The sequence below is a fragment of the Marmota flaviventris genome, chromosome 5 (genome assembly GCF_047511675.1).
Source record: "Marmota flaviventris isolate mMarFla1 chromosome 5, mMarFla1.hap1, whole genome shotgun sequence".
In the NCBI taxonomy this organism is placed as follows: Eukaryota; Metazoa; Chordata; class Mammalia; order Rodentia; family Sciuridae; genus Marmota; species Marmota flaviventris.
Window position 1 is genome coordinate 65,450,898 of NC_092502.1, and position 144,179 is coordinate 65,595,076.

General features: G+C 38.6%; 1 protein-coding gene and 1 pseudogene across 2 annotated transcripts; one reads left to right on the forward strand and one right to left on the reverse strand.

Moving 5' to 3' along the window:
* Positions 1 to 12,298: 12,298 nt before the first annotated feature.
* Prelid2 (PRELI domain containing 2) lies at positions 12,299 to 96,888 on the forward strand. Of its 2 annotated transcripts, none has more exons than XM_071612267.1 (7): positions 12,299 to 12,317; positions 25,568 to 25,625; positions 30,135 to 30,208; positions 31,725 to 31,885; positions 53,575 to 53,680; positions 87,862 to 87,931; positions 92,904 to 96,888. In XM_071612267.1, exons 2-6 carry the CDS (start codon positions 25,580 to 25,582, stop codon positions 87,919 to 87,921), a joined length of 447 nt encoding a protein of 148 aa, XP_071468368.1. In that variant the 5' UTR covers positions 12,299 to 12,317; positions 25,568 to 25,579; the 3' UTR covers positions 87,922 to 87,931; positions 92,904 to 96,888. The 2 variants fall into 2 exon arrangements, with proteins under 2 accessions (XP_071468368.1, XP_027783588.1); XM_027927787.2 differs by lacking the exon at positions 12,299 to 12,317 and adding an exon at positions 12,805 to 12,947.
* Positions 85,739 to 86,313, reverse strand: LOC114086506 (calcyclin-binding protein pseudogene; annotated as a pseudogene).
* Positions 96,889 to 144,179: the final 47,291 nt, after the last annotated feature.

Here is a 144,179-nt window from a genome sequence, read left to right on the forward strand (position 1 = left end):
GGGGTAATTTCTCCAATATCAATGTTTGTTATTTGAATTTTCTTTTCCCATGATTTCACAAGTCACCAACATTTCTTTTGAATGGCTTATCCTTTCTTTAGAAACATCAGTGCCTTTAACTTGTATGTTCTGATTTCCAATCATTCCAGTTTTCTTATATTCACTTTGCACCGATTCTATTTCATCTTTGCAAACAAAAATTTGGGGAAACAGATTCTGCTCCCTTTGCAGGAGTTCATTACCTTCTCCATACTTCAGGCCACTCATCTGTAAACTGTGGATAATAATGGTAAGAACGTGGTGGTAGTGCTCTACCCATGTCTCCTCTTCAAGGCCTGAGATCCTCACCCACCTCAAAGCTGTGCTTCTTACTGAGACTTGTCCTCCAATGCAAAAAACAAAACAAAACAAAACAAAACAAAAGCTGGGCTCATCCACCCAGCGCCCATGCTGCAATAGTGGTCATTCAGCTCCAGAGCTTCCTATAAGATCAGCTGAGGCCTCAGATGGAACCAGATTTGGGGGTATATTATCTTTCTGCCCAGTTCTGCACTCTTTACTTCCTCATGAAGGAAGTGTTTTCCCAAGGCACCCCCCAGCATCCCTATATGTAAATCTTTGTCTCATAGTCTATTTCCATGCTACCCAATCTAAGATGCTCACCTCTTGAGATCATTGAGAAGATTGAACACGTGTGTAAAGCCCTTTGGACAGCACCTAGATTTGGGAACAGATTTATTTCTCATAGTTGTCATTCTTGATTGGTACTTGATTGATGGGTAACATTTCTGCTCCAGTCAATCCCCTCAAACAGTCCTTTGGGTGGGAGTGGGGGGTGGGGAGTAACTAACCAGAGTTATTGTTACAAAATACCTGAGTTTACGCTTCCTTTGTCCTGGGGTCCCTCATGGTTGCCTCCTTTGCCTCTTCTCCTCTGTCCTCTTCTCCTGCCCACCATTTCACTTTCTAAGACCTTACTGTTCATAACTTTGATAGACCCAACCTGATTTTCTCTTAATATTGGGAGCCATCTTGCCACAAAGCCATGAAAAGCGAATTTCGGCTTTACTATAAATTACTGCAAATTCTGAACCTGCTTGGAATGCCTGCCCGTGCCTTGAACTCACCCATGCCTGGCTCTCTGACCAGATAGCAGCCCTCTCTGAAACTTTAGTGAGGCCTCATACATCTTGGCCTTCCCTGGCCAGATAACGGCCCTCTCTGAGGCTCTAATGACCTTCATAAATTCTGATGTTGGGGCCAGCAAACATGTAAACTAGCATTTGTGTTATGCTTGTCAGAGTTCTGTTATCTGTAACCCCCCTTTGTGCAATTTTCTGGGCTATAAAGCTGGGCTGCAAGAAAGATGCAGGGCTGTCTTGTTCCCACGGTTTTTGGTGGGAGAGGCAGCCAGGCCGGTCGAAATAATAAGCTTGCTTTAATTTGATTTTAATTGGAGTCAGTGGTCTTTTCTTGCATCCTGGTCTAACACCTTCTTTCCTTAGAAAGATCTTAGAGATATGACTCAGGGGCAGAGCACTTGCCTAACATGCGTGAACACCCTGGGTTTGATCCCCAAGACCACAAAAGAAAAAGAAAAAAAAAAAAAAAAAGAAAGAGAGGACTTGTTAAAATTACCTTAAGAAGCCAGACCATATAAATTCACACCCCCAGTTTACAGGGAGGGGGTGAGGCAGGAGGATCATGAGTTCAAAGCCAGACTCAGCAAAAATGAGCACTGAGCAACTCAGTGAGACCCTGTCTCTAAATAAAATATAAAATAGGACTGGAGATGTGGCTTATTGGTAGAGTGCCCCTGAGTTCAATCCCCATCTCCCCCCCACAAAAATAACATTAAGGGGCTGGGGGTGTAGTTCATCAGCAGAGCATAGGCTTAGCATTTGCGAGGTCCTGAATTTAATCCCCAGTATAAGAAAAATTGTATTCATGTTAGTCCTCATATGTTGTCTCTCAGCTTTCTAAGTTATACTACCTTTGAAATTCTCTCTGTATGCTTTTGGTTTTATCATTATTATTATCTATAGTATGACCATAAGTGCCTTTCAGTCATTTCTGGTCTTGTCAGTCTGGTATGAGATCAGTCTTTTAAAATTGGTCTTCCCAGACAGGAGGCATCTTAAATAGATGCTTTTCAAAGTGCATACCATTAATTTCTACTGCTATTCCAAAGAAAATTTCTCCTTTTGTACTTATAGTGTGAGGTGATTTGGCCTTAAAGAATGCAATTTTACCAAACAAACAAAAGGAATAAATTCCTCATTGGATTTTTAAACAAGCAAGGTGAACGAAAACAAAGGAGTTGAACGTGAACACATGAAAGGCAGCTGGATTTTCAAAGGTCCCAGGAGCTGGAATGATTTAGAGATGGAAAAAGATTGGGCAATAAGTGGTCTTTTTCTTTTCTTTCTTTTGTCATATAAATTCACAGCGCCTAAATTTTTTTCTTCTGTATTTTATTAGGTAGGAGTCTCAGTTCAAAATGATAGAAAACTCATCTCAAATGAATTTAAGCACCAAAGGAGATTTATAGGAAGGGTCTCGATGAAGATCAGAGGATCCAACAGGGGCAAGAAACTGGGGAACTGAGGGAATTCATGGGATAAAACTGGAGATCCAGTGTCACCAGGGTTTCTCTTCATCTTTCACCTGTGCTTATTTAGGTCTGGTATTATGAGTTAAATTGTGTCCCCCCAAATGACACTGGAATCCTAACCCCATAACCTATGAATGTAATCTCATTGGAAAAGAAAGTATTATCAGATGACTGAGTTAAGAGGATGTATTGGTTTGTTAGGGTTGTCATAACAAAGTACCATAGTACTGGGCAGAGTGAACAACAGAAATTTATTTCCTCAAAGTTCCCGAGGCCATGAGTCTGAGATATAGGTGTCAGCGGGGTTGTCTTCTCTTTGGCTTGTAGATGGTTGTCTTCACCCTCTGTCTTCACAAAGGCCTTTCCTCTGTGCCTGTCTCCATGCTCATCTCTTCTTCTAGTGGCTCCAATCCTACTGGATTAAGAACCACACTGACAACCTGATTTTACCTTAATCACTTTTTCAAAGGTCCTGCCTCTGAATGTAGTTATGCCAGTGTGGGGGTGTAGCTCAGTGGTAGATGGTGTGCTTAGCATGTTTGTGAGGTACTAGGTTCAATCTCAGCATTAAAAACAAATAGATAAAAAAGTTATATCCTGAGGCACTGGGGGTCCTTATCACGATTACTTTGGAGTGACACATTTAACCTATAACTGTTGAGGTTATTAGGATATCTCTTTATTTTTTCTCTTTTAGTACTGGTGATTGAACCCAGGGTGCTCTATCACTGAGCTATACCCCCAGCCCTTTTGATTTTTAAATTTTGAGATAGGGTTTTACTAAGTTGCTGAGGCTGGCCTTGAACTTGCAACCTCTTGCCTCAGCCTTCCAAGTTGCTGAGTTCATAGGTGTGCACCAACATGCCTGGCCTAGAAGTCTTGTTAAATAATCAGGAAAGATTAACCAGAGAGGAAACCAAAAATCATCACCCACACCCAGACAGACTTTTCTTCAGAGGGCAGTTCCCCCAAATTCCTGAGGAGACTTGATCTGCACATTAACACAATTTTTGTTTCAGTGCCTTTCTTCCCTTCATTCTCCCATAATCTGTTGCCATATCCCTGCAGAAGATTCAAGCCCCTATTTTTTTTTTTCTGTAGTTCAATATGCTATTTAAGTTTCAACTCTGTAGAACTTTGAGTTTCATTCATATTTCCTATGGTTCCCATGAATAGGCATGTTTATAAAATTTAAGTCCTTTTTTCTTGTTGATCTATTGTCAGTTCATTTCAGAAGACTCAATTCAAGCCTTCAGAGAGAAATTTGAACTTCCCTGCTCAAAACTCTCTACAGCTCTCATCTCACACAGATAAAGCCAACTAGAAGACCCTATGTGACCTAGATCCTTGTTTTCTGACATTATTTCCCAGGACTTTATTCTAGTCACATTGGTGTCTTCAGTTTTCTTTTATTTATTCTTGGTATTGGGGATAGAACCTTGGGCATGTTACCACTGAGTTACATCCCTAGTTCTTTTTGTCTTTTATTTTGAGACATGGTCTCACTAAGTTGCTGAGGCTGGCCTTGAACTTATGATCCTCCTGCCTTAACCTCCTGGGTCACTGGGATTATAAGTATGCACCACCATGCTCGGTTCTTCAAGTTTTCAAACAGCAGGGGAATGTCTGTCTCAGGGTTTTTAACTTGTCATTCTCTCTGCCCAGAGTGATCATTCTCAGGTATGAGCATGACTTGCTCCCTTTCTTCTTTCAAATTTTCTATTTCAGTGTCACCTGAGAGGGAGCTCTTCCTTGGCTCTTTTCTAAAATTTTAACACAATGCCTCTCCCCTGTCACTTATTCCTACTTTATTTTTCCTCCTCAGCACCCATACTTACTTACCATGTTTGGTATTTTACATATTTATTTTGCTAGGCATTGGACTTTAACGGACCTTCTTAGGTCTCTATGACTTGTTGGATGATCCAATAATCTGCTGGTTTCTTGTCATGAAATACTTCCTTTCTGCTCAAATGAAGCTCTTGAAATTCCTTTAAGTCTCTCTTATCAATTTCTTTGAAGATGTCATCAGAAGCCTACCAATAGGACCAGATGGATTCTCAGCCAAGTTCCATCAGAACTTCAAAGAAGAACTTACACCAACACTCTTCAAAGTATTCCATGAAATAGCAAAGGAGGGAACCCTTCCAAATGCATTTTATGAAGCTAGTATCACCCTGATACCAAAACCAAAGACACATCAAGGAAAGAAACCTCAGACTAATATCCCTGATGAGCATAGATGCAAAAATTCTCTATAAAATACTGGCAAAAATGCATACAAAAACATATCAAATAGAGAGTACACCATGATCAATGGGGTTCATTCCAGAGATGCAAGTTTGGTTCAAAATATAGAAACTGATAAACATCATTCATCACATCAATAGACTTAAAGAATCAGATGATTATCTCACTATGTTATCTCTAAAGAAAAAGCACTTGACAAAATTCAGCATCCATTCATGCTTAAAACACTAGAAAAACTAGTGATAGTAGTAACATACCTCAACACTATAAAAGCTATATACACTAAACCCAAGGCCAACATCATTCTAAGTGGAGAAAAATTGAAAGAATTCCCTCTAAAAACTGAAACAAGAAAGGAATGGCCCCCTTTTACCTCTTTTAGTCAAAACAGTCCTTGAAATCCTAGCCAAAGCAATTAGACAGAAGAAAGAAATCAAAGGGATACAAATAGGAAGAGCTCAAACTATCCCTATTTGCAAACTACATGGTTCTATATTTAGAATACTCAAAAAGTTCTACTAGAAAGGTTCTAAAGTCATAAATGAATTCAGCAAAGTAGCAGGGTATGAAATCAACACCAATAAATGAATCACATTCCTCTACACCAATAATGTATCAGTTGAAAGAGAAATCAGGAAAACTATCCTCTTTACAATAGCCTAAACAACAACAACAAAACCCTTGGGAATCAATCTAACAAAAGAGGTGAAAACTATCTATAATGAAAACTTCAGAACACTAAAGAAAGAAATTGAAGAAGACCTCAGAAAATGGAAAGATCTCCTATGTTCTTGGATAGGTCGAATTAATATTATCAAAATGGCCATACTACCAAAAGTGTTGTACAGATTTAATGCAATTCTTATTAATGTTCCAATGACATTCTTCATAGAAATAGAAAAAGCAGTCATGAAATTCATTTGGAAAAACAAGAGGCCCAGGATAGCCAAAGTAATCCTCAGCAAGAAAAGAGAAGCAGGAGGCATCACCATACCAGATCTTAAACATACTGCAGAGCTACAGTAACAAAAACAGCATGATACTGGCACCAAAAACTTACATGAAGACCAATGGTACAGAATAGAAGACACAGAGACAAACCCACATAAATATAGTAATCTCATATTAGACAAAGGCGCCATGAACATACACTGTAAAAAAGGTAGCCTCCTCAACAAATGGTGCTGGGCAAACTGGAATCCATATGTGAAAAAAATAAAATTAGACCACTCTCTCTCACCCTGCACAAAACTCAACTCAAAAAGTGGATCAAGGACCTAGGCATTAGACCAGAGACCCTGTGACTACTAGAATAAAAAGTAGTCCCAACTCTCCATCATGTTGGCTTAGGAACTGAATTCATCAAAAAGACTCCTAAAGCACAAGAAGTAAAATCAAGAATAGATGGAATGGTATCAAACTGAGAAGCTTCTTCACAGCAAAGGAAACAATCAAGAACATGGAGAATGCACCTCAGACAGAACATAATCTCCAGGTTATTCAAAGAACTCAAGAAACTTAACACCCCCCCCCCCAAACCCAATAAATCCAATCAATAAATGAGCAAAGGAACTGAATGAATACTTCACAGAAGAAATAGGAATGGTCAAAACATATATAAAAAATTTTCAACATCTAAAGCAACTAGAGAAGTGCAAATTGAAACTACACTGAGACTCCATCTCACTCCAGTCAGAATGGCAATTATAAAGAATACAAGTAATAATAAATGTTGGCGAGGAAGTGGGGAGAAAGGTACTCTCATATATTGTTGGTTGGATTCATAAATTGTTCAACCACTGTGGAAAGCAGTATGGAGATTCCTCAGAAAACTTGGAATGGAACCACCATTTGACCCAGTTATCTCACTCCTTGTTATATACCCAAAAGACTTAGAAAGAGCATACTACAGTGATGCAGCCACATCCATGTTTATAGAAGCTCAACCCACAATAGCCAAGCTATGGAAACAACCTAGGTGTCCTTCAACAGATGAATGGATAAAGAAAATGTGGTATATATACACAATGGGATATTACTCAACCATTAAGAAGAATGAAATAATGGCATTTGCCAGTAAGTGGATGGAACTGGAGAATATTATGCTAAGTGAAATAAACCAATCTGAAAAAACCAAAGGCCAAATGTTCTCTCTGATGTGGTATGCTAACCCAAAACAAGAGAGGGTGGGGAGGGGAAGAGTAGACTAGCCCACTGGATTAGACAAAGCGGGGTGAAGGGAAGGAGGGTGGAGGGGAATAGGAAGAACAGGAGAATTAGTTGGACATAACTTTCCTAGCCTTGTATTTGAATACATGAACAGAGAAACTCCACATCATGTACAACCATAAGAACAGGATCCTCATTAGAATAAGTTATACTCTATACATGTATAATTTGCCAAAAATACATTCTACTGTCATGTATAACTAAAAAGAACAAATTAAAAAATAAAACATACAATGTTTACTTGAAGATGATACATTGTTATAAGATAATAATTATGAAAAAATAATAAAATACACAAAAGTAAAAGAAAATCTAGTATCAGTTTCTTCCTTTAGCGGGGAAAGAGAAGTCAGACTCAAGGATGCCACGAGCCTTATTCATCTTCACTAAAATTTGCGGATTTTGCTTTGTTCTTCCTGTAAATTCCTATGTTGTGCCCTGGTTCCAATAACTATATCCCTGTGACTTGCCCTGGCCTGAGTTTTAGCCAATGTCTGAGATCTCAAGTTTCTAGAAGGGAGTTTAAAGATGATCCTGGCCCACTCAGTCATTTTGTTGATGGAGAAACTAGGGTGTGGGGGCAGGAAGGGACTTGTTTGAGGTCATTCCCTATGTTAACTACACTCATAAGTGTATTTAAATACATTCATAATGTGTACTATGTGCTAGGTATTATCCTAGGTACTGATTAGATTAGAGTGACTCACACCCAGTTCCTCCCAGTCTTGAGAATCTCACAGTCCAGTGGAGAGTTTACATATACCAACAGTTATAAGACTGGATAGAAAGAATCAATGATAGAGAGATGGTCAGGATGGTCAGAAGAGGGCGATCGACTCACCCAGAAAGGGAGAAAAGCACATAGAGGAGAGAAAAAGGACAGGGACTGATGTTCCCTGTCCACTTAAATCTCCCAGGACTTACAAGGATCAATCTTTCATTCATTGAACTAAAATGTACTGGATGTCCACTGTGTTGAAATCATTGTACCACACTTTGGTGATACAAAAGATATTTGGTGCCTTATGAAATTTCTTTCAAGATATCTCTTTCAAGATATTTTGTATCTTGAAGACCAAATACAGTCATGAGCTTCTAAAGTTGGCCAGCAAATTTCTAAATTCAAGTCTCTGACCGGTTAAACCACCCAATTGCATGATAAAGGCAACTGGTTCCATGGTCCTTTTTCTCTCCCTCAGGAGATATACACAGCAAGTAAGATTACCATTGTACAAACTGGCTATGATGCTGAGCCACAAGATCACTGGCCTTTGTTGTTAAGCCTGGCAAGTATTTTTTTTTCTTTAGAGTGCCCTGATGTCCTTGGAAAGGGCAGATGGCATTTGTTCTTAGACAAGTCACTCAACCAGCCAGCTCCAAGTAGTGCCAACAAGTGTTGGGTTCCCTTAACCTATCGGGACACAACCTTGGCCTTTTGTAGTTACTTAATCAGAAGTTGGTGAGCAGAGGCCCCAAGGACACATTCTGGAAGAAATTGATGGTCAGAGTGGAGTGGAGACCCCATCCCTGGGCCTGACTTTCAGCTACTTTCTAGTAACAGGGGCAGTTGTAAGATTCTGTAGGCAAGAAAGAAAATTCCCCTCTGTCTTCTGAAGGTTTGTCAAAAATGAGAGGACAATAGGAAGATTAAAGGGAGGAAAGGCATACAGACTAATCATTGTGCAAAACGGGAAATTGCAGGTGTGTGATTACCTGCTAGCCCAACATGTTTAAAAAATTTATATACCACTTTTCCATAGGGTAGGGGGAGAATAGTAATGCAGTCAGTTTTTAGGAGAACAGAAATATTTTTCAGGGTAATCAATGGGTTGGGAAAAACATATAGTGGCTTGAGTCAAGGTCCTGTGGGCCCACAGTACAGATAATGGATTGTAAATAATTCTTTGGGATATTAAATGGGGTTAAAATAGAAGACATTGTATGACAAATCTGTTCAACCCAGAACTACAAAAAAGAAAAAAAAAATGTCTACTCAGGTGTGCTGACAGACTTACAGACTTCGGCCTTCTTTCTGCTATTGTGAGTGAGGATGATGAAATTTCACAGAGCTTTACTTCTTTGGTGGGTCCAAACTTGAAGTAGATAAGGGAACTTTGCAGCAAACCTCTCCTTGCCCTGTGGGAAAAGAAGCAATACAAGATTGATTCTGAGCCTGCTCTTAGGCCTTTTAACTTTCTTTAGGTTAAATTGCTCAGGCCTGGTGTGGTGGCATATGGCTGTAATCCCAGTGCCTCTGGACTGAGGCATCAGGATTGCAAATTTGAGGCCATCCTCTGCAATTTAGTGAGACCCTAAGCAACCTAGAAAGACACTTCTCAAATAAAAAATACACAGGGCTGGGGATGTGGCTAAGTGATTAAGAATCCCTGGGTTCAATCTCTAGTACCTAAATAAATAAATAAATAAACCAATAAATTGATCAGTATGGTTGGGCATGGTGGTGCACACCTATAATTCCAGTGACTTGAGAGACAGAGTCAGGAGAATCACAAGTTTGAGGTTAGCTTCAGCAAATTAATGAGATCCTGTCTCAAAAAGGACTGGGAATGTAGCTCAGTAGTGAAGTGCCTCTGGGTTAAATCCCCAGTACACACATACACAAACACACATACAAAAAAAAAAAAAAAAGCAACAACAACAACAACAAAACAAACTAAACAAAACAAAACCAAAAAACCCAGTATGTCAAAAAGGGCCATAAAGTTGAATTATTCTGAGCCCCAACAATACTCTAAATTCCTGCAAGCAAATGATCTCTCCTTTGTGTCCTTGTGAGGTCTCCCAAGGAGACTGCTTTTTGTTTTCTTGTGAGGACGGGTTGGTGATATGGTGGAATTGCTTTATACATACATTCAGTGCACACAGGAACTTTGGCACCTGACCCTCCACCACACTGTAGGTGGGGATTAAAAATTAACTATTGTATCTAGCAATTTGGTCATTGATGACCTTGAGAACAGTAGTTTCAGTGGAGTGGAGGGGACCAGAACTGTTTGAAATGGGTTCAGGAGATGATAGGCCACTCTTGTGAGGAGCAAATGTGGAACAGAGACTTGGGATACAACTAGAGGAAACTGGGTGTTTTTTTTTTTTGGGGGGGGGGGGAGGATTGAACCCACGGGTGCTTAACCACTGAGTCATGTGCCAGCCTTTTTTTATTTTGAGATAAAAGTCTAAGTTGTTTAGGCTTCACTAAGTTGCTGAGGATGGCTTTAAACTTGTGATTCTCCTGCCTCAGCCTCCTGAGTCACTGGGTTTATAGGCATGCACCACCATGCGTGGCAATTTTTTTTTTTTTAAGATGGAAGAAATCACAGTTTACTTGTGTGCTGGTTGAAATGCTAGTAGCTGGAGGCAAATGCTAATGAGACAGGAAAAGGGGTATAATGCTAGGGAGATACCCATGAGCAAGAAAGGATGGGAACGTTCAGTGATGTTTTAGAGCTGGTTAATCACAGCTATAATTAAACATTAAATTATATAAATTTAGAATTAATAATTGTATTTAAAAACTCATCCCTTCCTAATTATATTACTATATTTTCCCATTATCTACATTCTTGTGGTTCTTTATGTCTATCATATGTGGATGGTGGAAATACTTTATAATGGAGAGCTTGTAACTGAAAGCTCAGTCCTTGTCCTTGATGTCAATCTAATAATGAAGACAAGATCTTGAGAAAAAGGAGAAAGAAAGTTTATTGCTTTGTTTTCAAAGGAGAAACACAGGGGACTCCTGTCCCAAAGTCTGTGATTCTGCCCATCCTCAGGAACAGGGGGATTTTATAGAGGTGATTCAGAGAAAATGAGATTAGGGAGGAGAGATCAGAAAGGAGAAGATCAGGAAAAAGAAGATCAGGGAGGAGAAGGTTAGGGAAAAGAAGATTAGGGAAAAGTTGAGGGAACAAAAGATTGGGAAAAGAGAAAAAAAATGTAAGTTTCAAAGCAACAAGGAATATAGTCAAAGCATCAAGTGAACCCCTGTTACATGCTCTGCACTTCTCTTTCCAACCCCATAGTGACACTGTGTTGGTAACTTCAAACATGATAGGAGTATTTATACCACAATAATTGGTAATCCTCAGAAATCAGCCCTACTCCCACCCCCACACCATTACTGGGATTGAACCCAGGACCTAGTACATGCTAGGCAAGTGATCTCCCACCAAACTACCTCCCTAAACCTATTTATTTGTTTAGACATAGGGTCCCACGTTGTGCAGGGGCTGGCCTTGAACTTGAGATCCTCCTGCTTCAGCATCCTGAGTGGCCAGGATTCCAGGCAAGTGCCACCACTCCTGGAATGGCTTGTCTTGATTTTTAAAGGAGATCTGTTGGTGAAGCATTTGTCAGACTCCCCCTGGGTAAGGTGGACAAGTTGAGAGACTGTCCCTACTCTAAGTGTCTATAGTTCACCTACAGGAATAAGAGAGAAGGCAGAGAATTTTGACAAGTTAGTGAGGGGGAGGTCTGAGGTGGGAGGAAGGTGGGGGAGTAAGCAGATTAGAGAAGTTTAGTATTTTAGTACAGCATTGGTTTAGCACCTTTAAGAGGCCCCTTGAGGTTAGTTATTATGAATTTAAAAGGTCTGTGATTATGAATTTAAAGAGGTCTGTCCCATGGGGTGTGGGAGAACTGCAGCTCTTTAGTTTTGCTTGGGTGAGCATTAGAAGGAAACTTACTCAAAGCTAGGGTTTCCTCAGACTAATATGAGTATCTATGGCAAGGGCAAATGTAGAAGTTGTCTCCACCTCAGAGACCTTCCGTGTTCAACCCAGCACAAACCATGTCCTCTGCCCTATGACTCACCATCCTCTTTATTTTTCTATCTCGACTGCGTGTTAAATCATCTTACATATTCCTTCTCCGCGGTAGCAGGGATTGTATTTAAGTCACTGCTGATGTACAGTGTTGATCACAATGCCTGGTACATAGTAGGTGCTCAGAAATATGTTGAAGAACTTACTGAATAAATGGACCAACTTGCTCATTCTAATAACATTTGTTCCTTGGAGTAAAGAATTCTCGAAATTCTTTTTATAAGCCTTTATTCCTTGCTCCAGGGTATTTCACCTTTAGTGAGCAAAGGAACTTCCCAGCAGTGTTGCTTACATAAGCCAGGTTATTTCCTCGACACTCCTAGGAGATTTGGGCAATTTTTACGGTACACGAAGCCAAACCTCGAGCCTTAGGCAACTGGCAGGTAGGTCGTGCGAGCAATGCAATTGCTGGTCTTGGCCCATCAGACTCAGCAACATCGAGGAAGGTTTTATGATCACCGTTAAAGTTTAAGGGAGGGTAGTTTATATATTTCTTCTTCTTATTTTTTAAGTGTTGTCAACAGCAGTTTAGGTTTGTCCTGAGACTCCAGGCGGTGATAATATAAAAATATATATATATAAAAGTCCAAGGCTTCCAGAGTGTGGTGTGGTGCGGTGGCTCGCGTGGCCCGGGAGGGGCCCGGTACTGCCCTGGGCCGTAGGGGCTGAGATTATGCTGCCCTGGGTGCCCGGGCGCGCTCCCGTGGCTTTCGGTTCCCGGGCGCGCCCCCCCACCGTCGCCTGCCACCTACTTAGGACGCAGGCGGAAGGGGACATGGGCGTGACCTACTGTCTGCTTCTCTGAATGGACAATAAAGTTTGCAAAGTTTGAAAAGGCAGAGGAAAGTCCACGCCCCTGGTCGCCCGGGCGTGGGTGCCTGTGGCCCCGGCAGAGCTCTGGCTGCTGTGTGCTGGCGGAGGTGTGGTCCGTGGCGGGGATGGGGATCACGGTGGACGTGCACCAGGTGTACAAGTACCCCTTCGAGCAGGTGGTCGCCAGCTTCCTCCGAAAGGTACCAGCCCCCTCTGTCCCGGCCCGGGCTCGCGTTCTCCCGCCCGGTCCCTGCAGCTGGCGCTCTGGTGCGCCGCTGCCTGCTGCGCTCGCTTAGGGGTCCTCTGCTCCCGCGGGAATCCGATCCGCGACCGAACCACCTCTCCCTCCACCGCGAGTGTTGCTTCGGGGACGTGCTGGGAGAGGGAGGGGGGCGGGTTTCCTCGAAGACTCCCGGGCTAGGATGAGAGCAGGGACACCGTGCAGGGCATCACGTCCACACCCCGCCCAACTGAAGGGAGCAGCCTTGGGCAGAGCTTCACTTCATCGACTGACTTGTGGATCTTTCTAGTTAGTTCATCACTAACCCCTTAAAAGCTAACCCCTTAAAGGAGGCTGTTGAAGCCAATGTCCTTATTTACTTAGTATTCATTCTACTACCTCAACACTTTCTCTTTTAACAGCTGTGGGACTTTGAGCTTATCCCTTACCCTCTCCCAGCCTTAGTTTTGTAATCAGTAAAATGGGGCAAATGTAAAATGGTTTTAACTCACAGAGTGGTTGTGAGAATCCAGACAAGATATTTAATGTGAAATGATTATCACAGCGACTGATTATTAGAAAGGGCTCCAAAATATTACTGTTTTTTTGTTTGTTTGTTTTTGGAGGGGGTGGGTACCAGGGATTGAATTCAGGGACACTCGACCAGTGAGCCACATCCCCAGCCCTATTTTGTATTTTATTTAGAGCCAGGGTCTCACTGAGTTGCTTAGTGCCTCACTTCTGCTGAGGTTAGCTTTGAACTAGTGATCCTCCTGCCTCAGCCTCCTGAGCCGCTGGGATTACAGGCGTTGCGCCACTGCTCCTGGCCAAAATATTACTGTTGTTTATACTCTTGAAATTGAGAACCTTATCAAAATATCTCAGGCCCTCTTGCATCCCAGCCTTGGAGTGGACTACAGTCTGGTTCTATCTTTAGTTAGTTCTCTGGTGACTTTGGCCAGGGGTCTTCTCCCCAGGACTTAGTATCCACAAGATGAGGGTGTTTGTAACAGATGATCTTTTAAGTTCCCTTTCAGCTTTCATAATCTTAAGCAAGATTTTAAAAAATTGCTGTTTGCCTTGGGCAGTAGCCCTGGATAGTGAAATCATGTACAACCTAGAAGCAAAGCTCAGGGCAATGCCGGGAGAGATAAAGGTCATTTCTTTAAGTGATAGGGGTTGGCCTCTATTATAGGTAACATAGTTGGGGACCCAGGTTACTGAGGGTTAGAATGCTGGTTAGCATGGTGTTGCTTCTGAGGCCTTTTTTAGAGGGAATGTCAGCATGTTGGTATTGTTTATTGATTCCAGTATAGTGCCTAGCACCTAGTAGGTGTTCAGTAGAAATCTGATAAATGAATGAAAGAATAAATTATGTTCTTATGTAGACTTTGCCTTAGGCCAGGCATTTAGGCTTAAAAAAGGCGTATCCAAAAAGCTCTCCCGTTTGTTAGGATGAGGAGCACTTTAGAATATGAATTCTCTAAGGCCACTTGTGTTAGCTAGATTTCCATCAAAATAATGAAATACCTGAGAGAAATAACTTGTAAAGAGAAAAGGTTTGTTGTAGCTCATGGTTTTGGAGGTTCCAGTTCATGATCAATTTAATTGATACTATTGCTTGGGCTTGTGATAAGACAGCACATTCTGGCAGGAGTACATGGTGGAGCAAAACTGTTCTGAGCCAGGGAGCAAAGAAGAGATTAAGGAGGGAGCTGATGTCCCATAACCCCCTTCAAGGGCATAGCCCCAATGACCTAAGGCACTTCCACAAGGCCCCACCTTCCAAAGCTCCACCATCTCCCAATAGTGCTACCCTGGGAACCAAGTCTTTAACAAATGGGCCTCTGGGGAACATTTTGAGATCCAAACTGAAGACCACCACTCCTTTGCAAAACTCTTCTGGGTTGTTGTCACAGAGAAGTTATCTCTGCCTCCTCAAGACTCAAGAGGTACTGACCATCTACAGGCTCAGATCCTGGTGATGTCTTATTCTCCAATTAGTCTAAGCTCTTTCTGGCCAGAACTCACTCCTGCAGAAGCGCATATTGCAGTGCCACACTCTCATTCATAGAGTACTCAGGAAAATGTTTTTCTTTCATTCAACAGGTATTTTAGATACTGCTGTGTGCCTGCTCTGCCAGGTCCTAGAACACCATAGGAGGACAACAGGCAGGCTACCTTCTTATGAAGCTGATGATCTGTAGTGGATGAGACCACCATTAATAAACGATGAAGTGAACTATAACTCCAGTTGATGATGACACAAGGAAAACACATGGTGTTGTGACTGAGTATGGCAGGAGGCCGGCTAAAGTCCCAGAAGGTGGTCTTTAGGGAGGCTTCCGTGGGGAGGTGGCATTTGTGAGATGATGGCTGAGGCCTAAATAGGAGTTTTCTAGGCAAGTTGTGTGTGTGTGTGTGTGTGTGTGTGTGTATACACATGTGTGTACCCTTTCCATATATTATCACCTTTACTCCTCCCATCAGCCTCAGGAAGTTGTTATAGCTGACTTCCATTTCACAGTATGGAGAAACTGAGGTTCAGAGAAGTTTAAGCAATTTTTTTCAAGTTCCTGCAGCCAGCAGGCAGGATGGCCAGGATTTCTAGCACATCTGCCTCCAAAGCCCATGCCCCTAACCGGCAGGCGCTGCTGCCTTGTGCATTCTGGACACTCAGAAGAGTACTAAAGTAATAAAATATTTCTTTTCTTTTTTTTTTTTTTTAAAGAGAGAGAGAGAGAGTTTTTTAATATTTATTTATTTTTTTTTAGTTTTCGGCGGACACAACATCTTTGTTTGTATGTGGGGCTGAGGATCGAACCCAGGCCGCATGCATTCCAGGCGAGCTCGCCACCGCTTGAGCCACATCCCCAGCCCTAATAAAATATTTCACAATCACCTTTGTGGTGTTCTTCATCTGATCTTGGTCTCCTTTTGTGCAGTCTGCTCAACTGGGTGGACCTGTTGTCCCTTACATAAAGGTACAGCTTTGATGTGTGTTAGGATGAGAACATGGAGTTTTCTAGTTATTCATTGCTCTGTAACAAATCACTCCAAAATTTAGTGACTTAAACCTATGATAGGCTTTTTTTTCTTTTCTTTTTGATGCAAGGGATGGAACCCAGAGCCTTGCATGTGAGGTAAGCACTCTATCACTGAGCTACATCCCCAGTCTCTTTTATTTTGAGACAGGGTCTTGTTAAGTTATTGAGATTGGCCTGGAACTTGCGATCCTCCTGCCTCAACCTCCCGAGTTGCTGGGATTACAGGTGTGCACTACTATGCTTGGCTATGATAGGTTTTTAATCCTCTTGGTTCTGTGCGTTTTTTATGTGTCACGTAGTATAGCTGATGTCACTGCTGTGATTACATTCAGTTAGAATCTGCTATGCTGCTTATATAATGCTCAGCAAAGTGGCTGCATGGTGAATAAGAACCATGGAGGACATTTGAGAAGGTACAGTCCTTCAGAGGTTGCCTGGGAGGAGCTATGTGACTTTCTGTGGTGTCAATAAATCAATTTGTGTTGAGAATGTTCACCTTATATTATTTGAAGCCGTGAACTGGATGTCAGTAGACATTGTTCATTCATTGGAGGGATGGGTAGCTATGGGAAATAGTTTTCACAGTGCTTTCAAAGATTAGTGGCACTATACTACAAATTAAGAAAGGCATCATTTAGGGGTCTTCTCCATGAACTTCTAGAATAAGGGGTCAATGGAAAGTAAATAGAGCTGTTAATGCAAATTAGAAAAGCATCCTCCTTCCTCTAGGTGCTCAGTGGCCTGTGCTCAGTGGCCTGCTTGACTGGAGACCTTGTTCATTAAACAACATACACACCTTGTGTAAAACAGCCCTGCTTTCTCATCTGTAAAATGGTAATGCCTTCTACCTCACCTACCTCCCAGGATGGTTTTGAGGTTGAAAAGTGTAACAGCTTGTCACATATATGCTTTTTTTTTTTTAACACATGAAAGTTTATTTGTCAGAGCTGACAAATAAAGGCCATCTTTGGGAGAGAGAGGCCCCACATATGCTTTTTATAAGCCCCAAATAGTAAGAATTGTCTTTCTTGAAAAATATGCTTTTTTCTTTTAGTACGTGTGTGTGTGTGTGTGTGTGTGTGTGTATTTTTCTCCCATAGGAAACTACTTGATGGAAGCGACAGTCAGATGATGATCTCTGGGAAGCATTTAGTCTGATTTTGTACAATGGTATGTTTGAAGCCACTTTAGAACTGAGGAAGTTCTAGTTTAAATAGAATCTACTGATCTATGACTTTTGGTATGTTAGGACTTGCCTTCCAAGTTATAATACAGTACTATTTTAAGACCTGAAGAATGTTTGCTCTTCTTACACCTGCCTGTTGAATACCACAGGCAGAATTTTAGCTGCAAGATCTCAAAGATAAGAGGTATTTTGAAAACAAACAATGCAATACTCTTTGTTCATGGAACATAGTGTTTCTCCATGAACTCTTCGTGGAGGAATGCTACGAAACCCACAATGGTTTATTCATCAGATGCTAAACTGTACTTTCCATGAACTGGGATGTCAGTGCTCTTGACAGTGTGTTTTGGTTTCTTTCTTTGAATGACTCTTAGCTTTCTAGCTCTCATCCCTCACAGATGTTTCCTTCCTTTTCCTTAAAATCATCTACAAAAAGAACACGTTGTATAGATGGATGTAGCAGTGTGCAAGATCTGACTGCTCTGGAAGCCCGGATAGGCCTTTTGAATGGGCTTGCCTTTTTTGAGCTGGAAGAAAGGGAACTTCTTATATTTCATTTACCTGGAATTTGAAGTCATTAAAAAGGACCTAGAGAGACGTTGTATTGACTGGATTTTCTTGTTTCTTGTTTATACCTACAGGAGGCCAGACAGGTCAACGATTTTCTTATTAGAGAGCCTTTCAGGTGGACTGTGTGCTATAGGCAAAAGACTCACTGTAAGAGTGTAAGCTATCCTGGGCAGGGATTTTCGTCATTTGCTTTGCATATATATCAGGTACCCAAAGAAGGCTCAGAAACATGTCTTTACCTTGAATACTGTAGTAAAACAGACAGATGAAAATAATCTCTCTGCTTCAATACATGACCTTGGATGTTATTAATTCTAGTTGGGAGCCTATGTGCTGAATGAAATGGCATGAGTGTTTACCCCTTAAGCTCATAAAAGGGATTTATGATTGGCTATTTCCATTTAGAGTAGGAAGATGATTGGGTAATTAATAATGTTTCCATTTCTGATCTTATCTTTTCTCTCTTGCAAATCTGACACTTACATGTGTGGAAAATCTCTCCCTCAAGAGCACCAGAAATATTTAGGGTGAGCCTACATTTCCAAAATAAATGATCTGATAAACCATAGGCTTAGCATAACATAATGGCTATTTATCTTTTTTTTTTTTTTTTTCTTCCACATCTGTCATGGCCTTTCTTTACTTCTACTTCCTATTTTCAGTTCTCCTAGAAAAGAAAGCCTGACTTGAAAGAGAAGGGCACAGATGGGAGGAGCAAGGGGTCTGACAGGTTGGAAAGCTGCCATGTGAGTGTGGACAGGTCCATTCATTTTTCTCTGCCTCAGTTTCCTCACCTGCAAAACAAGTAATAGGCTGGGTGCAATTGTGTGCCCTTTTCATCCCAGGAACTGGGGAAACTGAGGCAGGAGGATCACAAGTTTGAGGCTAACCTCAATTTTGTGCGACCCCTGTCTCAAAATAAAAAGGGCTGGGGATGTAGCTCAGTGATTAAAGCACCCCTGGGCTCAATCCACAGTACTGCAAACAAGAATAAAACAAAATAGGAGTAATAGTAACTATCTTCTGGAGTTGTTGGGGAAATTAAATTGGACAATGCATATACTTACATACAATATGACTAACTTAATGTTGGCACACAGTAGGTACTTTTGTGTGTGTGGTGGGGATAAACCCACTGCCTCATGCACTACTAGCCCCACAGTAGTGCTTTTAATGTTCTTCATAAATGATGGGGATAATAATAATTTATTGAACCCCTTCCATGAAGCTGAAAATGAAAAACTGAGAGAAGTAGTCTGTACAAATCTTTACTAACTTGGAGTAACAAAGGGGAGTAAGCATGAAAAAAGATGCACATCTGAATGGTAAATTATTTTTAAAATGCCATTTAAGTAATTTTTAAGTGTGCTTTGAAACTTATCTAGTAGAAACTGTGGCTTAGTGTATGAAAGGGGATTTTTAATTATCAAAGTATTAATAGTTATACATTCATTAGGTTTTTTTATTTGGCATTCTAAGTCTGCACTGTTTTGACCCTGGGAGATGTGAAGATAAATAAAATATGGTCTTGTCCTCAAGGAGCTCATTGTCAAGGGAGATGGAGAAGAACATACTCAGTTTTGTGATAAATGCTTTCTCAGGGACGATATTGCAGATCTGTAGTATAGGGGCAAGATTCATATTTGAATTTAAGTCTATAAGAGTTTTTAAAGTATCTAGAAACAGTCTGTTACCTTCTTTAGGAGTAAACGTTCCCTCTAGTCCTTTCTTCACCAATACAGTGCTTTCCCCAATGTGAGTGAAAGGGAAGAACCAAGGAGCTGTAGTATTTTCTACAAATTCTGAATTGGTAAAGCATGTATTAGAGAAGTTGAAAGCATTATGTTCGAATGATTTTTCAATCATTTAAATGTTTTCGGATTGTGGATAGTTGCTAGAAATAAACCTAATGCTGCCCTGCAGTAGATCTCTCGAGGCAAAAAACCAATGTCTTGATTCATTCCTTAGTTCCACAGCCAGCTGTGTTTATTGAGTATGAGCCTGGTGCTGGTGTCAGACTTTATAAGAGCTTCTTTCCTTTAATTCCTGTAACAACTCTTTGAGATAGGTGTTTATTTTTGTTTTATGATGAAGAAACTAAGGCAGATCAAAGACGGTTTGCCCAAGACTCTCACGAATGCACTTCTAACTCGGTCTCTTGGATACTAAAACTCATTCTGTTTTTCGACATTGTGTGTCTAAATAATTTTAGTTTTGGGCTGGGGATATGGCTCAAGTGGTAGCGCGCTTGCCTGGCATGCGTGGGGCACTGGGTTCGATCCTCAGCACCACATAAAAATAAAATAAAGATATTGTGTCCACCTAAAGCTAAAAAATAAATATTTTAAAAAATTTAGTTTTATTTTTAAACCTCTTAAGTAGAAATAATTTGACAGTCATTGCAAAACCAAATTATTCCCTTTCTCACCTTCCCCAAACCACAGCAAAATTTTTATTTTTTATTTATTGTTTTGGTGCTAGGGATTGAACCCAGGGTATTGTGCATGCTAAGCATATGTTCTACCACCGAGCTATATTCCCAGCTCCTAATTTTAAAACCAGGATGTTATCATTGCTTAAATGCTAGTAACTAATTTAGAGACCTATTCAGATTTTGCCAGTTGTCCACTAATATCCTTTTTCTGGTCTAGGATTTAGTCCAGGATCCCGCATTGCATTTAATTGAAATGTCTTAGTGTTCTTGGTGGTGGGCAGTTCCTTAGTTTTTCTTTGTCTTTCTGGATCATGGTGCTTTTGAAGAGTGCCAGTCAATTATTGTGTGACTTTGTAATTTTTATTTTTACTTTTTTGGCTTTGCTGGGAATGGAACCCAGGGTCTTGCACATGCTACACAGGTGTTCTACCACTGAACCACATACCTAGCCTTTTGATTATAAGTTTAAAAACTTGGGGTTAGCTGGGCATGGTGTCCTCTGACTATAATCCCAGCTTCTGAGGGGCAGAGGCAGGAAGATCGTGTTTAAGCCCAGTCTGGGCAATTTAGTGAGACCTTGTCTCAAAATAAAAAAAAATTATAGGATCTGGGGATATAATGCAATGGTAAAGCACCCTTTGGTTTATGCATTCATTTAAAGTTGAGATAAGAGAATTTTCCTCTATATTTCAATTATAAACTATCCTTTCAAAAAACTTCACTATGCCATTTGCTGATTATTGGGACATTTTTGAAAGAGAGGCTGCTGTGATGTTGGGTGGCCTTCGTTGAGAACTGTAGCTTGTTCAGGGCAGGACCTTCAAGGAGCACCTGGAGTTTACCACCCTCACTTCACCAGAGGTGGCATCATGGTCTACATGTCTGGGCTCCTTGTCCTTTGTTCTTTCTGCTTCATCATTATGTTGGCATGAAAGACCAATGAACAGCTACTCAAAATATCTATTGACTTAAATGTTTAGTCCTTGATCATTCAAGTTTTGATTAATCAATGACTCATTTGATCTTCATGTAAAATCAGGTTTGCTTTTCTTCCAAGATAGAGTATTTCATGGAGCTCACAAAAAAGGGATTTGGCACAGCTCATGGTGGTTTCTTTCTGTGGCTAAACACCAAATCTCTTTTCAGCAGTTTTATTCCTTTGCATATACATGTTTGGAAACAGCCTGGGTAGCAGATTCCCTTAAACCTTATAAAGCAAATATGTATATGCTAATATGCAGACTTATTTTAGGTCCTCATGGCCTCCTTTGCAGGACTAATCAGAGATCTGTTAGCTCACCTGCTACCGTATTCTCCCATTTGAAATTTGGTACATATGACTCCTTTTGAGGTCATTGACACTTTTGTGTGTGTGTGTGGAGGGGCAATATTACAAAAGGAAGGCACTGACTTCTGAGCTTTTTAGAAAGTTGATACTTTAATAACTTCTAATTTTTGAGAGTAGGTTTTCTGAATTATGAATTTTACCCTCAGAAAATAAGAAAATTAAATGCCGTTTCTTCATAAAGCTTCATCCACAGTTGTATTGAATATTATTTCTATAATTAGACAAACTCATTTTTTTTGGTCCTTATTTTTCCCAATTGTGTTGGTTTTAATGTATACTCCTCCCGCTGCATCATTTAGTGTTTGGCCTCTGACCTTTTAATAGGTAATAAATAAATAAAAGCAGGAGTATATGGCCACCAAGGAAAATCTACATTTTGCTTTTGCTAGACTGTTACATATACTATGTATGGTGATTTTTGAATAGAATTATATCTTGGGAAAGGGAAAGGAGTTATCTTATTTGTTTTGGAAAGAAAGTAAAAATTATAAGTAAAATAAAAATAAAGTCAATTGCACCTTGAAAAATCCCTCAAATCACCCATAAAACATCTTATACCTAGTGATTGTGTGTAGCTTTATGGGAAATTCTTATGCACACTGCAGATTGTGATGTGCTGAACCAGGTTCAAGGAAGACAAGGGCTTTTGGCAGAAATCTAGGTGGTCAGACAGACCACTTTGCTTTTAGGAGAGACTCCAGTGTGGAATGGGAAAGGGAGAGTCCCAGTGAGACCCTGCTTGTCTGGGGGCTTCACACCATCAGGTTTGTAACAAAAAGACTCCATGTCTTAATACTTATTAAAAGTTTTTTTTTTTTTTTTTTTTTTTTTTTGGTGTTGGGGGGCAGGGGACTAAATGAGATCATGTACATGGCAGCCTCTATCTAATGCAGAGCACCCTGCATGGACAAAGTTAGATGCTCAGTGAATCTTCGATTGAATAGATTCTGATCTGGCTCAATGAATTACATATCACACTGGGCTTGAAAAGGTTTTCAGAAAAACCTGGCCACCTGTTTACTGCCTTTCCAGGTTGGTGTTCCTGCTAGTAATCTCTTGGAGCACCTTCCCTTTCTCAAATCCTTATTATTGGCCTTTAGATAAATTTTCATGAATTAAAACATGAATATTCAAGTTACCACAAGATGGCGTAAGATCCTTTCTAGTAATGCCAGGTAGGAGGAGCCTCAGTTCAATATTTCTTTAATTAAAAAAAAAAAAGTTAAAATATGTGCCATTCATGTCATGGTGTAATGGTATTTAGCTATTGCACATAAACCCCTCATTTCTTTTACCAATCTTGTATAGAAATTTGAGGCTCATGCCTGTAAAATGCCAAAAGTAGTTGTGTAGGAAAATGACTTAAATCTTGCAAATGATTATTTCCTACAGAGAACAGTTCATGGTGGCTATGTTCAGCTAATAAGATTTCCATTTTACTTTTGTTATTTACAAACATTGTCTAATGAATGATCCTTAAGTATTTTACAATGCACTGTTCCATGGGTTTTCATTTGCTTATTATCCTTCAGTCTGCTTTATTTTCTTCTGAGCAGAACTGACCTATTTATTTATTATTTGTTTTCCCAATTAACCTATAAATCCTGTAAGAGGCTACAGTTTTGTAGCCACATGCTATATCCTGAGTGCCTGGAACAGTGTCTGGCATGGTATATTCTCAAAAAAAAAAAAAACAAAAAAAAACTTGAATGAAGAAAAACTAGAGAGTTTTCACTATTATTGAAACCAATACCTGTGTATTAGTAAGCAGATACTAAGATTATGTAAAATCATGAGGTATTTGAGTTTACAGTCTTTAGGAATTTTATTGACAACTCAGTGAAGTATCAGAACTTGAAAACTTTTATTACTACACTTCCATGGTGACTATATTTCTAATTTCTTCTGTGATTTAATTCAGTGTCAACAACATGTAGCATATTTATAATATGATATTCAATGAGGATTTATTTGTGGGTATACAGTGAGCAAACCAGAATGTAGTACAGGAAACAATCTTAGTTACTTTAGTGTGCAAGTTACAATTCTCACACATGCACACATGCTTCCCAGGCCTTGGGAGTCTCGGATTCTCCCCTGCTTCAAGGTTCTCGTGTAAATGAAGGACTCTTGTGCTGAGAAGTTGAATATCTAAACCAACTCTTTTGGACATGGGTCTGTAAAGGGCTAAACTTCAGAAAACCTGTTGTTTTAATTTTGAGCACTTCCTTTCCAGGGATAAAATGAATGTTTTTAAAGCAGTTTATAAAAACCATGTTTTTTGGTCTGGGAATGTAGTTCATTGGTAAAGCATATGGAAGGCCTTGGGTTCGACTCCCAGTACTGCAGAACAAGCGAACGAACCAACAAACTATGTTTTTCATCAGTTAACCAAGATTGCCATTGCCAGAATGGAGATGGGAGTGACATTGCAATGTGGAAGGTCTGGCGGTGTTGAGACAGCTGAAGAGTGAGAAGCTACCTGCTTCCCAGACTAGTTCCCGAGGTCACTCACTCACTCAGCAAATAGTTATTGGGAGCTTCCCATGTGTGCTGGTCAGTGGAGAAACGGGAATAACTGAAACAGATGACATCCCTGCCTCATAGAACCAATGTTCTAATCTAGTGTCTTTCTGCGGCCACAGATATCTTTAAGCATGTGTGAAAGTGACAAATCCTTCTTCCTGAAAATCAGCTGGTCAGACAGACTCTTATAAACAGAGAGACAGGTGTGCAGGTGCAGGTACACACACACAGACACACACACACCGGTGCCTGCAGCTCTGCTTGGAAAGACCCACATGCACAATTTCCTATTCCATTTTTCAGGATTTGGGGGACTTAAAGCTTAAGTTCTTCAAGTGAATGGCCCCTCTGCTCTCACCCCTTACTTTACCTCTTGCTCAGCATTTTCTGTTGCCCTGAATAAGACTTTCTGCTAATTTCCTTTTCAGATTTGATCACATGAGAGGCAGGAAACCTGGGGAGGCCTGGGCCCAGGGGCTCAGGGCCACCTGATTTATGACTTTGAGGGAGTCACTTCTGATCCCTCCACCTCTCTTTCCACATCTGAGTAATGGAAAAGGTTGGGTTAAAGTAACTGGCGAGGTAATTTCATCGTAGGGTAGGAGGACTGGCGACAGGCAGAGAGTATCTGGGGTAAATTACATTATCTCAATATATTACTCATGAATTCTTTTGAGCAAATAATTTAATTTACAAACCAATCCTTATTTCTCACATATGAAATGGAAAAAAAAATAACACTCACTTCATGGAATGTTTTGGAGAATTAAATGAGATAAGGTATGTAAATTGCCAAGGACAAAAATGGTAGCTATTATAAACCTTATTACATCCAAATTGTCTTTCAAGATAATTCAATCAGCAAATTAAATATTTATAAAGCACCTACTATTTCCCTGGCATGGTATATGTCTATGATCATTATCCTGGGATGCTAATCCAGCTACCAGGCAATGGTTATAGGACAGTAGTGAAGGAATTCTTTCCATATTTAACAGGCCTGGCTTAATTTGCTCACTCCAGCAGGGGCCAGCTGGGTGACTTTAACCAATCCAATCTTTATTCAGTATCCATTTCTGAAAAATGGGGATAACGACTTATAACCCATTCCTAAGAGAACAGTTGTTGAATTTACATGGGATCATGCAATTAAAGCATTTAGACAGTGCCTGGCACGAAGAACTCTCTTGATTTACATTAGTCTGGCTCAGTATTGATAGTATTATTATTTGTTAATTAGTCTAACCTCACCCCCCTACACATACCCAGGGCTATGTTAGAACTAAATCTTCCCTGGATTTCATACAAGTCCAGGCTTCTCACTTATCCAGGCCCAATAATGAAATTAAGATCCTTGATTTAAAACTGGCCTTTACTGAGAGGTTGCTTGGCAAATATTTATGGATCCTGCAAATAGCTGTGGTTTCTATGACCTAATTCACTTTGGTTAAAGATGAATTGTAATTCTTCTTTATGTTTTTTCATTTAGTATCCAAACCCCATGGATAAAAATGTCATCTCTGTAAAAATCGTGGAGGAAAAAATAGGTAAGTCCTCTGAGTGTACCCACTCATCAGTGATGATTGTGAGGTGACGCCAACTTTTGTAAAGATGTATGTGTGCATATGTGTGCATCCTGTTTTGTCTTAAGTAATTCTCTTGTCACTTTCAATGGTAAGACTGAACTGCAAGCTGGCTGCGGTGGCACATGCCTGTAATAACAGTGGCTTGGAAGGCTGAGGCAAGAGGATCATGAGTTCAAAGCCAACCTCAGCAACTGAGCAAGGAGCTAACGACTCAGCAAGATTCTATCCCTAAATAAAATACAAAAAAAAAAAAAGGGCTGGGGATGTGGCTCAGTGGTTAAGTGCCCTCGAGTTCAATCACTGGTTCAAAAACAAAACAAAAGTGAGTTACATCATTGTAATAGGTAACATTTTGGGTTACTTAAAATGTTCTAAGCACTCTTACTTTGATTATTTAATGAATGAAGACATTGATATATAGAGAGGTTAAATAATTTACCCTAAATCTAATAGCTATATCTTTATCCTATGATTATGTATTATTTTGTAGATGGCAAAACAGGTGTGATTAACAGCATATTATGAGATGTGAGCAGAGAATGGTTAGATTATGGACTCATAAATGTACTTGACAGTGTGTTTCAGTGTTGGTTAGACCGATGATGGCTCATGATGCCTGTTTTGGGGATTTCTATTGAAATATATTCACACCAATTTATTTACCTATGACTGCTTCCTTTCTGTAATGGCAGAGCTGAGTTATTTTCAGCAGAGACCTTAATGACAAATTATTTATGGCTCTTTTCAGAAAATTTCTGACCCCTGCACTAGAGCTTAGGCATCTCTCCTGTTCTTTGTCATTGCCATCCTCAGTGGAAAGGTTGTCCCTGCCGTTTGAACTCGAGGAATGGACAGCATAGGAAGCTATGACAATATACGTCATCAATGCACAAATGTTTGGAGATAACCCAGACTGCTGTCTAACATGCCCTGCAGCCTTCTTAGAAATCATGAGATGCTCCTGCTCTGAGGCCCCCTCTGTGCTTGATAGATGTAAAACTATCTTTTGTTTGTAAGGGTATTTTCTGTACTTCTATAGTTAGATAAATATATTTAAAAATTGTTTTCTCAATGTAGGATTAAGTTTTTATCTGGCATCAGACACACCTGACTCCCAGTCCTGATTTGTTACTACCTCCATAGCTTAACTTTTGGCAGGTTCAGTTTGTTCATCTGAGCTCCCAAGTAGTAAAATAATCTGGTTTTTAGGTTGTTGTGAAGATCAACATTGAGAAAACAACATGCACATTCTAAAGTGCTCTAGGAGTATTCATGATAATGTCTGTCATTGTCAAGGGCATCTTTGCCTCTGAGAGTAGCTCATCCATTTTAAGAGTGGGGATGACATGGCCAGAGGGAGTGCCAACAGGCAGATGGTTGTACAATAATTCTGGGCAGTCAGGATGTTTTCAGCCAGGGTCAGCACTGTGACCTGCAGTGTAGTTGAGTTCCAGTAATTCTCAGAGCAAATAACAGCACTTCAAAGTTTGTCATTTTCTTTGCCTCTGTCTCCCTTTTCCTTAACTCTCATTTATTGTGTTTTTTATATACCTGGCACTATTCTGGAAACTTTTTACAAAACAGAATCATTCTGTTCCCAGGGCATCAATTCCTCTATGAGCAAAGAGTATGGCTTATATAATTAGTTAGCTGTAGGCTTAAACTCTGGTTAGAAATCTGTGCTTCAAAGTGTGGTATAGATGCTGACAGAACCAGATTCTACATCTTTTTTTTTTTGGTACCAGGGATTGAACCCAGGGGCTCTTAACCACTGAGTTATATCCCCAGCCCTTTTTGAGATAGGCTGTCACTAAGTTGCTGAGGCTGTCTTTGACCTGGCAATCCTTATGCCTTAGCCTCCCAAGTTGCTGTTATTACAGGTGTGCACTACCATGAACAGCTTAGATTCTCCATCTTAATGTAAAACATTCTCTTTATTGGAATTGAGCAGGAGGCTCACAGGCCGTCGTCACTGGAGCATTGACATTGATAATCCTGAGTAGCACACAGTTTGTGATTCTTTATCCTTGACTTTAGCATGTGCATTGTGAGTTGTTCTAAGTTTCACCCTCAATGCTTGATCATAGATAAAGAATACCTGTGACTTGGCGAAGAAGAGTGGTGAAGGAAACTGAGTTTTGAGTTAAACATTTTCTCTAGGAATTATACATATAGAAAATTGAAGTTGACTTTAAAAGATTTAAGTCAAGAATATCTTTTCTTACTTAATTTTTTTTGAGTGTGAAATTTTCTTTTTCTTTTTAATTTTTTATTGTGGGTTGTTCAAAACATTACAAATTTCTTGACATATCATATTCCACACTTTGATTCAAGTGGGTTATGAACTCCCACCTTCACCCCATACCCAGATTGCAGAATCACATCAGTTACACATCCATTGATTTACAAATTGCCATACTAGTGTCTGTTGTGCTCCGCTGCCTTTCCCATCCTCCACCCTCCCCCCTCCCCACCTCTCCCCTCCCCTCCCCTCCTCTCTCTCTACCTCCTCCACTGTATAACCCTGAGGGTCTCCTTCCATTACCATGCAATTTCCCTTCTCTCTCCCTTTCCCTCCCACCTCTCATCCCTGTTAAATGTTAATCTTCTTCTCCTGCTCTTCATCCCTACTCTGTTCTTAGTTACTCTCCTTATATCAAAGAAGACATTTGGCATTTGTTTTTTAGGGATTGGCTAGCTTCACTTAGCATAATCTGCTCTAATGCCATCCATTTCCCTGTAAATTCTATGATTTTGTCATTTTTTAATGCAGAGTAATACTCCATTGTGTATAAATGCCACATTTTTTTTATCCATTCGTCTATTGAAGGGCATCTAGGTTGGTTCCACAGTCTTGCTATTGTGAACTGTGCTGCTATGAACATCGATGTAGCAGTGTCCCTGTAGCATGCCCTTTTTAGGTCTTTAGGGAATAGACCAAGAAGGGGAATAGCTGGGTCAAATGGTGGCTCCATTCCCAACTTTCCAAGAAATCTCCATACTGCTTTCCAAATTGGCTGCACCAATCTGCAGTCCCACCAGCAATGTACAAGTGTACCCTTTTCCCCACATCCTCGCCAGCACTTGTTGTTGTTTGACTTCTTAATGGCTGCCAATCTTACTGGAGTGAGATGGTATCTTAGGGTGGTTTTGATTTGCATTTCTCTGACAGCTAGAGATGTTGAGCATTTTTTCATGTACTTGTTGATTGACTGTATGTCCTCCTCTGAGAAGTGTCTGTTCAGGTCCTTGGCCCATTTGTTGATTGGGTTGTTTGTTCTCTTATTGTCTAATTTTTTGAGTTCTTTGTATACTCTGGATATTAGGGCTCTATCTGAAGTGTGAGGAGTAAAGATTTGTTCCCAGGGTGTAGGCTCCCTATTTACCTCTCTTATTGTTTCTTTTGCTGAGAAAAAACTTTTTAGTTTGATTAAGTCCCATTTGTTGATTCTAGTTATTAACTTTTGTGCTATGGGTGTCCTATCGAGGAATTTGGAGCCCGACCCCACCGACTGTAGATCGTAGCCAACTTTTTCTTCTATCAGACGGCGCGTCTCTGATTTGATATCAAGCTCCTTGATCCATTTTGAATTCACTTTTGTGCATGGCGAGAGAAAGGGATTCAGTTTCATTTTGTTGCATATGGATTTCCAGTTTTCCCAGCACCATTTGTTGAAGATGCTATCCTTCCTCCATTGCATGTTTTTAGTCCCTTTATCAAATATAAGAAAGTTGTAGTTTTGTGGATTGGTTTCTGTGTCCTCTATTCTGTACCATTGGTCCACCCGTCTGTTTTGGTACCAGTACCATGCTGTTTTTGTTACTATTGCTCTGTAGTATAGTTTGAAGTCTGGTATCGCTATACCGCCTGATTCACACTTCCTGCTTAGCATTGTTTTTGCTATTCTGGGTCTTTTATTTTTCCATATGAATTTCATGATTGCTTTCTCTATTTCTACAAGAAATGCCATTGGGATTTTGATTGGCATTGCATTAAACCTATAGAGAACTTTTGGTAATATCGCCATTTTGATGATGTTAGTTCTGCCTATCCATGAACAGGGTATATTTTTCCATCTTCTAAGATCTTCTTCTATTTCTCTCTTTAGGGTTCTGTAGTTTTCATTGTATAAGTCTTTCACCTCTTTTGTTAGGTTGATTCCCAAGTATTTTATTTTTTTTGAAGATATTGTGAATGGAGTGGTTGTCCTCATTTCCATTTCAGAGGATTTGTCGCTGATATACAGGAATGCCTTTGATTTATGCGGGTTGATTTTATATCCTGCCACTTTGCTGAATTCATTTATTAGCTCTAATAGTTTCTTTGTAGAGCCTTTTGGGTCTGCTAGGTATAGGATCATATCATCTGCAAATAGTGATAATTTAAGTTCTTCTTTTCCTATTTTTATGCCTTTAATTTCTTTTGTCTGTCTAATTGCTCTGGCCAATGTTTGAAATTTTCTTTTCTAGATGAATCAACAGGAATCATCTATAGAAAGAGGATTGCAATCTGCCAGAATGTGATTCCAGAAATTTTAAGAAAGGTAAATTCTTTACAAAATTTAGTCACAGTAAATGTAACACTGAGTAGCTTTTAACAGTTTTGGAGGGAGATATGAGGCAGAGCCCTGGACCGTCCTACTCCTCCCACCTCATTGCTCCTTGGAGGAGGAAAGCTTTTTCTTATCCACCCTGCTTTTGGCAGATGCTGCTGGAGACTCTTTGTCCCTGTCTCTACTTCTTCTGTGAAGGAATCTTAATGGATATAGAGATGTTCTACGAGTATTAAAGATACTTTTGGCATTTTGCATGAAGTGATATTGTTTTCAGTCTGTATATGGCTAGAAATGACTCAGGTAAACATGATTGGAAGGGGGAAGTTTGTAAATATTTAGTCTGATAGTAAAGAAGTTAAAAGCTCCAGTTTCCTAATTCACTGTCAGAGACGAGTAATTTCTGAGAGTATAATGTTCCTAGTGCCCTATGTAAATCTTTTTGTGTATTTCTGTGCAATAATCTTGTTGATCGTGAAATCTTCATGACAGCAAATTGTTTTCTCTCTTTGAAATCCTTTAAGCACTCTGGTGATTCTTTGTTGGAAAAAGGTGAGTGGAAAATTTTAATCACTTGGCTTGAACCATAGAGAGACTCGTGACAAGAGTCTTTTTACAATTATTAGGAAGTAAGAGGAAAGCATTATGATACACACGTCTAAAAATGCCTCAGATGGTTGTTTCAACCTGCAAGAGATTCTATGTGTGATTTAGAACTCAACTCGGCTCCTGCTGATTAGCTTGCAAATTAAATTGCTGCGCCATACGTAGGGAAAACGGCAGCTTCCATCACTTCCCTATCGTGGATTAAAAGACTCTGTCACATTCTTAGTAGAAAGAAAGCTAATATGTCAGTGAAAATGAACTTTCTTTTATTTTCCAGATGGTAAAATGTGTTACCCTGTAGCAGCAAATTATTACTGGCTTTTTCCACAGAGTGCATACCCTGCCTTTGCCCTATACACTCACTTTGAATCTATTATTTAGAAAGGCATTCAACTTTGTCTTGTATCTCAATTCTTAAATAATTTAAGGATACCTCTGACTTGTACAATTCTGCCTTTGTAGTTTTCCATGTCTTCTCCACCTAGGAAAGCATACAGTTCTAGGTATTGGACAGAGTTTAAAATGAAGAAAATATTTTATCAGGTAGCACCCTGCATGTGAGCCTGTAAGTGGGCCCGATTAGAATCCATCAATTTAAGAAGGCTATAACCAGCCCTAGAGGAGACACGAAGGAGGCTGATAATTTGCTTAGTGTTTAGCAGTTAGGGAAATTAGGCCAGGCACCATATAGCTGACATAAATCCTGGGCCTTTTGCACGTCTTTGCCGGCTCTTGGTAAGGTTGTAGTGTGTTTGATTGCCAGGGGCTCAGCATCGGTGGGCCATCGTCTGTATGTCAGGGGATCTTGTCCTCTTTATTCCCCAAGACTGAAAGCAGCTCTCAATTCCCTGCATAACTTGAACTTCTTAAATTGAGAAAGACATCCTTCCTCTGTTGGCAGGTGAGCATTTTAAAGGTCCCTAGTATCCAGTTAGAAGAGGAATCGTGGCTCAACCCTCAGGGAAGAAACATGGCTATTCAGAGTCACTGCCTTACGTGGACACAGTATGCATCCATGAAGGAGGAGTCTGTCTTCCGGGAAAGTGTGGAAAATCCAAATTGGTAAGGTCACCTCTGTGTGTGTGTGTGTGTGTGTGTGTGTGTGTGTCTGTGTGTGTATTTTGGGTGCAGGGGTGCACAAATGAGCATGTGTATTAAAAAGCTATGATTCTGTACTTTTGACTTCTGTTTACAACTCCATAAATGCCATATAATTAGTTTCTTGATCACATAAGTAATAAATGAGTAAATATTTCTTTGGAGGAAAAATGGTGGAGCTCAACTCCTCTGACCATCTCTTTCAATTTTGGTGTCTTGTCAACCTCTCCAGAGGCAGTAGAATATTTTAATTTGTATAATATTCTTCTAGACCTTTAGCACTTAAGTATAGGGCATTTACATAATGTAATCATAAAGGCTGAATATATGGTTTTATATATTGCTTTTACATACATGATTTTATACTGTGTAAATTATTTTACAACTTTTTTTTTTTTTGCTAAATGGAATGTTTCTGAGCTTTATCCATTTGAGACATATATGTATGTATATATCTGACGTATTCTTTTGCATAGGATTCAAGCCTGTGACTACTCTACATTTTATTTATTTACTTCCTTTGTGATAGACATTAAGATGGTGTCTAGTTTCTCTCTTTTACAAACAAGAACACAATATCTGTGAAGCATATGTCTCTTATAGGTGATCCCTTATACTATATTTGAGCATTGCTCTGTGTAGAATTTTTAAATGTTGCCAGGTTTTTTGAGAAATCATTTACATACAATAAAATTTACTCATAGTTTAGAGTTCTGTAAGTTTTGACAAACATGTATAGTTGTGTTGCTAATCCTACAAATAAGCTGTTGCACATTTAAGATATATATTAATTATATATTACAAGACAGTTCAATAGGATAAAGAATATTCTCTTTGACATATGGTTCTGGTACAACTGAATATCTATATATGAAAGAATGAAGTTGGACTCCTACCTCACACCAAATTTAAAATTAACTCAAAATGGATCAAACAACCTAAATAATAAAAATGCTAAAGCTATAATATACATAGAATAAAACAGATATAAATTTTTGTGATCTTATATTAGGCAATTTTTTTTAGATATGACAATAGGAAAATAATGAAAAAAGTTAAAGCTATAATATACTTAGAAGAAAACAAATATAAATTTTTGTGATCTTAGATTAGGCAATTTATTTTTTAGATATGACAATAGAAAACTAAGCATCAAAAGAAAAAAACCATAAAATTGACTTTATCAAAATTGAATAAAAACTTTTGAGTTTCAAATGGACACTGTCAAGAAAGTAAAAAGACAATCAGGAGCATGGGAGAAGAAATTGCAAAACATATATCTGATAAGAGTCTAGAATTCATAATATGTAGAGGACTACTACAACTCTATAATAATAAAAGGACAGTCCAATTAAAAAATTGACAAGATATTTGTATAGAGAGTTCTTAAAGAAGATACATAATAGCCAATAACCCCCACAAAATTTGTGGGGATTATTTGGGAAATGCAAATAATAAACCACAGTGAGATACATTTCAGATTTACTAGAGTAGCTATAATTAAAAAGACACATAATAGTTGGGCTGTAATCCCAACTGAGGGATTAATCTACTGTAATTGAGAGGTTGAGGCATGAGGATTGTGAGTTCAAAACCAGCCTCAGTAATTTATCAAAGCCCTAAACAACTCAGCAAGACCCTGTCTCAAAATAAAAAACAAAAACAAAAACAGAAAAACAAAAAGGGCTGGGAGAGCTGGGTGTGGTGGTGCATGCCTATAATTCCAGTGGCTCAGGAGGCCCAGAAGGCAGGAGGATTGCAAGTTCAAAGCCAGCCTCAGCAAAAGTGAGGCGCTAAGCAACTCAGTGAGACCTCGTCTCTAAATAAAATATAAAATAGGGCTGAGGCTGTAGCTCAGTGGCAGAGCACTTGTCTAGCATGCATGAGGCACTGGGTTTGATCCTCAGCACCACAAAAAAATGAACAAATAAAATAAAGGCATTCTGTCCATCTACAACTACAAAAAAAAAAAAAAAAAAAAATTAAAAAAAAATACAAAATAGGGCTGGGGATGTGGCTCAGTGGTCGAGTGCCCCTGAGTTCAATCCCCAGTACAAAAAAACAAAACAAAACAAAACAAAAAAACCCCAATAACAATAACAAGCATTGGGATGGATATGGGGAAACTGAAACTTTTATACATTACTGCCAGGATGTAGAATTGTGAAACCACTATGGAAAACAGGGTTTTAATGTCTCAAAAAGTTAAATATAGAGTTACCATTTGGCCCAGAAATTTTACTCCTATATGTATATTCTGAGAAATGAAAACAAATCTCCACACAAAAACTTGTACAAACATTCATAGCAGCATTATTCATTATCCAGAATATGGAAACAGGCCAAATGTCTAGCAGCTGATGGATAATTAGCTAAACATAATATACTCATAATGGAATAAAAAGGAATGCTTATTTATGTTACAATGTGGAAAACCTTTAAGGATATTGTGCTAAGTGAAAGAAGCCAGTTAAAAAGGCCACATATCATGTGGATGGATCATCCATGTATTTGAAATGTCCAGAAAAGGTAAATCCATAGAGTTAGAAAGTAGATTAGTGATGGCCACTGGCTAGTGAGAGAGGAGAACAGGGAGTAACTGCTAATGAGTATGGAGTTTTTTTTTTTTGAGGGGAATACAAAAAATGTTCTGGAATTAGTGTTGATGACTTTCCAACTTTGTGAATATATTGAATTTCACTAAATTGTACACCTTAAAAAGCTGTATCTTAGCCAGGTGTGGTGGTGCATGCCTGTAATCCCAGTGTCTGGGGAGGCCGAGACAGGAGGATTGTGAATTCAAAGCCAGCCTCAGCAACTTAGGTAGGCCATAAGCAATTTAGTGAGACCCTCCCTATCTCTAAATAAAATATTAAAAGGGCTGGAGATGTGGCTCAGAGGTTGAGCACCCCTGGGTTCAATCCCCAAAACCAAACCAAAAACAAAACAAAACAAAACAAAACCAAAAACTGTGAATCTTATGGTCTATAAATTATATCTCAATATGAGAAAAATTTATAGGGCTTGTTCTCAGGACATGAGTGTTTATGTTTCTATGATAAGAATTCTGTAGACTGGGTGATGTGAACAACACACACCAATTTCTCACTGTTCTGGAGCTTAGGAAGTCTAAGATGTAGGCACCTACAGATCTAGTGTCTGGTAAGAGCCCTTCCTGGTTTGCAGATAACTGTCATCTGTCATTTCCACACATGGTAGAGAAAACAAGCTCTTTCTATTTTTATAAGGACACTAATCCCATGATTGGGACTCCTTCCTTATCACTTCTGATAGATTTAATTATCTCCCAAAAGCTCTATCTATCTCCTAATACCATCACATTGTGGGTTAAGGTTTCCCAAAAAGAATTCTTGACAGGTATGTGTGTGTGTGTGTGACATAGACATATAGTCCATAACATACAAATTGTGTCACATTGTCTTCCAGTGTGTTAATAAGACACTAATTTGCACTTATTAACAGCACATAAGAATTTTCATTTTGCTATAAAATACCCAGCACCTAAATTTTTGCCAATATAAATGGTAAGAAATAATTAATTCCTTGGAAATCAGTTTAAAAACAAAAGTAAAATGTCACAAGCAATAAATTTTAATAATTATTGCTGTGAATTATGATTTCAGGAGATAACTTACTGTGTTTTTGTTATTCTGTATGGTTTGATTTTTTTTTTGTTATGCACCTTTTCATGGAAAGAGTATAGCCCTCAAGCCCAAATTTATAACTAAAATGCCCAAGTCTAAAATCCATTCTTACAAGTCCAGCACTTTTCCAAATCATTACTGCTCCCATAGCTTTTAGACATAGAATGATAATTCTAGGATGTTCCAGCAGCCCACTGGATGAATGAGAATGTCAGGTCTTATTAGCGTCACAGGTGGATTTGCTCTGAAATACCCCTGGTTTTTATTTCTTAGTTTCTCTCATGGCAAGAGCTCACATAGGACATAGATGGTTGAGATTTAGTGTAAAGGCTATAACAGAGAATAGAACTCTTTTCTCTGTTTGTAGAAATTGTAAAAGAATGGAGTTGTTTGATTTTATGCAAAAAAGTCTTCCATTTCATCCATTCTATTTTAGCCTTGATTTTTGCAGGCATTTGGGCTATTGGCTAGTCTTAAAAGCTGAACTGAATCTTTATTCACTAGAGTAAAATGGTAATTATTCCTGAGAATCCATTAAAAGCATCTTTTAGGAACTTTTTCCTCTCTCTCTCTGTGTGTGTGTGTGTGTGTATATATATCTTTGTGTGCGCACACTTACGTTTAATTTTATTTGAGACAGAGTTTCACTAAGTTGCCCAGGCTGGCCTTGAACTTGTTTCCTTTCTAAACCTTCCCAGTAACTAGGATCACAGGCATGTACCACTGTGCCAGGTTCTTTGTGTGTGTATGATTAAATATTTAAAATAGTCATTCTAATTTTGGAAAAAATGATAGAAAATATTGACCAATTCTGGGAACAAAAAGAAAAAAACAATACTCTTTACCTAGAGTTAGTTATCTGTTTATATAATTTTCTTGGTCCATTCCTAATTGACACTTAAGCTTTTTGTAAATGAATTTTTTTAGATATCACAAACAGTGCTGTAATGAAAATCTCCAGAGTCTGTAGTTTTTACACTTAATCACCTTTTAAGGTAGATTGAGCAAAGTGGAGTTTCCAGGTCAAGGTTATGTGCATTTTTTATTTTGGTACTTATGGTCTGACCTATAAAAAGTTTTGATCAATTAACACCTTTTTTCTTTCATCTATTATGACCTGATCCACTCCAAAACACTATATTTTATACCATCCACATAGAAGACTCATACTTATCCACACCTAGTATGACATCAAGGTCTAAGCTAGATCCTTCATGTGTAGCTTTTGAGGCTTAGTTTAAATAACTTGGTCAAGGTGATACAGTTAGTAAACCTGAGGCAAGATGTGAATCCAGGTACAGAGTTCACCTCAAGTGAAGGGTTGAGGAAGGAATATGGGAATTTACAAAAGGTGGGTTTATCTGAGACCACAGAGTTCTTTGGATCCCAGGTCTGGAGAATGGGTTTTGTCCTTCATCAACAAGTGGCCACATGAAGGCTTCTGAGTAAGGGCAGCTGTGTAGAAAGCTCTGAACCAGACTCTAGAGTATGTTTTCTTAGCTCTTGATGTGGATTTAGAGGCATTTAGGCGGGCATTCTAAATGAGTGGGTAATCTGGGAGTGGGGAGGAAGTCAAAGAAGAAAGACATGTTATTATTTTCGCTTCCCTCCTTTGCCAGAGGACGTGAGAGTAATGACCAGCCAATGTACACTGAAAATGAAATATGGACAGTTTTTTCAAAGGGGGAAGAAAAATACCCAAATTTGTCATGGCTGCTGAACCTAAAATTAGACTTTCAAGCTGTATGCTGGTTAGCAGGTGTGGATGGGTGGCAAGAAACCAGATGTTACCGTCCCTGTTCATGGCCTACTAGCTCAATTCAGAGATGGGCTTGAAATCGGTTTCCTGTAGATCTGACTAGGCTTGCTCTTTGTCTCTTCACAGAGATCTTATTTTGGCTTCCCACTGAAGTCTCCACAGTTGTGACATTTGTTTTCTGACAAGAGCTACATTGGTCATTTTCCCATCTGTTTTCTCAGACAACTAGATAGTGCTCCCACTCTTACTTTTTTGTGGACCTGGGGATTGATGCAGGGTCTCGTGCATTTCTAGACAAGTACTCTACCACTGAGATACTTCCCAGCAACCCCCCCCCCCCCCCCCCGCTTTTTTTTTCCTAAAATTTTATTTTGAGACAGGTCTCATTAAGTTGCCCAGGCTGGCCTTGAACTTGAGATCCTCCTGCTTCAGCCTCTAGGATTACCCATGTATGCCACCAAGCCTGGCACAATTGGATATTTTTAATGTGCTTTCTTCCTCTGCTAACTTTATTTGACATTTTTCCCACTGTAGTTTTTATGGAATGGAATTTCCATCTTCTTTGGAAGGTAGAGTGATGTGCTATTTTTTATTTGTCTAACTCTTCCAGAGCCCAGGTTGTCACTGTGCCTCAGAGAGCTCCTCTGGTACTTACTCTATCACTTTTCCTGGATGAAGTAGGTTGCCTTTTGCTGCAAATAACAGAAGCCATGACTCAAGACAGTAACAGCCCTCCATTACTTATGTTTTACTATATGCCTGGTACTGTTCTAAGAGGTGTGTGTGTGTTTGTATACAGTAGGTTTAAATATATCAATTCATTTAAAATTCATAATGACTCCCAGGTTGAACTCTTATTGTCCCTATTTTATACACTCAGGCTTAGAGAAGTTAGTAACTTATTCAGGGTAAGATGGCTAGTAAGTGTCAGAATCAAACCTGGGCTCTTTGGCTTCAGAATCTGCTGTTGACAACTATCATGCCTTTCCTCTCAGCCAGGAACCGTTTTAGCTCAGAACTAAGTGGGCTGTATTTGCATACTTTTATTCTTTTGGCTCTACCTTTCCCTATACTATTCCTCTGTGTGTGTATGCTTAAAAATTTAAAATAGTCATTCTAATTTTGGAAAAAATGATACATGCTCCCCCCCCCCCCATTTGGATTCCTGTTGAAGCTGCTGTCAGCATGCTTCTTTGCTTCTTTGCCCACATTAGAGTAATAGAACTGTGAGAGGGAGAGAACCTGTCTCCTAACACATGGGAAAAGACCTTTCCCTCAAGACCAACTAAGTCCATTTAGATCCCCCGCCCCCACCACCAATACAAGTGATCAGAGGATTGCTGTGGCCAGAGAGGCCCTGGCCAGTCAGGATCTGCCCTCAGGGCTGGGGTGAGGTCAGTGCCCTCTGCAGGACATGGACTTAGTGGAAGAGTAACTGGAGTGTAGAAGAAGGAGCACTGCATGCCTTTCTTTCTATCCCTCTTTTCTCTTCAGTGGTACCTATTGTCTTTGTTTTGCTTTGGAAGTAACAGAAACTCATTACTACAAATGACAGGGACATCTCTGTATCAGTGATCAGGCTACTCAAATTGGAGAGCCAGAAAGAAGTAGGCAGTTTTCACGGTCCCTTGTTTTTCCTATGTCTGGCTCATTGATTACAGTGTTTACTGATCTTCTTTATTCACACAGTCAGCCTGGCTCACCTAGGCCTATGCAAGGTCTCATGTGTCCCAGTAACTGACTAGGTCCTTGAGTTAGAATCCCACCTCTGAAAATATTGCAAGGCCTTGCATAGTTTACTTTGCTCCTTCATGCCTCAGTTTCCTCAGCTGTATGATGGGCATAATATCCCTACCTCAGAGTATGGTTGTGAGCTTGCAGTAGCACCAACCAGCCCATGGGAGACAGTAAATGTCAATGTCTGATATTATTACTTTTGCTGTCGTTAACATCAGAATCTTAAAAATTCCTGTGACTGTGATTCTAATCCCCAGTATTCATTTGTTAACTAGAAGCGGTGCTTATAATTATTTATCATTATACCACCAGAACATACTTTATATTGAGAATTTTGCATTTCCTCAATACACTGTGTCTCCACAAGTATTGTGAACTTCCAATTCAAGACTCATGGGAGTAGGAACCTTCTATTTAAGCCCTGGAGAGGTGGAATTTAAGCCCTGGAGAGAATAGTATTCAGGGGCTAATGCAAGCATTTGGCAGAAGTCCTTTGTATTTCTGGTTCTTTTTTTGGTTCCTACAGTGACTGGTGGTTGCAGCTCCTGGGTTGCCACACAGGTTGCTTTGATGAATGACTTGAGGGTCTCCAGGCTGAAACTCTGCTTTGCCTTAGGACACTGGGACCAAATCAGAAAATAGAAAAGTGAATCTTAATCTGAAGTCTAAGAATAAAATTTAAAGTCAACTTTTCTGAGAATGTGCTTTATTTGTTAGGTAGAGTAAGATCCAGGCTTTTACCTCGGAAAATGGAGAATAGAATGTATTTTTTTTTTTTTTTTTAGGAGAAATTTATAGTTTCTTCCCACTGAAACTTTTGAGATAAGCTTTTTTATTTTTATTTTTTCCCAGTACCAGAGTTTGTACCTACCAGGATTCAGCCACAGAGCCACATTCCAGCCCATTTTAAAATTTATTTTCATTTATTTATTTTATTAAGGACAGGGTCTCACTAAGTTGCTGAGACTGGCTTTGAACTCATGATTCTCCTGCCTCAGCTTCCTGAAGCTCTGGGATTACAGGCATGTGCCACCAAGCCAGGCTTGAGATAGGCTTTTTAATTTCATAATATCTGCTCTTTGCATCTGTTCTTTAACATGTATTTGTCTGGGTTCTTATTCTTCTCTTCCTGGTAATAGATTTTTTTTTATTATACTATGTGGAATATTATTATTGTGCTTTTGATTTGATTTTGGTAATTGACATTTTGCCCAAGTAATGTAATTCTGAAAGTTAATCATCTTTGTGTAAAGGTGTTTTCCTGGTCTTTGCCCTCTCACCGTAGCTGTATGTTTTTTTTTTTAACCACATAGAGGCTTTTCTTGTCTCTTCTAGTATCACCATGAGTGGAGTCTTCCTCTCTGTTCATGATGTTGCAAAGCTGTTGTTTTTGTGTGTCTTTTTGCTTTTGTGTAATAAGATCATCTTTCCACACTCAGTGTAGCTTCCCTATGGCCACGTCTTCACCTGTCCATGTCTGAGGACATCTGCTTTTTCTTTGGTGGTCTTCTTGAAAGAAGAGTGTGTGTTAATAACATTGAGTAGATCCCTCTGATATGTTGGTTCCACATTTACAAATTCACCAATGAAATTCCTCCTGGAATATAGTAAAATAAACATAAAACCCCAAATCACATTTTACAAACAGATTAAGCTAATCGGATGAACAGCTGTTTTTAGTTCAATAAATTTTCATTATTAGGGAAGTTACTCAAATGAATATTTTTCATTCTAATAGATAGGTTTGTAACTCTTTTGAATTTTTTTAATTGTGAATTGCTGGATTGAAACATCACAAGTCTCAAGTCATTTTCTTATAAATTGCAGATTGTATAATTCACATGTTTCAAGGGCAAATTTGGGGGCATTTTTCTTTGTGTATCTATCTTTTTTCCTGTCTTGAGTCTTTTTCTTCTTTGTTTCTCTAGGTGTTGACCTTTCTGATTGACCTCCAACTTGCTTTTGCTGAAGTATTAAAATTCTCTGGTTCTGCTGACTTTACTTGGGTGTATTTGTAAGCCACGATCCTGGCGCTAAAGAGTTTGAGGGTATAGTTGTCTAACAGCCCGAATAAATGCCACTGTTATTTGTCCCCAAACATGCCTCCCTATGCTCACATTGACCTTGATTTTCAGTACACCAGTGGGTGACGGAACAGTTAGCTGAACACACCACAACTGTGACTAGCAGAGCAGCAAGCCCTGTGTGCACATTGACATCTGGGCTGGAGCCTTATTTTTGGCTCCACAAGTCTATCCTCCAAAAGATGCCCATTTGCCTTTTGATGTTTGTGTTCCCATAATCAGGGCCTTCTTTGGTTTTCTATCCTGTATTTAGCATCTGGTGGTTGTGCCCTGAGGTCACAGTTCTCTGCTGGAGCTGAAGCCAACTCTTCCCAGGCCCAGCCTTTGGTTCACAGCCCTTTGTCAAATGAATGAGGAAAGCTCATGGGGATTCAGATGGCACTCCTTCTGGGCTGAAATGGGAATGAAAGGAGGAAAGGGAAAAGGGATGGGACTGGACCAAGGGTAAGTGCAAATTGGGAAGCCCTTATACAATTTGGTGGGCTATGCCATGCAGAAGTAGCCCTGAGGCAGTAACATGGGGGCAGGGGCCAAAGAGCTGCTCCCAGTGAACCTGCTGCGTAGTGAGATTTGGAAACATCTGCTAACTAGTCAGTATCCCGTGGTCCTAGTGATAAGCAGACCTATAGTGATAAGCTGGCATCCCTTTTGCAATCCTAATTTCTCCTTGGTCATCTCTGGGCTCTTTGGGCCTGGGAAGAGTTGGCTTCAGCTCCCTTCCAGAGTGATGTGAAGATTTAATAAGATAATAAACCAAATGCTCTATGCTTGGAGAGCATAAAACACGAAATAAATGTAAGTTGTTATTGGAACTAATGGTGAATAAATGTTGTTTTCAAAATGAGATGGCTTTTTAAAGGCACTACCTTTGGAAAGTGGAGTAAGCCTTTTTTTTTTTTTAATTTGAAAAGGGAAGTGGTGACTGAGCTGAAAACAATGTTGTTTTGCCAAGAAAGCATTCTATAGCATTTATGAGGAAGAGCTTTTGAAATATCATAGTGGATGACTATTGATTTTTTTTCATTTTCCTTTGACTTTTGGTTTGGAGTTCTGTTAGTCCAAGGTTCGGGCAGATTCAAATGTAGATGCATCATGGTGCTTCTAGTTTTGTAATCAGGGCTGGCTCCAGGTGAAGCTCTAGCTAGATTTGGAAACTTGTGATAACTAGTCAGTATCCTGAGGTCCTAGTGATAAGCAAACCTCAACTGGCATGCCTTCGAGAACTCCATTTTTTTGCAAAGTTCTTGTTAATCTTATAAAGCATGACCCATTGATAATCTGGCTCTCCAGCAAACAGCAAACACTTCTCAGCAGGAATGCTATGCTGAAAAGTTTAGCAAAATTCAGGTGAGGGCCTTGTTGAATGTATATTAGAGGAACGATCAATGGAAGTAAGAGATGAGGGAGGAAGACTTAAGGGGGTCTGAGTAATGTCAAAATTGTGTGACATTCTTTGCTCTTACAGAGCAGACATGCTAGCTAATTTTTTTTCTTTATTGTTGTTGTTGTTTTGTTTTGGTACCGGGGATTGAACCCAGGGGTGCTTACCCACTGAACCACATCCCTAGCTCTTTGCATTTTTTGAGACAGAGTCTCACTAAATTGCTTAGGGCCTCACTAATTTGCAGAGGCCAGCCTTGAACTTGCAGTCCTCCCCCCTGCAGCCTTCCAAGTTGCTGGGATTACAGGTGTGTGCCACCTGTAATACTTGGTCAACCTAAACATTTTGAGACAATAGAGAGAAATCTGGAGATGGCTCCACCTCCTCTGTCAGTCTGTGCATGCCACCTGGGAGCATGACTGCCATCAGAACTGATACTGGTAGTTAAGTAAAGAGATGGAGAAGAAAACTGACAAGCCAAGTTCGCATTCCAGGTTTGCACTTGTGAGTATATTTTGACGTGTCTTCTGAGCTCAGGTGGAGGCTTCTCCATTTCATGCATGCCTGACTTCGAGAGGGTGTGGCATCAAGAGGAGTTTTGTTGATAGTTCAGTTTGATTTTCCCTTTAGCTCTGGAGGGATTCAGCAGCCTCTTGTGTGAAGAGAGGGAAAACCTTCCAGCCTCACTTAGGTCTAGTTGGGATGGATGCTACTCCAAAAATTCTCCATTAAATATTTTAAATAACTTTTCATATTTTTCACAGGTTTTGATTGCATGTTCATTGCAGAATAGTTACAAAATACTTGTAAGAAAAAACCAGGACATGCTCATGCCCTCTTTGGCTCTGTTTCCTTCCTAGCCAGTTACCCCAGAGGAAACAGATATTTTGACCTCCATCCTTATAGGTTAGCTCTGCTTGTTGTTGCTCTTCATCTCCAGTAGAATCCTACATTTTGTTCAGCCTGTTTTGTTCACTTAGTGTTGTGTCTGGGAGCAGCACCTTGGGTGTGTCAGTAATTTGCTCTTTTTCTGTTGCTGCGTGGCATTCCTTTGTGTGAGTGGTCTGTAGTTGCTGCAGATTATTTACTCATTCTGCGGAAAAATTATCCAAACACACAAACGTGGAGTTGTACTGTACACAGTATTCCAGCTTTTACATTAACTTCACACTACTTTTGGGACTAACTTTATTTATTTATATTTTTGTGGTACTGGGGATTGAACTCAAGGGTACTGTACCACTGAGCTACACTCCCAGCACTTTGTAATTTTTATTTATTTATTTAATTTTAATTTTTTTTGGCACCAGGGATTGAACCCCGGAGTGCTTAACTACTGAGCTACTTCGAAGCTCTATTTTTAATTTTGAGACAGGGCCTCACTAAGTTGCTGAGGCTGGTCTCAAACTTGCAATCTTACTGCCTTAGTCTCCCAAATTCCTGGGATTACAGGCATATTCCTCCATGTCTATAGTTTATTTATTTATCAGATATATTCATTGTATAAAATTATTACGTATTCTAGTTATTGAGCATTTGCTCCTATATAAAATGATGTGATGAATCTCTTTATAGATTGATGTAAGCCATCATCTAAGATTATTTTCTTAGGACATACCATATATATATTTTATATTAATATTTAAAAATTTCTTTTCTAATTAGTTATACATGACAGCAGAATGCATATCATTTCATTGTACACAATGGAGCACAAATTTTCATTTCTCTGGTTGTACATGATGTAGAGTCGCACCATTTGTGCAATTATACATGTACCTAGGGTATTAATGTTCATCTCATTCCACCATTTCACCTACATCCAAGCCCTCTCCCTTCCGCTCCCACCCTTTTGACCTATCCAAAGTTCCTCCATTCCTCCCATTCTCCCCCCTTATGGATCAACATCCACTTGTCAGAGAGAACATTTGGCTTTTGGTTTTTTGGGGATTGGCATACTTCGTTTAGCATTATATTCTCCAACTCCATCCATTTACCTGCAAATGCCATAATTTTATTCTCTTTTAATGCTGAGTAATATATATATATATATATATATATATCTATCTCACAGCTTCTTTATCCATTCATCTCTGTTGAAGGGCATCTAGGTTGCTTCTACAGTTTAGCTATTGTGAATTGAGCTGCTATAAACATTGATGTGGCTGTGTTACTATAGTATGCTGTTTTTAAGTCCTTTGAGTATAGACCAAGGAGTGGGATAGCTGGGTCAAATGGTGGTTCCATTCCAAGTTTTCTAAGGAATCTCCATACTGCTTTCCAGATTAGTTGTACCAATTTGCAATCCCACCAGCAATGTATGAATACCTTTTTCCCTGCATCCTCGCCAACAATTATTGTTGCTTGTATTCTTGATAGCTGCCATTGTGACTGGAGTGAGATGAAATCTTAGAGTAGTTTTGATTTGCATTTCTCTAATTGCTAGAGATATTGACTAATTTTTTTCATATATTTGTTGATTGATTGTATATCTTCTGAGAAGTGTCTATTCAGTTCCTTAAGTACATACCATATTTTACCACATAATCATGGCAGGTTTTTTATTTTTTGCCAATTTTTTTTTCTTTTGCGAAAGAGTGGGGTGAGACCATTATGCAAAGTTATTTTTATTGTACTGATATTACTTAAAAATTATGTATTAGTAAACTATCCTTGGTGAAGATTAGAATACTTGGAATACTCAGGAATACATGTTAATGTGGTGGTAATGATTATGTGGTGAAATATGGTATTATTAGAAGTAGATCCTAAGGGTTCAGGGATTTTGAGACTTTCATTAGATGTTGCCAGACTGAAGCACATGCTCCTAAGCATCCCAGAAAACTCCCCAGGGTCATGGCCCTTCCAATGTTGTATAGATCTGTACTTGAAATAGTATCAAGAGCATGATATGTAATTGTGGGGCGCAGTGCAAGATGACAATGCAGAGCCCCTACATTTCAAGACAGTGACATCAGAGTATTCAACCAAGTGTATGGCCATTCTAAATGCTGAGCCCTTTGTGACCACCTTCTCACAAATACCACCCTGAGTGGGATGCCTTCACAGCCTGATATCTAGGGATAAGCTTCCAGTTGGGCCAGTTCACAAACCGTTGTATGTTTTGAATATTTGCCCATCAGCTAAGGATGCCAGTAAATTTTCTTTGAATAGACATTTTTATAGGTACTAGAATTATGGGAAAGGACACGGGTTCTGGTTAACTGGGGATTCAAGTAGTGGCCTTGCCATTTACTTTTGTGTGACCTTAAGCAAGTTTGCTTCCTTGAACCTCTGTTTTTTCACTTGCAAAATGAGCTTAATATTATCTATCTCACAAAATTGTGAGAATTAACTGAAATGCATATTTATAAAATACTTAATACAGTGCTTTACAATGATAGGCTATTAAAAAGTGTTAACGGTTATTATTATCAATTCTTAAATACGACATTTTAAGAGATGGAACAAGACAACCTAAAATATATACCTGTCCAAAATTCTTGGCCTCTGAGGTTCCTTAGTGTTATGGTAACACTAAGGAATAAACCAAATGTTCACTCTTAACAATTAGATGGATACCCATGAATCCTCCATGGGTTAAAAGATCAACTCAAGGCTGAGGATGTGGCTCAGTGGTAGATCACTTGCCTAGCATGTGTAAGGCCCTGGGTTCTGTCCTTGGCACTGGAAAAAAAAAAAAAACCAGCTCAGTGGGAACAGACTCCAGGAGAGCAGGTTAGAGCTGGGGCAGGTGTGTGGTCTCACAGTCTCTCAGTGTTTGAGCATGATATGGTGGCATTGGGGTTGGGGAGGAGGCTGGGACAATGGGAGGGTTCCCAGAATTGCAGGGCCTGTCATTGCCTTTGTTGATAAGTGGTTCATGGTGATTGAGGGCCACTGAAAAGTTACTGAAGTATAAGCGGATTGGAGTTCTCTGGAACTGGATTTGAACTGTAGGCATTTAACTTCTCAGCCTCTGTGTTTCTCTTACTATAAATGGGAACAATAATGGGGATGATGATAGAATAAGATTATTACCAAGATTAGTAGTGTTAGTATTGTTTACTAACATTTGTTGAGTGCTTACACATATACCTTGAGTGCTTTACACTGATTACCTTTTTCAACCTTGGGACAAATTATGAAATATGTATTAACCCATTTTAAAAAGGAGAGCAAGCTTCACAGAGCTTCAGGAACTTACCTGTGTGGGTAAGAAATATAAGATGTGAATCCAAGTGGTCTAATTCCAGAAACCACACCCTTAATCATTGTTCTGTAGTTCATTCTACTATATCTATCTATCTATGAATCTGTTATCATCTATTATCTATCTCCATACACATATGTGCATACAGAGCATGTATTATACAGGGAATATTTATTTATATTTTATTTGTAAATATAGTATTAACTTATATGTCAGGACTAAAAATTGCACAGCATTTCTCTAGCGCTCTGTAAATGTCATTGGTTCTCTGAGGAAGCAGCTTTAGAACTGGGTTTAGCCTGACAGCGTGGGGGGTGCAGATAGGAGCCAGGCAGGCTCCACTGCAGTGTCAGCCCCAGGGAACTGTGCAGAGGGAGTGAGCATGCCTGAAGTGACCTGAAGACACTGCGGTTCCTTTGGGGCACCCTGTCACTGTGGTTACAGGAGAAGGCCCTGAACACCATGATTAGAGCTGAGATGTCATCACAGCAAGAATATCTGTGGAACATATTCCCTCCCCTCAAAGACACTTTAATTAAATTCCCATCATGAAAACAATTAGGTGAGATTTGCCATATCTACCTGGTCAATAATTCAGAGACAGGATCTCATTAAGAGTTGTTGCTTTTTCAGAAACTGCCATTTTGAGCATTCAGAGCTGGTAGCTGCATGCTCTAGGGATTGATTCCTGATCCATATTTCCCCTGAACTTTTTTATTTTATCAAATTCAGAAGGAAAAAAAAATATTTAAATGACCTCAGTGGACACTGATTGTATAAATTGCCATCCATTTTCACAAAGCTGTTTCCAGATTGGAGTGGTGCTTTCTCTGTCACGATTCCAGTGTGTTCTGTGTTGAGTTATATGTTTTGAGTGGGTAAAGCACTAGGTGCAACTCTCATACAGGCCCTGCTTGTGGGAGTGAGCAAGCCTCACATGCTGTGGGTGGCTTATCCCTCAGTCTGGTGCAGGCTGCCCCCTGCTGATCTAGGAGGTGGAACTTCTGAGACATTTGGTTTACTTCCCGACAGAAGCATTGAGATGTCCCATGAATGTCTTCTCTTCTTTTGCTTCTTCTCTTCCTCTTCCCTACCCTGCCTCCTCATCTCCAGCCTTTCCTTCCTATGGGCATTGATTTTCTACCCTATGCTAGTCATTGCAATTAGATTGAGGACGTAATGAAGAAAAAATTAGATACAGCAATTTTGAAAAACATTTGGCTGTTGAAAAGTTGAAATTGTGCATATCCTATGGCCCAGATATTTGCTGGATACTCTACAGTCACTTGGGTATTTATACCTAGATACACTGTATTTTCATAACAGCACTGTTGATAATAGCTCTAAATGGGTTCATCTAAATGACATTTTCATTAGTCATTAAATAATTTGGAGTGTTTTCAGACAATTGAATACTATGCAACAATGAAAATGAACAAACAATAGCTACATGCAACAATCTGGATGAGTTCCATGAACTAAGTCTGAGTGTGCAGGCTGTTTGCTGTGTCTGCTTAGCAAACCGGCAGTGACATGACCACTATGTGCTTAGAAAGCTGACTTTGGGCAGTGTAGAGCATAGGGTCTCCATGCTGGAGAAAAGGATCCCAGTCGGAGGCAGTTGCTGTGGTTCTTTCTAGAGAAGAATGTGCTGTGCTAGACCAGGAAGGAGCTGCAGTAAGGGGAAGAGTGCATGGATTAGTGAGGGTCATTAGGAGTAACATAAACACAATCTGGTGACTGATTGGATATTTGGATTGATTATATATAGAGAGAACCATAAGACATATTGAGGTTTCTAATCTCATAGTCCAGGAGGATGGATGTGTCATTAGCAGAGATCAGAGGAGCAGTCAGGTTTTGAGGTGATCAATAATGAATCTGCACATCATGAAGCTATATGATTCTAGATGAGTTATTTAACTTCTCTTTCCCAAAGGTTTTTTTTTAATATATAAAGAGAGAAAATGATTTTCATAGCATAACAATCTCTGAAGATAACACTTTATCTAGTACCTAATATACACAATTAGTATTATGGTTCAGATATGACGTGTCCCCCAAAAGCTCATGTGTGAGACAATGCAAGAAGGTTTGGAGGAGAAATGATTGGGTTATAGGCTTAACCTAATCAGTGAATCAATCCCTGATGAGCGGTAACTGGAGGCTGGTGGGGTGTGGCTGGAGGACAAGGCTCCTGGAGGGCATGGCTATGGGGTTTATATTTGTATATGGAGAGTGAAGTCTTTCCTTTTCTGATCACCGTATGAGCTGCTTCCCTTTGCTATACTCTCCTGCCATGATGTTCAGCCTCACCTCGAGCCCCGAGGAATAGAGCTGGCCTTCTGGGGACCAAGCCCTCTGAAACCGTGAACCCTCAAACTTTTTCCCCTCTGCATTGGTTCTGATTGGGTCCTCTAGTCACAGCAGTGAAAAAAGCTGACAAAGACAGTAACTATGAAGAGGAGTCTCCCTGTGTATGTAACAGCATAAATGCAGTGCCATTCTCCCTTCAGGATTAACAGAGATGAAAGAGAGGCGCAGGGAAACCCGACTTATCCTCATGTCTCTTGAGTGAAGTACGATATACTTCAAGTGTGGGTGGGAAGAACAGTCTTAGGACAAAAGGCACAAAGAGCTGAGATTACATAGTGTGGGGACATGAAAGCCAAGAGGTGATTTAAGGAGATTTTTAAATGAAAGGCAAGCTGAAACTTAGTGTGTAGTTTTGCTGAAAATGGTGCTTGGTAGCACAGACCCTTTTAAAAAGCAATGTTTTATTTATAAAAATGATGTGCAAGACCTTAACTGTTTATTTTTTAATTGCCAGAGTAATACATATTTATTATAGAAAACTTGTAAACAACTGAAAGAAACTGAACACCTATAAATAAATTGCACCTATCTTTCTAATGCCTACAGGTTCTGTTCACTGGAATTTCAGCTCTATCCATTCATCTATCTATCCCTGCATCCCTCCATCATTCATTTCTCTCTCTCTTTCTTTTACAGAGATAAAATTAAACTGTACGTCATGTAAACTGCTGTGTTTTGCATAGAAACTTTCATGGAGGCTAATGCTACTGAGAGAGATTTGGGTTAGCTCTATGTAGTAAGAAGAAAATGTCCAATGTGCTTTGTCAATGAGTTATTGAGGGAGAAAGCAACATTTTCTTCTTTGACAGTCTTAAAATGTAATAGGATAAACTCTCTTCTCATTGATGGCAAGGGTATGACCCCACTTTACTGCCCTGTTATTCTCTGATATGTGGACAAACCCTGAGAGTGCTTTTCTAAGGACTTACTTCTCCCAAAAGTGGCAGGAAGAAATATTGGTTAGAATATGATGTAAGAGAGACTTTTTATTAATCCCTCACCTACGCTTGTCTTGAGGACTGAAGAGTTCATCTTTCCCGAGAGAGTGAGTCTGCTCAACTTTTCATTTTTAAATATTAGAATCACTGTAAAATTCTACTCTGACTAATCCAGAATAAAGAGGGGGAAGATTAGTGTCACGAGGATATAGTTTTACATGAGCAAATCATTTTAAATAAGTTTAAATCTAAGAAGTTGCTTAGAGTGAAGGCGTTTATGTCAGATTGGATGGGATAACTCTGTGTGTGTGTGTGTGCTTGTGTGCATGTAATAGTAAATGGGGAGGGAAGGATGAAGTGAGAGAGAAATTCAAAGACTTTTTGTATTTGCACGATTTCAGTATATAGACTATTGATATTAGAAGGTCTGGTTTAAGGGGTTATAGTAGCTCTTTTGCTAAATTCACAACTTGTTGGATTCATTATCTTCTCATATGTATTTTTTTTTGTGTATCAGAACCTGTGCTTATGTAAACATGCATCCCTAAATGAGTAGAAATATGTAGACCCACCTACTGAAGACCTGGCTCTCATTTTTTATAGGGATGTAAGAAGGTAGGGAGAATACTTTCTTTGTTGAATATTTTTGATTAAAAAGATATTAATTAAATCAATGAATTTAACAAATGTTCATTGAACTCGAGTATAAGCACTGTGTTGAAGATGGGGAATAGGAGATTGAAAGTATTAAGGAGTGACAACTAGCTTTTTAGTCATTGGTGCACATGTAACTGTTCATCTGTGTCTATTACTTGGTGAACAAAGAAGAGAAGTCCCTGTTACCTTCAGGATAACTCCTCAGCCAAACACCATTTCAATATGATTTCCACTCATCCTTTCAGCTTCATCTGTTAACACTTCCCATATTTACCTTTTGCTCTAGTCCTTTATGGGAAGATTATGGGAAGGATTTATGAAGTCCTCAAACATCTGTGGTTCTTGAAACTTCACGCCTCCTTGCCTGGGTCCTTGTGGTTTTCCTCTGATGGAATGCTTTGCTTGTTTGCTGACCCTTGCCCACAACATCTTTTCATATTTTCTGCTAAACAGTGAGATCCTGGAGAACAGCTGCCATTTCCTTCACTATGGCCTCTAGAACTTAGTATAATGCTTAGCATATAGAAGCCACACAGTCAGTGTGTTGAACAAATGAATGAATGAGGTGAAAGTAAGTGTAATCCAAATCTCTAGTGGTGATGAATACATGGGGCTTTTGTGTATTTGGGAAAGTCTTAATTTCTCTTTCATTTTTGAAGGGTAGTTTTGCTGAATTCTTGGTTTGTGGTTTTCTCTTTCAGCATTCTGACTGTATTATCTTTTTCTCTTCTGGCTTGTAAAGAAGAGAAAAACTCACTGAAAACCCTATGAATAGGGGCTGGGGTTGTGGCTCAGTGGAGGAGTGCTCACCTAGCACATGTAGGGGCATTGGTTTCCATCCTCAGCACCACATACAAATACCACATACAAATGTGTCCATCTACAACTAAAATATATATTTTTTAAAAAACCCTATGGAAGCTCCCTGTATGAGCTGATTTTTTTCTTGCTGTTTTTGATATTTTTTTCTTTGTGACCTTTGACAGTTTGATTATACTATGTCTTGGTGTGCATCTCTTTGGATATAAGCTAATTGGAACTTATTAACCTTTTTGAATTTGTATGACCATTTCCTTTTTCTAATCTGGGAAATCTTGGCCATTATTTCTTCATATAGCTTCTTTGTCTTTTTCTCATTCATGTCTGTGTTTGAGACTCCCATAATGTAAGTTGATCCACTTGATGATATTTCATATGTCTATTAGGCTGTCCTCATTTTTCTTAATTCTGTTTTCCTTTTGCTTCTGTGACTCAATAATTTCGAATGACCTATCTTCAAGTTTGCTGATTCTTGATCAAGTTGCTATTGAATCCCTCAAATGAATTTTTCAATTTAGTTGTTATATTCTTCAACTCCTGAATTTCTGAGTTTCTCTTTGTTGATATTCTAATTTTGTTAATGTATCAGTTTTCTGATTTCATTTATTTGTCTCTCTGTGTTCTCTTTTAGCACACTGAGCATTTTAAGATAATAATTTCAAATTCTTTTTCATGTAATTTCTGGATTTGTATTTCTTCAGGGTCAGCTGCTAGAGATTTATTTGGTTCTTATACTGGACCATGTTTCCTTGTGTGCTTTTTTAATTTTGTTGATATTTGGGCATCTCATCTCTTCCAGTCTTTATGGATTCACTTTGTACAGTAGAAGAGTGTACAGTCAGCCAAGTTAGAGATTTTAAGAATCTTCCAAGCATTCTCTGAGGATATGTCTTCCTGGCTTTTGTGTGTATTTCCTCACTTAAAAAGAGACCTCTGATATTATCCAGAGCCCATAATCCCTTGTTCCTTTTGGTGTCTGTCTGTGGTACTTCAGAGTCTCTAGTGCTGAAACGAGTTGCCACGTTTGCTTTTGTTTGCTGTGGCCACCAGGCATCCAAAGTAGACTGTTGTTCCATTCAGTAACTTAGTCATGCCTTTAGGAAGCACCCTGTAAAGACAGAAAGTAACTCTTCTTTTTCCCTCCTGAGGGAGAAATGAGGGATTGGAAGTTTACTCCTGATTGTGCTATTCTGTGCTAGGTGTGAGGGTACAGTCATGAGTAAATGCAAAAAAGTTTCTTATATGCTTTGATGTGGCTTTTCTTGGCTTTTCACTCACTTGGGGTGCTGCCAACTCTTAATTGGTTTCTGGAGTTCTTACAGTGAATCTGGTTTATATGTTGTTGTTAAATCAAAGTCTTCATGGTGGTATGAGGGCTTGGGGCTTCCTATTCAGCCATCTTACTTATATCACTCTTAAAGGGAATCCAAATCTGTTTTGTGAGATGGAGATAATTAATATTGTAGAGCTTTGATAATTAGCATTTGTAGAGATGGAAGCATATCTGTTCTCTCCCCCACCTTTCCAGTCAAGGATTAAAGAAGTCATTCCAGACTTCTGACTTTGTAATCTAGTGTCTGTCTCTCTTTAGTAATAGTGGTTAACATTTAGTAAATGCTGATTGTGTGTCAGTCATTTTTCATATTCCTATTATATGTAACAACTCACTTGTTATAATAGTTTAAAAGGAAGATAGTATGATTTCTCCCATTTTACACGTAAGAAAACTGAGTGGCAGAGAATCTATATAATTTATCTAAGGTCATACAGCTGATGATTATCTTAGACTCAATTTTCAAAAGGCATTAAATGGATATTTTGCAGCATTAAGTTAATATTTTTAAAATTAGAATGGTGTTGTTTATATTAGTCAAGTTTAAGCAAAATCATTTGTTGCAACAGGCAATTATTCAATTATTATGGATATTATTTTGTGTTGATTGTAAGTGGTAATTACACTGCTGAAAATATCTATAATTTACATATCCAAATGTAGAATGACATCAAAGTTGTATTTTTTGCAGGACAGAATTCATTCAGAGAGGCAGGATTTCAATCACAGGGGCTGGATTTCTCAACTGTATTTTGGAAACTTTTGCTGGCACATTCTTAAGACAGGGGGCACAGAAGGTAAGCTTGTTTCCACTTTGAACCAACATTATTTTAAAAAACCACAGGGATTCCAATAGGGCATTGAAAATGATTTAACAAGAAAAATTGTCATGAACAGACATAATTAGAAAAAATACAGTTAATAAACAAATGTATCCTGAAATAATTTCTCTCAATAATCTCAATTAATTAATTAAAATAAATCTAAATCAAAATAAAACTAAAGTACCACTATTAAATTAAAAATATGCTGAAGTCTTCTTGTGCTAATATAGAGAATACTTTAGTCTAATTAAGAACAATATCATAATGAATAAACATATTTATAGTACATGAAATATAACAAATATATAATAACTGCATAATAATAATTAATATTTATTAAGTGCTTACTATTATTATTATAGTAATTGGATGAATTTTGGTAATTGGATGATATAGTAATTGGATGATTATTGGATGAATTTTTATTTCTTATCTCACTTAATCCATATAAATCTTTAAAGTGGCTATTACTGTCCTTATATTATGGATGAGGAAAATAGACCTGGAACTCCCAAGTGTCCATTCTTATAGAGTTCAGGCTCTGATTTGAGGGAGCTTAGGCTTCCATGAAGGTGATTTAGAAACCCCTTTGTGGTTCTAAGGTCCCGTCTGCCCTGTTTAAAGTGGACTCTTTCTGTTTTTAATCTGTCTGACATGGCAGTACATCTGACTTTTATGTATTCCATTTTCTTGCCCTTGGAGCACTGTTTGAAAAATTTCTTTAGAAGAAAGTACATTTTTCATGTGTCCTCATATGCTTATTGCAGTGTTGATTATAGAGCAAGTACTCAGAAGTGTTTTATTATTGTTGTTATTCATTGTGATGGTAATTATTCCCATTATTTGCTCAGAATATAATGCATGTTACCTCATTTTCTTGTTGTATGGGATAAAGTTAGTGGATGGTCTAAGGAAATATTGTAATTACTGGTTAATGGACTCTTGCTTTTCATTTTTTTTTTTCCAAGAAGGAACCTAGACCAGAAGGCATTATTTGGGGGGGGGGGGGGGTGTTGATAAGTGTGATGAATCAGTAGTTGGTACTGTTCCATACACCATAGTCATCATGTTGAGGTTGGTGTGTTCTTGGCTCAGTTGAGGTGGTTTCTGACACATATCCTGACTTGTCTAGATGACTTTATCCTGGGCTTGAAAGGAGTACTTAATTTCTAAAAGGTCTGATTTCACCTTTAATCACTAAGACATTATTGCTAGGTTTTCTGCTGTGTCACAATGTATGCATTTGTAAAACTCCCCATGTTCTAAAAAATTGCATTCTAAGTATGATGGGGGTGATGAGAAAAATAATTTTATTATCATGTCCCTGACTAAATGGGCTTCTTATGCATCCTTTAAATCTTGTGTTATAACAACAACATAATAATAATTAAATACATTTTTTTGTAATACAGGTTTATTAGAAGAATTTAATTCTTTTTTGGGGGAGGGATAACATTTAGCTGAATTAGTGTTCAAAATTAGCGTTTGATGATAGCGTTCCCTGTCATCAAATTGGCTGTAGTTGTTAATTTGTAAAAACCATTCTTGTCCTGTGAGCCATGTAGAAACAAGTGTTGGGCTGGATTTGGCCTTGGGGCTGTGGTTTGCCAACCCTTGCTTTAAATAAGTGAACATTGTTCAATTAATCCAAGTGGGTCTGTATTTGATCTGCCAATCAATCTGAACCTATTAATGACTTTTAGTCATACAGAGATTGTGTACATTTTGATCCTGTGATGTGCAAAAAGTGAACATTTTGATTCTTATTTTACAAATGACAAATGACTTAAAGAGATAAACATATCCAATATTTGGGTAACTGCTTGCCCACCTTCATTCTAGTAAAATATATGTTGAGTGCCTGTTTTGTGATTGGCACCATGCTCAGTGTAGGCTAAATGGATTCACTCAATGCCACAGAACCAGTACAGCATAGGATCTGGACTGAAATTCCTGTCTTTTGTCAACAAAACTTGCCTCTTGCTACTACTGTGCATTTCTCAGATGAATGAAACAGAGTCCTTACTTCTGAACAGCATGAACTTCACAAATGCTACTGTGCACCAGGTGAATTTGAGTTGTGGTCTCATTCCCTTTTGTTTCTTAGGATTCTTTTGTTGAAGTAACAGAAGTCACTTTAGGCTAGCTCATTGTGAGGGTACAAAGGTGGTGGGTGGTGGGGCTGGTAGGCTTCAGAAAGATCTGCACTGGGGTCTGAGAGCTGCCAAGCACCGTCTGCTGATGTCTTTTCTTTCTAAATTTTGTAGAAGAGATCCTTGCTGGCCTTGTTATAGGTCCAGAGCCACCAAAAGAATGAGGGACAGGTTATGTAAATACGTGTCATCCTCTACTCTGACCTTGTGGATCAGGGTTGGGGATTGTTTCTCAGAGAAAGGGCTGGTGGGAAGGGCAGATATTCCCAAAGTTTTCTGGCGTGTTATCACAGGAGTGTCTTTGTTCCTTGATGGTAGAGAGGGGGTTTTGTTTCTTTCTTTTTTTTTTTTTTTAAATTGAATCTTAGTAAATTTAGATTATTAATTGTAGTAAAGAACACATAACAGGTTTTACCATCTTATCCATTTTTAAGTGTGTATATTCACATTGTTGTGTAACAGATCTCCGTAATATTTAAATCTTGGAAACCTGAAGCTGTAAACCCATTAACAGTTCCCTTCCAACCAAGCCCCAGTTAATTATTATTTTGCTTTCTGTTTCTATGATTTTGACTGCTTTAGATACCTCATATAAGTGGAATCATATAGTATTTGACTTACTTCACTTACTATCCTCAGGTTTATTTTTATTGTAGGATATGAGATTTCCTTCTCTTTTTGGACTATGCAATAGTCATATCTATATTTATATCTACCTGACTATATATATGTATATATGTGTGTCTATTTATACACATGAACACACACACACATTCATCCATCGATGGACATATTGATTGCTTTTGCCAGCTGGATATTGTGAAAAGTGCTGCTGTGAGCGTGGGTGTACCAATATCTGAGATCCTCCTTTTAGTCCTTTTGGATATATACCTATAGTGAGATTACTGGATGGTTTTTAACTTTTTGAGGAACCTCCGCACTGTTCTTCTTATGGTTTTATTTAATCTTAATACTGATTCCTCCCCAACCTGTAGTACCTTGGACAGTGTTGAGTGTATTTATGTGAAAATAAATAGAAAGGAAATAGAATGCATAGTGATGTCAGTTGCTGATGCAGTTTCTGCTGAATTAATATTCAGTTAATACTGGAAAAAAATCAAGGTATTTAATTTTTAAAAGTTATGAACCCAACTGATTCCTCTTTATTTGTACTTTTTAATTATGCTTAGAAGTAAGAATACATTTTTTTTCTTCTAGTTTTACCCTTTCTGACTTTACTTTTTCTTTCCGAAGAGGCCAAGTTTAATTAGCTTTGCAGTTTTAGGAGCCACTCATGCTTAAGTGTCTTTTGCCTTTTATCCAAGTGGCGATGTTTTCCAGTGTCATCCTGACTTCCTGATAAACCTTCCTGGCTGAGCCTGCATAAATGGGTTCTGCAGAAGTCCCTGTAAGGGCGTTTTATTTTCACTTTTAGGCTCTATCCCTGAGGCTGTTCAGTAGTGGTAAAGGTGGGATCTGATATCTGTTTTTTTTTTTTTTTCCCAATAAAAACAAAACTAGATACTCATAAACTTTAGATCTCTGTGTTTGTAAATTAGACTCTGGCTCCTGATGTGGCTCCCCACGCTGAGGTCACTGTGTTTCTGTGCCTCTGGGTACTTGTGCAGTTGCTTTTTTCTTTCTCTTCACTACTGAGACAGCTTGTGATTTGGGGGCCTTTCTGATACATGCTGACTTTTTTTTTTTTGTACAAAATGTGTTCTTTTTATTAAGAATTAAAAAAAACATAATCACATTCTTCTTTGTCATAATTCCTTTTTAAACTTGGGCAAATGTGTATGGTGGATACAACTACATTTTAAATATGGAAGGCACCTTTTGGGTGTCAGTTGTGTGACAGGCATTGGATGGAGTACTGGAGACACACGTAGGAATAAGATATAATTCACAAGATAGAGACTGCTGTCTGCAGCTTTGATTCTGGGCCATCTAGCTCAGGGTGGAAAGAGTGACAGGTAATGAAACAACATCTACTGATGCTGAGAAGTTACTGAGCCCTGCGTGGTGTTCAGTGTTCAGAATTATGATCAGTGCTGTGGACAATATTAAAGTGACAGCTAGTTTTTATGAAGGCTTATTAGATGTCATCATTGTGCTTAGCATACTTAGCCTTTTCTGAACAACTCAATGAGATAAAAATGTTATTCTCATTTTACGTATAGGAAAACTGAGGTCCCAAGTGGCAAAGCAGTTTTCTCAAGTTTTTAGAACTAGAAACTGGTGAACCTGGACTTTGAGCCAAAGTCTGTCTGACTCCAGAGTGTGCTCTTGATCGCTAGACCATGCTGTCCCCTCCATCTTCTCTGCACTTAAACTATGTGGGGCAAGGTGTGTGTGATTGATGTATCCAGAGTGAGGTGACACAGTGTGTACGGTAAGGATGAAAGAATGCAAGAATAAGGAACTCCGTAACAAGGAAGAACTCAGAACAGGCCAGAGGAGTGGGGCCCATGCTACTAGAAAGGGCCTTTGAGTAGTCAGTGAATATCTTCCCTTCTGTTCAGAGATCTGAGCCTCATTGTCCACACTGTAGCTGTCCTAAATTCCAGAGTGCCATGGGGGTTGAGGGGTGCTTTGTGTCATTTCTATCATTTTTATGTAACAGTATATCCTTTTTTTTTCTTTTTTTGTACTGGGGCTTGAACCCAGGGGCATTCAACCACTGAGCCACATCCCCAGCCCTATTTTGTATTTTATTTAGAGACAGGGTCTCACTGAGTTGCTGAGTACCTTGCTTTTGCTGAGGCTGGTTTTGAACTCATGATCCTCCTGTCTCAGCCTCCTGAGCCGAGCCGCTGGGATTATAGGTGTGCACCACCACACCCGACTATTTATTTATTTATTTTTTTGCTTTCCTGTGTACCAGAGATTTGTTGTGCTATTTGCTTTGAAAATATCTTTACATTAAAAAAAGGATACTAAAAATTTGTTTTTTATTGTTGTTAATATAAGTATGATATAAAATTTACCATTTAATCATTTCTTTTGTGTGTGTGTTGCCATTTTTTTCCCATTTAATCATTTCTAAGTGTATAGTTAAGTGGCAGTGAGTTTACATATATACCATGTTTTGTTTGTCTCGTTATATCCATTGATGGATGCTTAGGTTGCCTCTGCATTTTGGCTATTGTATATAATACTCTGTGTTAGTTAGGTTTTTGTTGCGGTGACCTAATAAGAACAACTTAGAAGAGGGAAAATTTATTTTGGCTCATGGTTTCAGAGATTTTGACTGTGGTGGGCCACGTCTACTGCTTTGGTCCCAAGGGGAGGTAGAACATCATACCTGAAGGGTGTGGTGGAGGAAAATTACTCAGCTCATGGTGTCTGGGAAGCAGAGGAAAGGAAAGGGGTCTCAGGGAAGATGCGTCCTTCTAGAGCATGCCCAGAGTGATCTACCTCCTTTAGCCATGTCCTACCTGCCTACAGCTACTACCTAGTTAGTCCATTCAAACTAGGATGGGCAGATCGGGTCACAGCTCTCATAATCTAATCTTTTACCTCTGAATATGCTTATTTTCTTCTAGTAGATTTACAGTTTCAGGTAGTATGTTTAAATCTTTAATAAATTTTGATATGATTTTTTTAATACAGAGTGAGATAAGGGTACAATTTCGTTCTTAAGTATGTAGCTATCCAGTTGTCCCAACACCTTAACACTGTATATTGTAGAGAATGTTCTTTTCCTGATGTGTGTTCTTAGTACTGCTATTAATGGGTTTATTTCTGATCTTTATTTTCTTCCATTTGTTCATGTGCTTGTTTTTATGCCATTACCATGCTATATATATATATATATATATATATATATATATATATATATATATATATTTCAAATGAATCAAATGTTTTGGTGCCTCCAGATTTTTTTGTTGTTGTTGTTCATGTTGCTTTGACTATTCAAGGTCTTTTGTTGTTCCCCATAAAATTTAGGGTTTGTTTTTTTCTACTTTTGTGAAAAATGGCATTAGTATTTTGACAGGGATGACACTGAATCTGTGGACAGCTTTGGGTAGTATACACATTTCAATAATATTATTTCTTCCAATCTCTGAACATGGTTTGTATTTCCATTTATTTACACTTTTAATTTCTTTTTATCAGTTTTTTATAATCTTAAATGAAGGGTTCTATGGCTTTCTTGGTTAAATTTATTCCTAAGTAGCTTTTTCTTTTTTTTGTTGCTATTGTAAATGATTTTTACAGATTTCAGTTTTGGGCAGTTGGTTATTAGTGTATAGTAATACTACTGATATTTGTATTTTTTTTATACTCTGAAACTTTATTGAATTTGTTTATTAGTGTTAACAGTTTTTTTGTAGAGTCTTTATAAGAATTTTTGTATATAAGATCATATCATCAGCAAACAGACAGTTTCCCTCTCTCATCCTATTTGAAGGCCTTTGATTTCTTTTTATTGTTTAATTTCCCTAACTAATCCTTCCAGAATTATGTTGGATGGAAGTGGTGAGAGTGGATCGCCTTTTTTTTTTTTTTTGATATAACTATTGGTATGCATATCAGCAATGGATTGTACCTTTACTGTGTATCTTTCTCAAGTCTATACAAAAGAGTGGGTATTAACATACTAACCTCTTAGCCTTGAGCAGAAGTATGTGAGCCATGCAATGGGTTCCTCAGTTAAAGAGGCATTCATCCATCCCTCAACTCTGCTATAGTATCTGTTTCTCAGCTTTGATTTCATGTTATGCCGGACAGTTCTGACCCATGGTAGCCAACAGAAGGAGGGTTTGTACTGCTGAAAACTTACCAAGGACAAGTATCATGTTGGATGCTGAGTACATATTTTGGCATGCTTGGAGGTAAATAGTACGTTAGAAAAACGGATAAAGGAAACAAAAATCTGAAGGAAAATAGGAATTGGTAGAAGTCTGGGATACATAAAAGGCGTCACATTTATTTTTGCAGTGGAGGAGAATTGGCAGAGCTTTTCTGTGTGAACTGTGGTGAAGCAGAGCTTGAAGGAATCTAGGCCAATTCACAACCTCAGGCCTCGGGCATCCACAAAGAAGACAGAGAGAGTTCACCTATGCTCTCTGGACAGCCATAATTTCCCAACCCTTTTTTTTTTTTTTCCATTATCACTCTTTAAAAAAGCCTTTTAATATATTTTTCCTTCTAATCGCTCCTTTCATTATGAAATTTTAGTACCATAGGCATACTGATTATATATTTACTTACTGTATTATATCTTTGATTTATGCACAAAATAATGTTTTTCTCTTAAGAATGAATTTTTGCTTCTTTGTGATTTTGCTCCTGTTCCAAAAGCATGCTTTATACCAAAGAACAGAGCTATCTTTTGGGGTTTTGCCACCACCCCTCCAAGTTAAAGCAAAATAATCACCAGATCTCCCCTCCAAACACAAATAAAATTCCAAATAAAAATCAAAAGAACATTTTGGTGAATTCCCACATGGCTAGTTATAAATTTCACATTTTCTGTTTCAGAGGAGGCTCAGGAGTAATATGGGTGATAACAGTCTTGTCATGCAAGTATTCTTTTTTTAGCCTTGTTTGTCTCCATGCCTAGGGACTACTACAAATGCAGTGGAAATCAGCTCTCATTACACAATCACAGAAACGTGCCTTTTTTTTAAGTTTGTGAAGTACGTTTCAATGTGTGATAAAATAATTTGTTATTTCAGCCAGTTTCCTAGCAAGGCCCCATTATTAGTTCCATCATTATTCTTGTTGTGTTTATCAGAGAGCTGAGAGAGATTAAATTCAACAGCATATGAAATATTTGTTACTGAAACAATTTGGGCAAGTCAAAAAAATTGAACAGTACTTTGAAGAAGGGTTGACCTAGACATGCAACAGCTAGAGCCCAAGCATATCTGCTACTTCCTTGGGCTTGACAAAAATCTATTTTTATAGTAGAATATAATTCCCTGGAATTGAATAAAAATGTGGAATACTATATATGTAGTCCAAACGAGATTTTTAAAAAACCTGGTTACTACTTACTTGTATGATTTTTGCAAACTAACTGTATTAGTTATTTAATTTGATATAATACATAACCCCAACCTTGAAGCTTAGAACAACACCCATTTATTATCTCTCTGCTTCTGGGAGTCAGGAGTCTGGGCACAGCATAGTTGTGTCTATTTCAGGCTCTCACAATCAAGGTCATGGATGAGGCTGCAAACTTATCCGAAGGCTTGATGGGGAAAATTCAATTTCAGACTCATCTGGCTGCTGGTAGGATTCAGCTGGCCTGTAGAGCATCACACATCTTGGAAGGGAGTCAGTGAGAGGGCAAAAGAGTGCTGGCAAGGTAACATAATTACGGAAGAGATAGCTCTTTAATTTTTCTGTATTCTGTTCATTAGAAGAAAGTCACAAATGAAGCCCACCCTAAAGGGAAGAGTACAGGAGGACATAAATACCAGGAGGAGTGGGTACTGGGAACCATGTTGGAAGCTGAGCTGAGCCAATGTGTATCCCAAGGTGTACGCACAACTATTGAATTCTGAGAAGTGGGATAATTAGACGTTGGTGATGGCCAACTATATACCCCAGACCTCGCTAGCAGTTTATGAAACATTTATGCAATACAACCAGGCATGTATTAATAATTCATTTACAAGTATGCATAAACTCATTGACTTGTTCTATAAATTGAATTAAGTCTCCATCCTCTTGGGTTCTCTCACCATGAATTGCATGAATAGTTCACTAAAGGTGAAGCAGACAGTATTCCAAAGCCAGGATACAGCTGGGTTACAGATAGTGTCAGCCAGGCAGCATCTGCTGAACCAGGCTGGCCAGGGGACTGTTCAGGCCTGAACTTGGGGTGCTTTCCCTCCAGTTGGAGGGTGAAGGGCTTGCTTGGTAGAGACACCTTGATCATGCAAGGATGGGCACATTTCTAGAATTTTGAGATTATCCTCATGTCTTAAGTCTCATTCATTGTATTAATGAGAATCCATTTTTTAAACATAATTCTTTTTTAGTTGTAATTGGCTGCAATACCTTTATTTAATTTATTTTTATGTGATGCTGAGGATCAAACCCAGCGCCTTGCACATGCTGGGCAAGTGATCTACCGCTGAGCCACAACCCCAGCCCCAATGAGAATCCATTTTTAATATCCATATGCTGGTTAATAAGCTACTAATTTCACCAGTGAAAATTTACAATTTTTAGCATTCCTTCTGTTAATTATCACAGGCTCTAATGTCTTTCAAGGATAAATATAACTGAAATATCTGGTGAATGAGGTCATTGATAAGAACATCAAGGCAACTCCTGGAGTGGGAAGCCCTCCTGGACTGCACCTGGTGTATTATATTTCTTGAACTAACATACATACCCCATAGAGCTATTTGGTATGTGCTGAAATATTTTAAAGCAAATTATAGATATCCCAACAACCACACACCAAATATCAATTCCTAAACTAAAAGCAAAGTATATTGTGCCTTGCAAAAGATGATTCAGTGTGAAACAGGTTTTGGTCTTGTGTTTAACATAGAGATTGTTGTTTTGTTTTTGTGGTACTGGGTTGAATCCAGGGCCTCATACTTGCTGGTCAAGTGCTCTACCACTGAGCTACACCCTAGTGCTTAAGATAGAGATAGAATGTAGAGCTTTAGAGAAGGGCTTCTTCATACCTGGTCTGTTTTTCTCACTATCCCAATGTCACACTTCACCTCTCATATCCTCAACTTTTCTCTCTGTAAACCATGGCTCTATATCATGGGGTTTTAAAAATATTAAGTAAGATTACATTTTTGGTGTCATTCCTTGAAAACCTGACTTTTCATAGCTGTGTAGTATTCCATGGGCATAATAACTCTTAGTTTTGTTTTCTGTTTTCACTATTATAAATAATATTGGGTGAGATCCTATTTGAAGGCCTTTGATGTACTTGCATACATTTCTCATTGCTTCTTGGATTAAGGCTTTTAATGCATTTTGCCAAATTTCCTTCCAAAAGAAGTCTACCAGTGTAGTCTACACCTGGTTGGCACTGTGGGCCATCATTTTCTTGCTATATGACATGAATGAATGACTTAACCTCCTAGAACTTGCATATGTCAATAGGAAAGTTGGGTTCCTTATTTTTGCCTCATAGAATTATGAAGAAGCAGCAAAACTGTTAGCTCCTGTCTTCTGAGTATCCACTCTGGAGATGATTGAAAGTGGATGATTCTGCCATTCACTTGTGGTTGGACCTCAGTTCCACTCCCACCTTTTTCTGTTGTGTGACCTGGGCCTGACTGCTCGGGGACGCTCACTCAGTTCCTAAATGGTGCGTTGAAGTGCCGCATGCACGAGTAGTCAAAACCCTAAAGAAGAGTGGACGTTTCAAAACTCCGTAATTCCAAGATCTGGGAAAAGAGAAAATAAGACTGTCATTCGCGTGTGTGACATGAGGACCGCAGTGTGACCGTGTGCTGCCCACTTGTTGGTGACTTCCATTTCCTGCTTGTTCATGTGCATTCTTTAAGATTCTTTATATTACTCGAGCCACTTGAGAGAACTGATGAAATATGTTCTCTCTCTCGTTTCCAGAGGGTTTATTTCCCAGCTCTAAATTTACCTCTGCTGATAATACTTTTTAATCCCACTCTTGAGTGCTCAAATAGATTGATTTAGTTGATATTTATTCATTAGATGCCATGAGAATATTACCGAGAATTCTTATTTCTAACAACTTATTTCTGGATCAGTTAAATCATAGTAGCTGCTATTTTCTTATGTATCCCCCCTCCCCATCCGCTCTGCTCATACTGTTGCCTCTGGAGTTTTAGTCCCTTGAAACATAGCTTTTGCAGGGAAAGCATCTTGGAGAAAATGAGTATTCTGTAAGTGATAACGGTTTTTTTTTTTTTTTTTTTGTTCCTTCCACCGAGTTTAAATCAATGCTTTTACCTTGACTGTGAGGCCTAGGAATCCGAAATCCCTGGATGGCTCATTTGAATTCATCCGGGTTGTAATAGACTTTGCTCAGTGGTAAAGCTTTCGGGAATCCCTTAAATCAGCCGGCTGAAATGCTGGGACGTGTCTTCTGTGAAACTAGTCAAAGTCTGGGAAGTGAAGCTCTTGCCTGAAATGACAGAAGGTGGTTTCCTGAGCTCCAAGCCCATTGGTGTGATTATTTGTGTGGGGATGGGAGGAAGCGTGTCTCACCCTAGTGTGGTGGGGAGTGCGACAACCCAGCCGGGAATCGGGCACCTGGGCTCCTGCCCTGTCTTGGCCACTCTATAATGGCCAGGTTGCTCATTCTAGTTGTGCTAAGGGCGTCACTGCCATTTCCCCAAAGTCAGATTGGATTAGATAAGTCATTTTTGATTTTGAAGTTGTATGATTTCTTTTATCCTTACCCACCCCTTCCCCTAATCTCTATATACCAAGATTTTTTTTTGGTCTCTTATTCTTTAAGCTGCATAAAAATTCAGTAGTTTAAGCTAAGTAGAAATCCAAAGCACCAGAGCTAATTCATCTAACAGATAGATGGTTAAGGGTTGAAGAAGCAATAAAATATTAAATAATATGAATCATATTTTTATAAAATATTGGTTAGCAAAAGGAGTGCTAAGCTTTTGGTAGAGATGTTACAGTTTTATGTTGTAATTCTATTCATGTGACTGTCACTTTGCAATAACAAAGACTTGTAGGTCTTTGAGATATTGGCGCCCAGTAATAGATATTGGCTTATTTTTAATCCATGCCATCTACAAACACACTGTTCTAGAAACTTTGGGGAAGTCCTGATGGAATAATGATAGTTATTTATTGAGTGTTCACCGGGAGCCAGGCACTGCATGGTTTTATAAATATTAGTCCTCCAAATAGCCCTCTGAAAGAGAGACTGCTCTTAATTCCACTTTTCCAATTTGCAGAATAGGAAATGGAGGAATGCAAATGTTAAATTACTTGCACAAAGTCTTCAGCCAGCAAAACAGTGGCAGAGCTGGAATTTGGCTCTGGGTGGTCTGACCTCTGAGCCCACTCTCTATCATGCCCAACATGGAGGATAGAATCCTTCCCTCGGAGAGCTTAGGTGTGGAGACTGACCAATGCATGGCCCATCTCCACCAGCAGTAGGTGTACTCTGACCTTGAAGGAGACACTTGGACCGAGGAGCATCTTGTCTTCAGTACACTTACTGTGACCCTTGCTGTCCTGTGCTCCTCTGCTCTCATACCCAACCAGGTATCTGGAGGTTTAGGAGCTGTGTTCTCTCTCTGCTGTTCAGGATGCATTTCCAGCCTGTATATTAGTTTTCTGAGCCTGTTCTCTCATTGTTGTGCTAAATTCAAAGACAGACAAAGACAATGAAAAAAATAGGAATTTGTGGCCACCATAAATCTTCACCTACCTCGTGTAAACCTGAGGCGGCACCAAATTGAAAGCTGGAACACTTCTGGCCAGGCTGCATTGAAATTCTGAAACAGAAAAGAAAAGAAAAAAAAAAAAAAAAAGATAGGGCTATGTCTGAGCATTGTGTGGTCTAAGTGCATTTGAGATACAAATCTGTCTTGGATCAAAAATATTACTTGTAGGATTGGGCTTGCATTCAGCCAGGCTCTTTGTGCTAAATTAAGGCTCTTAGTCTGATCAAAAAGACTGGGAAAGTGTCATTCAGTCATCTCAGCGCAGGGTAAATACAGAACTCTGGGTAGAGCTACATTGAATTGGAAAGGTAATTTCATTTCTTAATGGCATGCCCAGTGGTTAAACTGCAGTGTGTCCTTGAGCCATGCAGCATGCCAATTAAAAGCTCCTTGGGTTTTCTGAGGCATCCAGCCGTTCCTCTTGGTCACCTTGCCTCTCTTTATTTATGGTGATTTCTTTTTTTTAAAAAAAATTTGTTCTTTTTAGCCATATATGACAATAGAGTATATTGTGACCTATTAAATATACATGGAGTATAACTTATTTTAACTAGGATTCCATTCTTGTGGTTGTACATGATGTGGAGTTACACTGATTGTGTATTCGTCATTCTGTTGTCTTTCTTATTCTCATCCCTCCTCCCTTCCCTTCATTCCCCTTTGTCTAATCCAATGAACTTCTATTCTCCCCCAACCCGCTTGTTGTGTGTTAGCATCCACATATCAGAGAGAACATTTGGGCTTTGTTTTTTTGGGATTGGTTTATTTCATTTGGCATGATATTCTCCAGTTCCATCCATTTACTTGCAAATGGCATAATTTCATTCTTCTTTTTTTTTTGGTTGAGTAATATTACATTGTGTATATATATATACCACATTTACTTTATCCATTTATCTGTTGAAGTGCATGTAGGCTGGTTCCATAGCTTTGTTATTGTGAATTGAGCTGCTATAAACATAGATGTGACTGTGTTACTGTAGTATGCTGATTTTAAGTCCTTTGGGTCTATGCCTAGGAGTGGGATAGTGGTTCCATTCCAGGTTTTCTGAGGAATCTCCATACTGCTTTCCGGAGTGGGAGTGGTTGCACCAATTTGCAGTCTCATTAGCAATCCAAGAGTGTGCCTTTTCCCCACATCCCCACCAGCATTTACTGTTGCTTGTATTCTTGATAATTGTCTAGGGTGGTTTCTTATGCTGACTGCCCACTCTGGTAGGATTTCCTCTTTTGCTGCTGGAGCTCTTTGGTTGTGACTACCCTTTGTGAGACTTGGGTCATGGGCAGAGCCCAGGAAGGTGGTAGGGCAGAGGCAGCAGTACATGCCTGTTAGGGAGAGAAGAATTGCGTCTAGTGGTCCCAGGTTTGTTGGAGTGATATGTCTTTGACATTTCTAGATTTTTCTGGAATACCATAAGTGGTCTGGGATTTGATCCCCCATTTCCTGGCTCGATATCTCCCTTGCTACTTCTAACTAATCTGTTTTTCTCTGAATTTCCCTAGTGAAGAAAAATGATGGCTTTTGCAGAGTTAATTAACTCCTTTCATATTGATTCTCAGTATTAGTAGAATTTAAAGGCTATAATTAAATACTTTCTTGATCAGTGGCCTTTCGTGAGGTATAGCTTTTGTTATTTTTAAAGATATTAACATTTGTTAAAACCTACTGGTTTTTCTATTATTCTCTAATCTTGATGTGTTCAAAATGGTTCAGATTTAAAGAAGTTATTACCCTCCTCTAAAGACTCTAAGTCTTTCAATTCTTGTTTAAAATGCTTTTTTTTTCAGACACTACCTGCATATGCATTTTAAAATTGCATTTCTAGTAGAGCCACTTGTGTTCTTTTGCCTCAGCTCCCTTTGACGCCTGTAGAATACCCTGTCCCGACCAGCTGTGAGACCTTGGATAAGCCATTTAATTTTCTATGGCGCATTTTATTCATCTATGAAATGAGGACAGTAATGGAGCCTACCTCATAGAGTACTCTGAGGAATAAATGAGCCACGTACGTATAATGCCCAAGATGGTGCTTGGCACATTGCAAAACTATCAACTATTGTTGTGTTATTATTACTTAAAAAGCAAAATGCAAGGAAGTTAAAAACACAAGTGTGCTTTTCCCACTATGACGTCATAGAGAGACATTCAGTGGCTATGATGAGCTTGTGTTTGGAGTCAACCTGACCTGGATTTAAATTGCAGTACCTTCTCTCATAGGTCTGTACAAATGCAGCCTCTGGGAGAAATGTGAACTGTATCATCTACCTTAGGAGTATGAATTAAAGGATCTATGTAAAGAAGTGCTTAAAATGCCTTGGCACGGGCTGGGGTTGTAGCTCAGTGGTAGAGTGCTTGCCTAGCATGTGTGAGGCACTGGGTTCAATCCCTGGCACCACATTAAAAAAAATGCCTTGGCACACAATAAATACTCCATAAATGATTATTGTCATCTTCCATGAAAATCCAAATCAGCTGAGAAATATTCCATTGTGTGTATATGTCCCACAGTTTCTTTATCCATTCATTTGCTGAAGGGCACCTAAGTTGGTTCCATAGCTTAGCTATTATGAATGGAACTGCTTTGAACAAAGAATGACTTTGTGACATTTTCCAGAAATTGGATGGATCTGGAGACTATCATGCCAAGTGAAATAAGCCAGTCCCCAAAAACCAAAGGTTGAATGCTTTCTCTGATATGTGGAAGCTAACCCACAACAAGGGAATAGGGAGAGGGAAGAATAGAAGTGCAGTGGATTAGACAACGGGAGTAGAGGGAAGGGAGGGTGATAGGAAAAGGAAAGACAGTGGAATGAATCTGACAAAACTTTTCCATATATATATATATATATATATATATATATAAAGACAACCCAGTGGATCTCACCATCATGAACATCCATAAAAATAGTATTCTAATTAAAATAAGATATATTTCATTCTTGTGTATTATCAAAATGGATTGTACTGTCATGTATAACTAAAAGAAACCAATAAATTAAAAAAACCCTCCAAATTGGCATATTTCCTTTTAGTCTTTTATATATAGATTTTAAAAATCACTAGAATGTTTGTACGATTTCATCTTTTAATTTTTTTTCAATTTAAATATATATTTTTAATTAATTAATTAATTAATTAAGTTCTAATTTGTTGTAGGTGACAGCAGAATGCATTTCGTTACATAGTGCACAAATGGAGCACTGTTTTTCATTTCCCTGGTTGTCCGCAAAGTAGAGTCACTCCATTCATATCTTCATACATATAACTAGGGTAATGATGTCCATCTCATTCCACCATCTTTTCTACCCCCATGTCTCCTCCCTTACCCTCCCACCTATTTGCCCTATCCAAAGTTCCTCCATTCCTCCCATGCTACACCCTTGTCCCACCTAATGGATCAGCATCCACTTATCAGAGAGAACATTTTCCTTGGTTTTATGGGATTGGCTTATTTCATTTAGCATGATATTCTTCAGCTCCATCCATTTACCTGCAAAATCTATGATTTTATTCTCTTTTAATGCTGAGTAATATTCCATTGTGTGTGTGTGTGTGTGTGTGTGTGTGTGTGTATCTCACAGCTTCTTTATCCATTCATCTATTGATGAATGGATGAAGGGGATCTAGGTTGGTTCCACAATTTAGCTATTGTGAATTGAGCTGCTATGAACATTGATGTGGCTGCGTCACTGTAATATGCTATTTTTAAATCCTTTGGGTATAGACTGAGGAGAGGGATAGCTGGGTCAAATGGTGGTTCCATTCCCAATTTTCCAAGAAATCTCCATACTGCTTTCCATATTGGCTGCACCAATTTGCAGTCCCACCAGCAGTGTCTGAGTGTGCCTTTCCCCCCACATCCTTGCCAACACTTATTGTTGTTTGTCTTCATTGCTGCCATTCTGATTGGAGAGGTATCTTAGAGTGGTTTTGATTTGCATTTCTCTAATTGCTAGTGATGATGAACATTTTTTACATATTTGTTGATTGATTGTATATCACCTTCTGAGAAATGTCTGTTCAAGTCCTTGGCTCATTTATTGATTAGGTTATTTGTTTTTTTGTGTCTAGTTTTTTGAATTCTTTATATACCCTAGAGATTAGAGCTCTATCTGATGTGTGAAGAGTAAAGATTTGCTCCCATTCTGTAGGCTCTCTATTTACCTCACAGATTGTTTCTTTTGCTGAGAAGAAACTTTTTAGTTTGAGTCCATCCCATTTATGATTCTTGATTTTAATTCTTGTGCCACAGGAATCTTATTAAGGAAGTTGGGTCCTAATCCCACATGATGGAGATTAGGGCCTACTTTTTCTTCTTTTAGACTCAGGGTCTTTCCTAAGTCCGTGGTCCGTTTTGAGTTAGATTTTGTGCATGGTGAGAGATAGGGGTTTAATTTCATTTTGTTGCATATGGATGAGAAGAACTTGTTTGATGAATGTAGATACTCCATTGTTTGGGGCATACATATTTATAATTGTTATATCTTTTTGGTGTATGGTTCCCTTGAGCAGTATGACATGACTTCCTTTATCCCTTTTGACTAACTTTGGTTTGAAGTCTACTTTATCTGATATGAGAATGAAAACCTCTGCTTGTTTATGCAGTCCATGTGAGTGGTATTTTTTTCCCCAACCTTTTACCTTCAGTCTGTAGATGTCTTTTCCTTTGAGATGAGTCTCTTGGAGATAGAATATTGTTGGGTCTTTTTTTTAAAAACAGTCTGATCTGCCCATCTAAGTCTTTTGATTGACTTAGGCCATTAACATTCAGGGCTATTATTGAGACGTGGTTTGTATTTATGGTCATTTTTGTTCATTTTTAGTTTTTAACTTGACTTGGTTTCTCCTTTGATTGTTTTTTTCTTTAGTGCCATACTTCCCTTTGCTGGTTTTAATTTGTCCTCCTCATAGAATATTTTTCCAAGGATATTCTGTAGTGCAGATTTTCTTGTTGTAAATTCTTTTAAGTTTTTTTTTTTTTTTTTTTTTTATCATGGAAGGTTTTTATTTTGTACTCAAATCTAAAGCTTAATTTTGCTGGATATAAGATTTTTGGTTGGCATCCATTTTCTTTTAGAGCTTGGTATATGTTGTTCCAGGATCTTTTAGCTTGAGGGTCTGGGTTGAGAAATCTGAAGGGATCCTAATTGGTTTTCCCATATGTGTAATCTGATTCCTTTCTCTCATGGCTTTTAAAATTCTCTCCTTATTCTGTATGTGAGGCCTTTTCATTATAATGTACTTTCATGTAGATCTGTTGTGATTTTGTACATTTTGTATAAATGTATAAAAATGTATAAACCTCTTGTATTTGATTTTTTCCAATTCATTCTTTTTTCTTTTTATTTATTTATTTTTGCATTACAATTCTTAGTACACCATTATACAATAATTTATCAACCTCTGATTATATATAAGGTATGTTGACACCAAATTCACATCTTCATACATGTATTTTGTATAATGATGAGGGTCTCCTTTTACCATCCATGCTATTCCCCTTCTCCCTCCCTTTCCCTACCACCCTATTCCCTATCTAGAGTTCCAATTAATTCTTCAGGTTTGGAAAATTTTCTGATATTATTTCATTGAACAGATTATTCGTACCTTTGGTTTGGAACTCTATGCTTTTCTTTATCCCAATAATTCTTAAATTTGTTCTTTTGATGTTATTTTGTAATTCTTGGATATTCTGCTCATGGTTTCTTACCATCTTCACTGTGTGGTCAACTTTATTTTCATGAGTATATATTCTGTCTTCATTGCCTGAGGTTCTGTCTTCTAAGTGCTCTAATCTGTTGGTGATGCTTTCTATTGAGTTTTTAATTTGGCTTGTTGTTTCCTTCATTTCAAGGATTTCTGTTTTTTTTCCCCACAGAATCTCTATCTCCTTATTGAAGTAATCTTTTGCTTACTGTATTTGCTTATATATTTCTTTATTGAAATGATCTTTTGCTGTCCATGTTTGCTCTCTTATATCATCCTTTAATTCGCAGAACATTTAATTATATATATCCTGAACTCCTTTTCTGGCATTTTTTCTGCTATGCTGACCATAGATTCTAATAATGTAGTGTCTTGGTTTGTTTGGGGCATTTTCTTCCCTTGTTTTTTCACGTTGTTCGTGCGTCTTCCCTTGTAGCAGTGCAGATCTGAGGTGTTTCAGTTTTTACCCTATAGACTTATAGTGTCTCTGCAGGGTTCAGAGGGAGATCATTAACAGATCTCAATTAGCCTTAAGCCAAATTAAGACATTTATGGTTCTGTCACAATAGACAGAAATGATGAGTTTAATTACTATCTACAATATATACAATATAGGTTTGTAAAAAGGTCTACAGTTTCTAATGGTGGAGAAGGAGAGAACAGAGTGGGGTGTAGGATGAGATGTTAAGTAGGTAGGAGGTGAGGATATAGAGTTATTAGATCTTAGGAAGTATGAAAGAGGAATCAAAAGAAGTTGGCTACTGGCAGGAGAAAAGAAAGAAATGGCGAGAGAAGTAAGTGGGAAGACAATAGAGAAAGTACAAAAGACAAACATAAAGTAAAAAAAAAGAAAAATGGAAAAATAAAAAAATATACAAACTGTAATATACTATTCATATATTCCAATCCGCAGTAGCCTAATGCATGAAAAATACTTGGTTTCACAAATGTTGGGAATTTAAGGGTGGGAAAGAGAGAGAGGGAAAAGGAAAAAAAAAGAGAGAGAGGGAGAAAAAAAGGAAAGAAAAGAAAAAGTAATCTTGAAGGAAAACTAAGGGATTATTTCTGTTGGAGTTCAGTATCCTTCCTGCTTCCCTTCCCATCCAGTAGGTGGGGTTTTCTGTTGTTGGCTGTTTTCAACACCCTCAGGATGGTAAAGGTTATTAGGGTGGGAGGGTTGGTCTTAGGGGCAGAACACCTTGAGGTGGGGCATAGCCCTTGCCTGACCCAGTTGGAAGACCGTCCCTCAAGGATCTCCTTTGGGACCCGCTTGTGTGTTGCGGGTGCCTGGTCTTATCTCCTTATATCGCCTGTAAACCTCACAGTTCCTGGTCTTCAATTTAGTCTCTGAACTGTATCTCACTCACCTCCTTTCTTTCTACTTCCTAATCAGGAACCTCTTTCTGTGGAGTTCTTGAGGGCTGTGCTGTTTTGTATCGGGCAGATCAGGGCCAGGCTTTGTGAGCAAGGACTGGTCACGTAGCTGTGAGCACTGTGCTGGGTTAGTGGCTGCAGGGAAGTGGTGGGTTGGGGGACTATAAGTACCTTGATATTGCTTCTAGGCCCCAAGCATTGTCCCAAGCTGGGAGTTGTCCTAAGTGGTGATGGCAGTAGCAAGGATAACCCAAGATGGTGACAAAGGTGTCCCAAGATGGAGGTTGCTGCTTTTAGAGATGGGGCATTGGGGTGGCCCTGGCGGTGGCATTGGGTGGCATGTTTGGAGATGCAGCTCAGTGTCATGCTTTGCTATGGTGGGTGGTTGTCTCCAGACCCTGTTCAGTGTCTCTAGGTGCAGGTTACCACATGTAGGGGACTATGGTAGCAGTTGCAGTGTCCCAAAATGGAGGCAACCAGGGGAGCCAAAGTTGGTAGATGGGGATCCACACAGGAACCCGTGGCTGGGGGTCCTGCTTAATTTTTTTAAAATACCATTATATCACAATTGCCTTTCATGATAACTACAGAAACTTCAAACTCATCATTTTAATGACTGCTTAATATTTCATTAAGTAGTTATATAATAATTTATTTCACCCTCTTTCTTATTGAGTGTTGAAGTTATTTCCAGCCTACACCCTATATAAATGATACAATGTGAAACATCTTTAGATGTAGAAACTTTACATTTTGTACCAGTACCTTAGAAAAGATTTCCCAAAGTACCCTTATCCAAATATGACTGTTTTTATGATTCATTTTATTATTCTTGGTCTCCCTTACTGAGTGACTTCTTTTTTTTTAAATTTTTATTGTTGGTTGTTCAAAACATTACATAGTTCTTGATATATCATATTTCACACTTTGATTCAAGTGGGTTATGAACTCCCATTTTTACCCCGTATGCAGATTGCAGAATCACATCAGTTACACATCCATTGATTTACATATTGCCATACTAGTGTCTGTTGTATTCTGCTGCCTTTCCTATCCTCTACTATCCCCCCTCCCCTCCCCTCCCCTCCCCTCTTCTCTCTCTACCCCCTCTACTGTAATTCATTTCTCCCCCTTGTATTTTTTTTTCCCTTTCCCCTCACTTCCTCTTGTATGTAATTTTGTATAACCCTGAGGGTCTCCTTCCATTTCCATGCAGTTTCCCTTCTCTCTCCCTTTCCCTCCCACCTCTCATCCCTGTTTAATGTTAATCTTCTTCTCATGCTCTTCGTCCCTACTCTGTTCTTAGTCACTCTCCTTATATCAAAGAAGACATTTGGCATTTGTTTTTTAGGGATTGGCTAGCTTCACTTAGCATAATCTGCTCTAATGCCATCCATTTCCCTGCAAATTCTATGTGGGACTCACCACTTTATCCTCAGTACCTAGCACATTGTCAGTTTCAATAGATATTTATTGACTTAATGAAAAAAATGAACATATTATTGTATTATTTTTTCCCTAAATGATTAGCCCTTTATTTTTTTTCAAAATGGCCATACTACCAAAAGTGCAATGACAGATTTATTAAAATTCGAATGTCATTCTTCATAAAAATATAAAAAGCTGTCATGAAATTCATTTGGAAAAATAAGAGGCTCAGAATAGCCAAAGCAATCCTTAGTGAGAAAAGTCATGCAAGGAGGCATCACAATTCCAGACCTTATGCTACTGATCTATAGTAACAAAAACAGCATGGTACTGACACCAAAATAGGCATGAAGACCAATGGAATACAAGTCACAGAGATAAACCCCATAAATACAGTTACCTCATACTGGACAAAGGCGCCAAAAACATACACTGGAGGGAAAAAAAAGTCTCTTCAAGAAATTGTGCTGGAAAAACTGGAAATACATATGTAGTAGAATGAAATTTAACCTTTGTCTCTCATCCTGTACAAAACTCAATTCAAAGTGGATCATAGACCTAGGCTTTAGACTTGCTAGAAGAAAATGTAGGGCCAAAACTTAAACATGTTGGTTCAGGAACTGACTTCCTCAACAGGACTCCTATAAAGTGCAAGAAGTAAAATAAAAAATCAATAAATGGGATGGCATCAAACTAAAAAGCTTCTTCACAGTAGAGGAAACAATCAAGAGTGTAAAGAGAGAGCCTATAGAATGGGAGAAAATCTTTGCTACCTGCATCTCATAGGATGTTAATTTCTGGGATATGCAAAGAACTCAAAAAAATCTAACATAAAACAAAACAAAAATCAAACCTAATCAATAAATGGGCAAAGGAACTTGATGACTACTTCTCAATAAATATGAATAAATACGAATGGTCAATAAATATGTGAAAAATGTTCATGATCTCTAGCAATTAAAGAAATGCAAATTAAAACTACACTGAAATTCCATCTTATTCCAGTGAGAATGACAGTTGTCAAGAATACAAGTAACAATAAATGTTGGCTGGGATGTAAGGGAACAGGTACTCTCCTACATTGCTGGTGGGACTGCAAATTGGTGTAACCACTCTGGAAAGTAGTATGAATATTCTTCAAAAAACTAGGAATGGAACCACCATATGACCCAGTTATCCCACTCCTGGGTATATATCCAAAGGATTTAAAATCAGCATACAACAGTGATGCAGGCATATCAATGTTTAGAGCAGCAAAATTCATAATAGCTAAGCTATGTAGTCCTTTATTTTAAGTTGTTTAGTCGACATTATTTTCTACAAGTGGTTAAGACTTCCTTATGTTTCCATTCTATTTTAATAAGTCTTAAAAATAAAGGAACTTCTTGTCAATCATAGTACTACTAGGGAAGGTAAGGATGCTTATTGAGCACAGGTAATAGTTATTGTGCACTATATACGTCTCAGGCATCATCCTGAGTACTTGCCCAGGATCACAAGGGTGGTGAGTTGGTAATACCCAGATCCAAACTTGGCAGTTGGACTCTTAGTCTGGGCACTGGTAGATTAGGTGGCATTGCTTTAAGATGCTGAAAATTCTCCCTCATTTTACTTTTCCTACTGCCCATCCCTTTACTTCAGCCAGTGTAACAAGTTAACAAATTATTTTCCAGAGAACCTGGACTAATTGACCAAATTACAAACAAGGTGTTGATCAGAGTTACTGAGAATTTTGCATTCGTTTCCAAACAAGAGCTCGAACTGCTTGCAGGGCTTGGTTTAAAAAAAACCAGTTCACCAAGTGAAGCATGTTGGAATATATATTTTTATAAGCCTTAGATTTTTTTGACTGAAGGAAAGAATCCATTATGTTAACACGAAAGACAGCTGGTGGCTTTAGAACTTCATCCATGTGGGAGTTATTAATCCATGAAGGACTGTATCTGAGACTGAACATTACAGGTGATATGATCCTAGGGATTAACCAATAATGTTTCCTATTTAGTTGGTAATTGACCTGGTAAAGTGACTTCTAAAAAGTATGAGCCATGCCGTCATTATGTCCATTTCTTCAGTCTCTCCTTTCTATTATAGGGTTTGGGAGTTGCAATAAGCACTAGAAGGCTTTTTTTTTTTTTTTTTTTTTCTTTGCAGGAAGTTGACTTAAAAATTGCAGCAGGGTTTATTCTATTACCTACATATCTCTGTATGATTTTTTTGAGTTACTTAGTAGCTTTCCTATATGTAGTTTCTATTCTAATTATGCTAGTTAATTTGTAATGTTAAATACTTCAAATTTTTAAAAAAGCATTCCTTCTTGGACTTGCCACAAACTTACTGTTCTGCCACCCCACAGATGACGTGAAGGATGCAGAACAAAGGCCAGCCTTTGTGTTTGTGGTGCTGTGGTTAGTGACAGCACTCTAGCTCCAAGTTGTAACCTGAGACTTGGCTCACCAACTGTGAGTTTTGTCCCTAAGAAATGATAATCATGTTTAGCATCAGTGGGAAGTCAAGGGACTTCCTGGTTGGGGTTAGGCATGGACCAAGAAGTTCTAATTGGCAGGTACAGGATTGGAACGGAAAAGCTTCTGTGGACGCTTTGTGCTTGTCCTTTGGCTTCTCCAGAGTGCAGGAGTGAGCTTCACCTAGTAGAAACAGGAGACAAGGTACAGGTGGAGATGTGGCGGGGGTCCTTGTTCTTAGGGTGATTTCAAGAACTACTTATGGTTTGTTCTCACCCTGCCTCCTGTAAATTAATAAAACCACCTAGATTTAGATGGAAATAATTTCAAGATGGCAGGGAGGACTGTACGAAGTGACATGCCCTTTTTTTGAAATTTGAGAAGAGAACCCTATAAACACGCTTTTTAAAGGAGGTCGTGTCCTGAGGGCTCAGAGTGACAGAAATCTGGGGGCAAGCCTGTGTTCTCTGCTTGCTAGTTAGGCCATTGGTTTCTTGACCTTTGTGAGTTTCGTTTTCCTCATGTGACTTGACTCATTGTTTGGGCGTGGGGGTGAGACAAGACCCGGCGTGTAATGTGTTTAGCACAGCCGAGGGTCGCCTTAGCCTGCCAACTGATCATTTCTTTCAATGACCTGGATTCTAGTTCTATCTTTCTGTTGCAGAGGACCACTGTGTCCTCAGGAAAGCTGGTTTACCTCACTGGTATTTCAGCATTGTAAAAGCATCAGTGTCTCTTACAGGTGAGGTGAAGAGCAAGTGAAATATTTGTGAAATACAAATAAGCCTTTGCTGACATTTCCTGTATGCCACAGACCACCGACTAAATCAGGGGGTGCCTTGCAGTGAAAGCCCAGTTGTGAGGGGCTCCTACTCAGATCTAGTCCATAAAGAAATCAGTGGCCACTTTTTAAGTCACAGGGAGAATGGAAGGTCATGGTTAATACAAGTCTGTTGTGTGCAGTGGCTTTATATGTTGTCTCCTTTAATCCTTAAAAGTAATCCTGCAAGGAAGTATGTTTCTTTGCTTCTTCCCACCCAGTTTTCAGGCATAGAAATAAATTCAAGTGTGGTAAATACTCATTGCAGAAAGGAGCTGGAGAAACCCAGTTTAAATCTTAGGCCTGACACCTGGTAACGGCTTTGTGACCTTCAGCAAGTTGTTTTCCTTTCTGAGGCTGTTTCCTTACCTGGAAATGGTGAGAGTAAAAGTTCAGAGGATTAAATGAGATCATAAATTCCTGGCATGTCGAGAACCCGTAATAAATTTTCATTAACCTCAGTATTGTTCAGATTTGGTGAGATGTTTGATTGAAGAATGGCTTCAAAAATTATGTTTTGTTCAAAGGGAACATCTGATCGGAAGATACAGGAGTCTGGTCCTGCATATAAAGATCACTGACTTATAGAAATACATGAACCTGGGGGGAAGGAGAAGGGTAGAAATAAAACATAAAAGGAGAATTATCTGGGCATCTGTTAGATTTATTTATTATCTGGGCATCAATGGGATTTATTTATTCTGTTAGACAATTCACTGGCAAAACATATAAGCATGCTGCTCACCATTTCATCTTTCAGAATAGGGAAGAAAAAAGGAGAAATTATGTGTGAGTTTAACTCTGATGAATAGTGAAGAAATGGTTGATAAAGGAGAAGTGATAGGAACCTTGTTCTTTTTTTTTTTTTTTTTTTTTTAGTGTGTCACAGCCAAGAGTTGATATTGGGGCCCACTGATGCCAGGCACCAGGGTGGTTCTGTTTGTGCACGAGGGAGAGGTGTCTTATAAGTAGGACTGACATGGGTTGAATGAGGAGAGTAAACTTCTCCTGAATGGGGGCTACTAAGCAGATAAAGATGGTCAGTTGCCAGAAGTGTCATGGATGGTGTGTGGCCTGGGGTGAGAAATTGGCTTTAATTACTGGTGAGAACAAGCCATATTTTATATGAAGTCTGAGTCAGGAAAGGTCAAACTATGCACAGGTTACATGTTTTAAAGTTCAAAATGAAAGTGGACTGAGTCACATCAGAGGGTGGGGGAAGTAACTGTATGAACTTGAGAACACCATGTGCCTTCAGTGTTCACATCTGGACAGGGTTGATTTGGAAACTGGCAATGTGGAAATGACTTTGTTCCTTCATTCTAATATTTGATCACAGGGTACCTCTCTAAATCAGATGGGTACTTTCATTCCTTGGGTGAGAGTTTCCTATCTGGACTAGATAATACAAGGTCCTTTCTAACTTTTAGTTCTTTTTTTTTTTTCTTTGAACATATTCTTTACAAGTTGTGAAAAATATTCTTCTTAAAGAGAAAGAAAAGATTCATAATGTGAAGTAGAGATATCTGAAGGATTGTATGAGTTTAATGTTCTGCAGTTACACCTAAAGATTGGGGGTTACTTGATGAAAATAAAAATGAATCTTACTCAAGAGCCCATTCACTACTATGGGAAAATGTACTGAAGCTGTATATTCTGTCAGGCTATTCTTATTTGAGAAGCATGGTATTTAACATAATTTGTGGATGTGATTAGATATTGATTCATATATTAAGATTCGTGGTGTTTTGTTTGGGAGCAGGACTGAAATATCTGATTTCTTTAACCAGGATTTTTGAGTGTTGGCACTAGAGAAGGAAGAAGACTCTTGCTGTGAACCTGGCGTTATAAACAGTGTTTGCACATTCATATTCTCACTTAAACTTTCCAGTCCTCTCATGTTGTCAGATCTGGATTCTGAGTCCTCCTTCCTGGTTGCTTTGAGTGGAATCAAGGCCATGTAGTTACTGTGTGAGTTTTGGACAGGACTTTTAGTTGTTTAATTTCTCTGAGCTTTGATCTCTGGGGCGGGGGATGGGGGGATAGGAAAGGAATCCCCTAAGGCAGATGAAAGGGTCGAGTAGGCTAATGCAGGGATAGAAGTCCACCCAGTGCTTGGCACATGCCATGTGACAATACATTTTAACTGTATTATTATTATTTAGTGTTATTTTAGTTTTATAGATGAGAAAACATTAAAAGAAAAGAATTTAAAAGGATGGGATAGCCTCAGATTAAAAGATGCTTTGTTGTGGTGAAAGACCTCTTCCTGGAGAGCTTTGAGTCATGTTTCTCTTACCTTTTGATGAGAAAATTGGATGCATGTTCTTCCCTCCCTCTGTCCCTAGCTCCTGGCATCTCTTCCTTTCTTCCTTCTCAAATGCTGCCTACCTGTGCTGCATTCCAGTGGGGGCTCTAAGGATTCATCAGTGAACACTGGCCAGATCTCTCCTCCTTCTCCCAGAGCTTACCTTCTAGTGTGGTGGAAGACAGTGTGAAATATTTTACAAGCAAAGGATTTTCTCACAGGTATGAATGCTGTAAAGAGAGCAGGACAGGCAGATGTGATCTGGGTTGCGTCCGGGCAGTTTGAGCCAGGGGAATAAGGGAGCAGGTGACTTCTGAGGAAGTGCTGGATGAGTAGCTGGGATCTGAGTTCTGCAAGGAGCTAGCTGGCCACTAACTGGCCACTTCAGATCTGGGGTTGTTCCTCAGAGCAGTGAATAAGAAAGAAGGAACTGAGCATGTTCCCTGAATAGGAAGCAGGCCTGGGTGCTGGTAGATGGTGAGGGGAGAATGGAGGAGCTGTGGTTGGAGAAGGGGCTGGAAGCCTTGTTATCCCACTTTCTGAACACCTGTTGCTAATGCAGGTTCCTCAGGACCCACATGAGTCCTGCCATTCTTTCTGCATCATTGCCTCCTTCCTTCTTTCTTTCATCCTTTGTTCTTTCCTGTTTTGACCTTTGATCTCCCATGGAGGTCCTCATTATTCTTACCCTTCCAACCACACCTCAAGGGCACTGAATACTAGGCAGATGGCACTGGAATTCCAGACTCATCAGCCTGGCACTCAGGAGTAAGCAGTCGGTTAGGTTTATAGTGCACTGACATGGAGTGCCTACTGGTGTGTCAAATTCTGCACTAGATAATAAGATGCAAATGACGTGAATTCTGTCCCCTGACTCTGAATGCCTTTCCGTCTAATGTGGTAAACATGTAAACTGGAGACTGATTGGCTGGATGATGGATTCATTCATTCTCTAAGTAGACATTTACTGCAGGCCTTCTCTGTCCCACAGCCTTGTTCTACAGGGTACATCTTGAACAAGACAGAGAAAGCTTGCAGCTTCATGAGGTTTATGTTTTAGTGGGATTAGATGATTACTGAAGAGATTTAGCTATTATTGACTAAGTATTTACCAGAAACTAGTATTATAGCACTAAATACAGGGATTATTAGGCATTATTTTAACTGATTCTTAGGACAAGCTGTGTTGCTGTCTATATTCAATAAAGATGAGGCAGTCGAAAATTACAGAATTTAAGATCTTGCACAAGATCTTATAGCTAGTTTAGATGTGACCCTAAATCTCTCTAACAGTCATTGCACAATTACAGTGCTACTCGTGGTTAAATGCAGAGGTTTTATGTGCTATTGTGTTTTCCAGGGAAGTGTAGAGCTAAGGTGGGAAGGAACTGTGTTACGAGGGTTGGAAGGGTGGGATGTGTAATAGTCTTGTCACCTGCTACATTCAGTCCCATTACTCACCCTTCAATGTGGCTTAACTGTGAGAGTGCTCTCTGCAGTTCCCACCCTCATATCTTTTCTTTCTTTCTCTTCCTCCTCCTCCTTCTTTTTTTTCCCCAGTCCTGGGATTGAAACAGGGCATGCACAACTACTGAGCTTTGCCCCCAGAGTTCTTTTATTTTCAGATAATTTAGTATTGTTAAATTATCCAGGCTGGCCTCGAACTTGCAATTTTCCTGCCTTAGCCTCCCAAGTCTCTGGGATTACAGGTAGGAGCCTGGTGGCCGGCCCTCATGCCTTTTCTTTGTCTCCCTCTGCTTTGTCTTCCCCTTCATCTCAGAATGTCACACTCCAGACCACACTTTGTGTCTTACATCTCTCCTCTTTCCATGGCTTCTGCAAGTCCTGCCTTCCTCCAAGAATAGTGTCTGCTTACTTTTTTCTATCACATTTTTTTCTAAGTTGTAGTACTTCTCAGAGACTCTGTTGCCTTTCAGGTAGTTTTCATTCCTCTATTTCCGCTCCAGAGATCAGTGAACACTTGAATCGAGGCTTTATGTCCCCTGCGCATCCCTGTGCCACAGGGTGGGTGCTCAGTTCATTGTGCTTGCTCCAAAGCCTTGACCTGCAGCATCATTTCCAGTGGGGTCTTTGATACCCGTCTTGTATCACTGTGATCATTAAGGGAGCCTTTCTTTTGTTAAGAGCCCCGCATGGATGTGCCTTTTGAGAACTGCTTTAAAAGTTTGTGATTTTTGTCAGGTCTAATGTGAGTCTCCTTGGAGCTTCCTGGGTAAATCAGAACCTCTTCAGGAAGCCCCAGTTTGATCAAATAAACATGCCATCTGGATTTAGCCATCTGTGGTTCCATCTTATTCTTGTTTCTCTTAAGCTCCTCCCCACCTCCCGAGTAACAGCCAGCTATTTCTCAGAAGCAGAGTGGGGAATTTGTGAAGTTTTCTGAATCCGAAAGGCTCAGTGACTCCTTTGGGCAGCATAGCTCTGGTATTAGGGAAATGAGACAGAGACAACTTCCTCATCTGTACATTGACAAATGGAGAAGGATAGCCTCGCAATAGAGAAAAAAATATTCTCTAAGGGGAAAGAAATAATAAAATCAAGCTGGTTTATGGTTTGTCAGTCCAAAAAGCTTTTAAGCTGTATCTATAAAGGTGTTTTTTACTTAATGTTTGTTCTGCATTTCAGGCATCATTGTGTGATAAGTGGTATAAATTTAGCCCCTTTAAGTCTGATCTCCTAGGGGTTGAGATTTAAGTGTTGGAATGAACTGTATTTGAAAGGACTCTATTGATTGGGCTTTGATTTGGTACTTCCTTACCAAAGAGAGTTACTAAATAATGGCTGGCTTCCCTGTTTTTATTTTTTTATTTTTTAAGGTTCACTTTATAGGCTTCTCCTCCCCACCCCAGCCCATTCTCTGCCTCCTAACTGTTCTTCTTAAAAAGACTAACATGGTATTAGAGAGAGGAAAAGAGAGAAAGAAAAATCAACTGTCACATTGTGAACATAGTTGATTCAATAAATAACGTCTTTCAATTCCCAGGGCAAACCTCAGAGTCCTCACTGATGTCAATTAGTGCTCAGCTCAATAAGTGGTGGCGGTCTTCATTTAGACAGATGGGAGAGTTCACAGACTCCCACCTCTCAAGGAAGGAATGTGCTTTTCTTCTTTTAAAGACATACTAGCTGGATTTATGCACCTGCTCTGCAAAAAGGAAGTTTGAAAAGGAATTTATGTGGGAGTTTTTAGTATTCCTAAAAGTAGAATGAGGACATTTAATTACTGTCCAGGGGTTTGTTAAAACAAAACAAAACAACAACAAAAACAAAACAAAATAAGAACAGAAAAATAAAAATTGCCTAGAATTCACAGGTCTGTAAGCTCTATGATGGTGGGGCCTGTCTTGTTTTTTGCCATTTAATCTCTAATGCACACAGTAGGTGCATAATAAATATATTAATTGGATTGGGTTTTGAATACATGAGGACAGAAATGAGTACAATCCAAGTCTTATGTTAAGAATTTGACATACTTATATATATTATGTCAGAATGGATTCTATGTTCATGTATAACTAAAAAGAACCAATAAAAAACTAAAAAAAAAAAAAAAAAGGCCATCAATCGATGAATGGCTAAAGAAAATGTGGCATATTACATGATGGAATTTTATTGTCATAAAAAAATCAAATTATGTTATTTGCAGGAAAATGGATGGAACTAGTGACCATTATGTTAAGCAAAATAAGCCAAACTTAGGTCAAGTGTTGCATGTTTTCTTCTCACATGTGGAAGCTAGAGAGAAAAAAGGAAAATAAAGGTGGGGGACAATGTGTCTCATGAAAATCAAAGGGAGATGGGTAGAGTAAAGGGATGGGGAGGGAGGAGGAGAGGGAAGGGGGAAATAGTGGGGAATGATATTGGCCAGATTATATTGTTATATTTTGTGCATGTACAAATATGTAACAATAAATCCCACTATTATGTACAAATATAATGCACCAATAAAATATGGAAAAATAATAATAATGGAGAAAAGAAAGAAAAACAGATTTGCATTAAAAAAAAAAGAGTTCAGTTAATTTTTGTTCCTCTGATTGTTTCATCCCCTGCCTCTGCTTCTTTCTCCCAATTATTTAAAGGAGAATAACTCCAAAGAGTACAGTACATATTGCATCTTCAGAAGTGATTAAGGAGACCCTACTTCATCAGTTCCCAGACTGGTAGAGTTTGAAAGGGATCTCAGAGGTAGTATGAAGCTGCTACTTACAAATTCCAGTATGTGAACTTGTGTTTCAGAATCACATGGAACATGTTATAAATGCACAGATTCCAGGCCTCAGTCCTGGGATTTCTGATGGAGTCACTGGTAGGGAGTCTATTTGAAAGTTTATTTGCTTTTGTGGATTGCTGTAGAAATTCTGGTGTGCAGAGGGTGTAGAAGACACTAATCCAATTTGCCTTGCAGACCCCTGACCTCTGTGGTCTGAGGCACTCCTTAGTAAAGTGAGCAGCCTAAGGTACCCAGCAGAATGGCTGGTGGAGCAGTGACTAGGACTCAGGTCTCCTGGCTTGGATGACAGCATCTTGGGTAGTTTGCTGCTGTGCTTTGGCTAATGCTCCATGGCACTGGATATGTCTCAGTTTCTCTTCCAAGACGATGGCTGTGTTTGGGGTGATGGCCCTGGCAGAATCTGAAGAACCTTCTGGATCAGAACTCATTCATTCTACTTTGGTGTTAATATATTCTGTTGTTTTCTCTAGTGATGCCTTTGATTACCTCCATCTCCATCTTTGGCTCAGAAGGAGTAGGAAGTCCTTGCCTTTGTTCTGTAAGCCATTCAGTGTTTTCCAGCCCTGCTTGATCATAAGAGAATCATATGAGTGCTCATTCTGGGTGTAGGGACCCGGGACCTGCTTGAGTCCTGTTACAGCAGAATCTTCCTGAGAGGGGTTGGAAACTGTATATTATTATTATTATTATTATTATTATTATTATTATTTTGGTGCTGGGGATTGAAACCAGGGACACTTTGCTACCAAGCTATGTCCCTAGTCCTTTTTTAATTTTTATTTAATTTTAATTTAGTTTTATTTTGAGACAGGCTCTCACTAAATTACTGAGGCTGGCTTCAAACTTGTGATCCTCCTACTTCAGTCTCCTGAGTCACTGGGATTATAGGTGTGTGCCACCATGCCCAGCAGGGGACTGTATTTTACATTCTACTCCTAATTTTTTTTTGGAGTAAGTATTTAATAAGCACATTTTATTTAAATAAATCCTCCAGTAAAGAAATGGAGAATTTACTGCCTTCACTGTGTACATAGATATGTCAAATTTACATGTGCAGCTCTCCAACATTCCCCTTATTGGAAACATCCATGTTTCCACATCACAGTTCCCAGAAAGACTTAAATGTCTCAAAATACTGTATCTCCTTTGGCTTGTTTTTCTCTTGATACCACCCAGGCTTTATTAATGGTTCACTTCATATCATCATCTCCATCTTCATAAATTTTCTTTAGAACATTCATTAATCCCTCACTAGGATCTGTTTCAGTGTCATATGAAGGCTTTTCTTTCTCTTTGCATTCTTTTTTCAACCTGAGTCAAATACTCTCACCGTTGTGTTTTCTGCTTTCTTTCTACGTATGATGAGAACTGTGTCAGTCTTAACTGTTTTTGAACTGCTTTCCTCAGAGAAGGGTTTCAAGAGATTGTTCAGAATCATGGAGTAACTCTTCCCATTTAGAGTCTTTACCAAAAATCAAACGACCCTCTCTGTGAAATGAACCTGCACATTCTCAGCGGGAATTTGATGAACTCCCGTTAAAGTGATGTAGATTTTCACGAATTTATCGGATTGATCCCATCCATAATTACTGATTTTCAGGGTATATCCTGTTGTAATGTGAGCAACCACAGCATCTGGCTTTTCCTCCTCAAGAAGTTCTGGTTTCTTCTGTAATTTCTGTTGCATCTTGTCCTTTATTTCTGTATCTGATTTTTCCCCCTGCTATAAGAGCATCATGTACTCTTTTTCTAGTGGTCTTTTCCAGCAACACCTTTACTTCTTCTAGATCTTTCTGCAGCTCGTCCAGAGCTGAAGCCGTGGTCTGGCTGGATCAGGCCGCAGGCCCGCGCTGCAGCCATCCACCTGAGTCAGGAAACGCTGCAAGGAGCATGTAGACCTGCATAGAACTAGCAGGCGCAGCCCGTGTGCACACAGACCCTGAGCCAGACCGCAGCCGCCCTACGCATGTTGGAGTCTCTGGAACCTTTGCAAGGCCGCAGCCCCACTGTGCCCCACCCCACTGAGCCCCCCTCGGTTCATAATTTTTATTCTCTTCAAATGCTTTTCCAGCCTCTGTCTCTGAGAATAGTGAGTCCCTAGACTCAGCTTTGAGGCCCTTAAGACCCTCCTTCAAATTTACATATAATTCCATCTTGCCTGCCAAAGAACTTGTCCTTGAAGGAAGAAAAGATAGATCTATCTACTTTCCTCCAAGGTAGAATTTTACTGCACAGGGCAGGGGTGTAGGAGGTTGGCTGGACAGTTGTGGATTGAGTGGTGCTGGAAGGTTAAGAGGTATCTCTAGAACCGGAGCAGAGGGCCTGTGTGCCTTCCCTGTCCTGTCTCTTGAAAGCTGTATGACTTTGGGCAAATTGCTTAAAACCTTTTGAGTTTGTTTCCTCATTAGTAAACTGTGGGTAAGAATTCTACTTGCTTGAGGGTTTTGTGTGTATCAGACAAGGGGTTACAGTTGGGCTCTGGGTACACAGGCTCAGAGATGGAGGTTTGCATGCAGAGTGTATTGGAGATAACTTACAGGAGGAACTCCATGATAGAATGAGGGAAGCAGGATTAGGAGAAGGTGACGTTGACCAGGGTGAAGTTGCAGCAAAGGTCTCAGCTCCTGCTGTGGAGAACAACAGGGTGAGGTGCCCTTCAAAATTGTCCTGAATTTTTATCCTAATATCCAGCAGCTGTTGGATGTGGCTGTGCCTGGAGGCAGGCATGGCCTCAGCTCCCTTTGGTTGAGGGTGGCCGTGTGCCCACGGCAGCTTACAGTCCTGGTCATTGGGGACAGGAGTGCTTGTGACCTGGAGGGTAACTCACTGGGCACTCCCGCACCCACTGCACTGGTAGCACACAGGATGTCTTGGTAGTGAAGTGAGCACACTTGTCAATGTTAACAAATATTAGCTCATTGCTATTCTAGCTCTGGCAATGCCGATCGGTAGCTGGGCACTTTCAAGAAGTTGCCCAACTTCTCTTGGGCTATCCTTGTGTTTACCATGGAGATCCCAAACTCTGTTTTGCCTGTCTCCCTAAAAGGGTCTGAGCACATGTGGAAATATAGTGTAGGTGAAATTTGTGAGTAAAATATTATGAAAATGCATGAGATGACTCTGAGCCTACTTTATTGAAATGAATATCTAGCTGTGATCTGGATTCCTTGAAGGGACAAGGATGTGATAAATGTAAAAGTGCTTGTCTATGAAATATGGCATTTTGATTTTTCTTTCTCTCTCTTTATAGGGAATTAGAATAATGGAGATGCTGCTAAAGGAACAGTGTGGTGCCCCCTTAGCTGAATAAGGAATCATCAGTGAGTACCAAAAGCAAAATCAGAATCATTTACTCAAGCCATGTGTTCATGATTATGAGCTTGGCATTATGTATCAGCCTCCCTGGGCTATTCATGCTGTATATTTCCCAGCTATGTCTGCAGAATGCTATTTCACAGGTGTTTTGTTATCTATTCAGTACCTTTATTTGCTTGGTTCTTTGATTTTCAGAGCAGTTTTGTACTACGTGCTGGGTCACAACTGCATTCAAATTGTTAAAACTGTTCAGTATAATCTACCCTGATTGAGACCCTCAAGGTGGCATAGATTTGTAAAGACTGCAGCTCAGGATTAACTGAAGCTTAATATTATTGTTCAGAGAACAACAAAAGCAGATTTAAAACTGTTATTGGAGCAGGAAGGATAACAAGAAGGGAAAATGTTGATTGGCCAGTGAAACAAATGTTATCTTATTAGTCATACAGGTTGAGCATTCCTAATCTGGAAACCCAAAATAAGAAATTCTCCAAAGTCTGAAACTTTGAGTGCTGACATGATGTCACAAGCGGAAGATTTTATACCTGACCTTACATGATGATGGCAGTCCAGGTGTACTAAAAATATTTCCTAAATTTACCCTTAGGCTATGAGTATGAGGAGTATATGAAACAAAAATGAATTTCATGTTTGGGTCCCATTTCCAGGATATTTCATTACGTAGATGCAAATATTCCCAAATCTGAAAATATGTATGTTCCCAATCCAACATACTTCTGGTCCTAAGCATTATATAAAGGATACTCAACCCACTGATTGAAGGTGTCTGCCTGAAATGCTATTCTGAAAGATTCTAAAGCTTGAAAATAGTGCTAAGGCTATGGGTAAGAGAACCTTGAGTGACTGGTAATGTATGCTATGGTCACAGGCAGCAAACAAGACAGCTCTTGTGTATGGCAAATGGTGAAGGGTTAACAACAGATACTGGGGAATCACAGAACTATTCACTTTCCCTCCCCTGGTAATTTCTATTGTCTACATCAAGGAGAAAGTTTTTCACAGTGGAAAGGATGGGACAAAGCTATTTAATAGAGAATAAAACCAAAATAAATGAATAACATCTTGCTGAATTTAAAGGTAGATTTTTAACATTAGAGAGAAGGTAAACCTCCGAGTAAAGCAAACAGTGCTTTGGGTATTTCAGAATTACCTTATGTTGGCTTAAAAACACAGTATATGGTTTTGTATAAGTGACCTCGTGTTCTAATTGTAATGCACAATGAACTCTGAGAGCAATTTATGAAAGAATAAGCAAAAGGAACGCTTGTATACAAATGCCTTGGTATTCAAAGCATGCTGGCCAGGCTTGTGAATGAACATCAGTTGGAAACTGTAAAGTGTTTCTGTTTTTTGCAGATTGGACTCCATTCTGATTAAGCTTCCATACTTGACACATATTAATAGATTTCATTATTACTGGAAAGGCTAAACAAGATCGTTTTACATAGCACACACGGCAGGTGCTCATAAAATGTCAGAACTTAATCTTAAATGTTTTACTCCCCATTCCTTAAGAAAGTGTAGAGAAGAATGTGGCCACATCAGCCGAGGCTCACTGAGCATTGCTTGTATTTGGGCACACATTTTACCCTGGCTGGTGGGATCTAAAGTCAGGTTCTGGTTCCATGAAGGCATGAGGGGCCTCCGATTACATATACCTATCGTTTTTCAAACTTCAAATTAGTGTCATTAAAACTTTAGCAGACATCAGAATCATCTGGAAGACTTGTTAAGCACAGAATGGTGATTCAGTAAGTTGGGTGGTCTCCTGAGCGTTTGTGTTTCTAGAACACGTTCCAGGTGATGGTGATGGTGGACCCAGGACCACATTTTGAGAGTGACTGCTTTAAATGAGTTCCCATTTTTGGATGGAGACAGATTCAGTGCTTAGGCACTAGGGGGGCTTACAGCTGGGGTTTTGAAATTGTTGCCCGCATTTGGTCAACTTTAGATTAATTGGAAGAATGGTTTTCTTTGTATGCCTTTTCTCTGATTTTAGCATCTCAGTCTTGCTTGCCTTTTTTTGGTGATTTGAATGTTGACAAGCTCTAGGCTGAAGTGGACACAATTGGTAAAAGAGCTGAGACTCAGGTCATCTTGTGCTTTGAAGCAGCTTGGATTTAAAGTGTTGTTAGGAATATTGCCATACTAGTGTCTGTTGTGCTCCGCTGCCTTTCCCATCCTCCACCCTCTAGTATGGCAATATGTAAATCAATGGATGTGTAACTGATGTGATTCTGCAATCTGTGTATGGGGTGAAGGTGGGAGTTCATAACCCACTTGAATCAAAGTGTGGAATATGATATGTCAAGAAATTTGTAATGTTTTGAACAACCCACAATAAAAAATTAAAAATAAAAAAAAATAAAGTGTTGTTAGTAAAGATGAGCAAATTAAATAATTTAGTAGCATTTCCTTTTGATTACCTATTATCTTTGTGTGTGTGTGTGTGTGTGTGTGTGTGTGTGTGTTTACTGTGATTGAGGCCTAAGCCATGAATTCAGGGCTTTGCATTGTTTGCAAAAAAAAAAAAAAAAAAAAAAAAAAAGAAAACCAATTCATTCTCCTCTCTTTCAAGTGGAGTGGTGGTGTTTAAGTCTGCATATAGCCAGGAGGTTAGTATAGGATAGTTGCGTTTTTCCGCAGTCAATATAATAGAATTCATGAAGGATTTACATAATTCAAACTCAAAGTTCATAACCAGTTTTTCTCAGAGGAGAAAATGTAAAGTGAGCACATACCCATTAACTCTCACTAATAAATCTACAATTACTGTAAACTAAAGGCTGTTGCTAAGGCTTTAAGTTTTTCTCAAAATTAGCTTCAGTGAGATATCACTTATATACAATTAAATAATATATATAATTTGTGTGTTTGTGTGTATGTGGTGCTGGGGGTTGAACCCAGGGCCTTGTGCACGAGAGGCACACTCTCTACCATAAATGAACTAATTTTAAGAGTACAGTTTGTTGAGTTTTGAAAAATGAGTCATATAAGCATTGCCACAAATATGGTACAGAAAATTTTGAGGCTTTGATGTTACCAACTTATCCCCTCCCACATAAATTTCTTGACTATTTTTACAAAGCTTTTCAATTTTGAGATGTTTCTGTTTTAATGAAACTTTTTATTTTCTTTAAAATAGCTCTAAGGAAAATGTGGGGATGGTTTTAGGTGTGTCAAAGGATTACTTGTTTTTGAGTAGTGTAAAGCTATGTTAAAAGAAATGGGACACCATACTTAGACAGTAGGGATGAGAATATGATAGTCCAATAAGCTAAATCAAGTCTGCTGTCTACTTTTATAAATAAAGTTTTATTGGGACACAGCTATGTACTTGGCTATGTTCAGACTTAAAACAGCAGAACTGAATACTTGTGATAGTAGAGATCTTATAGTCTGCAAAGCCTAACATATTTCTTATCTGGCCTTTTAAGGAAAGAATTATTGCTCCCTGAGTTAGCATCCTAAATTAGTCCAAATTAATGTCAAGGAGTGTTGTGATTGCCTTTTTGTGTGTGTGTGATGCTGGATATCAAACCCAGGACCCTTTGCATGCTACATAAGCACTCTTGTCATTGACCTACATTCACAACCTTTTTTACTTTTCATTTCAGTTCATTTATATATTTTTTATTGGTGTTGACCTTTTTTCTTTTAAAAAAAATTCAGTATTTAGCCAGGCACGTTGAAGAATTAAGACTCTCAAAATCAACCAAACACAGTGGGGCACACCTGTAATCCGAGCAGCTTGGGAGGCTAAGGCAGGAGGTTCGCAAATTCAAAGCCAGTCTCAGCAACTTAGTGAGACTCTGAGCAACTTAGCGAGACCTTGTCTCAAATTAAAAAGTTAAAAAAAGGCTGGGGATGTGGCTCAGTGGTTAAGTACCCCTGGGTTCAATCCTCATTATAGATAGATAGATAGATAGATAGATAGATAGATAGATAAACAGACAGTATTCATGATATCTTACCTGTGTTCCAAAGTTTATAGTTTGGCAGTTTATTTCCCCTGCATTGAGTCTAGGATTATCACTTTTGTGATTTGGATGATGGTATTTTCAGGATACATAAAAAGTACTAAAATGATAACAGTGAACTTAAAATACCAGCCACAGTGGTCATTAAAATTGCTCATAAAGTTCTCAACACACATACCCAGTGGAGTAGAAATACAGGCATTTTGTTAGCAAATAAAGTGGCACTGTGATGTGACGGTAGTAGAGGTGCTGTTTATAATTTACACAGTATTCTAGACTGTGGAATTTTGCTGCTCTCAATTTTTAAAAGATATTTTGCTGGATTTGTAAAAATGTGCATAAGGAGAGATTACTTAATATTTTATATCACGCTGTATTTCACGTTTGCATAACTTAAATACACATAGAATGTGACTACATTTTATATGGTTCTTACAATTAAAGATAACTTCCTCAAATTCTCTGACCAGTATATCCAAACGTATGTTTGAAAATTAGAAAACTTAGAAGGTGATTTTGTCATGAGCCAAAACGGAGGCATATAAATCTCAGTCGCCAGTATGCTTGTGGCGTTGCTGCTGACACATCATTTGATAGATTTTTGATTTCCTGTCATTTTTGAATAAAACAAATAGCCCTGACATCTGTTTGTTCTTGCCACTGGCAGTTGGGATACTGGACTTGTGAGGTTTGATAACACAGCAGCATTCTGTCACATCGTGATGATTAAGACCTCAGTTTTAGCTATATCTTAAATTCCTCTCTGAACCAGCTCCTCTAGCTAGTTGGACTTAATAAAATGAGGTGCTGGCTTTGTTCGAAGATCATTAGGAGGTAGGAATGCGATTTCTTCAAGAATTATCCGTAATGATGAATTCAAGTGACTCTGAGGAGTTGCTTCAGAAAAGAGGGCAAATAAGTATCGATCAGTAGACATGTTTATTAGGTGATAAAGCCTGTTTGTTTTCTCTTGCAGGGGAGCCGTGTCCAAGTGGGCTTCTTTCCAATAATAACTTCTTGGCCACAACACATCGTAGGCACAGTTCCTGGAATACAGGTTTGAGGATACAGTATTGGCAGAATAAAGAAGAGGAGACATCCTTGCCAGGACATAAAACGATACCCTCCCCTTGGAGCCTGCTTCAAATAGTGGGACTCATGGAGATGAGACCATCTAGCTGGATTTTTATGAACAGTCTCTTTATGATTTTATAAATAAAGAAAAAGATCCATGTGAGATGACATCCACTCTTCCTCAGGATGTCCTGCTACTTGTTTGTGATGGCACCAGGGCAGTCAAAGGCCTAGGGCGGTGGTGCTTGTACCCATATTTTAACAGCATGATTGTTCATGGGATTCATGAGTGGATTCTGGAACATATAAAGTTGTTGGCTCGATTACCTGTTCTAGGGGGCTTGAAACAGGCATGTGCCAGACCTGTGCTGAAGCTAAGCCATATGTATACCAATGTTTAAGATTTTCAGAAATAAAAGACTTTTGATGCATAAGCACTGTTAGCATAGCTTTCATAATGTAGCATGAACTGACTGTGCTTGGTGCTCTAGAAGAACATGGAATGGATGGTGGAAGGCAGGTTCTGGTCATGACTCCCAGTAACTCATCCTGTGATATGGAGCAAGTCATTCAGCTCTGCTTTTTTTTTTTTTTTTTACTGGAAGAGTGGGGACAATCAGGCACAGGTCTTTTGCCTCTGGGTTGTGATGACTAACAAGATAGTTTAGTTTGAAGAACACAAATTTGGGAGTCAGATAGATAGACATGGATTTGAATACAAACCCGTCTACTAGTTCATTGATCACATTCATAAAAATCTTCCTGAAGCTCATTTTTTCACGATTTATAAAATGAGGTGATGAGATGAACTCTGAGGTTTTTGAACTGCTTTGAGATCACGAATATAAAATGCTCATCATGTGGCTTGATGCCCGGAAACCCAGTAAATAGAAGCCATTATTATGTAAAACCATTTGAACATAGAGTTTTCAACTGTAATGTCAGGGAGTATTTGTTTGAAAATTAGATGACAGTAGTTTGCCTTTCTCATGATGAGAAGCCGAAATATGAAAGTATGCTACCTAACAGAGAGCTTGAAGAGAGGCAATGATTTGGAATTCATCTTAAGATAAAAATTGGGCCATTACTGGAAATTCTTGGGGAGATTGTTCTTTTTTTAATATTTGAAAGATTTCCACTTAGTGCCTTGATGAATTTCAGAGCAATTCTACTTTCTCATACAAGCCTGCCACGGTGAGCCTCCTCTCTTGTACTTGAGCTATTTGTGCTGCTTGAGTCTTGTCTCCTGGGATAATTTCTCTTCCATCTCCTCAGTGTTTTATTCAGTTCTATTGGAGGGAAAATGAATGGTAGAAACCAGAACACATTTTGACCTTCTCTTCCATTTAGTAGGGTTTTGGAATAATAGCCCCTTTCCAAAAGTAGGAGGTGATATAAATTGTTGAAGGTGAAAGGCAAAAATTTTTATTTGGAGATTGATGTTGGGTATAAGCTTAACCTTTCCTACTGAACAATGTGCATCCTCTGCAGGCCAGAGTTCTCAGCCTTGGCTGTCCATTCGGGTCACTTGGGGAAGGCAATGCCGTCCTGATGACCTGGGCTGCACCTAGATCAAGAAATCAGGACCTCTGGAGGTGGAACCCAGGCATCAGTGTTTTCAGAAGTTCCCCATGTGATTCCAATGGGCATCTAATTTTAGACATTTATCTGATTTCTTTCATAATGTGTCAGAGGTAGGAAAGGATCTCTGTAACAGGGACTTTTACTAGAAGCAGAGTGTAGCAGAGAGAGGCTGAATTGGTGCCTTGGTTCCCTGTAGCTGGGGTGGCCAGTGCCAATGTGAGCAGCGACCTGGCAGCTGGTCTGAAGAGTGAAGCAGGTAGCTGCTGTCGAGGTCGAGGGAGCGCATGTCTGGTTGAGAGTAAGCAGCTGCTGTCCAGCACCAGCACAGTGTAGCAGTGTGGCTGTTTTTTCTATTTTATTTTCAATTTTCCAGGAAAAGGAAAAAAAATAAAAAGAGATCTCTTAATTTTCATGTTGCAAAAATTTCAGAATTGCTTAAAGTCTCTTCTAGCCAAATAGGTTTGCCAGCCAGTACTTTTCAGCCTGTGTTTGTAGGGTGTTAAGGATTGGCCTGCACATCCCAGCCAATTTTTAATAGATTTGCATGTTTGTATTCTGGACATAAAATGCATCCTGCCTTTCCTCCAAGATTGCTTTTGGATGCATTTTTCTTCCTCGTTCCACAGTAATCCTCTGGACCTGCATCAAACACTTTTCCTCACTCAGTATTTTTCCCCTACAGGCATCTTTTACTTCAAGCTTCATATACATGGTTTTCAAAAACTTATGGAGTTTTCAGAATTAATTAAGGTTTTTTAGATTCATTTAACTTATATGCATATTATAGAATCCCATCTTTTACTTTGTCATCTGATATGTAGTGTAAGAAATGTCAAAGCTAGGATTGCTGCTTTGATGGACACACTAGGAACAAGAGTGGGAAGGGTAAATTCACAGACCTGGCTGGTCTCCTCCTGACGGGGCCAGTGAGCCTGCCCTTCAAAGAGAGGATGTACCAGACACCCCTGGAGGGGTGTATTGACCTGCAGGCCCGCTGGTCCTTCCTCCAGAGATTCTGACTCATGCACTTTCAATTGGAACTCAGGATCTGCATTTTGACACAAGTTCTCCAGGAGATTTGGTTGTGCTGTTCCACAGACCACATTTTGAGAAGCACTCATTTGGGAGAGGTATTTTTGGCCTCAATGACTCCTTCATTTAGGACAGTTTTACAGTCAGTTTGGCCCCCTGATCAATGTAGTTGATCACTCAGAACTCAGTATGAAGTTCCTGTGCAGAGAGAGGCTGACTCAAGCTATCCCTACAGTGATTGAGGTACTTTTCCCAGGAAGGCTGTTAGGATTTAAATTATATATAAATGAAAAAGGTGCTGCATTATTTTTATATGAATTGCTTTGTGGCTTTTTTTTTTCTTCTTTTTTGTGGTACTGGGGATGGAACTCAGGGCCCTGTGCATGCTAAGCACATTCTCTACCACTGAGTTGCACCCCCAGCTCTACTCTGTGTTTTTTATAAGCAGCGTATATGTATTAACAATCCCATTTATTAGATTTCGTAGGGCACACAGTATAGACAACTCAAGGTTATTTTTTTAAGTTGGACTCTTTTTTTGCTGTTTCGACCATTTCCATGGAATTGTTTCTTAATCTAGTATACGTTCCCTGCTTTGAAAAACAGAAGCATTGAAGAGAATGAAATGTTTTCAGGTCCTCATTTGTGTTTTTAATTATGACATGCTCTGTCTAGGTTTATTAGAGTCCTACACTGAATAGCCCCAGATGTATTTGCTCTTTGAGTTCCATGGTGGTTTTAAGAGTTTTTCTTTCCCCTCACTGTTAGCTGTCATTTCTCTCTGCTATTTTGGTGTCTGCCTCTGGAAGCTTCCACTGTTTGCTATGGGGTTGGGAAATCATGTAACTGCATCCTCTAACTCATGACGTGAACAGCAGCTGAATGAGGCTTTTTGAACGTTAAAATGGGTGAACTTTGCTACATTGACTTGTGACATTATTCATGGCTCGGCTCCCTCCTTCCAACTTATTTTCTGATCTTCAACTGCGGTTGTCAGATCTGCGACCTCAAGATAAGCAAGACGTTGGTAGAAATCATTTCTCCTGATGGATGAACCATTGCTTTTCTCAATTGTGTTAATTTTTTCTATATATCGTCCTATCATGTGAAATGTAGTGGATTAAAATTCAAATGAAAATTTCTCAGGCCCGGTTTTTATATAGGATAAAATATTTTATATTCAGTATTACTGTGATTTAGATCTATAAATCAGTTGCGTGCTTAAGAAATTCTGTCCTGCAGTCTTTCTGAAATAAAGGTGTTACAACCAATATTTATGTGTGAATTCTAATTTCTTGGGGGCATCACGTCTTTTGGCGTAGTTTGTGTTGATTCTTTTTTTTTATATATTTATTTATTTAGTTTTCGGCCGACACAACATCTTTGTTTGTATGTGGTGCTGAGGATCGAACCCCGGGCACGCATGCCAGGCGAGCGTGCTACCGCTTGAGCCACATCCCCAGCCCCTGTGTTGATTCTTTCTAGTAAGGATCCCTGTCCAGCTGCCCTGATGAGGGTGATGTAGCTACTGCATGGTGTTAGTTACCTGAAGGTGAGTCAGTAGTCCCAGAAATAAGCAGAGGCCACCATTGTTCGGTGATCTGGGAGGGTCATGTGCTAATGAAACTAAGGACCTGGGTCCACGGAGGGAGAAGAGAGGAAGCACATTGGGAATGAGCAGCAGCACAAAGCTAAGTGGTCCTAGAGAGGAAGGGACAGAGTAGCTTCTCGTTGACCCGTGTGGCTCAGCTATACTTTTTGTACTTGGTTTTTGTGAGATACACTTTTGTCCTTTTATTTGACCCCTTTAGACTTGGGTTATTTGGTTGGGTTTTTGTGCCTTGTTACTAAAATGCCTCATCCAAGCCCTATTAATGCTCTTCCTTTCCTCTAGTTAGGGTGTGGTGATGACCTTACTTTTAGGAGTACAGTCCTTGTTTGATCAGTATCTATTGAGAACCAGCTGTACACAACAGAAAGACAGGGTTTGTCTTCTCTTTTGACTTTATCCAGTGGATAACTAGAAAGCTTGTGCTTCATTGCTGATGGCTGGTCAGACCAGATACAGCCACCCTTGTGGGGAGTAAAGCAAATGGTCATGATTTACTTAAAGGATGTAGGAGAGAAAGTCAGTATAGGATGCACAGTGGAGAGATCCACATGAAAATGTGAATTGTGGTGCACGCCTGTAATTCCAGCAGCGTGGGAGGCTGAGGCAGGAGGACCCGAGTTCAAAGCCAGCCTTAGCAAAAGTGAGGTGCTAAGCAACTCAGTGAGATCCTGTCTTTAAATAGGGCTGGGGATGTGGCTCAGTGGTCGAGTGCCCCTGAGTTGAATCTGTGATACCTCCTCGTTCCCCAAATCAACAGCAGGTGCACACTTGTAGATAGAACGTCTGAGTTAGTGTGGGGTATGCCACATTTTGGAAGTTGTCAGTTTTTTTTTTTTTTCTAGGCCCAGCCCCATAGACGGGTGGAGCAGGCCCACATGAGATCAGACCAGCCAAGTCAGGAAGGAACTTCAGAGTGTGCAGTGACTACAGGGTACAAGACACCAGGCACAACCTCCTTTACTTTCAGACCCTTATATTACCGCCTGGTCTAAGGACATGCCTGAATTCAGGGCTGTAGAATCAGCACAGTACTTCACTGGTGTCTCTGAGGGAGGCAGGATGGCATGCTAACTATTGCAAGCTAATCCTACAATCCAGAGCCTTAACACAAACTTTGGAGAGAATGAGGCAGATGGAGAGAGGGAATCCTAAGAAAGACAGGCAGACCCAGCATGTTGAGGATCCAGAATAGAAGTTAACAGGGAAACTTACCAAATAGAAATCTAAAATACAGTATTCCTTACAAACCGTAGCTGTCCTTCAGGAACCCTCTGAGAAGGTTTTAAAAAAATACTAATGCCTGGGTGCCACCTTCAGAGATTCCTTCTGGTTTACTGGTGTGGCTTGCAGCCCTTTTTAATCAGCATTGCAAAAAGCTTCCTCGATGCTTCTTAAAGCATGAAGAGTAATTCCCATCAACTTCAGAGGTAAGTTTCTTCCATCAGTGGTAACCCCTAAGAAACTAGCCAGGAGAAGCAGTTGGAGATAGGAGATTTCTCCTTTATTGTGTTCTGCCTCTACTCATCAGAAAAATATAATTCACCATTTCAGGAGGAAAAAAAAAGCTCCACTAATGGAAGAAAAAAGATTCTAAAAATACTCCACCATGGGCAATCCGTCATTAGGATTAGAAATTTGAGTTGCAAAATTTGTTGGAAGGGTATCCCATGTAGATAAAGGGTCTCATAAAACTCCAGATCTGTGATAATCTCAAAGGGTTAACCTGAGTAACTGTATGGCTGGACCTTAAGATGTAGTTCTTTGAGCTATGGACAGGCGTGCTGTGTAAGAGGCAGCAGAGAGAAAATAGCAGCCACCATCCTGTTAAATTAAACTCCACAGAGCTATTCTGCAGCATTCTCAGAGAAGGTTAGAGCGATTTCGTGCCTGCCATCTGTTAGGCGGCTGATGGAATCATCCCTCCTTCGTGTCAGTGCCAGGATGAACTTTTAGATCTGACGGCAAAGGAGAATATGCTAACTCTTCGACTGTTTTTGTTTTCCCATTTGGAATTTAGGTGTCTCCCTAAATTCAAAAATTCATAGATTGCTCCATCTTTGAAATTGCCACATTGCCACTTTAGAGGTTTAGGGAAATCATTTTCTGGACTGAAGTCCCCTCTGTCATTTGTGTTTGTTTAAGAACATGGTCATTAGTTGATCTTGTCAATCAGGCAAAAAACCAAACCCTCCTTGTCACTAGGATAGGAGCCTTACCCAAAAAAAAAAAAAAAAGTAGTTAGAAATATAAAATATGAAATTATTACACTCACCATTTAGGGTCATTTGCAAAGTTACAAATTGAACTAAGTCTCCTTTACTTCCCAACAAATGCTTCTGAATTGCTATTTTCCTACCAAGATTAAAAGCCCATACAATGAAACAGAGAGAAAAAGAATGTAATGAATGGGTGATTCCAGAGTATAGTTTTTGCAATGAAAATACGATATGGGGGCAGAGGAGAAAAGAATAAGAAAAACCTATCACAGCTGTACCTGTCACTGATTAAATTAGGGCAGCTGGAAGGAAAACTTCCTGTCTGAGGTTTTCTTTTACAAATGACATTCAAATAGTTTGAGACTGGGGGCTGGGGTTGTGGCTCACCTGTAGAGCGCTCGCCTAGCATATGCGAGGAACTAGGTTCGATCCTCAGCACCATATAAAAATAAACAAATAAAGGTATTGTGCTCAACTATAACCAAAAAAATATTTTAAAAAATAGTTTGAGACTGGAGCATATAGGTTTAGAGTGCCCAATTTTTATCTTTCTTCCTTGGTCTTCTTTTTTCCTAAATGTATCCTTAGACTTAGCAGAAAAAAATTGAGTGCAGTTTTCTTGCTGGTTTCCTGGTGAGTGGACGTAAAGCCTTTGGACAACTCAAAATCACATGGGAGGCACTAGATGGCTGCAATTTTTTAATTACAGTTGAAATTGGATTAAACACTATGCATCTGATTGCAATTGGAGCCATTCCAGCAGGGAAGGTAGTCTTTTTGTATGTGTGAAGTCAGAAGCCAGCATTTAACTTTTTTCCTTAGGTGTTAATTGTTCTGTCAAGTGCCATGAGAACCATTTCTTCCTGGAGGAAATAAAACGCTGGCAATGTTTTTGGGTCTATTAAAGGGAAGAGTTTTGTAGAGATGAATTAGGGAAGAGCAAAGAGTCAGATAGACTTTTATTTTTCCCTGAAACCTCTTCCTGAGAGGCATTGCCTGTGATTTGCAGAGCAGGGTGCTTTTTCCCCTAGGATCTGTAGTCAATTGTGTGAAGGTGTGAAAAGCTTCTTGGAGCATTTATTTTTCCCAAAGCTTTGTGGGGAAAACATTTTTTATATTAAAAACAAGGAAAAAACTTTGCAGAATGTAAAGTTGGAATATATTCTTTTTAAAAAAAAATATATATATATATTTTTTAGTGGTAGGTGGACATAATACTTTTATTTATTTTCATGTGGTGCTGAAGATTGAACCCAGGGCCTCACACATGCTTGGTAAGTGCTCTACCACGGAGCCACAGCTCTAGCCCTGGGATTTTTTCTTGATTAAAAAAAAAAAAAAGTTTTAAATTTTCCACACATGGGGAAAATTTGGAAATGCTTGTAATGCTTCCTAGCACATAGCAAGTGTCATAGTAGGTTGAACTTAGGGGACATGCTTAATGAACTTAATGGACAAATATCTAGTAAACACAGGCCAATCTTGTCAGCAGATGCAGCACAGATTATGTTGAATACTGAGTTAACATAGAGTCTTTAGATGTAGAAGCTCCTTGGAGAAGGACATATGTAAGTATGAAGAACATTTATTGAACATTAAATTATACGTTATTTTTTCTTGTGCGCGTGCCATGTGTGTGTGTGTGCGTGTGTGTGTGTGTTGGCAGTTTTGTTTTCCTTCTCAGGGAAATATTATTTGCCCTGCTGCTTCCAAATGGGAGGCAATTCAGATACTCCTGTATGCCACGATTTTCTCTAACCCGTCAGTCTGCAGTGTTTAAATTCAGGATATTTGCTAAAATCATGGGAAGAAGTATAATTAGTGTTAAGGGGTAAAATGACAAACACAAGGGAAAAATTAATGAAGTAGTGTTTTGATTCTTGATTCTGGTAATTACAGAGGTGAGGCTTGCTCAGCTTTACTGAAGCTTACCCTTCCCAATAACAAACCATTTTCTGGTTTATTCTCTCAGACCTATTTTAACTGTCATTGGGACGGAAATTACATGGCAGTTACCAGCAGGAATAATCATGCTTTTTGTTTTAAAATGGCATACATTTCAAATAAGGATGGCAAGGATGGTAGTTCCTACTTTCTTTGTTCAGATAGTTTGTCCCAGTCAGATCTAAATTTCCTTTCACAAAGTGAAGTTTGAAAGTAAATGCGGCGCATACCTGTAATCCCAGCAACTGGGGAGGCTGAGGGGGCAGGACGATCCAGAGTTCAAAGTTAGCCTCAGCAAAAGCGAGGCACTAAGCAACTCAGTGAGACCCTGTCTCTAAATAAAATAGAAAATAGGACTGGGGATGTGGCTCAGTAGTTGAGCGCCCCTGAGTTCAATCCCTGGTTCACCCCATTCCCCCAAAAAGAAAGTAAATTTTATAGCAGACAAGAAATCTCAAAATCGGATTTGATTCAATTATCCATTGAGCAACGACCATGGACCTAGCTCTAAAGGTTTCCTAGGTGAGAGTCAGAACCCACATGAAGATCAGAACCCACATGAAGTCCTGGCAGAGCAGAGACCAGCTGTGCTCCTGCTGCCCTCTGGGTTTCATTTCCTCCATGAGAGGGAATAATAACAGTGCTGCCTTTACTGAGTTATTGAAAGGATTTAATGGGTTAAGACATGAAGAAAGAGCTGGAGCAATGCGTGTCTGGCACATAGTGAACTCTCCGCCATCTCCAGAAGCTATTGTATATAGAGTTGGTATAAAGTCCTTAAACACTGAGGATGGTTCTCCAGGGAAAACATTTAGACTTTGAAATTTCTTTTTTGGAGGCATTTTAAATTTTTAAAATTAAATTTCCCTAATACTCTTAGGGCTCTTCAAAAGTTCTGTCATATTGAGTGAATTGTGGTAATTTGTGTTTTTTAAGATAAATTGGTCCCTATCATCTAAATTGTCAATTTTTGCTCATAGTTTTTCCTTTCCTGTCTTTCTGGTCTTTAGTGATATCCCATTTTATTCCTGATATTGCTAATTTGTGTCTTCCTTCTCTCTTTCCCTTTTGTCAGTCTTGTGAGGTGTTTGTCAATTTTATTGATCTTTTCAAAGAGCCAGCACGGTTTCCTTTTAGCTATTCACTTTTCATAGTCTTCTTCATACAATGCTCATGGGTTTTAGTTGTACTGCCACTGACTTTTTCAAGTCCTAAGTATCTGGCCCCTTCTTTACGTAAGCTCCACTTTTCTTCAGTTCCCAGCCTCAGCTTTGCTTCTTCTGGAAGCTCTCTCTGAGCCTGCACAACAGGCTGAGTCCCCTGCAGGTCCCCCCCTCCCCACCCCCCGTAGAGCCCTGCACATCTCCTGTGTAATGTTGCTCAGACACTGATCCTGTCTTGAGTGGGTGACAGACTGTGTGTAAAATGAAAGAATTGGAGTTGATGAAATAAAAGACTCTCCCTCCCCCCCCCCTTTTTTTTTTGGCTTTTTCTCTCTTTATCCCCCACCGCCTCATTTTCTCTTTGTTCTCTTTTCTCTCTCTCTACTTACCCAAATAATTCCCCAAATACCTGAAATTTTCTATTCCCTATAAACATTAGGTTTTATCATGAAAAACAGAATTGAAAATGTGTTATCTGTAAGATTAAAAATGACATCTAATTACCATTATGTGTGTGTGTGTATACATACATATATTCATTTATTTATTATTTATTATTTTGTACCAGGGATTAAATCCAGGGGCAATCAACCACAGAGTGACATCCATAACCCTTTTTCATATTTCATTTAGAGACAAGATCTCAGTAAGTTGCTTAGAGCCTCACTAAGTTGCTGAGGCTGGCTTTGAACTTGTGAGTCTCTTGCTTCAGCCTCCCAAGCCTCTGGGTGCCATTATATCTTTCTCTACTTGTATTATTTGAATACAAAGAAAATTCATTCATCAAATGCATAACTGTTGAGTATCTTTTATGTCCCAAGCTCTGTGGGAGGCTATAGGATAAGAACGGTTGGTTCACAAAACAAAGTCCTTTTTTCTCATGTAGCTTATAAAGTTGTTTTTGTTGATGGATTTATTGATCATTTCCATATCTTTTATGAATTACCTCTCCACATGGTTGCTCATCTGCCAGCTACCTCCCCTCCTCCTTATAGTGTTTCTTTAACCAATATTTTGTTCAAGAATATGGGAGATATAACATGAAAACACTCCTCTTTGCATTTCACTGCGCGTGCATTCTGCTTTACAGGTTCATCCATCCAAAAGAAAAGGTCTTCCTTGAAGAGCTGGTCTGGGGAGCCTACTTATCCTCACTAATTGTTTATCATCTTAAGTAATTAACATCTGAATTTAAACTGAATCTGATAGGGCTGTGCTCTTGAACTAGTGACTTCCACTCTGGGAGTCAAGATGAAGGTGAGGAAAAAACAAAATAAGATGACAAATTAAACTTAAAGAATATGGGTAAATTTAAAAGAAAATATGGGCCAAAGTGCTTGTGACTTTTGGCACTTTATTTTTATATCAAATGTGTGGAACCAACTATAAAATACTCTGTATTGCAAAGGGGAATCAAACAGTTGGATTTAATGAAAATATTTTGTAAGAGCCAGTTGTAGTGTTAGGTTGTAATTGCAAAGGAACCTGTCTGGGCTTTAACTTGTCATCTTGTTTTATTTTAAAATGATGAATTTGTGTTTCCCAGAAGCAGCGATGAGAGGTCCTGGGTAACAGGCCTGTGATATCAACAAGGTTTTAAACAAAACCCAGCATTTCTCTGAAGAGCTAAACTTCTTACTGCAGAGGGAGCCTGAGTAAGACTGTTTTAGTCTCATGATGCCATTGGTCATGCTGATCATCCATTTCACTTATTTCACACATACTTGGTAATTCCCCAGGATAATGTGTAAGCTTATTAAACACTTTATAGCCACCATCTCATTTAATCTCTGAAAGTAGCTTTGTGAAATGTAACAGGTGGTTTAAAGATGAGAAATCAAAGACTCACCAAGGGGAAAAGACTTGTCCAGGAGCACATAGCCAGTAAGTGGCTGAATGGAGTCATCGCATGGCTATACCTTTATTATACTGTAAATATAATTGCATGGTAATGTTGAGTAATGATAGACACATCAAAGTCAGACGTCTATGGGTCTCTATTTATTGTTTCTCATCTGTCCCTGAGGTGAAAAAAGCTCCATTTTGACTTCCTAGGTGTATTTCAGAATATGTATAGAAATACATCTTTGTGGAAGTTATTAAATTCCCTTTAAATTATCCATTGCAATTATACTTTAAAAAATTTGTTTTGGTATTGGGGATCAAACCCACGAGTGCTTAACCACTAAGCCACATCCCCAGCCCTTCTTTTTTTTTTTTTTTTTTTTAGTTTTATTGATTTTGTTTTTTTTTTTAAATACATGACAGCAGAATGCATTACAGATCTTATTACACATATAGACTACAATTCCTCATATCTGTATATAGAGTATATTCACACCAATTCATGCCTTTATACATGTACTTTTTAATTTTTGCATTATAATTCTTATTACACATATATACCACAATCTTTCATTTGTCTGTTTATATATAGAGTATGTTGACACCCAATTTGAGTCTTCATACATGTACTTTGGATAATGATGTCCATCACATTCCACTATCCTTACTAATCACCTGCCCCCTCCCTTTCCCTCCCACCCTTCTGCCTTATCTAGAATTCATCTAATCCTCCCATGCTCCCCCTCCCTACCCCACTATGAGTCAGCCTCCTTATATCAGAGAAAACTTTCAGCATTTGTTTTTTTTGGGATTGGCTAACTTCACTTAGCATTATCTTCTCCAACGCCATCCATTTACCTGCAAATGCCATGATTTTATTCTCTTTGAATGCTGAGCAAAATTCCATTGTGTATATATGTCACATTTTTAATCCATTCATCCACTGAAGGGCATCTAGGTTGGCTCTCCAGTTTAGCTATTGTGAATTGTGCTGCTATAAATATTGATGTGGCTGTGTTCCTCAGTTTGGCATTTTCAGAGTGCTAGTTAGTCTTTAGTGCTGATTGTTAAATATTCCCTGCTCTCTACTTTTTGGGGAGAAGGTAGAATTACACTTAACTTCCCTTCTTTGGAATTGGGCATGATTATGAGGATTACTTTGGTCAGTGAAATGTTCCTGGAAGGGACCAGAGTCACTTCCAGACAGAAGCCTTAAGAGCCAGTGTACAATGTATGTGAGCATAGCAATCTCTCAAAGTTTGGGTAAAAGTTAGAGACACAGTTAAAGGAGCCAAGAGTCTTTCCATGATTTCACAGAGTGACACCTGAGGAACTGACACTTAACTGACTCTTAACAGTAGATAGGAATAAGGTCAATTTTTACCAACTTGGTCTTAAACACCTGGCAGGAGAGTATACCAAAGCACAGTCATACATGGGCATTTAAAACGAAAGACAATGGTTCTTTTAATGTAACTTAAGATGTATACTAGGCTCAGTCCTGCCAAAAGTAAGTAAAGCAGGAATCTATAAAGGAAGGGTTCTCAGACAAGAGTACCTGATAACTATAACAAAAGACTGTCCATCATAAGCTTTTTCTGAGTCAATTTGAGACCTAAATGTCTTCCTTTTAAAATTTTTTTGCTACCAAATTTTTTATTGATTTTTTTGCATTACAATTCATATTACACATATAGAGCACATTTTTAATATCCATGGTTGTATATAAAGTATATTCACATCAATTTATATCTTCATACATGTACTTTGGATAATGATGTTCATTACATCCCACTATCATTTCTAATCCTTGCTCTCTCCCTTCCTTTCCCTTCCTCTTCCAACCCTCTCCCCTATCTAGAGTTCATCTATTCCTCCCATGCTCCCTGTCCCTACCCCACTATGAATCAGATTCCTTATATCAAAGAAAACATTCGGCATTTGGTTTTTTGGGATTGGCTTACTTCACTTAGCATTATCTTCTCCAACTCCATCTACCTGCAAATGCCATGATTTTATTCTCTTTTATTGCTGAGTAATATTCCATTGTATATAAATGCCACATTTTTAATCCATTCATCTACTGAAGAGTATCTAGGTTGGTTCCATAGTTTAGCTATTGTGAATTGTGCTGCTATAAACATTGATATGGCTGTGTCCTTGTAGTATGCTGCTTTTAAGTCCTTTGTGTATAAACCGAGGAGAGGGATAACTGGGTCAAATGGTGGTTTCATTCAAAGTTTTCCAAGGAATCTCCATACTGCTTTCCAGATTGGCTGCACTAATTTGCAGTCCTACTAGCAATGTATGAGTGTACCTTTTCCCCCACTTCCTCGCCAACACTTATTATTTGTCTTCATAATAGCTGCCATTCTGACAGGACTGAGATGAAATCTTAGAGTAGTTTTGATTTGCATTTCTCTAACTGCTAGAGATGATGAACTTTTTTCATATATTTGTTGATTGATTGTATATCCTCTTCTGAGAAGTATCTGTTCAGGTCCTTGGCCCATTTATTGATTCGGTTATTTGTTGGTGATGCTTTCAATTGAACTTTTAATTTTTTTTATTTGTTTCTTTCATTTCAAGGATTTCTGTTTGTTTTTTTTTTTACAGAACCTCTATCTCCCTGTTGAAGTGATCTTTTGCTTTTTGTATTTGTTTATGTAGCTCCTTGTAGAAATGTTTTTTTGCTGCCTGTATTTGCTCTATTATATCTTCCTTCACTTCACAGAACATTTTAATCATGTACATCCTGAACTCCTTCTCTGTAATTCTTCTGCTGTGGTTGCCATGGATTCTAATAATGTGGTGTCTTGATTTGTTTGGGGGCACTTTCTTCCCTTGTCTTTTCATGTTGCTCGTGTGTCTTCCCTTTTAGCACTTGGGTCTGGGGTGTTAAGGTTTTTACCCTATAGGGTTTGTAGTGCTCCTATTGGGTTCCAAAACCTCTCCTTTGTGGGGAAGGACAATGTTAACAGATCTCAATATCAACCCTAAACCACCTATGAACAATTTATTGCTATTAAGACATTTACAGTTTACTCACAATATATAGAAATGTTGAATTCGATTATTATCTATAATATAATCAATAGATTTGTAAAAAGGTTTAACAGTTTCTGATGGTGGACAATGAACTGGAGGTGAAGTGTAGGATGATATGCTGAGGAGGTACAATGTGAGGATATAGAGTTAATATATCTTCGGAAGTGTGAAAGAAATCTTATGAAAAGGGTTAGTAGCAAGAGAATAGAAGAGAAGTAGTTTTGGGTAGACAAGTACAGGGAAGATAATAGAGTACTTAAGACAAACACACATATGTATTTAGAAAAATAAATAATGTTAAAATAGTAAAGATTGGAGGGGAAAAGAAAAAGAAAAGAAAAAAGGGCATATATAACACTTCTATATTATATTTTTATTCAGATGTCCCACTCCTCAGAATCCTAATTCACGCAAAGTTCTTGTTTTCACGTTTGTTGGGGATGTGAGGGTGGGAGGATAGAGGGGGAGAAGAAAAAATTAAAAAAAAATTCTTGAAGGAAGAAACCAGGGTTGTTGCTAGTTTTAGAGATCTGTATCTTTCCTGCTTTCCTTCTCATACAATAGGTGGGGTTGTCTCTTGTCAGGTGGTATCTCTGCCCTCAGGATGGTGAAGGTAACCAGGGTGGGAAGGCTGGTTCTGGTGCAGGGTGCCTGGAAGCGGGGAGTGGCACCCGCCAGTCCCTGCAGGGAGACTGCACCTCAAGGGTCTCTTTATAGGTTCACTCATATGACTTGATTGCCTGAAGATTTCCCATTTCCTGGTTTTTCTGTTAGTTTCCAAACTTTTGCCCCATTTCCCTCTCCCTTAGCAGATCCCAATTGAGGGACCTCTCTCTTGGGGCTCCTGTGGGCAGTGCCCTGATTACACTGTGCACCTGTCCCACCGAATTTGGGCGGCTACTGTGCTGAGTTACCGCCACTGGAGAGAGAGCGGTGTTGGAAACCAGATACCTGGTTGGCTGAAGATCCAATCTGGGAGCTGCCCCCACAAAATATGGCAAGGAAGGTGAGCTAAGATGAAGGCACTCTGCTTCCAGCGCTGGTGTATCCGATGGGGTGGGGGGAGAAAGTAATGACATTGTGCTGAGGGTAGGTAGTGTTAGCTGCAAGACAGGCTGAATAAACGCAGGGTAAACTGAGTACCCATCCCCACCCTTCGTTAGCCCTTCATTTTGGGACGGTTATTTGGCCTCTTTTCCCCTTTACTTCCTCTTGTTATTTTTCAATTTGAAACCCGTGCCTAGCCCATGCCCAATTCACTTGAAGGCAGAAGATGACACCCTTAGCAACTACTGTGTGACCCAATCACTGGATGCCAGCAAGGCAGCTTGCAGACCTAGAGACCCTATTAAGATTTAAGCAGCACAGAAAGGGCTACAAAAACCTTCTCCTTCCTGGCCCTCTTTCTCTCTCCTCTTTTTCTCTGGTCAATCAGATACCGCCACAATAAAGATCTCTTGGTCGCTCCTAGTGTTGTGGTTGCTTTCCTTTCAGGTAGCAGCTGAGTGACCTGTGTGGGAGTGGAGCAACATCTGAGATTTCTGCAGCAGTGCTGATAGGTGATCCTGCTAAGGTGCTCATGAGCCCTGCATTGGCTAGAACTTTGGGAGTTGGGTGTCCAGAGATGTAGTATTCCCACTAGGTGAGATCCAGGTCACAAAGCGACACAGAATGCTGCCTCCCTCTGGGCCGCCATCTTGGATTCTCCTAAATATCTTCTTAATGTCCTACACAGGCAGGCTTGATCTGTGTTTTTGTGTTTTGCTGCTTTGATCTCTTGGCCCTGATTTATCCCTGTACCTTCACTGCAGCTCCAGGAGACACCTGTGACATTGTAAAAACTAAATGTTGTGTATATGTTTCTAACAACTCTGCTAATGTTTGTGAAGCCTTAAATGGCCTCCATCACAAACCAATGCCCTGGTGGACTCCACTTTAAGCTTTAATGAGTTGCTATCTTCATGGCTTTCATAAACTGACCAATAATACTAATTGCTTTTGTGCTAATTGTTTGCCAGACAATGATGCTTTGCTATCTTGTTTGTTATTATCCTAGCATGATCCCTGCCCTATGTATACCTCAACCAGTTGCCACTGTGGATCTCTGGACTCCCTGGATGATTAATGCCCTTAACTGTCCATGCTTCACCTGATACAAAACCATAAAAAACTAAGCCAACAAGGATCTGCTGTTACTACAGCAAGCCTACACGCTGGCAGATCTACAAACCTATACCACAAATGGACCCCAACACTATGCTCTTTGATCTTCACCAGCTAGCGCAAGACTTCCATGAATCCCAAATAGGAAGGGTCAACAGTCCACTGTCAGCCTTCAGGTATAAGAAGATGAGCTCTCCAGCTCTCTGATCACTCAAAAATAATTTTGGGATCAAATGTCTCCAGGGGAAATGTTAGGTAAAAGTTTGGGGATTCCAAGATGGTAGAGGCAGGGTATAAGAAAAATGCTTCTGAAGGACAAGACAGGGAGGTGAGTCATCATGTCCCTGTTTATGGTAAGTTCCATTACCATGGTAACCCCCACCACAGGCTTAGTATTCAACCAATGGGAGTAAAGTGGGCAGTATTCTAATGGAATTTTCTAAGAAAATAGGACACCATTCTGATCAGGTATTATAAGGTAACCAGTGGGAACAAATGGGGTAAAGTCTTCAATCAGGTCTGTAGAGGGAAGAGATGGCCTCACAACTCAGCATATAAGACTAATTTCCAGACACTGGGCCTTGAGCCTCTTTCTCTTGCTCTGTCCTCTCTGCTCTACGTCCCAGAGTGCTGCTTCCACCCTCACCTTCAATAAATCTCTACTTTGCCTGTTACTTCAGTGTGTCTTGCTCAATTCTTTCTTCAGGACATCAAGGACACAGACCCCAATTGGACACCCTGAAGGTAATAATGTGACATTGACTTGAAGTGGAAAGCTAAGTATAAAAAATTATAGCTGAAGTCAAAACTGAGTGAAGGGGACTAGTGAGGACAGTTTCTACTAAAGCTATGGTGTCTATCCACCATGATTGGCCCATCCATCCTCCCAGAGTGTAGACTCCAACTTCCTGGTTCTCAGTGGAGTCTCCTTGGACTCAGTGAAGTACTCCAGTGGACCTACTTGTACAGATTTACCTGTCTATCTGTCTGTCTCTGTCATCTATCCATGCATTCATCTCCAGGAGTGGAACTGCTAGTTAGTATTGACCAAGACTGATTTAATGTTCCCTTCAGCTTGACTTCAGATCCCTAATCTCCCCCTTTTTTTCCTTTTTAGATAATTCACTTAAAAAACATGCAATTGTAAATTATTTCCATTTAAAGTTTTTAATTGTTATTTATTTATTTTGGTGCTGGTGATGGAGCTTAGGGCCTTTTGCAGGCTAGGTAAGTCTTTGACTACTGAGCTCCATTTTCATCCCCTCTAATTCTAATTGTTAAATTATTTTCTTTGAGATGTAAATCTTCTGCCACCCAGAAGTTCCTTTCTTTTAGGACATTTGAATGATCTTTTTTAAAAAATTATTTTATTTACTTATTCTAATTAGAAATATATGACAGCAGAATACATTTTGATTCATTATGCACAATTGTAGCATAACTTCTCATTTCTCTGGTTGTACATGATGTAGTGTCACACCATATGTTTACATGTACCTAGGGTAATGATGTCTCATTCCATCATCTTTCCTGCCCCCATGCCCCCTCCCCTTCCTCCCCTTTGCCCAAAGTTCCTCCATTTTTTCCATGCCCCTCTGCCATTATGGATCAGCATCCACTTATCAGAACATTCAGTCTTTTTTTTTTTTTGTATTGACTTACTTCACTTAGCATGATATTCTCCAACTCTATCCATTTACCTGAAAATGCCATCATTTTATTTCTTTCAATGCTGAGTAATATTCCATTGTGTATATATACTACAGTTTCTTTATCCATTCATCTATTGAAGGACATCTAGGTTGGTTCCATAGTTTAGGTATTGTGAATTGAGCCGCTATAAATATTGATATGACTGTGTCACTATAGTATGCTGATTTTAAGTTCTTTGGGTATAGACCAAGGAGTGGGATAGTTGGGTCAAATGGTGGTTCCATTCCAAGTTTTCTAAGGAATCTACATACTACTTTCCAGAGTGGATGTACCAATTTGAAGTCTCACCAGCAAAGTACAAGTACACCTTATTCCCCACATTTACGCCAACATTTATTGTTGTTTGTATTCTTGGTTTTTTGAATATTTTTTGGTTGTAAATAGACACTATTTATTTATTTATTTATGGCACTGAGGATTGAACCCAGTGCCTCACATGTACAAAGCAAGCTATCTACCACTGAGCTATAACCCCAGCCCCTGTTGTTTGTGTTCTTAATAGACCTTTATTTTATTTATTTATATGCGGTGCATAGAATCAAACCCAGTGCCTCACACAGGCAAATGCGCTACCACCGAGCCCCAGCCTCAGCCCCTCCCACTGTTTGTATTCTTAATAACTGCTATTCTGACTGGCCTGAGATGAAATCTTAGAGTAGTTTTGATTTTCATTTCTCTAATTAATAGAGATGTTGAACAAAATGGGATGAATTCCAACTAAAAAGCTTCTCAGCAAAAGAAACAGTTAATGAGGTGAAAAGAAAGCCTACATTTTGGGAACAAATTTTTACCACATACATATCAGTGCTAATTAGCACATACAGTGCTAATCTACAGGATATATAAAGAACTAAAAATCTTAACGTCAAAAAGACAAACAACCCAATCAATAAATGGGCAAAGGAGCTGAACAGACACTTCTCAGAAGAAGATACACAATAGATCAACAAATATATGAATGATCTTTTTGAAATGCAGTTATCAGAGGAGGTAATATGTTATATTGCCCAGTATCTGTGGTAGGATAAGAGCCTAACTTCAGAAAAGATAATTAGGAAACAACCACATTGTCCCTTCTTGCCACTAATGTCTTCTAACACTCACCCCACCATTTATAAACCCTTCTGCCTTTTGATTCAGTAAAGTTCAATCTCTCTTATTTAAATAAACTTAAAGTGTCCTGTGCAGTTTTTCTTCAATAGTCAGCATTTTTTGTTATTTGCTTTAATTAGTAATATGTGACAGTAGGCATTTATACTTTGATATATCATACATAGATGGGATCTAATTTCTCATTTTTCTGAGTGTACATGTTGCATACTCATACTGGTCATGTAGTCACATACATTACATAAATTAATAGTGTCTATTTCATTCTACTATCTTTCCTATCCCCACATTCCCTTCCCTCCCCTCCCATCACTTCCCTCTACCTAATGCAAGGTAATGTTATTCTTCCCTAGTGCTCCACCTCATTGTGAATTAGCAACAGCATATTAGAGAAACCATTTAGGCTTTGGTTTTGTGGGATTGGCTTATTTCACTTAGCATGATATTCTCCAACTCCAACCATTTATTGGCAAATGCCATAATTTCATTCTTCTTTAAAATTGAGTAATATTCCATTGAGTATATATACCACATTTTCTTTATCCATTCATCTATTGAGGGACACCTAGGTTGGTTTCATAGGTTACCTATTGTGAATTGAGCAGCTGCTATAAACATTGATGTGGCTGCATTACTGTAGGATTCTGATTTTTTTAAGTCCTTTGGGTATAAACCAAGGAGTGGGATAGCTGGGTCAAATGGTGGTTTGATTCCCAGTTTTCTGAGGAATCTCCATACTGCTTTCCATAGTGGTTGCACCAATTTGCAGTCCCACCAGCAAGGCATGGGTATACCTTTCCCCCCACATCCTTGCCAACATTTATTGTTGCCTGTATTTGTGATGATTGCCATTCTGACAGGAGTGAAATGAAATCTTAGAGTAGTTTTGATTTGCATTTCTCTAATTGGTAGAGATGTCGAACACTTCTTCAGTTGTACTTCTTTTTCTGTGAAGTGTCTGTTCAGCTCCTTAGCCCATTTATTGATTGGTTTTTTTTTTTTTTTTGGTATTAAGTTTTTTGAGTTCTTTATATGTCCTAGAGACTAATGCTTCATTGAAGGTGCATGCGGTAAAGATTTTCTCCCAATCTGTAGGCTTTCTCCTCATATTATTGATTGTTTCCTTTGCTGAGAAGAAGCTTTCTAATTTGAATCCATGCCATTTATTGATTCTTGATTTTACTTCTTGAGCTTTAGGAGTCTTGTTAAGGAAGTCAGATCCTAGGCCGACATGGTGACGATTTAGGCCTATTTTTTTGTACTATTAGGCACAGGGTCTCAGTCTAGTGCCCAAATCTTTGATTCATTTTGAGTTGATTTTTGTGCAGGGTGAGAGATTGAGGTTCAATTTCATTTTGCTACTTATGGATTTCTAGCTTTGCCAGCACCATTTGTTGAATAGGCTATCTTTTTTCCAATAAATGTTTTGGGCACCCTTGTATAGTATGAGATAACTGTATCTATGTGGCTTTGTCTCTGTGTCCTCTGTTATATACCATTGGTGTACAAGTCTATTTTGGTGCTAATACCATGCCGTTTTTGTTACTATAGCTCTGTAGTATAGTTTAAGGTCTTGTATTGTGATGCCTCCTGCTTCACTTTTCTTGCTAAGGATTGCTTTAGATGTTCTGGGTCTCTAATTTTTTCCAAATAAATTTCATGACTGTCTTTTATATTTCTATGAAGAATGTTATTGGAATTTTTAATAGGAATTGCATTAAATTTGCATAATGCATAGTATGGTTATTTTGACAGTATTAATTCTGGCTATCCAAGAGCATGGGAGATCTTTCCATCTTTTGAGGTTTTCTTCAATTTCTTTCTTTAGTGTTCTGTAGTTTTCATTGTAGAGGTTTTTCACCTCTTTTGTTAGATTGATTCCCAAGTATTTTATTTGAGGCTATTGTGAATGGAGTAATTTTCCTAATTTCTATTTCAGTGGATTTATCGTTGATGTATGGGAACACATTTATTTATGGGTGTTGATTTTATATCCTGCTACTTTCCTGAATTTATTTTTTAGTTCTAGGAGTTTTCTGGTTGAATTTTTTTGTATCTTCTAGATATAGAATCATGTCATCAACAAGAAGTGATATTTTGAATTCTTCTTTATGCATTTGTATCCCTTTAATCTCTTTCTTTTGTCTAATTGCTCTAGTTAGAGTTTCAAAAATGATGTTGACTAGAAGTGGTGAAAGAGAACATCCTTGTCTTGTTCCAGTTTTTAGTGAGAATGGCTTCAATTTTCCTCCATTCAGAATGATGCTAGCCTTAGGTTTAGCATACATAGCTTTTATGTTGAGGTGTATTCCTACTATTTCTAGTTCTTCTAGTGTTTTGAACATGAATGTGTGTGTATTTTGTTAAATGCTTTTTCTGCATGTATTGAGATGATCATATGATTTTTGTTTTTTAAGTATTAATATGATGAATTATGTTTATTGATTTCCATATGTTGAATCAACCCTGCATCCCTTGGATGAACCCCACTTGATTTTGGTGCACTATCTTTTTCATATGTTTTTGTATGTGATTTGCTAGAATTTTAGCATCTATGCTCATTAGGGATATTGGTCTGTAGTTTTCTTTCCTCGATGTGTCTTTGTATGGTTTTGGTATCAGGGTGATATTAGCCTCATAGAATTAGTTTAGAAGGGTTCCCTCCTTTTCTATTTCATGGAATATTTTGAAAGTCTTGTAAAACTCAACTGAGAATCCTTCTGGTCCTGGGCTTTTCTTGGTTGGTAGGCTTTTGATGGTGTCTTCTATTTCATTGCTTGAAATTGATCTGTTTAACCTGTGTATATTATCCTGGTTCAGTTTGGGTAAATCATATGACTCTAGAAATTTGTTGATGTCTTTGATATTTTCTATTTTATTGGAGTACAGATATTCAAAATAGTTTCAAATTATCTTCCGTATTTCTGTAGTGTCTGTTGTGATATTTCCTTTTTCACCATGAATTTTAGTAATTTGAGTTTTCTCTTTCCATCTCTTCATTAGCGTGGCTAAGGGCTTATCAATTTTATTTATCTTTTCAAAGAACCAACTTTTTCATTTTGTCAAATTTTTTAAATTGTCTCTTTTGTTTCAATTTCATTGATTTTATCTCTGATTTTAATTATATCCTGTCTTCCACTACATTTATTGTTCTTTTTCTAGCACTTTGAGATGTAATGTTAGGTCATTTATTTGTTGACTTTTTCTTCTTTTAAGGAATGAACTCCATGCAATGAACTTTCCTCTTAGTAATGACTACATAGTGTCCCAAAGATTTCGATATGTTGTATTAGTGTTTTCATTTACATTTAAGAATTTAAAAAAAAATTCCATCCTTTATTTCTTCTACTACTGATTCATCATTCAATTGTTTATTACTTAGTCTCCATTTGTTACAGTAGCTTCTATTTTTTATTTTGTCATTGATACCTAATTTCATTCCATTGTGGTCTGATAGAATGCAGGGTATGATCTCCATTTTTTTGCTTGTTTATGCAATCCATATGAGTGATAAGTCTTTTCCCATCCTTTCACCTTCAGCCTATGGATATCTTTGCCCATGAAGTGAGTCTCTTGAAGACAGCATATTGTTGGGTTTTGCTTTTTAATCCAATCTTCCAGTCTCTATCTTTTGATTGATGAGTTTAGGCCATTAACATTCAAGGTTATTATTGAGATATTATTTGTATTCCCTATCATTTTGATTTATTTCTGTTTTTTTGTTTGTTTGTTTTTTGCATTTACTAGGAGTTGCTTTGTGTTGCATAAGATATGGTCTATTTTAGAGAAGGATCCATGTGCTGCTGAGAAGAAAGTGTATTCACTCATTGATGGATGAAATATTTTATATATGTCTGTTAAGTTTAAATTATTGGTTGTATTATTTAGTTCTATAGTTTCCTTATTTAGTTTTTGTTTGGAAGATCTGTCCAGTAGTGGGAGAGGTGTATTAATGTCACCCAGTATTATTTATTGTGGTCTATTTGACTCTTGAAATTGAGAAGGGTGTGTTTGATGTACATTGATGCTCCATTATTTGGGACATAAATATTTATAATTTTTTATGTATTACTTATATATACTTCCCTTAAGAAATATGAAATGTCCTTCTTTGAGTCTTCTGATTAACTTTGGTTTGAAGTCTACTTTATCTGAGATGAGAATGGAAAACTGTGCTTGTTTATGCAATCCATATGAGTGATAAGTCTTTTCCCATCCTTTCACCTTCAGCCTGTGGATATCTTTGCCCATGAAGTGAGTCTCTTGAAGACAGCATATTGTTGGGTTTTGCTTTTTAATCCAATCTGCCAGTCTCTATCTTTTGATTGATGAGTTTAGGCCATTAACATTCAAGGTTATTATTGAGATATTATTTGTATTCCCTATCATTTTGATTTATTTCTGATTTTTGATTTGTCTTAGTTTCTCATTTGGTTGAATGTCCCTTTAGGGTAGATGCTCCCTTTGCTGGTTTTCATTTTTTTTTTTCCCCCGCTTCATTCTCTTGGAATATTTTGTTGAGAATGCTCTGTAGTGTAGGCTTTCTAGTTGCAAATTTTAAAAAATTTTGCTTATCATGGAATGTTTAATTTCATCTTCAAATCTGAAACTTAATATTGCTGGATAAAAATTTTGCTTGCCATCCATTTTCTTTCAGAGCTTGAAATATATTATTATAGGACATCCTAGCTCTGAGGGTCTGGATTGAGAAATCAGTTGAGATCTGAATTGTTTTCCCCCTATATGTAATTTGATTTTTTTTTCTCTCACAGCCTTTAAATTTTTATCTTTATTCTGTGTGTTAGTCATTCCCATTATAATGGCCTCATTATAATGGTGTTGGTCTGCTGTGATTTTGTACTTTTGGGTTCCTGTAAGCCTCTTGTATTTGATTTTCCATTCCATTCTGAAGGTTTAGGAAATTTTCTGCTATTATATCATTGAAAAAATTGTGCATTCCACTCCTTCATCTATTCCAATAATTCTTAAATTTGGTCTTTTCATGTTATCCCATAATTCTTGGATGTTCTGTTCATGGTTTCTTACCACTTTCTCCACATGCACAACTCTACTTTCAAGATTATATATTTTGTCTTCATTGTCTGAGGTTCTGTCTTCCAAGTGGTCTAGTCAGTTGATAATGCTTTCTATTGAATTTATAATTTCGTTTACTGATTCCTTCATTTTGAGGATTTCTGCTCCCCCCTCCACAATCTCTCTTTATTAATGTTGTCTTTCACTTCCTGTATTTTTTCTTTGATTTTACTCCTTATACTATCCTTGACTTCACATATCAGTTTCACTATGTACAATCTGAACTCTTTCTTGGGCCTTTCTTCTACTGAATTATCAGTGGCTTCTGTTGTTGAAGCATCTTGGTTTGTTTGGGGTGCTTTATTCCCTTGTTTTTTTCATGTTGTTAGTGTGTTTTTCCATCTAAATGTATGGATCTAAGGCAGGATAAATTTTACCCTGTAGCCCTATAGTGTCCTCTAAATTCCTAGCACTTCACCTTTACTGGTAAGACCAATATCAACAGCATCTAGTGTCACATTCCTGGCAACAAAAACACTCAGGGCCACTCCGGGGGAACTGGGCTGCACAAAATAACCACACAAGAGACAGACATACCTTTTTTTTAGGGGTCTTGTGATGGCTCCTCTGACCTTAAGGTCTGCAGAAAAGAGAGGGAAGCGAGCACATGCTGACCCCTTTTATTGAGGAGAAGCCATTCAAATGAGGCAAGGGGTCAGGTTTCAAGGGGCTGAGATCATGTTGTCTGCTGTCAGCAGGTTGACTGATATCTAGGAAGGCCAAAGGCAGAGCAAGAGAAGGGGACACAGAAAGGTTATTTCCATGGAGCATTCTATCCCAAACAGGGCAAGAGGTAATATCACAAAGGAACAGGTGAGCGAAGCATGTAGCTTGACCCATGGGGATGCAGGAAGGCGCACCTATGCATGAAGACACATTTTGCAACTTCCAAGATTGGGGCAGCCATCTAGGGCCACTTTGATGTAGCCAGATCACTTGGAAGTGACCAAGAGAGCCTCAATCAGTCAGGGAAGGAAAATGCTGGTCACACAGCACGACAGCGTCCCACAACCTTGTGTACACGATATGTAGCCTTAAACCTAATAGCTCCCACTAAGGTGTCTATTGATCTCTCACATTAAATCAAAATGATGAGTTCAATAACTATCTATAGTAGAAACAGAATATTTGCTAAAATGATTTATAATTTCAAATGGTGGATAAAAGAACAAAGGTAGTGTAATATGAAATATTTGCTAGGAAGGAAGAGAGAAGCTAGGAGTAAAAATTCACAGGAAGAGTGGAAGAGGAGCCAACAGAGATTGGCTGTTGGTTATTGTTTGAAGAGCAGTTGGAAAGAAAATCCAAGAAAATAGAAAAGAGAGAGGAAGAATATGAACAAAGAGAAAAAAATTAAACACATAAGAATACAACAAAAATGCAAAACATCATTCATATATCATTGTCCTCCACACACTGATGAATAAAAAACATCCTGTTCCAAATATGGTAGAGATTAGTGAATCAAAAAATAAAATAAATCTTGCTGGAAAGTGGAACTGTCTCTGTCAGTGTTCAATAGTTTCTCAGCCCTGTCTCTGACATCTCTCGGGATCATCAAACCTAGATTAGCTCTCACAAACTCAATCTCTATCTCACCAATCTGAGCTTCAGATACCTCAGGCTTGGTCACCCTGCAGTCCCAAGATCTCAATGCTACTCCTACTCGCAGAGAGACTGCCAGGATACACTCATGCAAAGGAGCAACCCGGAGATTCAGCAGCAAGACAAGGGCCACAAACATTCTCAATAGGAACACCCCAGACTCCTCCAAACCCGCAGTCACCCCCACACTGGTCCTGCAGGTCCCAGCTGGAGTCCCCAGACAGAGGCTTTTGTGGTGGTAAACCTGTTGGCACCTGGTCCCCAAGCCCTGGCTGGTGTTCCAAAATGGGTGCAGCCACGAGCAAGCAAACTTGGAGTCTCCCCTGAAGCAGTCCTCTAGGCTGTGGTAGCATCAGTAGTGACAGTGGTTGTTGGTGGCAGGCAGCGAGCGGGTCAGCAGTAGTGGTGACTGCAGGGGCAGCTGCAACTGCAGCTGTGGGGGCAGCGTCACCTGGCTATCTCTGGGGTCAGCATCAGTGTCAGCTTCAGCTGCATCCGGGGCAGCGGTTTCTTCTGTGGCAGCAGCACTCAGAAAGAAGACCTCCAGGCGACTTCAGGCTGGCAGCAGCGGAATCAGAGGCTGTAGCCATAGTGGCAGCAGTGCAGTCTATATCCCCATATGCACCTGTTAGGAATGCATAAGGTTCCTACACTTCAACATTTCTACCAACTCTAGAAATTATTCAGAATCCTGTTTGTACTTTTAATAGGGGTTATACAGTAATATCTCATTATTTTTTAAATTTTCATTTCTCAAATTACCCATGATTCTGAGTATTTTATTATATGTTTGAGAGTTTTTGGGGTTACCTCCTTTGTAAATTGTCTGTTCATAACCCTTGTCTTTCTTCCTATTGGGATTGCTGTTGTTCTTTTGTTGTTTCGCAAGAATTACCTTCACATGCAGTAAAAAGGAGTTGTGCATTTTAGACATTTCAAATTTCTCTCATGCTTTCAATCACTGGTGAACTTTGTCTACATTATTTGTTGAACAGAAATTTACATTTTGAAAATGATTTGTTTTGAATTTCAAACTTGCAGAAAAATTGCAAAAATAGTACATACAAACTCTCATATATTGTGAGAGTTCCAAACCATAACAGAAGTATAAGAATATTTGCATGTTGAATATGTCATTCATCAATATATCCAAAATTTGGTTCATTTAACATTTTGCTTCATTAACTTATCTCTCTCTCTCTTTCTAAACACACATACACATGCACACACACATACACACAAACATTTAAAATATTTTGAAGGTTTGCAAATGAGTTACAGGCATTTGTTGTCATTTCAGTGTGTTCCCTAAGAACAAGTTATAACCAGAATATAAGTATGGAATTAGGAAATCTAATGTTGATTCAATGTTATTATCTGACCCCCTGTTTATATTTAAAATTTGCCAGTTGTTTTGATACAGAGTTTTACAGCTGTTTTATCTTTCAATCCAGGGCTGTATGTATTAAGTCTTTTCAGTTTCCTTTTTCTCTGTTGCTTAGGATTATTTATCTTTCACGCTCCTAACATCTTATTTTGCCTATTGTTGATAAGTTTGTGTTTGTCTGATTTTTTTATGATTATGAATATTTTTGCAGACATAGTAATATACAGGTGATGTTGTGTCCTCAGTTTATCATGGCAGGGGCATGTGGTATCAATTTATACTGTTGCTGAAAATGTTAACTTTGACTACGTGGTTAAGGTGAATCTCCCTGAATGACCATTTTCCCTTTGTAATTAACCACCTTCACAGAGACACTTTAGAAATTGTGTTAGTCAGCTTAGTGTCTTTGTGACCTCTAGACCTGAGGTAAGGCAGAGCATCATGGTAGAAGAGTGTGGTAGAAAGAATCAGCTAAGGACATGGTGACCAGGAAGCAAAGAAAAGGTGAAAAGTCTTCAGGGAAGACTTGTTCCAGGGCATGTCCCCAGTGGCCCATGTCCTTCAGCTCCACCTCACCTACCTAGTTACCACCCAGTTATTCCATTCAATCCAAGATGGACAGATTAGTTTACAGGTCTCATAATCCAGTCATTTCACCTCTGAATATTTCTGCATTAACACAGGAGCTTTTGGGGAACACCTTATATCCACACCATAACAAAGTATAAATACATTTGCATGTTGAATATGTCATTATTAATATATATCAAATTTGGTTCATATTAGCTAACAGAAATCTCCCTTATTCTTTATCACAAATGTATAGTACTCCACTGCTTGGATATATCATAATTTATTCTACCAATACCCATGTGTATATACTGGGTTATTTCTAATATTTTGCATTTATAAATAATGTTGCAATGGATAACCAAATGAAATGTTCTTATTGTTATGTGCATCTGAACATAAATTTCTAGAAATGAGATTGTTTTGTCAAAAAGAAATATATGTATATATGTGTGTGTGTGTGTGTGTGTGTATTTTATTAAATTGCCAAATTTCTCCAACATAAGAGCTGTATCATGTATACTCCCATTAACAATGAATGAGAATGCCTCACAGCCTTGCCAATTTTTAAATTTTTTTTGCCAGTTTGATAGAAGAGAAGTGATATATCCATATGATTTTATTTGCATTTCTCTTATTTTGAGTAACATTGAAATAGTTTCATTTGACTATTGTTTGTGTTTTTATGAATTATTTACTTGTGCCATTGACTCATTTTTCTACTAAAGTTTTGGTCATTTACTCCCTGTATTTTAAAAGTTTTCAAATATATTAAGAATAATAGCTTATTGTCTGTGAGACATTTTATAAATATTTTTACCCAGTTTTTTATTTTGTTTTGTAATATTTTTCCATAAAATTTTAACATTTTTATATAGTTAATTTTCTCTCTCCTTTTAAAAAAATGCTTTCCTACTATTGGTGCATATTTATTTTTCAATATGAACTTTTGTTGCAGCATATCCAACTTCTTAAAAACCTTGTTTTTATTATTGTTGCCTTAAATTTATATGTAGGGAGAATCAATCCTTTTGTGATTTTTGTATTGTCTTGTACAAGAACAAGGATAGCTGTGTCTTTCAGTACTGGTTAAGATATTATCATACATATTTTTATTGCTGTATAACCAATTACTCTAAACCTAGTGGTTTAAAACAATGAACTTTTGTTGTTGTTATGATTTTTGGGGATTAAACTCAGGGCTATGAATGCTAGGCATGTACTCTAACACTGAGCTGTACCCCTGACCAATAAACATTTATCATCTCACACACTTTCTGTAAGCGAGGAATTCAGGAGAAGCCTAGCTGGGTAGGTTCTGTTTTGGAGAGTGGGGTCTCTTGTAATGATGGTGGCTGTGGTTTCTGACAACTGGGGCTTGGTTGGTGTTTCCAAGATGAATCATTCACATACCTGCAAGTTAGTGCTGGCCTGTGGCAGGAGGACCTTCCATGAGGTCCTCTCCAAAGATTGCTTGAATCTCCTCACAGAGTGGTAGGTGGTTTCTCCTAGGCAAATGATCCAAGAAAGAGGAAGATAGAAGATACAATTGTTTTCGTGACTTAACACTGGATGTCACATAGCAGCATTTCTTCAATATTCTATTGGGTACATAGGTCAGGACTATTCAATGTGGGGATCTGCACAAAAGAGTGAATACATGGAAGTGGAGATCATTGGGACCATTTTAGATGTGCAAGTCTTGAAAATATCAGTAGTATTTTTACATTAAGTAAGATCATGGCTTTAGGATAACACTGTGTGTATGTGTGTTTTTTTAAAAAATATTTATTTATCGTTAGTTTTAGGTGTATACATTAGTTTGTTTTTATGTGGAGCCAAGGATCGAACCCAGTGCCTCATGCATGCTAGGCAAGCACTCTACCACTGGGCCACCATCCCAGCCCATATGTGTTTTATACTCATGGATTGACTAAACTGAGTGTACCTTGCATCCTTGGAACAAACCTCTGTGGTCATTTGGTATTACTTTCACAGTGTGGTGATGAATTCTTTTTGAAAATATAATAATTTTGCATTCATTTTCATAAACTATATTAGACTTGTAACTAAAATTTTTAAAATTTAATTATTATCCAAAATTCAGACTATCAAATTTAGGTATTAGTATTGAACTTCTTCACAAGTTGATCTTCATTTTTGCTGAGTGTGTTGACTCATACCTGTAATCCTAGCAACTTGGGAGACTGAGGCAGGGGGATGGCAAGTTCAAAGCCAGCCTCAGCAACTTAGTGAGGACCTAAGCAACTTAGTGAGACTCTGTCTCAAAATAGGAACTAAAAAAGGGCTGGGGATGTAGCTCAGTGGTAAAGCACATCTGGGTGACTTAACACTGAAATTTAATGGACTTAACACCCCATTGCCAAAAAAAAAAAAAAAAAAAGAGAAGAAAGAAAGAAAGAAAAAGTTCATTTTCTATGCTTTGGAACAATTTTTGTATTACTAGAGCTATCTGGTGCACAGTTTGGTTGTGCTGACGTTTCCTGGTGCTGAAACCTTCTAGGTTTGGTGCTTTCTGTGAGGTAAAGCTTTAATATATTTTTATAAAAAATTTTTCTATTAAAATTGGTCAATTTTAACTTTCTAACTCTACTTCAGCCTACTTTGGTAATTTTTATTTTTTACAAATATTATTCATTTGATGGTTTTTAAATTTATTTGCACAAAGGTATGCAAGCTTATGATTTTAAAGTTTTCTTGTGTGTCAGTGGTTGTTTCCTCTTTATCATTTCTTATTTTATATATTTGTTCACTACTCCTTATTAATTATACAAGTTAGTGATTTGCCTACTTAATATCTTTGGAAGAATCAGGGTTTTGCTTTATCAATTAGATTTCCTGTTATTTCTTTTCTCTCTCATGATTTTCACTTGTATTTATTGCTTTATTCTTTGTGATTTTGTTTGACTAACTTTATTCTTTTTAAAAAGTATTTTTATTTTGTAATTTGATTAATTTTATTTTTATTATTTCATTTTTATTGAAATAAGTGTATAAGTCAATTATTTTCTTCTGAAGACTGTTTAAATGTATTCCATAGAATGTGATATGTTGTGTTTTATTATCACTATATTTTAGAAATTATGAAATTTTGGGTTGTATTTTTTTCTTTCATTCAAGATTCAGGAGAAAAAAATTAATTTTCAGGTCAAATAATTTTTATTTTAAATTTATTATCAATTCCATTTTCATTATACTATAATCAAAGAGTGTTGTTTGTAATAGTTCTTCTCACTGTGACTTATTGATACTTTATTTATTACCTAATATTTGATAAATTTTATAAATGTTCCTTGTATGCTTGAGAAGAAAATAATTTTATATCATCAGGGTTTAATGTTTGATTTGTTTTCATAAGAACTAGGGTATTAAGAATGTTGTTTACATCTTGTATAGCCCTATTAGTACTATTATTATTATTATCCACTTGATCTGTATTCTACTAAAAGTAGCACGCTGATGGCCATTATTATTGTGTTTCTGGATATTTCCATTTGCTTCTCCTGTGGTTTCTGTTTCATAAAATGGTTGTTATGTCATTTGGTACATAGATATTCCTAAATATTATGTCTCTATTTTGAATTTCAGCTTTTAGCATTAAAAATAATCTTTAGGGCTGGGGATGTGGCTCAAGCGGTAGCGTGCTTGCCTGGCATGCGTGCGGCCCGGGTTTGATCCTCAGCACCACATACAAAGATATTGTGTTTGCCGAAAACTAAAAAATAAATATTGAAAAATTCTCTCTCTCTCTTTAAAAGAAAAATGTTTAAAAAAAATAATCTTTAGTCATGTTAAAATTTCTCTTCTTATAATCTGCTTCATCTGGCATCAGGATGGCAAACCTTTCTTATTGATTCCATTTTTCCTCTTATATCTGTGCTCATCCCCTTTGGTATATTTTTTAATTATCTATTTTTGGTGTGACTCTTTTGTAAAATTTAAATTTAACTTAATTAATGTGTGTGTGCTATGAATTGAGCCTAGAGCCTGTGCATACTAGGCAAGCACTCTACCGCTGAGCCATGTCACCAGCCCCTTAATACTAATTTTTTGTTTTGAAACATAATTATTGTATACATTTATGAGATACAATGTGATAGGTGATACCTGTATACAAAATGTAGGATCAAGCTATGTAATTAACATTCACATCTCCTTAAACATACATCATTTCTTTGTGTTAAGAGCTTTTGAACTCTCCTCTTCCTGTCATAAATGTATCATAAGTTATTGTAAACTGTAGTCACCTCACTGTGCCATGGAACCCTAGCGCTTATTCTCCTCTCTGGCTGTATCTTATCTGTTGTTTCTCTCTCCCCTCCCCTTCCCACCATTTAGAAATCACTATGCTACTCCCTTATAGGATGACAGCACTTCAAGCTTCCCCAGGTGGGTGAAATCATGTGATATATCATTCTGTGCCTGGCTTATTCCTAGAAGTGACTCCTGGATTTGACATTTTCTCATGAATCAGTTTGGTTATTTTTTTTAAAAAATGAGTTAAGTTAATTTACAATTATTAATATAGTTGTTTTGTTTGTGTAGACTGTTATTTGAGTTGTAATTACTGCATCATTTTCTATTTTCTGTTGCCCTATTTTCTGTTTGCTTTGCTGTTTGAATTTTAAATTTTCTTTTGGTATTAGAATTGCATATTTAAGAATAAGTTTATACTTAGGCTTTTAGAAAGTGCCCTTATCACTGGTTTCTTCCTTAACATTCATCATATGGTTTCTCAGTTTCTTATATATCCTTTGGATCCTCCTTTCCATTTCTGTAATAGATGTTCTCAAAACATGTTCCAGTGGGGGTCTTTGAAACCCTTTCAGCAGGTGCATGGGGGCAAAACTCTTCATAATAATACTAAGTCAGCATATCAGTTCTCCTTCTCATCTTCTCTCTGTGCACATAAAAGTTCTCCAGAACTATGTGGTGTGCAATGACGTCATCTCTGTGCTGGCTGGTGAAATGGGTGACACAGCCAGGAAAATCCCGGTCCTCTGCTAAGCCAGAACTTATTTGTAGAAATGTAAAATGATTCTTCTTGCTGTATTTTTGATAAAACTTTTATGTTAATATGTAATAGGTTTATGATTTCTATTTTAAAATAATATTTTAAAAACTCAATTTCTAATATGACAAACACAGATAGCTATGACTCGTGTAAACGGAAACTTTCTGAGGTCCTCAACAATTTTAGAAATGTTAAAGATTTCAGAGGCCAAAGAGTTTGAGAACTGCTTCTACACAGCAATCAATAAATTTATTCTCCTTTCCATTTTCCCTTTCCCTTAGTTTACAGCTTTTATTCACATTATTTTTATTTTATCAGGGCATATGGCATTTTATATTATTGTGCTAGTCTTCTCTTTACTTCTGTTTTAGTCTTAAATCTAAAATCAAATGTTTTAAATCTTCACCATTACCTTTTTCCTAAGTTTCCTGGCTTATAATAACACTCTTCCTTTAGTAAATTCTCAAAAAGAACTCACAAATATAAGATTCTCCAAGTTCTTGCATGTGTAAAAGTGGTGGTTATTTTATTTTTTGTTTATAGGTTTAATATTTTTTTAAAAATTCGATTTTTATTGGTGAATTATAATTATATATAACACTGGGATTTATTGTGTATGGCCTTGATTCTGAAGAACAGCTTAGCTGAATCTAAAAATCCTTGATTCACATTTTTTTTCTCTTTGAGTTCCTTGCAAATGCTGCTTGTTTCTGGTTTTGATTTGTAGGTTGTCCTTTAGAAGTCTGATGCCAAATAAATTTCCTTGCCATTGTAAGATTTTTGGTCCTTTTTGACTTCCTGGAGACCTGAAGTTTTCTTTGTTTAAAGTCTAGTAGTTTTGCTAGAATATATCTCAGGCTTGACCATTCTGGGTGAATTTTCCCATGTACTTGGTGGGACCATTTAGTATGTGGATTTAGATTTTTCTATAGTTTCCTGAACATTTTCGTGGATTGTATTTTAAAACCCTAATTGTATTACATTGTTCTGGTTTTCTTTTCTGAAGTCTTATTATGTACAAGTGGATCTTGTTTGCTTATCTTTCCTATAATCTTTCTTTTTACCCTTTTTATATTATTATTTTTTTATCTTGGCTATTTTTCTGCTTTTCTTCATTTCCTCTTATTACATAGCTATTTGAATATATATATATCAACTTCATAATTTAAATTTTCATTTCTGAGATGGTTTCTTTTTCTTCAATTTAATTTTTTTGAAATCAGCTTTTACTTTTTCTTCTTATTTTATGACCATTTATGTTCCTTAGATTTTGATTTTCTGATCTAAGGCATTTTTCATATTCCTATATTCTTATTTGAAAATACTGGATTTGGTTTGGAATATTGTGCTATAATTTCTTGGCTTTGTAGGTGTTTGGGGGCATAATGTGAGAAGAATTTCATTGATTTAATGTTTTAATTTAAAATTTCCATTTTATGCTTTTAATATCTTTGTATAGATGTGGACTCTTTGAGTCCTTATTTTGTGGGTCAAGTTAGATTATAAGGGTTGGACTTGAGAGATTCCTCTTCCATCAGTATAGTGATGAGTAGATACTCATTAAAGAAACTGCACCTCACTACACTGAAAAAAAACAACTACAAATCCTGCAAGAAAAAATAGAATGAAAAAATTGGGGGATAAATGGCAGCTTTCCCACTGTGAGAAAAGAGAAAGATACATACATACATATGTGTGCAGTGGCTGTATGTGGAAAAATGCATTTTAGGAAGACTGGAATCAGGGAGATCAATTAGAAGGTATACATTGGTCTGGGCAAGAGATGACAGTGGCTCAGATTAGGAGATCAATTAGAAGGTATACATTGGTCTGGGCAAGAGATGACAGTGGCTCAGATTAGAGAAAAAGAAAAATCATTGTTGGGATTCTTTCAAAGATAAGTTAGCTGAATTTGTTTTTGAATTGATTGTGGGGCACACAGGAAATAAAGCAATTCAAGATAACTTCTAGAGCTTTGGCCTGAGTAATTGGGAAAGTGGTGATACTATTTATTCTGAAGAATTTCTGGGCAATAAAAAAGGTTCTGTTTTGATCTTATTAAAGCTTCCCTTTAGGTATCTAAATATGAATGACATATATTTGCACGAGTGCATATTTCCAGGGCAGCTATTGAACTTGTTGTTTCCAATGTGGTATTTAAAGCCATGGTATTGGGTGGGCATACCTGGAGAAAGTGTGGAGATAAAACTGGGAGAGACCCAGGAATAAGTTCTAACACCGAGAGGTTGGGAAGAAGAAAAGAAACCAGGAAAATAAACTGAGGGGAGCAGCTGAGGAGGTGGGAGGAAAAACAGGAGAGAATCGTGGCACAGAAATAACGAGAAGAAAGTGTTTCAAGAATGATAGAGTGAATGTACTGTGTCAAACGCATTGAAAGGTCTAGTAAAGTAGAGAGATAAATTTTGGATTTGGCACTAGAAAGGTTTGTGGAGATTTGTGAACATGAAGACACAGATTTTGAAGACAGGTAAGAGAGGGCTTCAATCTTAGCTTTGTTGTAAAATTCGAATAAGATAAAACATATGAGATTATTTAGCATGTAATAGATATTCAATAAATACCACTTCCTGGAAAGGTAGCATTTTTGGAATATCCCAGGAAGGAGATTCTAGCTTCTAGTGTTTTGTTTTTGAAGCCTCGGCAGTTGGTGTTTCCCAAGCTGTTGTTTTTAGTTGTCTGTTTTCTGTTACCAGTAACACAATACCACAGACCAGGTAACTTACAGAGAAAAGAGGTTTGTTTTGGCTCATTGTTGTAGTTGAAGGTTTAGGGTCTGTAATTGGTGACGGCCTTCTTGTGGCAGCACAGGCCATCTCGTGGTAAGAGACAGAGAGCCCGTGTGCTTCTGGTCTCCGCCCTCTTTTCATGAAGCCACCATTATTCAATCATAGGGGCTCCATGCCAGTAACCTTTTAAAATCCTAATCACCTCCCAAAAGCCCCATCTCTGAATATCATAGTTGGAGTAAATTTCCAACCTCTTAATTTTCACAGTGGAGTTTAGATTCCAACATGAGTTTCCAAAGGGGGCAAACCACAGCAGCAGGAAAAAGGGTCCCTGGACCCAGAGAGTTGAGACTTCAGAAAGGTTCTTCTATCCCAGGGTACGAATGCAAGTTTATTCCCATGGGGTCCCATGGAGCTCTTTTCTTAGCTCTTGCCTTGGTTCCTTGAGTATTCATGCTGGTTAAATCCCAGGTCACCAAGTTTCATACCAACCCATCATCATCATTTAGTTCTAATCTGAACAGGGTGGATGGAGGCTAAAGGTGATTAATGTCATGGCTAAAATACCCATTAAACAAGAGTTCCTCTGGTGAGTTACTTCTTAGGAGACTACTGTGGAAGCTCAGGAGCAGACTGGTAACCATTCTATTATACTTTATTTCTTTCTTCAAAGTATCATTTCCCATCAGCCTAAAGAATTTCTTGTAGTATGTTTCTGCTATGGACTACTTAAATTCAGTTTTTGTCTATGTGAAAATGTGCTTATTTCAAGAATGTTTTCATTGCAGATAGAATTCTAGGTGAGAAGTTTCTGCTTCCATATTCCCTTTAAGCACTTTAGTATTTTTTTTTTTTTTTGAATTTATTTTGTATTTTTTTTTTTTTTCTTTCAGAACTGGGACTAGGGATTGAACTCAGGGCCTCATGCATGCTAGGCAAGCACTCTACCATTGAGCTACATCTCCAGCTTTTAAAATTTTATTTTGAGGCAGGGTCATTTGCTAAGTTGCCCAGGCTGGTTTCAAACTTTTGCTTTTCCTGTCTCAGCCTCTCCAGTAGCTGGCATTACGGGTGTGAGCCACCATACCTGGCTTTCTTTTTCTTTTGTACTGGGGAATGAACCCAGGGTCGCTTAACCACTGAGCAACATCACCAGACCTTTATTTGTTATTTAGAGACAGCATCTCACTCACTTGCTTAGGGCCTTGCTAAGTTGCTCAGGCTGCCTTTGAACTTGCAATCCTCCTGCCTTAGCCTCCTGAGCTTCTAGGATGACAGGCATGTACCACTATGCACGCCAGGCTTTTTGCAACACTCTAATGATGTAATTCTATTGTTTTCTGGTTTATATTTTTTCTTATCAGCAGTCTGATATCATTCTTATGGTTGTTCTCTTGCATGTAACCGCTGCTTTCAGTTGCTTTTAAGATTTTTCTCTGTATCTTTAGTTTTTGGCAGTTTAATCACAGTGTGTCTAGGTGTGTTTTTGTTGTATTTATCTTGTTTAGGATTATCTAAACTTTTGGATATGTGGTTGAAGGTGTGTTATCAACCCTTGGGAGATTCTTAGGCACTATTAATTCACGTATTCCCTTTAGCGCAGTCTCTCTTCTGTCTGTCTGGGACTCCAATTATCTATATTTGTCCCATAACTAATTCTTTTTCCTCTATGTATTTCAATTTAGATAATTTCTATTGATCTATCCTTAGTCATTGGTTATTCTTCTACTGTTTTCAGTCTTATGATAAGCCTATCAAATAAATTTATCTCTGATTTTTTTTCTTCACTTTTCATATTTATGGTGATTGTTAACATTTTCATATATACATAATAATAATAGCTTTCATATCTGCTGAAATAAACAACTCTTGTTGACCTTTAGCAGTATAGCCATTTACCTTTACTCTTAAATTTACTGTCTTACTTTTAACATGTGGGCCATATCTAGATCTCCTTCTATTGACTATTTTCTTTCATTTTTAAATGGTACTGGGGATTGCACCTAAGGGGCCTTTACTACTAAGCAACATCCCCAGCCCTTTTTAAAATTTCATTTTGAGACAGATCTTGTTAAATTGCCCAGTCTGGCCTCAAACCTGCTTCAGCCTCTCTAGTTGCTGGGATTATTGGTGTGTACCACCATGCCTGGCCTAGTGACTGTTTTTTTTTTTTTTTTTTTCTTGATTATGGGCTTCATTTTCTTGTTTATTCACATATCTTGTACTAAAAAAAATGTATGTTATATATGATATGTAAAAGAACAGTATCAGCTGAATTAAATGAATTTTATCTGCAAAAGTATTTCTTCATTTTGTAGTGGGCTGCTAAAATTGCTGGGGGGGGGAAGTCACTATAATCTGTCAGTGAGGTGCTGGTAAATGTTTAACACCCAGGTTTATATAAAGAAAAGAAGTCCCATTTTATAGACTTGCTGATTTCTACTAATGCCAACTTTGAACTGTTGATACAGATCACTGAACAGAGTTGGAAAAGCACAGCAGTATAGCATGATATAATATTTCTAACATACAGATGCAATAGATGTGAATAACTTTAAGTGTATATAATAATAACTTTTAATATCCTTAGGAGTTCAAAGCATTTATTACCTTTTAAATGTAATTCATTTATATAAGTTAATATTTAATAGTGACTGTGCATTGCAACAGATGTGCTAAATTGTTGAAAATACGACAATCACCCTCTTGCAAGCCAGGTGGGCAGGGAGGGCTCCTGCCCACCACTGTTAGCTCATTGTATTAGGGCTTTGCTGTTGTTTTAGTTAGACTCAGTTCATTACTGAATTCAAATGGTTTGTGGGGCAGTATCATGGTCTTGCCTTCAGTGAGTTTTGGGATTTGAACACCAGGGAGATTCTGGAGATGTGTTTGTGTTTTATAGTCCAGTTTCCTGTTTTCTGATCCTTGGAAAGATCACTTTGCTTTGCAGCTTGGTGCCATCTTGTTGGGGACTTGGAGACTTCTTGTTACACTTCTGTTCTGCCGCTGGCCCTGCGATCCTCACTCTGCCCTGCCTCTGCCCAGGGCAGTGTGTTCACTGAAGCCCAAAGTGGTTGTGAGGGGTTCCTCTCAGTGCTCCTCCTGCTCTCTGGCCAGCCATGAGTGGAGCCTGCCAAGGGACTGGGGTGCACTGGAGGGGATTTCTTAGTCCTGCTCTGCCCTCAGCCTTCAGCAGACACTGAACATCTGTACCTTCAGGAGGGTCTCTCAACTCTCTGCCATGTCTCCACATTTCCATGTAGGCAGCTAGTGAAGATCTGCCGGAGAAAGTGGCAGGTGGCTGCAGATTTGTGGCTGGGGATCTTAGGGCATTCTAAGCAGTCATGATGGCTCATGCTTGGCCTTTCACGATTTGACAGGGCTGACTAGCAGCCTCCTTCCTATCCTAATGCTCTGTCAAGGATGGAAACAGCCATGGGTATCTTCTTTCCTGGAAGGAGCTTACCATTTTTTTTTTTTTTTTTACTTTAGTGTTTTTAGATTTCTTTGCAACTCCAGATTATTAACAAATTTAAAAAATGTGGTGATTTTGTAGGTCTGCTCTTGTTGTCAGGATGGGGAAAACACTTTCCCATGACATTTTACTCTCCATGTGAAAGTAAAATTGTCTATATTTTAATCTAAGCATGAATTTCAGTTGTGTTAAATTGTGCCCCAGTAGCTAGAAAATTACAGCTAAAAATAAGTAGAGGCTTGTAGACAGATTCTCTTGAATGCTTTCATTCAGGAGATTTAAATGGTTTGCGCTGAGGGTAAGTGGGTGTAAGAAAAAGGTAAGTGAAATTGTAGTATGTGGTTTGATGTATACGTGGCAGAGATGACTAATTGTCTATTCTAATGCCATCTTCTTCCTCACCAGTAGGAACCTGAATGTTTACCTGACTCATGATCACCAGAATTCAGTCTCTTTTCCAATTTCCCTTATGGATAGGCTTAGCAACATGTCTTCAGTTCTGGCCAGTGAGATGAGCAGAGATGTCTTATGACAGCTTATGGAAACATTTCTATAAAGGATCTTCTTTTTTATCCCTTCCTGCTATGTTGTATGAAGATGAAATGGCATAAGCCTTAGTAGCCATTACGGACTATGCTGTGTCCTTAAGAGAGGATGCCACTCACTGGGAAGATGAAAGGATTCTGAAATCTGATTGTTTATGTCAGGTCTGGGTTACTTTCATCCTGATGTCTTTCATGGGAGGGAACAGTAAATTTTCGGTTGTGTTACCTATAGTTTGGGTGGGGGAGGGGATCCATTCCCATGAAGCTATGCCAAAGACTAACTGATAGAATAAATGAACTAGAATCGTGCAGTCAGTCTTAGAATTTTAGAACTAGATGAATCCTTTAAAATCATTTAATTCCGTTTTATTTTTCTTTTTAAATGAGAAATCTGAGACTCAGAGAAATTAATTTACTCTTCTAACGAAAATTTGAATTAATGGCAGTTTGATTTCAACAGTACTTGGGAATGTCCTCCAGAGAGGCCCAGGATCCATGCAACAGCCGTGCAAGACGATTTCCCTCTGTTTCTTACAGAAATAGAGATGTCACTAAAGATAATAAATATCTTAAAATGTATCACATATGTATGTATGTCTATCTATCTGTCTATCTATCTATGTATCTATGTATATAAAAGTTAACTAAAATATTGTGCCTTAAACAAGGCAGACAAAAAGTCTTAGCACATGTTGGAACACTTGGTGGAGATAAATTAGCAGCATCTACCAATTACTTGGAAAAGTTCCTTTGCATTAGAATTCTTCCATTGCCCTTGTAATAAATGTAGATCCCTAAGAAGATCCATGTGAAAATTGTCCTTTTCCTTCCCAAATAAGGCAAAAGAAAGCTCTAAATGGGTGTCAATATTAGGTCATTCTTTCTGCTCCAGGGACAGAAATTAAGTGGGTTGGAGGCTTGCTCTTTATTACTAGAAAGAAACTGAAATTGACCTTCGAGAGCCTTCACTGTGAGATCACACACAAATCCCTCCCCCCAGTCTCATCTACTCTGGCCTCCAAGCTATCTCTGAGCCCAGACCATCTGGATCAGGGGGGCTAAACATGGGGTGTTGTGTTATCCATGTACTTTTTGAGCACCACAATTGAAAGTAAATAGGGACTGTGAAGATCCCCTGCTTGGTGATTGTTTTTCCTGTCTCTTGATATCCTAACATTTCCATCTTAGTACTATGAAAATATTTAAATTTGTTCTGGTCCAAAGGAAGCATACATACTTATTTCTGTTATCCTCAAACATGTGGATCCAGAACTAGAACTTTTGTTCTTATTCCCATCATAGTGTTCATTCCACCTCTCTGAACCAAACAGTGCCATCAGCTAAGTCCAACTTTGCGCTGGTGGACGGAGGCAGTTATGCCTGGTTTCAGATGGGCTGAAGCTCTCCTTGCACCCGGTGCTCCCTTTGTAGACAATTATCCCTTGGGTTCTACTAAAATGTAACCACCTGGGAGAGAGATCACAGGAAGCCATCTAATTATTTACACTTTAAAACAATTAGGTCTCTTCCTGAAAGAGGTATTGAAGAAAAAGAAGAGAGGATTAATCATAAGTCCATGGAAAAAAGGAACTGAGCATTGGTAAGACTCACAGTGGGTGGGATTGGGGCAGGAGTTGATTGGCGGACCAGAAAAAGACACAGGGTGGAGACTGGCAGTCTGGATCAGACCTTGTCCCAGGGGTACTGGTTTTGCTCACGGTGATCCCAGAGGGTGTCCGCTTCCGGACACCAGCCGCACTTATACTCCATGGGAGTTGGGAGCAGCAGCTTTCTCGCAGAGCTCAGGGCATCTCACAACCTTTGTGCAGTTTTCTGGCCCTACCCAGAGGCAGCTGTCGACAGAGTGCTTGAGGCCAGCTTGCCGGGGGAATTTTCCACAAAAGCACACGAGGATTTGTCCCACCCGACTGAGAATGCTGCTTTTCTGGATGGATCTCTGTTTATGCATGAGGAAACTTGGCACTGGGGAAGCGGTGGCTTATTTTTCTTTTTTTGTTTGGTTTTATTTTGTGCTTCAGAAATAGAACAGATTAAGCATCACTTGCTTTTGAAGGCTCCAACTCTCCCTGCAGCATGACTTTAAATTCTGTTCTCCCTAGGCGAGAACGTGGAACAACATCTCTTCTAGCTTTTGTTAAAAGCAATGCAAATGCAGGGAATACTTGGGAGGGAATCTTTTTTGTTATTGTTGTTTAATTTAATTTATATGTCTTTGAAAATAAATCTTTTCTTCCTACCCAAAAAAAAAAAAACATGCTCATTGTAAAGAAATTAGAATAAATCAGAAAAGATACAAAGGAAAAATAAATAAATAAAATTGAGTGGTAATTAAAATGATGAAATAAAATTACATGAGAGCTGGAAGCGACCTTAGAAATAATCTAACTTGACAAAATTTTTATCAATGGTAAGACTGGGTTCTAGAGAAGTTAAGCAACTTGCTCAAGGTTACTCAGCTAATAATAGAATTTTTGTCTTTTTTGTTCTCAATTATCTTTTTACTTATACCGGTGGTTTTCAATTTTTTTTTTCTTTTTAGTGATGAGACTTTTTCTTTTAAAAATATTAAAAATAAATAAAAAAAAGATATTATAGATTGTCACAATATCTTTATTTTATTTATTTTTATGTGGTGCCAAGGATCAAACCCAGTGCCTCATGCTTGCAAGGCAAGCACTCTACCACTGAGCTACAACCCCAGCATTGGGACTTTTTCTTTAAGTCGAATATTACTGAGAACTCAACATAAAATAAGCATATTCTACTTGAATGGAAGCAGGTGCAGAGGGGGAAGTTCAAGCCTGTTTACCTCACCCTGTCACCCCAAGATTGGTTTCAAAATGCTCCTATAGAACACCTCAAATTTCTTCAAATGGTGTATGATACACTTAATAATCACTGCACGATACCATTTGGTCACTTATTCAATAGGTGTGTATCGAGCATTTACTATATGCCAGGTGCCTTTTGAGGTGTAAAGAATACAGCCAGAAGGAAGGGGCAGTATTGTAGGGTGGAGGTGAGGGTCACCTGTCTCCTGATAGCCTAGGGATACTCTTTGCATCCTCTATTGAAGGTTTGGATATTCCTTATAAATTGAACTAGAAACAACACTTGATGGAAACCATCCTAGGAACCTCCAAACTGGCTAAGTTTTTTTTTCCTTTCCTGATATGAGTAATTTTTTCATCTGTTTTTGTTTTAAAAACATCCAATCTTTTCAATGTTCATTTGGAGAATTTCAGTTCCCCATAGCTGGTTTAGTAGTTGCCCCATGACTAATTTCTGTTTTCACTTTTATTAAAGAAGAGGAACTTGCCAATTCCAAGGGCTGCCATTCTACCACCTTGTAGATAAACCTCATAAGGAAAATAAATATACTCACTTAACAGGATTAGAAAAAGTCTTATCCCTCGTGGACACAATTAAAGATCTTATTCCTGTGGCCCCTAACGTCACTTATTGTAAGTTAAAGTTTACATGGTAGTCCACCCTCACCATGGAGCATGCATTCCTAGACCTCAGTAGATGCCTAAAGTCATGGTTAGAACCAAACCCTTGATGTACCATGTTTTCCCAGGAACATACATGCACACCTATGATAAAGTTTAATTTATAAATGAGGCAAAGAGAATAACAACAATAGCTAATAATAAAATAGAACAGTATAACAATATACTATAACAAGTTATTTATGGACTGTTTATTTCAGGATTTTGCTATTCAGCATTTTCAGACCAGAGTTGACCATAGGGAACTGAAACTGAAGAGAGGACTGCAGTAATATAGAAATTGCCCTCTTTCCAACATCAGCTGAGTGCTTTTCCAAGTTGGTGACAAGGCCAGGACATGAAAGCAAGATGGGCAGAGGGCTGACCCCATCCCTGGGGTCAATGCCATCCTGCCACTCACCTGCTGTGAACATTGAGCACTCTGTTTAACTTCTCTGAGCCTCATGTTCCTCCTAGGTTCATTGGATGGGCATGAAATCAGAATGATCATGGTGATGAAACGGAGCATAATCATGTTGAGGTGGCACAGTGCCTGGATCTTAGGTACTTACTAAATCCTATTTTCCTTCCTTTTGAAGCTGAAGGGCACACGAGTCACCTGGGAATTGTGTCAAAATATAGATTCCAATGAGCGGGACTGTGAATGGGGCCTGGGACAGCATTTCTAACAGGCTCGCACTGTTAGCTTGTAAGCAAGCTCCAGGACACAGATCTTAGGTCACTTCAGAGTTCTACATCATGGAGTCTTGGCTTTGCCAGTTGCCAGCTGGGTGAGCTTGGGAGAGACATTTTGCCTTTCTAAGCCTCAGTTTCTCAGGTAGGTTTACTTATGTTTCCCAGGTAAAGTGGACACTTAAAATGAGATAGTGGGTACCACAAGCTCAGTACCATTATTATCATTGCCATCTTTATCTTAGGTTTTATAGCAATGCTGACATTGGGGACGTGACCATCTTTTTGGAAGGCACCTTGTATGCTGTGTGGCACATAGGAGGTGACACCGATGATGAACGGCACCGAATTCGTGAAGTTCGTATTGGCGGAAGCTGGCTGAGGACCCAGCGGAGCTGCTGCATAGAAGCATTCAGGCCATGGTGAGAGTTGGGCTGGGTGCTGATCAACTGGGTTCAAAAAAGAAGTGTTTATGCTCATATTTTTGTTTCATTCCTTCTACGGGATACTATGATTCTAGGCCAAGGCGTTGTTATTACAGCTTCTGGAACTGGAGGCCCAGATAGCTGGAGGTACTTCTGTCGTAAGGTCATTCTGTGTTGGTGCAGCAGCTCAGTATGCACAGGGCTCCCTGCCTTGTTTCAGTGGCCAGCCACAGTGTCCAGAGAGCCTTTGATCTAGCCTCGCTTGTGGGAGTTCCAGGATCCTTGTGCCTCCTCCTCTGCCATTTTCCAGCCTCCTTCTTTGCCTTTGAACTACATTTCATGACTCTGCTTTTTTTTTTTTTTCCATTAGGCTGAAAATAATTCACAAGTTAAATATGTCTATGCTAGAAAAATAGAAAATGCAGGTGAACAAAAAGAGGAAAGTAGTATTCCTGAAATTCACCACCTTAAGATAAATCATTTTAACATCTTGAAGTGAGAATTTCAAAGCCGAATGTGTGTGTGGCCAAGAATGGATTTTATACTTTAGCCATTTTTTAATAGTTGAAAAAAAAATAAAATAAAAATATTTTAGGGCATGTAAAATTTATATGAAATTCACAGTTCAGTGTCCATGAGCAGGTCTGTTTGTTTGCATATTATCTGTGGCTGCTTCCTCAATAAAACACAATTAAGTGGTTATGACTAAGCTCACATGACATGCAAACTCTAAAATATTTCCGATCTGGCCCTCTATTGAAAACGTTTGATGATTCCTGGTATAGATAATTTCTTTTTGATAATCTGCTCATCTGCTTAATGATAAAAATTTTTCCACATCAAGAAATATTTTTCTCCAAAATAATTGTAGTCTTTTATTTAAAAAATAGCATGTTTGTATGGATCTACTGTCACCTGTAGTTTTTATAGTGCTTCCCATTACAAAGCATTGTCATCTCTTTTAATTCTCATGGTCATCCAATGAGTTAGACATCATGTGTTCATAAAAGCTCTTTGCTTGCAAGTAACAGAAATCAGCTTAAATGACTTAAACAAAGAAAGAGTATGAAGAAATGTTGACTTTGAGGATATGGGATTTGATGTGGGATCCTTGGGTAGGGCTCGGCTGGGTTTGTGAACAGGCCTAGAAAGCAGTTGAGACTCTCTGGGCCTCCTCTCAGCTCTTTCATATATCTACATTTTAGTTCTTTTTTTTTTTTTTTGCAGAGATTGTCTTCCTCTACCCACGAGTACAAGTGAATCTGTCTGCTAATAGCTCGAGTCCTGTTTGTACTGGTGCCCTCACTTGGAAGGTGATTGATTTTTCCCTTTCAGGCCCAGTTCTAGTTATTATCAGGGAGAGAAATGTAGGTGACCTAGCTTTAGTCAGATTTTACTTTCAGTTTAATCAACTGTAGCTATCATAGAAAGATCTTAGAAAATGGAAAGACCTCTCATGTTCTTGGACAGGCAGAATTAATGTTGTCAAAATGGCCATACTACCAAAAGCACTATACAGATTCAATGTAATCTTCATCAAAATATGAGTGATATTCTTCACATAACTAGAAAAAGCAGTTCTAAAATTGATTTGAAAGCATAAAAGACCCAGAATATCTAAAGTAATCCTGAACAAAAAGAGTGATGCTGGAGATATCACAACACTGGACCTCAAATTACACTGCAGAGCCATACTAACAAAACCAGCATGAAGACCAGTGGAATAGAATAGAAGACACAGGGACAAACCAACATGCATACAGTCATCTTTTACTAGACAAAGGTGCCAAAAACATGTTGGAGAAAGGGAAGCCTTTAAAAAAATGGTACTAGGAAAACTGGATATCCATTTGTGGAAGAACGAAAGTCAGTCCCCATCTCTTACTTACCCTGCACAGAAGTCAACTCAAAATGAATCAAAGACCTAGGAATTAGACCAGAAACTCTGTAACTGCTAGAAGAAAATGTAAGTCCAGCACTCCAACATGTTGGCACAGGAACCTACTTCCTTAACAAGACTCCCAAAGAGCAAGAAATAAAACAAAAATCCAGAGGTGATAACAACAAATTTAAAAGTTTCTGTACAGCAAAGGAGAATTAAGAGTTTGAAGAGAGAGCTTATGGAATGGGAGAAGATCTTTGCCATCTGCTCCTCAGGACATTAGAATCCAGAGTATACAAGGAACTAGAAAAACAGCACACGTGCACACACACACACACACACACACATACCCAATAGCCCAATTAATAAGTGGGCAAAAGAACTAAACAGAAATTTCTCAAAAGAAGAAATTCCAATGGCCAACAAATATACGAAAAGATGTTCAACATCTCTAGCAATTAGGGAAAGGCAAATCAAAACTACACTGAGATTTCATCTCACTCTAGTCAGAATAGCAATTATCAAGAACTCAAGTATTATAATAATAAGTGTTGCTGAGGATGAGGAGAAAAGGGAACACTCATACATTATTGGTAGGGATGCAAATTAATGCAGTCACTCTGGAGATTCCTCAAAAAATTAGGAATGAAACCATCATATCATCCAGCTATTCCACTCCTTGATATATATCCAAAAGGTCCAAAAGCAGCAAACTATGGTGATGCAGCCACATCAATATTTATAGCACCTCGATTCATAATAGCCTAGCTATGGAACCAACCTTGGTTCCCTTCAACAGATGAATGGATAAAGAAAATATGGTACATATACACAATGGAATATTACTCAGCCATAAAGGAGAATGAAATTATGGTGTTTTCTGGTAAATGTATGGAACTAGAAACTACTATGCTAAGTGAAATAAGCCAGGCTCAGAAAGTCAAAAGTTAGTTGTTTTCTCTGATATGTGGAAGCTAGTCCAAAGTAAGCGGGGAAGGGTGAGGGAGGAAGAAATTCTATCAAAACAGAAGATCAGTGGAGTAGAGGAAGTGGATTGAGAGGTGAGAGGAGGGTTCAGAATAAGGGAAGAACAGCAGAATAAATCTGACTTAATTTTCCTGTGTGCATATATGAATATACCACAGTGAATCTCATCTTTATGTATATACACAAGACACTGGTTAAACAAAAAGAACTATATGTAAGTATCAGGAAGATCAGTAGTGTAGAGGGGAGGGGACAGGGGGAAGGAGGAGGGGAGGAAAAAAGGGAAGTACTGGTGACTTAATTAGAACAAGTTATATTCTGTGATTTTTATAATTATGCCAAAACCAGTCCTAATGTTAATCAAATAATCCTAATGTATAACTGAAAAGAACCAATTAAGAAAAAGGAAAATGGTTGCTAGGAAATTATGTACCAAGAGGCTCCTCTATACATTGGGAGACAGTTAACTAGAGTAATTGTGGGTTGGGCAGGTACTTCAAAAGGTGTCTACTTCATTACATCTTTCCCATTTTACAGAGAAGATTGAGTCTTAAGACTCCAAATGAGTTGTCCGAGTAGGAATTTGTCAAATACAAATGTATGGACTTTAAATTCCACACGCATTTTGAGCACACCAGCACACCAGACTGCTGCTCATTGGTTGCCATAGTCCTCGTGTGCTACAACAGTAACATCATATTTGGGTTGCAGATCCTGTTCTGCTCATTTCTCATCCCGTTGTTTGATAGATCATTGGAAGTTGAAAATTCCCTCTGTGCTCTGACTTTGATTCCAGGCCACAGCTGGGAGACGGATGGACAGATGTAGATTTTGGTTGACTGTTATGCTCAGAGTGCTTTGATCCACCAGTGGAGGGAAATTGAATGAAAATGATCTGCATGCCAATCTGGGCTGGCATCTCATCAGTTAGCCAGGCTTTTGTCTCACATCTTGTGTCTAATGCCAGCAGCTAAATCTCCAAGCTCGATTAGCCATGGTTACAGCTCACTAAGCATGAATCCAGCTTTGACATGATGTTTCATGGGGGGAGGGGGAAATTGTAGCCACAAAACCCACTCCTGAGCCAGCAGAGGAGGACGCCCCAGGCAGCAGGATTCTGATTCTTGGATAGTTGCTGAATAAAATATACCATGAGTTTATGAATCTATTTCTCTTACGTTGAGTGCATAAAATCAGCCATGTGATTTTGTGAAATGTAGCTTTCAAATAGTTCTGGAAACTGGAGGTTTGCTGGGTTTAGTCAGATGAACAACAATGGAAGAGATCCCAAACCCAGGGTTGACATTTTCTTGTATCTAGATCATTTAGGATAATAATTTGAGACTCGAAGTGGAAGCAGATATTTTATTGTTGCAAGAGTCCACCTCAAGGGAGAGTTTGGGGTATATCCACCAGAGGGGAGTGTGATGAGGAAGCTGGCCCCATGGCAGGTAGGGCCAAGAAACAGAAAGAAGATGAGACACCCAGGATCCCTGGTGTCTGAATGCTGCTCAACAAGCATCATTAGAGCTCACTGCACCTCTAAATCAATTGCTTACGCCATCTGATCTGAGTTTTAAACAATTCGCACATAAATTCCCACTGCACATGTAGCATTACTCTGAATAGATTATGTTCTCTTGGACATTTGACCAGCTTTTGCCAAAGGCTTACGCCCCTTGTCCCCTGGTGGCCAATGGGTGCTGGATTGACCTGCAGGGGATGGTGAATTTAGCTTCCAGTTTGAAGCAGCTTTTTTTTTTTTTAAAAAAATATTTTTATTAGTTGTTCATGGATCTTTATTTTATTTACTTTATTTACTTATTTATATGTGGTGCTGAGGATCGAACCCGGTGCCTCGCACATGCTAGACAAGCGCTTTACCGATGAGCCACAACCCCAGCCCCTTGAAGCAGCTTTAAGTTCGTATGATGACTTGCATTTTTGTCAGGGTTGAGAGGTGGGTAAGGGCTTTATTTGACAATAGTTGCTGTCTTTTGATAGCAAGGTAAATAATTATGTATCCATCTGTTAAATGACTTCCTTCCTTCCTTATGGTTTACCTTTAGGACTTTTTTTTGAGTGGACGTGGGACCCTAGCCCAGGTGATACCTTCTCTGACTTTAGCTCATGAAGTTCCTTCAGAGTTGCTCTGGAAGGTAGGCAGTGTCTCCACGAGTGTGTTTTTCAGGATAATTCCTTTTCCTATGTGCTTATGTAGATCCACAGGGTATATGTGGCCAACAGAGGTGAGCTGAGAATCCGCTGGGAGTGAGAGTGCCTCAGGGAAAGGCGTCTTAGCTCTTTAAGAAACCTTGAATTGCTTTACCTCCAGTTTCTTATTATGTGAGTTTTTTAAAATTATTTTTTTGGATAGCAAGTTATATGGCATAAAGCATAAACTTTTTTTTTCTTTTTTTTTTTTTCAGTGCTGGGGGTTGAACCCAGGACCTTATGCATGTGAGGCAAGCTACCAACTGAGCTATATCTCCAGCCTGAGATTTTTAACTGTTAGAATTTTTCTCTTCTTTTCTTTCTTAATTTGTGTCGCTGAAAGCGTCCTGATATTCTGCCATGACCACATGAAGTAGGGAATTGTTGATTCCCCTAAGGAGGCTATAAAAGAAAGAAAAATACATCTCAATACATCTACTGTAGTTCCTTTATGTTTATCTGAGCATCTTTATTCTCTGCGCACAGCTCCACCCTCGGTCGCAGATGAGATGAGGAGTGTTCATGTGATTGCCAGGCTTGGAGGGCTCTTTTGTGCAAATTAGAGGTGCTGGAGTACTATGCACAGAGCATCATAAACCCACAGGCTTACTCTCACACACACTTATGTAGACATCCTTTTTACAAGTGTATGCAGGGATGGTGTTAAAAAGACTTAATAAGCATTATGAGAATATAAGTTAATATGTGAATCAAGTTATAAATAAAAAATTAATCATGCATTCCTTTTTATTCTCTAATCTAAACTTATAAAGTGCTTACCAAGTGATCTAAGTTGTAGGGTACAAAGTTCATTAAAATTATAATGATTTACAGATCATTTGTTGATTTTAAGGAATTGTCATCATGAGCGTTTGATGGCATGGCTGTCACCTAAGTGACTTCTTGATCTAGGGATTGCATCAAACTCTTCTGCCAATCTCTTGGTTCAGTTGACAGTCATTAGGAGACCTGCAATCTTTAAAAAGTAGAGATTTTCTTTTTAAATCAGTAATATTATTCATGGTCCTGAGCCCTCTCTCAGCTTCTGCTGAACTAAGCAATTACATTAAAATTCTTTCCTAGGTTTTATAATGTTGCCTGAAACTTTTATATAGTCAAATTCTCTCTTATCAACTAAGCCATGAAAATCATTTACTGGAATGTCATTTTTAATTAAGTTAAGGGTATACCTGAGGCCAAATGAGAGGTGGTGCAGAGTGAAGGCTCAATATACATCCTCCTGTTGCCAACGTGCCGGGATTGGGTCTGCATTCTGTCACTTGGATATTAAAGATATTTTTTGTTCCTCAGTTTCTTTATTTGCAAAATAGAGAAAATCATGGTAATTATAGGACTCCAAAGAAGTACTTGGAAGTGCCAGTCATGGAGTTGAAGCCTCAAAGTGCTGCTCCGAGCCTGCAATGACTCCTACTATCTCCTCTCGGAGACATCTGCTGTCTCCATCTCTCTCTGGTTCTCTCAGGACCTGGCTTATGGTGGCTCTAATTTCCACAAGTGGCCACACAGGGATGACTCTAAGGAATGCTGGCCTGAGGTGGGCCGTCATAGCGTTGGAG

What these genes read in the sequence shown, in the direction of transcription:
- Prelid2 (XM_027927787.2), top strand. Translation starts at nt 12,873, where the DNA reads ATGGGGATCACGGTGGACGTGCACCAGGTGTACAAGTACCCCTTCGAG. An exon ending in TCGCCAGCTTCCTCCGAAAG is followed by an intron (nt 12,948 to 25,567) that starts GTACCAGCCCCC and finishes TTTTTCATTTAG; the next exon opens with TATCCAAACCCCATGGATAA. An exon ending in AGTGTGGAAAATCCAAATTG is followed by an intron (nt 31,886 to 53,574) that starts GTAAGGTCACCT and finishes TATTTTTTGCAG; the next exon opens with GACAGAATTCATTCAGAGAG.